This window comes from Arvicanthis niloticus, chromosome 1, assembly GCF_011762505.2.
Source record: "Arvicanthis niloticus isolate mArvNil1 chromosome 1, mArvNil1.pat.X, whole genome shotgun sequence".
NCBI lineage: Eukaryota > Metazoa > Chordata > Mammalia > Rodentia > Muridae > Arvicanthis > Arvicanthis niloticus.
In genome coordinates, this window is record NC_047658.1 from 166,969,757 (window position 1) to 167,099,288 (window position 129,532).

The 129,532-nt window shown below is 41.9% G+C and overlaps 3 protein-coding genes and 2 long non-coding RNA genes across 11 annotated transcripts; 3 read left to right on the plus strand and 2 right to left on the minus strand.

Moving 5' to 3' along the window:
- Positions 1-14,482: 14,482 nt before the first annotated feature.
- Positions 14,483-32,780, minus strand: LOC117724958 (uncharacterized). Its single transcript, XM_076926307.1, has 5 exons — positions 32,683-32,780; positions 26,186-26,242; positions 23,334-23,460; positions 23,069-23,129; positions 14,483-16,855 (listed from the first exon to the last, which is right to left on the minus strand). Exons 1-5 carry the CDS (start codon positions 32,683-32,685, stop codon positions 15,133-15,135), a joined length of 1,971 nt encoding a protein of 656 aa, XP_076782422.1. The 5' UTR covers positions 32,686-32,780; the 3' UTR covers positions 14,483-15,132.
- Positions 32,781-41,681: 8,901 nt separating this feature from the next.
- On the plus strand, positions 41,682-58,054 carry LOC117702695 (uncharacterized). Its single transcript, XM_034493841.2, has 4 exons — positions 41,682-41,793; positions 54,126-54,252; positions 54,442-54,496; positions 56,048-58,054. The coding sequence occupies exons 1-4, from the start codon at positions 41,791-41,793 to the stop codon at positions 57,780-57,782; spliced, it is 1,920 nt and encodes a 639-aa protein (XP_034349732.1). The 5' UTR covers positions 41,682-41,790; the 3' UTR covers positions 57,783-58,054.
- A 15,235-nt stretch (positions 58,055-73,289) lies between these two features.
- LOC143439790 (uncharacterized) lies at positions 73,290-86,051 on the plus strand. The gene is made up of 3 exons (XR_013107828.1): positions 73,290-73,622; positions 85,275-85,349; positions 85,922-86,051. It is a non-coding gene; the product is annotated as an uncharacterized LOC143439790 (long non-coding RNA).
- Positions 85,440-98,217, minus strand: LOC143439770 (uncharacterized). Of its 7 annotated transcripts, XR_013107816.1 has the most exons (7): positions 97,878-98,216; positions 96,803-97,064; positions 93,588-93,727; positions 92,872-93,045; positions 90,178-90,283; positions 87,487-87,581; positions 85,440-86,968 (listed from the first exon to the last, which is right to left on the minus strand). It is a non-coding gene; the product is annotated as an uncharacterized LOC143439770 (long non-coding RNA). The 7 variants fall into 7 exon arrangements; XR_013107810.1 differs by having other exon boundaries at positions 87,487-90,283; positions 97,878-98,217; XR_013107815.1 differs by having other exon boundaries at positions 85,440-87,581; positions 97,878-98,215.
- Positions 98,218-109,105: 10,888 nt separating this feature from the next.
- Positions 109,106-127,441, plus strand: LOC143439794 (uncharacterized). Its single transcript, XM_076926350.1, has 5 exons — positions 109,106-109,385; positions 111,193-111,306; positions 121,174-121,300; positions 121,501-121,561; positions 122,698-127,441. Exons 2-5 carry the CDS (start codon positions 111,208-111,210, stop codon positions 124,826-124,828), a joined length of 2,418 nt encoding a protein of 805 aa, XP_076782465.1. The 5' UTR covers positions 109,106-109,385; positions 111,193-111,207; the 3' UTR covers positions 124,829-127,441.
- Positions 127,442-129,532: the final 2,091 nt, after the last annotated feature.

Below are 129,532 nucleotides of genomic sequence, written 5' to 3' on the forward strand. Positions count from 1 at the left end.
ATAAGCTTAACGAGCTCTGCAGTAGCCCTTGTTCCTTTTGAGTACTCTGTCTCTCCAGGCTCTCTGGCCTGATCCCCAGGCCCTTTGGCCTGATCCCCAGGCTCTTTGGCCTGATGCTGGCTAACACGCTCTGGTTCTGATAGCCTGGAGTGGACCAGTCTTGAAACCTCTTGACTTGCCCTAATAGCTGTGCTGCCGGCTGAATCCTCACAACACAAATAAGCTAACAGCGAAAACACAAGCAAGAGGCCAACTACTGCAGCGGAGGCAATGGGTGAATATCTACCCGCAACGAAGGCTTCCACCCCAGGCATACCTTCCAGAGGTGTACCTCGATCCTGTAGTCTTTTAACCCGCCCCAAAACTTGGGGGCCTCCGCGTCGCCTTGAAACTCTCGGGTTTCGGATCCAGTTGTTCCGCGTGCCTCCCGTGTCCCCTCCGCCCGTGGAAGAGAGACACGTGAGACAGAATTCGGGTGGTTACCACAGCGAGGGTTTAATCTTGTATCAGCAGAAGTGAAGAACGCGGAAGGGCCAAAGACAGGAAGAGGCACAGCTTAAATACACCCTAGAGTGACGTGTTCACTTCTGATTGGCTGTTCACTCATTACCCATAATATGCCCCGGGATGGGCAGTGACTTTTGGCGCGCTTTTGCCTTTTTGCACCTGCGCAGTTAGTTATTTACTTGTGAAGGACACGATTCCCGCGCCATCTTGGAATGGCGCATATATCACCGCTGACCACGGCTTCCTACATGTGTGTGTGTGTGTGTGTGTGTGTGTGTACAGTAAGTAGAAAGGGATATGTATGTATGCGTGAATGCATATAACATTTTTCTATCTTTTTGCTGATGAAAATATTTTGAGGGTGAAGGTAAGATAGGGTTTAATTTAGCTCAGGCTAGCCTCAAATTCATTATGTAGCTGAGATGGGTCTTGAACTCATGAGTGCTGATATTACAGGCATGCGCCACCACAGGTACCATCACCCCTGCCTTCAACTCCAGTGTCTAATAATGGGTTGCTGGGACAATCCCTCCCTTGTCTCCTTTAAAGGAAAGGTGTCTAAAAAACAGTATGACAGTTTCTAAAAAGAACCAGAGCCATGACTACTGAGGACCATCTGCAATCTTATTTTCCATTCTTTTTCAATCACTGAACACAAACAATAACTATAGCCATCTTGTTGTGGTAAATATTATTTGAGGGTTTCTTACCCCACTTATATCAGATAGTCTCCAAATAAAATATACAAAAGCCTTTAACTTATAACCCTTAAAGCACCAGAGTTGAGCATATATCAACCCTTTATGCTATTTTGTCTACTTCCCTGTCAATAACCCCAAAATACCACTTGCCATGTTCCTCCTAGGCCTCTCCTACTCCCAGGCCAGCCCTCATGGCCATGCACTCATAATCCACCTACCCCAAGGGGCTTTCCTCCTCCTCTCTTTCCCTAGGAGTCTGCCCTCAGACACCAAACCTAGGAGCTGAAGCCACACCTACCTCTTTTCTGCCCAGCTACAAGCTGTAGGGATCTTTATTAACCAATCTCAGAAAGCAAAAAAGAGATGGTAGAGATGATGTAATTATAATCCCCCCAAAATACTGTAAAAAGTTGAACCAGGTTTTATGGCCATGTGCTCCAGAGACTAGGTACTTGTATTAGAGCACACCAAATATTGCTTATACCTTTTCTCTCAGGCGGAACATCTTAAACCTTGAAAATAACAATCCTTAGACAAGGCCACATCATTTTACCCAGATCTCCTATTTTGGTCGAACTAGTGTAACTACAGTTATTTGGTTTCACAGTAAGTTCAGCTTTTTATCCAGATTCTTGATTGTCTGTTTTGTGGACCCAAGAAATGGCCAGTCAGAACATTAATTGATTATCTAAAATTGATTACCTCACTACTCCTTGTTAATATCAACCACTTTATTTTTGCTAATATCAACTGCTTTGATTTTTCAAAGCAGAAAATCTTTCACCCTACTTGTCCATCCCTTTTTGTACTGTGACTAACCCAGCTTCAAAACTGGTCATAGAACTCATTTCTTGTGCATGCCCTTCTTCATTTTAAGACCCAATAAAAGCCAGAGAGGTAAGAGGACACTTTCTTTGTTTTATTGTTCCTTTTCACTGACAGCCAACAACTAGTCTGGAAGAGTTATTTTCAGCACTGAGCAGGAGAGACAGGATTGGGTGCTCAAAGCAATTATCAATTATATAGCACGAGGCAGCCTCAGCTACCAGAGACATTGCTATGAACAGAAATAATCAACAGCACTTGAGAAAAATGGAAAAAAATTCTTAATAACTTGGAAATATTGGGGAATAAAAACAAATAAGAGATTAGAGCAGTGGTGCATTTAAAGAAAATGAAATTTAAAAAGTAAAATCAATAATTGAGTTTTTAATTGACTTTTAAATTAAAAAAATAATTCCCTCTGCCAGAAAATGACCTGTTACTTATGTATTGTTATACTGATTGACCTTGATGCTATGTGCTATGTTAGCTGCTGAGATATGTAACTTTACACACAAACTACAGCCAATGGCCTGCGCCTCAGCCCTCTGAGCTGACTTAACTGTGTAAGTGGATTGGACATATCTGCAAAAGACAGTTACCTAATTGGAAATTCAATATTCATTGGATCAAGCTAAAGTCCCCAAATTGTACACCCACCAATCTGGTCTGTCTTCATTCACATGACATGGATAAATACATGTTGGCAAATTACAAAATCACTCACCCTGCCACAGTCAGGTCCTTTTTCATAATGGTGACTCCAGCAGCTGATTAGCTACTCTATTTCTCCCTGTGATGTACATAATAAGCTAGTCTTCCTATTCTGCTCTGAAGACAGAAGCCATGCTCCACATGCAAATCCTTTTCTTGTTACTACAATGGACAGTTTACTATATGACTCAAATGAGTAATTTTAAAACTGAATGGTGATGTAGCTGTTTAATTAAGAATTTAGTTTAAGAGGAGAGCAAGGTCATTGCCTTGGAGAGCAAAAAACTGGGATCAAGGCCACCTGAGTCAAACATAGGAGAGCTTGTCTCAGAAACATTTTTCTAAACAATTGGAAGTACAGGTATTCTAGAATTAATATCTCTTCTCAGGTTGAAATCACTCCATATACTTAAGGGATTTTTTAAAAAAAAGGCCTTGGTATAGGTGGAATGACAAGGTTCCTGTCTGTGGGATAGGGCCAGCGTGGGCCTCCATGAGTGTTGATGGCTGCTGTGGATATAAGGTTGGTTTGTGTAATGATGTACATACATATTTTCATGTTCCTCCAAGGAACGTCTTCCCTGTTAACGTTAATGACTTCATGATAGTTAAAAACAGCACAAGCCCAGGAGTCGAGGGTATGTTTATGTCTTTAGCAAAATGGTAAATGCTGGAACCTTCAGGACAGCCCTTAAGCCTGTGGAAAAGAACTCCTTAAAAACATGAGTTAGAAAATATATAATTTCTCAACTGTGCAAAAAAAAATAAGGATGCAGTATAAATTATATGATGGGCTTCACAAATCTAATGGAACAAAGGCAGCTGCATTAATGAGGCAGCTTGTCAGAAAGATACAAAGGCAGGCTGATTCCTGAGTTCAACGTAAACCTGGGATACATTGAGTCCAGGCACAGGCATGATGGAAATGGTAATTACACAGCGAGGTCCCACCTCACACCTTTATGTCTGTGCTTGTGCCTGCTGTCTCCTCCTAAGTGTCAAGGGGCTAAGGTCTTGGAATGCTGATTCGTGGCATGGTCAAGAAAGAACCTGGAATAAATAAATGAATTGATATGTAAATTAAAGACTGGGCTTTGGTCTGCATAAGATGAGCTAGCAGAAAGTGCTACCAATTCTTTAGAATTTTCTCTATCGAGAGCTTAACTATCTGGAAATTTCTGGAAAGTGAACAGAGCTCTTCAACAATTTTTCCTAACAGGATTTCTGACTTTCGTTAGAAAATTCATGGAGATGGAATATAACTCTTTTAGAATTTTTTTATGCTTCTTTTAGAATTTTTTTCTAGCAGGATGTCAGAAATCTCATGATTTAAAGAGCTAGCACGGTTCTTTTAGAATTTTTTCTGGCTTTCTGATTTTGATTGGAAAACCCAAAAATTACTTTTAGAATTTTTCTAACAGGATTTCTGACTTGGTCAGAAGATCCAAGATTTTTTTTTTTTTTTTTTTTATAGTAGCTTTTCTGACTTTGGTCAGAATATCCATGAGCTATCCAGAGAGCTTTTAGAATTTTTACCAGCAGGGAGAGCTGTCTCAACCAGAGAGTTTTTAAGAATAGCAAGAAAAGCCGGGCAGTGGTGGTGCATGCCTTTAATCCCAGCACTTGGGAGGCAGAGGCAGGTAGATTTCTGAGTTCGAAGCCAGCTTTCAGGACATCCAGGGCTAAACAGAGAAACCCTGTCTCAAAACAAAACAAAACAAAACAAAAGAATAGCAAGAACAGGATGTCTAGAGCAGAGCAGAACACATGGGGGGGGAAAGAGGGGGAGGGAGGGAGAGAGAGAGAGAGAGAGAGAGAGAGAGAGAGAGAGAGAGAGAGAGAGAGATACAGACTGAAAAGCTGTCTCGAGCAGACTATAGAGCCAAGAGCTATCTACAGAGAGCTGTCTAGGGAGCCATCTCGAACAGTCAGCTTGTACCCATGATTTGACTTTTGATGCTCTAAGATACCCCTTTAGGAATCCAGACCTAGCTGAGGCTGGTCCTTGGCAGATAGCATGCATTTAGCTCTGACTAATGCTCAAAGAGGAGCCAGCTGAGAACAGATTTTTACATTCCACATATACAGTCATCCTCAAGTCTCTTTTAGGTTCAGGTCTCAAGGTATACTTTGGACAATTTAAACAGGAACTAATTTAAACACTGCAAGTCTACCCACTGAGGCAGATGTTGCTTTACAGAGGAAATCTATCTTCTAAATGATAATGTACGATCAAAAAGGTAGATTTAAAAGATGTATCAATGCCACAGTTCTCACACATACAAAGGACAGAGAACTCAAATACAGAAAACATAAAGGAAAAGTGATCTAACAGCACTGTGGTTGCAGTTCTTAGATGAATGGCTATACTGAGATAGTTTAACCTTAGAATAAAGCTGCTTTTGCCTCTGGGTAAGCTGGCTCTGAGGAAGCCACAGCTGCCTTCATGCAGGACCCAGAGGGGTTCATTTACTAGTCTTGAGTGCTGTCTGTCTCAGAACTAAGGCATCACTTTAGAGAAAACCATTTAAGCTTCATTTTTATGCTATGTATTTGGGTGTTTGTCAGTTTGTCTGTATGCAGTACCTGCAGATGACAGAAGGGGCATCAGATCCCTTGGGACTGGAGTTACAGGAGATGATAGCTACCAGATTGTTTCTGGGAATGGAACCTGTGTCCTCTGTAACAACACCCAGTGTTCTTAAATGCTGTCCTATGTTTCTAGCCACTTTTTTTTATTTAAAATTTATTTTTATACATTTTATCACTTTACCCTCTTCCTTGTCTTTTCTCCATCCCTTCCCAAACTCAGCCCTTCCAATTTCTTCCTTTTACGTATGTACTAATATATGAATAAAACATGCTGAGTCCCATTTCTGTTGGTTGTGTGTATATGGTTTTGGGGATGAACACTTTGCATTGAATATGCAATGGGGAACTCATCCTTGCTGAGGCTAATTCTCCTATTAGAGAAAATTCCTCTTTTTAATGAACAACAGAAATCTGACCCCAAAGTGACCTAGGTAGCCTTGGATAGTGAACAGTATCTAGAATACAAACCATGGGGTGGTAAGTACCTCAGCTAACACTTGCTGATGCCATGGCCCTGAAGTTCTGGAGATGCAGAGAACTCTATGGACATTGGACTCCCTTGGTTCCATGAATCTTCCATCACACCCCACTGACTATTCTCACCTTGGATGACTTTGAAATCCTGAGACTCCTGCCCCCACTTTCTAAGCACCATGGTTATAGGCTTGTGCTACTGTGCCTGGCTTAGGTGGATTCAACTTCATTTAGTGAGTCATGACAGTGATGGGATGAGTAAGATGAGCATTCACACTTAACTATACTGCAAAACCACTTATCTCTGTGAGCCTGGGTTTCACCATCTGTAGAATGTGAACAGAACTCCACCCTAGTCCTTTGTTATAATAGACTCAACGGAAGACAGTGGAATTTAAAAGCAGGAGGGCTGAATTTGCTGGAAGACTTTTTCTGTTATTGGAGTTAGTACTAGAGCCTTTATCCTGGTTACCCTAACAAGTCAGACTCTGTCACTCATCCTAAATAAGCCAATTAAAAGAACTGAATTTTCTAGCTGTGACATGCCTACCTATAATCCAGGCACTCTGGAGGCAAGGTGAGCAGATCTCTCAGATTGCTCTGATGTTCAAGGACAGCCAGAGATCTACTACTGAGTTCCAGACCAGCCAGATTCATAGTGAGATAATTCTTTAAAATAAAAAAATAGAAAACAACAGAAAAGGATAAAAAAGAAAATTATTAGTGAAAATTGAAAACATATAAATATACTTATTCAGTGACTAATTTGGAACAGTGTTGAAGATATAAGGCAACTAATCCATTCTTGGGGTCCTAACGGGTTTAGATACAACCCAAGAGATATGCATAACTAAGAAATCTAACCAAGTCATATAATGAATTTTTTTCCCATCTGTAAATTCTTCCCTAATTCTCAGCTCCTTTCTTTGAACCAGAGTATTTAGATAATCAGTTAATATCTATTCGGCAGAGAAGTTTTCATCTGGAAGAAAACTTCTTTTCTTCCAGTCTTTTCCCAGAATGCTATTCCAGGGGAAATTCACATTTGGGGAGGGGGGGCAGTCTGCTGTTTCACTAGATGTTAGTCTAAGGGAGAGATGCAAATATCTTTTTTGAATATCCTTATTCCTTTTTTTTTTTTTTTTTTTTTTTTTTTTTTTTTTTTTTTTTTTTTGGTTTTTCGAGACAGGGTTTCTCTGTGTAGCCCTGGCTGTCCTGGAACTCACTCTGTAGACCAGGCTGGCCTCGAACTCAGAAATCCACCTGCCTCTGCCTCCCAAGTGCTGGGATTAAAGGCGTGCGCCACCATCGCCCGCGAATATCCTTATTCCTAACAGGCATGTAAGTTTCAGGGATGATAGAACGGGGACTGAAGAGCTTTAAGGTCTATTTGGAGACCACCAAGTTGGGGCCTGTAGGGTGCTGTCATTGACAGTTACATGTAATTGCCAAGAAAAAGAAAGAGTGGAAGATTTGGTGCCATCACAGCTGGGTAAATACAAAGAATACAGTAGGAATGAGCCCCAAGCATTGGTCTATGGCCTTTTAATTCTCTTCCTTTCACATCCAAAGCTCCTTCACAAATACTTCATCCATACTCGACAGCTCTTTGTAAATGCCTGATTTCCCCAGCCTTAGAGGACTTCCGTTTGAGGCTCAGGGTCCCCTGACAACAATCTCAATGTCATCTGGAATCACTATCATTCAATGCTTCTAACTGAATGTGTTGAAGACATCAGGGAAGAAGGACACAATCTCATTCAGACAAGTCAGTCTTCATGCCTGCAAATTCTTTTTCTTTCCTTACAGCAGGGTACACCTGACATGTGTCCTTGCAGGCTCTCATTGCTGCCTATTTACCAAAAGTGAGATACTCAATTTTATAGATCTGGTCTAGTGGTCAACTACTTTGTAAATACTCCCATTGTCAGTTCCTCTCCTGATTATTTTTTACTCTTCCCTATTTATGTGGAGCTTTGAGCTGAGAAACATCTTTAAGCACAAAGTCTAAGTTAGTTTCTGATGCTACCGATTTTCTATTAGTTTGGGGGTCACAGGGCTGAGGTAAAGATGAACTTAGGATCAACAATTCACACATTCCTGTTATTAATAACACATTCATGGGGCCGAATAGATGGCTCAGCCCCCAAAAGCACTGGCTGCTCATCCATAGGGGATTTGAGTTATTTAATGTTTACTATATTCTCTTCTATTAAGCATTTTAAAGCTAACAACTTTAAAATGTGTTGACAAAACAGGACACATTGTGGGTACATCTTCTACACCTGGACTTATACACAGGAGGCTGACACATGATAATCAAGAGTTAAAATGTAGCCTTGACTAATGACTGACATTCAAGCCAGGCTAGATAACAAACAACAGCACCTGAAGGGGATTTTTGAAAATATGAAAAACAAAACCAGGAACTACCCACTGTGGGGCAAGTGGACCATGACACCAGATAGATGAACTGGTAAGGCTGAATGAGCTCAGACCCCAGGAGTCTCAAGAGACTTGAGATAGGCAGGAGTCAAGCTATTCCCTACCCATTTCTGTACTTGCACTGGAACATATAACCATGACACCCTCTGAGATGAACATGGCAGACAGTCATGGAGGGCAAAGACCTGGAGTCCTCCACCATGCAAATAGATTATCACTAATATCTCAAACTGAACCAGTAGGAAACACCTACCCCTAAATCCCACCTCATTCCTCAGTGTTTATAAAGTCCCTGTCCATATGGAATAAAGCACACAACTTATTTCACTGAGGATTGTCTGAGAGTGGCTGTTTTACAGAGCTGTAACACTTGAGGAAGAAGTTTCTCCCAAAGCATTCATTTATAGACTTTGGACCTGGCTGGCTGGCCAGACTCACAACTCTGCCTCAGTAGTGGGATCTTGGCTACCTGCCCTGGTACAGGCCAATATACCTCTTTGATTCTCTTCTGATAGCTTAACACTTCTGGCACTCCTGGCCAGACCTGAGCACCATGGAACAGTTCTGCTTCACTCTTCAGGACAGATACCAACCTATCAGCCTTTCACATACACCCTTACTTGAAAAGTATAATCACTTGATGCCCGATATTTAAATAAACAATGGACCACTTAGATGATGGGCATCCCATTCTATACATTGCAGCAAAACCTATCACCTAGTGAAAGCACAATGTAAGATGAACAGAAGCTATAGAAGGAATATAATGGCCCAATAAATTTCTGTGAATGGAATTATCATATATACAGTGTCTTAGGGTTTCCACTGCTGTGAAGAGACACCATGACCAAGGCAACTCTTACAAAAGACAACATTTAATTGGGGCTGCCTTATAGTTTCAGAGGTTGAGTCCATTATCATCATAGCAAGAAGCATGGCCACATGTAGGCAGACATAGGGCTAGAGGAGCTGAGAGTTCTATCTCTTGATCTGAAGGTAACCAGGAAGAGATTTTCCATACTGGGTGAAGCTTTGAAGCCTATGCCCACAATGATGCACTTCCTCCAACAAGGCCACACCTCCTAATAGTGCCACTTCCCATAAGCCAAACATATTCAACCACCACATTCCACTCCCTGGTTCCCATTGGCCTGTTCAAACACATGAGTCTATAGGGGGCCATACCTAAACATAGGATAATGCAAAATACATTTAGTCCAAAAAGTACCTATAGTCTATAGTGATCTTAACTATGTTAAAAAATTCAAACTTCAAAATCTCTTCTGAGACTCCTGCAATCTCCTAACTATAATACCTCATAAAACCAAAATGCAGACCACATACTTCCAATATATCATGGCACAGGATATGTATTACCATTCCAAAATGTCATAGTGAGGAAATACTGGATCAAAGCAAGACAGAAAACCATCTGGGCTGATTATGAACTGCACCTCCATGTCTGATATCCACTCCTTTCAGCTTTGTTGACTGCAACAAATTTCTTTCTCAAGGGCTGGTTCCATTCCCTGCTAGCAACTTTCCATGGCAGGTATCCCACGGCTCCCACAGCTTTAACATCTAGGGGTATCCACAGTGATGTTAACTTTACAGCTTCTTATTCCAGTGTCTGGGATCTACCCATGATCTTCTGGGCTCCTCCAAAGGGCTTAGGTCATTTCTCCAACTCTGCCCTCTTATAGAACTTTAGGTTCAGGTAGATCCACTCCACTGCTGCTGTTCTTAGTGTTCATCCCATGGTACTGGCATCTCCAATATACTGGTGTCTTCTGCTGCAACTAGGCTTCACCAATAGCCTCTCATGGGCTCTCTTCATGATGCCAAGGCTCAACTTCTTTGCATGCCCCCTTCAGTCCTGGGCTGTCAACTGTACCTTCACCAACTGCTGTCTTCCTTGGCCTCTTGCTGAGGTCCAGCCTCAGCCGGAGGGAGGATCCTGAGGAAGGGGTGAATGGGAGCAGTGAAAGAATGACTTGGAGTCAGTGATAGATGCCACCTGACAGCTCTGTAATCTGCTCAAGATAGCTCTCTTGCAGACCAAAGACAACTCTAGTTCTTGTCGACCAGGGCCATTCTCTTATTCACACAAGCTACTTCCTTAGTAACTGTTTAATCATTTACCCCAGGTTGCCTTATGATCATCCCATAAATCAGCATTTTATGACCTTATGCCCTTGACTCTTAGAAATAGAAACTGAAATATAGAACACATTCAAAGCAAATGAACCAGACATCAAGTACATTTTTTTTAACATAGGAAGTCCTATATGATTTGTTGGACACAGCACTTGTGGTTGAGAAGTCTAGACATAGAGGCTGTTTTCATGTGAGGAAGTTAGCTTTAAGTATTGTGCTTTTTTTTTTTTTTTAATTTAGCAAGCTCTTGCTTATGCTGACACAGCAGCATTGAAGCTCATTTTTATAATTCTTAGTTACCTCAATACATTCGTTTAATCTTTGGATTTTTCTTCTTTATCTCAGCAACTCCAAGGCTTATTATTAAGTGATACCAAAAAGTAGAAATATTGTTAAGCCATCATACTTTTTCTTGACACCAGACTTTTGTCTGTCCCCAACCTCTATTAGGATTGAACATATAACTACCTCCCTTAGGAAGTAAAATATCTGGATCAATTTAATTGTTGATGGCTTCTGTGGAGGAGACAACCATTTTCCACTATTATCTGAGCCTTATTTTTAACTATTCCTTTCTTTTTGTTTGTTTGTTTGTTTGGTTGGTTGGTTGGTTTTTTGGAGTGCAGCTAACATTTATTGATGGTATTTAAGGCTCCCTAGGCCCCTCCTGTTGTTATGGGCATCTGAGAAGGAAATTGTGAGGGAGATGCTTAGTGTTGGGGACAGGGACTCCTCAGCAACCAATGGCCTCTCTCTTGCTCTCAGTATCCTTGCTGGGGTGGGTGGTCCAGGGTTTCTTACTCCTTGGAAGCCATGTAGGCCATGAGGTTCATGACCCTGTTGCTGTAGCCATATTCATTGTCATACCAGGAAATGAGCTTTACAAAGTTGTCATTGAGAGCAATGCCAGCTTCAGCATCAAAGGTGGAAGAGTGAGAGTTCAGTGTAGCCCATGATGCCCTTCAGTGTGCCCTCAAATGCCTGCTTTACCACCTTCTTGATGTCGTCATATTTGGCAGGTTTCTCCAGGTGGAATGTCAGATCCACAATGGATACATTGGGGGTAGGAACACGGAAGGCCATGCCAGTGAGCTTCCCGTTCAGCTCTAGGATGACCTTGCCCACAGCCTTTGCAGCACCAGTGGATGCAGGAATGATATTCTGGGCAGCCCCACAGTCATCACACTACAGCTTTCCAGAGGGGTCATCCACAGTCTTCTGAGTGGCAGTGATGGCATGGACCATGGTCATGAGCCCTTCCTCGATGTCAAAGTTGTCATGGATGACCTTGGCCAGGGGAGGCTAAGCAGTTGGTGGTGCAGGGTACATTGCTGACAATCTTGAGCGAATTGTCATATTTCTCATGGTTCACAACCATTACAAACATGGGGCATCAGCAGAAGGGGCGGAGATGATAATCCTTTTGGCCTCACCCTTCAAGTGGGCCCTGGCCTTCTCCATAGTGGGGAGGATGCCAGTAGACTCCACAACATACTCAGAACCAGCATCACCCCATTTGATGTTAGCAGGATCTCTCTCCTAGAAGATGGTGATGGGCTTCCCATTGATGACAAACTTCCAATTCCCAACCTTGACTGCCATTGAATTTGCCATGGGTGGAGTCATATTGGAACATGTAGACCATGTAGTTGAGGTCAGTGAAGGGGTCGTTGATAGCAACAATTTCCACTTTGCCAAGTGCAGAGCTGAAGGCAGCCCTGGTAACCAGACGGCCAATACAGCCAAATCTGTTCACACTGACCTTCACCAATTTTTCTACGGGACGACAAGAATGGCACTGCACAAGAAGATGCAGCTGTCTCTGGAAGTGGGAGAAGCAGAGAGCCTCCTTTCACTTTTGTGATTCAGGTTTTTTCTTTTTTTTCTTTCTTTCTTTCTTTTTTCTTTTTTTTTTTTCTATTGACCAAATCATTCTCTCCTTCCTTAGTATCTTTCTGACTGAGCTCATTCATTAGTGCAGCTGTCTCTGTTCTTTCAGGTTTGTGAAGCCCTCATACAATTTATATTGCATCCTTATATTTTGCATAGTTGAGAAATCCTGTAAAGAACAGCACTTACACTGACTTATATATTCTTGAACTTCTGTTGAACTCATGTTTTCAGAGATCTTTCCCACAGCCTTAAGGGGTCCTTATTATGGTCACCATATTGCTAAGGATCACCAGACACATTTTTGCTTCCTGGAACCATGCTATTTCTGATTATCATGGAGTCACTGACCTTGGCAAAGAGAACATTCCCTTGAAACAGGAACATGAAGTAAAATATGTACATTATTATACAAACAAGTTTTATGACTATGGCAACCCTCAGCACTCAAGGAGGCCCATATCCTGCTGGCTCTGCTTCAGGTATGGAAACCATGTCATACCTTCCCTCTGCAACCATGCCAGACCTTACAGCCTCTCAGAGTACCAAGCATCAGCTGCTCTCCTTGACTACCTCATGTCTTCAAAACCAATACCACCTGGGTGATTCTTACACATTACTAAGTCCAACTGCAACACAAGTTATGACCTTGGCTATTTCTGAAACACAGCTTCTTTTTTTTGTTTGTTTTTTGTTTTGTTTTGTTTTTCGAGACAGGGTTTCTCTGTATAGCCTGGGCTGTCCTGGAACTCACTCTATAGACCAGGCTGGCCTCGAACTCAGAAATCCACCTGCCTCTGCCTCCCAAGTGCTGGGATTAAAGGCGTGTGCCACCACCGCCCGGCAAACACAGCTTCTTTATACTCTTAGAAAATAGTTCCCAGAAGATTTTACCTCAGTGATGCTGGTCTCTTCTTAATCACTGTTAATTTCTTAGCTCCAGCTCACCAGCATCAATTGTCCAGTAGTCCCTTCTATTCTTGACTCTATAGCCAGAGTCACATGGCCGAATTTGCCAAGTTCTGTTGCTTACTGGAGCTGGAACATGCATCCCTTGTTCTAGTACATTACCAGCTTTTTATTTTCCAACTCTTACTGCCTAAACTTGACTGTCCTAAAGCTTGCTCTGTAGATAGAACTTGAACTCAGATATCTGCATGGCTCTGTCTACTTGGTACATGGTACATGAATTAAAGGCATGTACCACCATGCCTAGACCTAAGCTAACTATGCCTAATAGTTAGCATAGTTCATGCTAACTATGCCTAAGATTCAGATCAAAAGCTTGAGTTATCCCATGTCAATTTGACACACAATCATATCTTCTTATGTTCAAATGAAAGCAAAAGTCAGGTCATAGTAATATATTAGTTGAACATAGTTCCACACTGGGTGGAACTTCAAAGCCCACAACCACAATGATGCACTTTCACCAACAAACCACACTTACTCCAAAGGGCCATGCCTCCTAACAGTGCCACTTCCCATGAACCAAGCATACTCAAAACACCATATACAGCCAACTCCAAAACCTACTTCAAATATTTTATTTATTTATTTATTTATTTATTTATTTATTTATTTATTTATTTATTTTATACAGGGTTTCTCTGTATAGCCCTGGCTGTCCTGGAACTCACTATGTAGGCCAGACTTGTCTCAAACTCAGAAATCCACCTGTCTCTGCCTCCCAAGTGCTGGGATTAAAGGTGTGTGGCACCACTGCCCAGCCAAATATTTTAAAATAGAAATCACAACTATCATTTGTGATCTCCTCTATTCCATTTGAGTGAACATGTTAATAATATCCTTCTTTTGAGGCTATGATAAGATTTTTTTTTCTTGAAACTGAAGACAACTATAATGTTTAACGTCTTTATCATTCACATGAATAGTGTTTTTCTATTGTCTGAGTTCCTACTTTCTGACATCAAGATGATATATATAGGCTTTAAACTATTTATAGAGCTAGACACATTGCTGTGCAGTAAAGACAAGTTCATTCCTAGGATCAAATTCAGGTGTTTTTTTTTTGTTGTTGTTGTTGTTTTGCTTTTGTTTTTACAACTTCCTGTAATTCCTGCTATAAGATCTAAGGGTCTAATATTTTTGGGAACAAGCATGCATATGCACACACAGACACACAGACACACATATCACAAAGACACACTGACATCACATAATTAAAACAAATTGTTAAACAAATAAATTTTTATTCATGAAAGTTTTTCTCGTGTAAGCATTCATTTCTATAACTCAGGTGTTAAGGCTTACCTAGAGGCTCATGTAACAGAAAGCCATCATGTAGGCTTGAAGTCAGAAAAATCAATCCTTTTCAGCTAGTAGTATTTGGGAAGATTTAGAAAATGCTGGCCTGCTAGAGAAAATATGTCACTTGAGTACACCATTTCTAGTTCCCACTCTCTGCTTCATGCCGTTTAGCTTCCAAATATTTTCTGTGATCCCAATCTATCAATAGCAGCTTTATTACAATAAATTCTTGTCATTTCCATTGACCTGAGTTTGAGTTGTGTTAGATCTCAGTAGACCCCATAACACAAAGGCTTTACCACATTGCTTACATTCATAGAATTTCTAAGCAGTATGAATACTTTAATAATGATGAAGACTATAATAGTGTGCAAAGGCTTCACTATACTAAATATATTCATAAGGTTTCTCTCCAGTACAAAGTTTTTCATGATAATGATGCAGACTATAGAAATGCAAGGCATCACCATATTAAATACACCCACAGGGGTTCCTTTCAGTAATTTCTTTGATGCCTTTGAAAATGACTGTGACATGCAAAGGCTTTTTACCACATTGCTTATAATTCATAGGATTTCTCTCCAGTATGTGTTCTTTTATGTACTTGGAGACTGCTGTGTTGTGAAAAGGCTTTACCAGAATGGCTAAATTCATAGGGTTTCTCTCCAGTATGTTTTCTTTTATGTACTCGGAGATTTCTGTGACATGCAAAGGCTTTTCCACATTGATTACATTTATAAGGTTTCTCTCCTGTATGAATTCTTCCATGCACTTGAAGATGACTGTGATATGCAAAGGTTTTACCACATTGATTACACTCATAGGGTTTCTCTCCAGTATGCATTCTTTTATGTATATGAAGAAGATTATGAGAAGGAAAGACTTTACCACATTGATTACATTCATAAGGTTTCTCTCCAGCATGTTTTCTTTTATGTACTTGTAGAGTACTGTGACGTGCAAAGGCTTTACCACATTGATTACATTCATGAGGTTTCTCTCCTGTATGAATTCTTTTATGTCTTTGAAGATGACTGTTACATGCAAAGGCTTTACCACATTCATTACATTTATAGGGTTTCTCTCCAGTATGTGTTCTTTTATGTACACGGAGACTACTGCGTTGTGAAAAGGCTTTACCACAATGGTTACATTCATAGGGTTTCTCTCCAGTATGTATTCTTTTATGTACTAGGAGATGATTGTTATAAACAAAGGCTTTGCCACATTGGTTACATTGAAAGGGTTTCTCTCCAGTATGTGTTGTTTTATGTATTTGAAGATGACTGTGATATGCAAAGGCTTCACCACATTGGTTACATTCATAGGGTTTCTCTCCAGTATGTGTTCTTTTATGTACACGGAGACTACTGTGTTGTGAAAAGGCTTTACCACAATGATTACATTCATAAGGTTTCTCTCCTGTATGAATTCTTTCATGCATTTGAAGATAACTGTGATATGCAAAGGTTTTACCACATTGATTACACTCATAGGGTTTCTCTCCAGTGTGTGTTCTTTTATGTATTTGAAGAAGATTGTGACATGGAAAGGCTTTACCACAGTGATTACATTCATAAGGTCTCTCTCCAGCATGTTTTCTTTTATGTATGTGGAGATTACTATTATGTGCAAAGGCTTTACCACATTGATTACATTCATAAGGTTTCTCTCCTGTATGAATTATTTTATGCCTTTGAAGATGACTGTGCCACGCAAAGGCTTTACCACATTTATTACACTCATATGGTTTCTCTCCTGTATGAATTCTTTCATGCCTTTGAAGATTTCTGTGCCATGCAAAGGCTTTACCACATTGATTACATTCATAAGGTTTCTCTCCTGTATGAATTCTTTCATGCCTTTGAAGATTACTTTGATATGCAAAGGCTTTACCACATTGATTACACTCATAAGGTTTCTCTCCAGTATGTGTTCTTTTATGGATTTGGAGATCACTGTGAGTTACAAAGGCTTTACCACACTGATTACATTCATAGGGTTTCTCCCCTGTATGAATTCTTTCATGTCTTTGAAGATTACTGGGATATGCAAAGGCTTTACCACAATGGTTACATTCATAGGGTTTCATTCCAGTATGTATTCTTTTATGTACTCGGAGATTACTGTGACCAGCAAAGGCTTCACCACACTGAATATTGTCATAGGGTTTCTCTCCAGTATGAATTCTTTTATGCCTTTGAGGATGATTTTGATATGCAAAATCTTTGCCACAATGAGTATATTCAGAGGGTTTCTCTCCAGGATGACTTGTTTCATGCCTGTGAAGATAATTAGTACATGTGAAAGCTTTACCACATTCATTATACTGATCAATCCTTTATATGTATGAATAAATTTTACAATTTGATCTAATCATAAAGAAGAATCAGATCTTAAGGTTTTATTCCTTTTTTATGTTCATGGTGTTCTCCTTCATTATGGGTTGTTTTACATTTTTTAAGATACCTATAATGGTAAGAGCATTTATTACATGGCTCACATTTATAGCCATTATTTTTCTATATAAATTTTCCACACAAGAGAACTGGAAGAGTTCAGAGCTTTACCACACTGATTGCATTTACAATTTTTTCCATAGTGAATCACACCACATTCACAAAGTGAACCAGGACAGACAGAAGAATTTCCACATTCGTAGCACCTATAGGAATTTTCTCCAATGTGAGTTTGTAGATATTCCCAATAAAGTTGGAAAACTGGTGGGGTCCATGAGTTGCCTCACAAACCATAAGAGCACTGATCTCAGTCAGATAGGGATAGTTTATTGAGTATGCACCCCAGGACTGACTGATCAGAGCCACAGGTCAGACTCAGGAGCCATGGTATTGAGTTAAGGTCCTACAGGGCTTTTTAAGCCTGAGATCTATAAACATCTGTGCCAAGGTATTCCAGTCAAGATTTAGAAATAAGGGATTTCCTTAGGAACATGTCTTTGTTATATATTTATCCTGCTCCCATTAGTTGGGGAATTCAACTATGCCAGGAGACTTGCCTTGTCTAACATTCATGTCTTAACTTGCCAACCAGGATGGGACTCATCTTGTCTAGCATTCATGTCTTAACTTGCCAACCAGGAGGTCAGTTACACACATACATATCTCTTTTTTGCCAAGAAAGATCTCAGTTCCTAGGGAGGTCTTGGGAACTCAAACTTTATTCAACACCTACTCAAAATGAAAGTCTTATAATAGATGCAGGTGTTTCTCTTATGATGGGGTCCATCCTAGGGACAGCTTATAAAGGCAAATACCATGAATGCTTATACACAGGTGCAGAAAATGTTGCTGGGTGGTTGGTTTGGGTCCAAGCTTATACAAAGCAGTTCTAATCGACTTCTCTTGTGATTGGCTTTCAAGAGCACAGAATATAACGAAGTCTGCAATCAACTTGGGCATAAGAAAGTTTCCTACTAACACCAGAGAAATAAACATGAGAAATTTCCTTATAACATTAGCAACAGCACAAAATGTCAGACTAGCCACCCACCTAGGCCTTAATATTTTATCTAGGCCTTAACAAAAACCAATTAATTGCAAACTTGTATCACATTCAAAAAGTCTACTCATATTGGATACTACTACATATCTTCTAATTGTTCTGGGAGAAAGAGAGGTACCTTACTTCTTTTAATAGCCCTATGCTCACATGTCTTGTATCTATTGTGGCATATGATAATTTTATTTAAAGAAGAATAACAAATGAAAGGGTTCCACATTGCATTCACATAATTTGACTTTTTATTCTTCATAGACATGTGGTATGGTAGTAAGGTTTCCCCATAACATTCTTCAATCACATACATTGCCCCTCTCATCAAACTTAGCAATGTTACTACAAGTATATGAGAAATTCCAGCTTTACTATGGACTATTTGCTTATTAGAAGGTTGTGGACATATACCTATCACCTATTAAATGTGTATACCTTTTGCAATATCTAAGTGGTATGAGACTAAACAAATTAGAAGTTATACAGCATAGCTCTACTGAGGTTATGATTCTGTTAGGGCATTGTTTTTCTTTTTTTTTTCTTTGAGGAATGCCTTGCAAATACAGCAGATATTTGACACTGAGGTACATAATTCTGTGAGAATTTAATTGTTGTAGAAATTTTTAATCTCAATCTGGGGTTTCTATCCCACCTTGATCATTCAATTCATGGATAAAAGACATATAACTTTTATTATTCCTAATCAACCTTAAAAAGCACATGAGCTGGGCAGAAATTTAACCTCTATGCTATTACAGTTGGCCCAATGCTACTTGTATTCCAATGCTAATACTGGTTCCTCAAGATTTAGTTTTCCCAGACACAAGAGAGTCAACACGTAGACTCAAAGGTTTAGTGTTCCCTGGCTTGGGGGTTGAAGGAGAACCATGAGGGGTTGAAGGTGAATGGAGGAGAACTCCATGGGTTAGGGGAGTCATAAAAATGTGGCCCTGAGACCTGGCCAATTAGAGTTAAGAGCAGCCCAAATAAAACACAGTAATAACTCCAGATTATCAATAGAAAAATTATTAATCTTTAAAGAAGGGAGAAATAAATGGAAATTAATATAAATGCTTTTAAGCATACATGGATAAATAAATAAATCCAGGTCTTTGATCTCAATGTTTACAAAACAAAAGCAAGAATAGTTATATTTCTTGTGAGTCAGACTAACTTAATCTACAAACAAATCCAGGTGAGTTTGGGCTATATACAAACAAACAAACAAACAAACAAACGTATCTCAATAAATAATAATTTTAAATTGTTTTAATTGTCAAAATAAAGTGGTTATAAATTTGGTGGTTATAATATTACAAATCTTCCATGACAAAGGTCAAAGTAAAGCAGACCTAAATAAAAAAGAAGCTGTTAAATTAAATCAATCTATATTTTTGATGACTTTGGGTTACTAGACCAAAGAGATGCTATTTTGGGAAAGAGGCCCTGTATTGTCTGGTTTTGTGTGTTAACTTGACACAAGCTGGAGTTATCACAGAGAAAGGAGACTCCCTTGAGGAAAAGCCTCCATGAGATCCAGCTGTAAGGCACTTTCTCAATTAGTGATCAAGTGGGGAGGGCCCCTTGTGGGTGGTACCATCCCTGGGCTGATAGTCTTGGGTTCTATAAAAAAGCAAGCTGAGCAATCCAGGGGAAACAAGCCGGTAAGTAACATTCCTCCATGACCTCTGCATCAGCTCCTGCTTCCTGACCTGCTTGAGTTCCAGTCCTGACTTCCTTTGGTGATGAACAGCAATGTGGAAAGTGTAAGCTGAATAAACCCTTTCCTCCCCAATTTGTTTCTTGGTCATGATGTTTTGTGCAGGAATAAAAACCCTGACTTAGACAGGCTCTATATTTGTGTTAACAAACAACAACAAAAAGGCTTTAGACTCCTAAAATAATAAGGATCAGATTTCATAGTGGAAGACCCCCTGAAGATTATGGCTACACAGAAAGAAAATAAAAAAATTAGAAAAACCAAACAGGACAGGTAACATGATTTTCTGATTCCTCTACGTGGCCATCAGCCATAAAACTTCAGCTATACATAGCCTATAAATCTTGTGGGCTACAGTTCTCAAAATTCATCATGTCATTCTTTCATATGGCATAAGTAAAATTTTATATAACAATTTGGTTATTGATCGAACTAATTCATAAAAAGATAGTTGTTTTCACCTGCTCAAACAAAAACCAAAAATTTAATCCTTAACTAATCTGTGCACCTTTCACATTTCATACAAATATCTTTATAAAACTAAACACTGGTTGTAAGATTTGTATATTACAAAATAAAAGACTAAGCAGTCAGCTCTGACAAAATTCACCCTTGGGGATGCTGAGATGGTGAGACGTGCTGTCCACTTCCCTGATTAATCCTGTCTCAGCTGCATCAAAGCTGTTTCCTCTAAAGACTTGCTTCCAGAGCAGCTTCAGAAAAGACTGCTACTGATCCCAGTTGACCTTGGTTCATCCAGCCTTTCACACCATTCCAGCCAGGACTTCAGGTAAGCCCTAAATTTTCTCAACACATAAAGACTGGACAGCACATAATGCCAGCTAGCTTTATTTTGACTTAATCATTTTTCCAACTCCCTTTTGGTCTCTCAAACAAAAAATTCTTCACCCCAAATCAACAAAAAACAATTATAAAAAGACCATAGTCCTAATCCCTTAAGTTGGGATGGATGGTTTTGGTCATTTTATAAATTATAGGTATGTTGTTATTTTAAAAGATGATTACAAATAATTGTACTTTTGGAAAGGGAGGAAACAAAACAAGGATCTTAGACTCAGGGATTTATATGTTTCCTTCTTTCCTAGGTAAGAGAAAGGGGGTTGAAAAGAAAAAGGGAGATATAAAAATATTATGAAAAATTAAATAAGGATAGATTATTAAACCTACTCTCAAACCAAAAGACATTTTATAGCCAAAATCTTACATGGATACAAAATTTTATATATTAATACAAAAATAAGGTTATATTTTGTTACATTGGTACAAAATTTTGTATTTTTTATATATACAGATTTAAGATTTTCTGTGTTATAAATCTTTATATATTGATATAAAATTTAAGATTAATTTTGTTATTTTTAGATAGGCATTGTGTCTATACAACTCATCTAAAAATATAAGGTTTAATCCCAGTCTTTTCAATAGGTGCTATTACAAACTGTTTATGATAAGTAAATAATGTAAGTTAACAGTCAATCAAACACATAGTTGTATTAGATACTAGCCTAGATTATCACAAAAATATATATCCTGGACTGTACAGATAATAGATAGCTGGAGACAGGCACTCTCTGTTTGTTCAAATATGCTATAAATAAATAAGTGGTCTTCAAAAGCATAAGAGATCCACAAAATATGACATTTAATGTTATTTCATTATCAAAAGATCTTTTAACTATGAGACATGTCTGTTCCTGACAATGCCCACTTCAGAAAAGATAATGAACATCAATACCTCTGTGTGGAGTTGCTTCAATTATGGCAAGCTAGCCACTGGGCAAGAAATGCCCTAACTTTATTTGCAGACAAAATACTGTCCAAAAAGGACATATGGGTGCAAGAGAGTTGATTGCTATACTCTGCCAAGATGGAGCAATATTTTATAAATATTATAAAAAATATATTGAGGACTGTCCAAGCAGTAAGCTATCTCTGTCATTCCTATGATTTTTAAAATCTGTGTCCCAAGACTTCCGCATACTCAAATAATGTTTATTCCTTCTCAAATCTCTAATGGGGTTAAAAATTAAATAGTCATAGCATTACTGTAAACTTAAATTAAGATTTAAAAGTATGTTCTAGGTCCACAAAGGTAATTTTAGGAGAGTTATACAAGTTAGGATAAAAATAATTTACATACAAAACTCTAAACTCACCAGGATAAAATAGATAATAAAATATTTTCTCCTAAATTGTCAAATACAAACGAACAAGATTTTTTAAAAAAGATTTATTTACTTTATGTATGTGAGTACACTGTCGCTGTCTTCACACCCACACCAGAAAAGGGCATTGGATGGTTGTGAGCCACCATGTGGTTGCTGGGAATTGAACGCAGGACCTCTTGGAGAGTAGTCAGTACTCTTAACTGCTGAGCCACACCTCTCCAGCCCCAGACAAGATTTTTTAAAATGTCACTTTTACTTAATAATTCAATTTCATAATTATTCCTAGAGCATGTTGTTCATTATTATTTAAAAAGGAGCCTTTTTCAGGTGGATTTCTGAGTTCGAGGCCAGCCTGGTCTACAGAGTGAGTTCCAGGACAGCCAGAACTACACAGAGAAACCCTGTCTTGAAAAACAAAACAAAACAAAACAAAACAAAACAAAACAAAACAAAACGAAAAAAGGAGCCTTTTTATTTAGACAAAAAAGGGGAATTGTCGAGGTTTGGTGTGCTGCTATGTATTGTAATGCTAAATTCTATACCTGAAGATCCAGGCCTATGAGTGATTTCACACATGTATAAACTTTTGTTGTGCAAGCCTTATTCCCTGATTTAAAACTATTAGTTAAATAAAATTGGCTATAGCCAATTACCGTATAGATTAGAGGTAGGTGGGATTGGAGTGACCTGGTTGGGGGAGAAGAGATGAAAAGGAGGAAGAACGAGTAAAGAGAAGAAAGCAGCCATGAGGGAGAGAGACCATGAGCACATGCCAGGAGAACCAGCAGGTATCTGGAGTACATGTCTGGGGAGGTAGCCAGGCCAGCAGTTTAAACAGAAGAGTAAGGGTTACATCCCAGTAATTGTCAAAGCCAAATAAAATAACCATAGTCTGAGTCTCATTTATTTGTAAGCTAGTTGGAGATAGTTTAAATTAGTTGTACTACACTTAATAATCATCACTACACTTAAAGCAGTGCTTTTTTTTACACTATTGCTTTTCTTTAAAACTTCCAGGACACATTAAAATTCTTTCAGAGGCATATTTATATCAGCTTGCACATAAAAATTACCTTCCATGTCTTCTAGAACTTTGACAATGTTCTTCAATATTATGGTCTTCCCAATTGTAGCCTAAAATATAGTACCAGAAAATGTATGATATATTATTGGAAATTAGGCAAAATTCAAATTACTATATTCAGTGACCCGTAGAACTATGGCTGATTTATTCTCCTCATTCTTCCTGATTCTCAATTGAAATTACAGAAGATCATCAATAGCAAAGAAACATTTGTCTCCTTATTTTAAAAAGGGAAAAAAAATTCACAGTCTTACCTATAGCAGTGAGGTTCTTGTAGGTCTCCAGCATCACATCTCTGTAGAGACTCTTCTGAGAACGGTCCAGCAAAGCCCACTCTTCCTGAGTGAAGTTCACATGCACTTCATCATAGGTCACTGCATCCTAAAATATTCCATACATGTGTACAACAGAAAGTATGATGCCAATAACACTAAATGTATGCTTCATTGACAATATATTCATATAATTCTAGTGCTTCCTCCACTTATTTCCTGACACAGAAGTTCTAATTATTAACCAAGTCATTTTATAGGGAAAATGAAGTTCATCTCTGTGCCTTTTGAATAGGATATAGCCTTGCAAATGAAATGTCAATTAATACACGGGGGGGGGGGGGGGGGGGGGGAGGGGGAGGGAGAGGGGAAAGGGAAAGGGGGAAAGAGGGAGGGAGGGAGGGAGGGAAGGAGGAAGAGAGAGAGCATGCAAACAGATCAACAGTACTGAGCACACATCAGACAAATTGTATGAACAACAACTAACAACAAAAATGATGGACAAACTGGGTATTTTGCTCATGCCTTTAATCCCAGCACTTGGGAGGCAGAGGCAGGCGGATTTCTGAGTTTGAGGCCAGCCTGGTCTACAGAGTGAGTTCCAGGACAGCCCAGGACTACACAGAGAAACCCTGTCTCGAAAAACCAAAAAAAAAAAAAAAAAAAAAAAAAAGTCAAAGACTGATGATCTCTGGTTTGTAACTCTCTCTTACTGTTTTGTGCTAATAAGAGCTGGTTTCTTTTCTTTCTGGCTCAAGGACTTCTTGCTGGCCAGGGGAGAGGCTTAGAACTTGTTAACTCTTCGTGAACCAGGAAGAAAAGAAAAGAAAATCATTTTACACAGACCACACACACAGAAACACACACTCATACACATATACACACTGGCCGGGCCCAATAACTATTTCATCAATTCCATAAATGTTTATGCACACTTACATATACACATATACTTATATACATACATTTAGACAAACAGACACACAGATATATAATTTGTTGGATAGGGCTGAGCCCCAAATGCCACTCATATACATTTCGGTGGATGGGGCAGAGCCCCCAAGCCATCAACTTATTTCTTTTCTCTGGCCTTTTTATACCTTCTTAGCCAAAAGGTCTTCAGAAAATTACCTCATAGATAAAATGTTACACAAAAAGGGAGTTACAGAAGGATGCTGATAGTAAGTTCAAAACGGTGTTTCATTCTATAAGTCCATCATAAGTTCAAAGCAAGAATTTCACATGGCCTTGTTTTATCATAGAGGATATCTGTGGCCTCATCCTTGGACCTGACCTAGAATGAATGTTTTTCCTTGATCACAAATTTGCCCCAAGCTTATTTCTCCTCTTAGTGTAATTGTAAAAGCTCATTGTATTTCTGATTATGCAGCCTTTACTTACTATTCTATGGGGAGTGGGCACATTCTATTCTTGATTCTAATTTTATTACATCTTTCTGGCAAAACAACTAAAACTATCTTCTTAAATTTTCTTCTTAAAATTATTTTAATCAAATCAGGAATTCTATAAAGTCATTAATTCATCTAAACAGCATTAATTCATGAAAGTTCATCTTCATGTTGATCTGCAGGAAATTTGCTCAATAGGGTGGGTAGGCTGATGCCCAGCAATCCTAAGGCTATGTAACAATGACAGGAAGGGCGCATCAGCAGCAAGAGTCCTTAGAGCAATCTAAGGACTCTGTATTCTCAGAGCTCACCTACCTCAAGCTATGCAAAATGGTGGGCCATCTCCAGAAAATTTACTTGCATGCCTTCCAAGCCCATCAGCTAATCATATAAAAAAAAAAGAAAGCCAGGCATGTTGGCCCACATCTAATCCCAGCACTCTGGAGCCAGAGACAGGTGGATATCTAACTTCAAGTCCTGAGTGGTCTACATACCTACTTTCAGGACACCCAAGGCTACACACAGAGAAACTTTGTCTTCAAACTAAAACAAAAACAACAAAATTAAGAATATAAAAATGAAAAAAAAAAGAATATAAAAATGTTAGGGTAGCAAAATAGCCTAGCATTGAATAACAATTGCTTCTTCTGTATCTTATGTGATTTAGGGATAAAGCTTATAACGTGAGGGCATGACAGCACAAGAAGAAAGCTGACTGATCAGCCTGAACCACAAAACAGAAGAAACAAAGAACAGGAAATGAACGGGTTGAGTCTATAGACACTCACATCCCACCTCCAATAAGGTATCTAGAAAGGTTCCTCTTATAAAAGCTTACATAAGCTCCACCCCCGCCCCGCCCTGCAAAAAGCCACAAAAGAGAGACAAGTGTTCAAAGACATCATTCTATCTCAGAGCTTTTTTACTCAATCAACTACACTTTGAGCCTGCTTGCTATAGGCTCATGGTCATCCCAATGATCCCAATGATCCAGTCTACAACAGCCTGTACACATGCTGTTCCAATGTCCAGAGACCCTTTTGACACTTAAGGCAATCTCTTGATCATCACATCTTGTAAAATCAGAAAGCAATTACATCTTTGTAACATACGATGACACAGAATACCCTTTCCCATTCCAATAGAGTAGAATGTGTCCATAGAGATGAAAGATTCGACCAAGACAAGAAACCCAACAGGGCAAACACTAAATCCTGTGCTTCTGTCTCAGATACATGAGGCTTCGGTTTCAGAGGTTTAGATGGCCCTAACTCTGCAACTTTTCAGACATCTCTCAGTTTGGTCACTTCCACTCCTATATGCATCTCTCCATGGCAGGTGTCTCATAGCTTAGGTATCTTAACATCTTGTGGTCTCAAAATGCAACTCAGGCTTCATCCTCACAGCGTCACATAGTGAACTCACGGTTTTCTCACTGGGGCTCTGACTCTGCCAAACACAGGTGGCTGGAACAGTGCTGAACTGCAAACACAGAGGAATAATTTAAATTTTTATATCTTTCTTGCTTCCAGAACCAGCACAATATGGGTGATACTGTCAAGTTTGGCTTCTAAATTGGGATGGAATCCACATGCTTAGACCACAGTTGCACCAGGTTTTATATAAAGTTCTTTCCTGGGACTAAGAGTCACTTTGCCTACTCCTATTAATTGAAGGCTTAGCAAGAGGGAGTGTTATCCTTGGGGCTTAGGCTTCAAATCCACAGCAAGGTCCTTCTGTTTAATGGTGATAATTTCCTTGATTCCTGACTCTGTTTCAGCATTTGGCTGACACCTGAAACTTCCCAGTGCTGTTTTTCTCTACAAGCTACAGACTTTGCATTTATTTCTGCCCAACTTGTTGCTTTTTTTCACTGTAGTCCTCAATGAGTCATAACTATCCAACAGATTCAATCATCTAAGAAATCAGCCCATTATTTTTTAATTCTGCCTTATTCAGATCCTCAGGGCATGGCCAGAATTAGAAAGACTTTGGCGGGGCAGTAGTGGCGCACGCCTTTAATCCCAGCACTTGGGAGGCAGAGGCAGTAGAACTTTTGAGTTCCAGGCCAGCCTGGTCTACAGAGTGAGTTCCAGGACAGCCAGGACTACACAGAGAAACCCTGTCTGGAAAAACCAAAAAAAGATAGGAGACTTTGGGCCAAAATATCACACAAATGATCTCTGGCTGAATTCCACTGAAGTCCTATGACTTCAATTTCTTCTGTCTGCATTAACAACACACTGATCTTCCAGGTACTACAGGAATAGCCAATTAAGTTCTGTGTACATACCTTTTGCCATCTGAAGTCCTTATATTTTCCACATTTCACCAAAAGAGAACATATTCAGGTTCTGCTCAGCAGCAAAAATCACTTTTTGCATTTTTTTTTTTTTTTGCTCTAACTTGCTACTCTGCTGCTGTGATTGAATCCTCTAACCAAACCCATCTCAAGCAATGAATGGGGTTTTGTTTTTTGTTTTGTTTTGTTTTGTTTTGTTTTTGGATAGTTTTGTCAAATCACAGTCAATCATTTTGGGAGCTTAGGGGATAGAAACTCACGTCAAAAAAATGAAGGCAAAAACATGGACAAACACTGTTTCCTGGCTTGCCCTCTTGCTTGGTCACTGTCTCATGCTCAGCTAGCTCTCTTATCCAGCCCAGGCCCATTTGCTTAGGGATTCTGTCACCCTCCGTGGAAGAGCCTTTCCACACCAAACATCACTCAACACAATCTCTCACTGACAGAGTATCCAGCCATTTTGATGAGGGTATGCCCTCAAGTGAGGCTCCCTCGGATAACTGTAGGCTCTAAAATGTTAATGTTGATGACTGAAGCTAATTAGGACACACAGACAATAATATGAGAAAGTTTTATAAACCCAAATCCAATGTCTTAACCATATCAACCACTTCAGTAGCAAAAACCCAAACATTGATGATTGCAACAACCGGAAGACACAGAGTTGCTAAGAAATGAGGAGAGGCAACTCTTTAGGATCAAGAAGAGAAAATTAAAATTGTTTCTCCACAGAAAGTCCCCAAACCAACAAAAATGCAAGGAACTCATAGCATAATATATTAAACTTTCAGAAGATAAAAATCAGTGCTGTATCATTTTCCAGAGAAACAACAATATAATTAAATTATAATTAATAAAATAACACAACATAGATGGCACTACTGATAAAAGTAAACATAAAGACAGACCAATAAATATAACATTGTCTTTTAAACAAGAACTGCAGGATTATAGTCAAAATCAAAATCAATCACTGGCCAGCACTCACCCTAGGCACTCTGGTTCACTCCTTTTCCAGTAATAAAAAATGGACTGGGGGTGGAGGGCTATTCAAATTGGAGAGATTCACTTAAAGCATACAAATGTTTCTAATGAAGAAAATAATTTTGTCTGCTAAAAGTATCTCATTCTTTTATGATAAAGAAAAGGATATCTATTACGGTCACTTAGAAAACATTTTATTTCCTGTGATTGATGCTTGGATACAAGTCTGCACCAGTGTGAGGAAATGCAAAATTTTAAAAACTAAATACAGGAAAACAGACTTTTAAAAGAAAGTGTATATTTGTATCATATACCTAAACAGCTTGGTTTACATCAACTGCTTTATAAGTCATAAGTACTTTAGAAAATAAGTCTATCCCCATTTGTGTGTGTATGCTTATGTGTACAAAAGAGAAGTCCAGTTCCTCGTCCAGATTCTTGATTGCCTTGGTCTGTGACCTCCCCCCCCCCCCCCAAATGGCCATGTTGGACTTTTTACAGATCATCAAAAATTGATTACCTGACTACTCCTCATTGCTAATGTCAACTACTGTCAAAGCAGAAAAGCTCTCACTTCACTTCTTCCCCAGCCTGTTCTGTGCTGTGACTACACAAGCTTCACAGTTGATCAGTGTACTCAATTCTTACATAAGGCACTCTTTATTTGTAATTCCCCCAAAATCTGGGGAGGTTGGAAGACACTCATTCACTCATCTCTTCCTTTGCACTGGCCAGTCAGGACCAGCATGAAAGAAGTTGCAAAACTGTCTTCCAGGCACAGAGTAACAGAGGCAGGATTAGGTGCGTTCAAAGTAAGCCTTAACTACATACCATAAGGAATGGCTGACCTTCAAGAGAAGTTGCTCTAAACAGAAACAAATATGAAAGCCCTTGAGAAAAAGGAATAAAACTTTTTTTTGCATATGACATGTAATTGCATTTTTTCATGAGTCAATAAAACCTCTGACTTTTAATGAGTTGTTAGAAAGCCGAAAAATCTGCAACATTTCTACAGGAACATTCTTCCCTTGCATATTATATAACAGAATTCTCTTTTCACCTTAAGTACAAAATCAATAAAACCCTCCTTAAAAATGATGGCTGAATAGATCTCATATGTCATTGATCAAAATGGTTTTTAAAATTCACTTTACATCCCAATATCAGTTCCTCTCCTCCCAGTACCCCCTCCCTGCTCATGCAAATCCTTGCCCTATTCCTCCCTCCTCATCCCCTCTTAAACTATATCCCCCACCCCCCACCCCCACCTGCACATCAACTCACTGGAACACTAAGTGCACCCTCTCCCACTGAACTCAGTTAGGGGAACAAGATCCACAGGCAGGCAACAGATTCAGGGATAGCTCCTCCTACCCCCCTCCGGTTGTTGGACCAAGCTGCACATCTGTTACATATGTGCAGGGGGTTTAGGTCCAGCCCTGACCATTCTTTGATGGATAATTTGGTCTCTGGGGTCCTCAAGAGTCCAGGTTAGTTGACTCTGTTGGTATTCCTGTGGAGTCCCTATCCTCTTCAGGTCCCTCAATCCTTCCCTCAACTCTTCTGTAAGACTCCCCAAGCTCCATCTAATGTTTGGCTGTGGGTCTCTACATCTCTTCCCTTTGGCTGCTGGGTGGAACCTCTCACAGGACAGTTATGTTAGACTCCTGTCTGCAAGCATAACAGAGTATCATTAATAGTGTTAGGGATCAGTTCCTGCCCATGGGATGGATCTCAAGTTGGCCAAGAAGTGAAATTCTTAATGACTGGGAAACATTGGAAAATAAAAACAAACAAGAGATTAGAGTAGTGGTATATAAAGAAAATGGGATTTAAAAAGTAATACCAACAATTGACTTTTTCAAAAGATAAATATAATTGAAAACGCATATAGGTATAATGACTTTGAAAGAGAACAGGCCCTTCCCTGGTAGAAGGAACAATAATAATACGATAATAATGAGATACTCTTTGACTGTTTCCCTATGTGTAGTGTTAGTTTCGATATCTGTAACCATCTCAGATTTCTGAACTGTCTGAACTGTGTCAAGGAGGATTGCACATACCTGCATAGTACAATCTTTTAATTGGAAATTCAATATTCATTGTCTCAAGATAACCTTCATAAATTGTATACCCATCAATCTAGTCTGTTTTCATTCATATACACAAATTAATAGATTCTGGGAAATTACAAAATTACTTACCATGCCTGAGTCAGGTTCTTCTTCATAATGGTGACCCTTGTAGCTGACTATCCTAAACTTTAGTATGTGATCTAGCTCTTGTCTATCCTGTTTCATTCTGCAGTGTATACAGTAAACTGTTCTTCCTATTCTGGCTTGTTTTCCTTTTCCTGTTATTGCAATGGACTGTTCAATACATGACTTGAATAGGTAACTTTAAAACTCTGTTGTGGTACAGCCTTTTAACTAAAGAACTTGGGAAGTTTAATCGAGAGGAAAGCAAGGTCATTGCCCTGGGGAGCATGTGACCTGAGTCAACATAACTTATCTCAGAAATATTTTTCTAAAAGGCTGAAGATGCAGCTATCCTAGGATAAACATGTCTTCCCATGGAGAAATCACTGTACACACAAAAGTTTAGTTAAGAAAAATGTCTCCAATGACAGGATGCATGCAGCGCTAGCTAATGCTCAAAGAGGAGGCAGCAGAGAAGAGATTTTGCATTTCACATTTGCTGTTACCCTTAAGTCTCTTTTAGGTTCAGGCCTCAGGTTATGTTTTGAACAATTTAAATATGGACTGGAGACTGTAAGTCTAGCCACTTAAATGGGAGATTTACATAGCAAAGATATTAACATAATTATTTCTTAAGTACACCAGTGCCCTGAAACAGCAGGTTATTCTTGAGTAACAGGGTCCTAAGTGGAAGATCCCAGAGGATGAAAAAGATAGGAAAAGTAGAAGGTAGGAAGTATAAAAGCTAGGGACAGGAGATCTTACACAAACTATGTCTTATGCTAAGTAAGCTTCTTCTTTTTTAAAATATTATTTATTTAATGTATATGAGTACATTGTAGCTGTCTTTAGACACACCAGAAGAGGGTATCAGATCCCATTACAGATGGTTATGAGCCACCATGTGGTTGCTGGGAATTGAACTCAGGACCGCTGGAAGAGCAATCAGTGCTCTTAACCATGCCGGGCTGTGGTGGTGCACGCCTTTAATCCCAGCACTTGGGAGGCAGAGGCAGGCGGATTTCTGAGTTCGAGGCTAGCCTGGTCTACAGAGTGAGTTCCAGGACAGACAGGACTACACAGAGAAACCCTATCTCAAAAAACAACAACAACAAAACAAACAAACAAAAAAAAAACAACAAGAACAAAAAAAAACAAAACAAAAAGAATAGCATCTTGTATACTACTAACAGGGGGAAAATGGAAAAAAATAGTAGACTTCTATAAAGTCAGCAGAAACTATCATCCTGGGACAAACTCAGGAGGAATCTAATAAGCAACGGTGCACAGCAGGACACAGGGTATCTCAAGAACATTACTGACCAAACCTACAGTGGACTTAGAACTGATAGCCATAGCCCCATGTGGTAGGAAGAGTTGGTTCAGGATGTGAAGCAACCCCTCCCAAAGGCCTTGGCCCCAGACCATTACCAGTTTTCACAAGCATAACCCTTGCTTTAAAGGAGCTCTATTTTATTCTCAATACATCAGGGACTTGGGGAAAATTCTCAAAGCCTAGGCCTCAGTCTGGTATTGGCTCTGCTAAGCATGTTGCTGGGTTTCCTTCTCCATACATGAGGACCTCATGGAAAACCGTGCTTGATTAGGCTAGCCCTCAACACAACACTGTTTTTCCTTTTCAAATGGTTGTCACCTGGTGTAGTCTTGCCTGTGTGGCAGAACTATGTTTTTCTCAAGAAGGAAACTGGGCCTTTATGGGACACCAGGCCTTAATGTTGGTTGTGACCCTGTAATGCCCCCTTGAGCAGCTTGCTAGAGCCCTGCTCTTTGATATGAGGATGGGCTTAGTGGCTAGTTGTAAATAAGAGGGGTCTTTTTTGTCATGATCTAGAGCCAAATTTCTGGATAGTCCTCGTGAATAAACATGAGTATCCTAGCATCCTAATCTCTAACAAGCCTGGTTAGCATGTTACTTATCTGTGGAGTGTTTTAGAAACAGTCCTCCCTGAAGTAAACTCTACTTGGTGTTTCTTACTGTCTCCTAAGCACTGGTAAATCCTTTACATTATGCTCTTCTACACCACAGCTTGATATTGGATTGCTACACAACACATGAGATGCCTTTTACAACCTCCACAAAATTAACTCCAAACGGATCTTACACCTAAATATTAAATGCTAAGGGCAGAACTTGTAGCAGATACTAGAGAAACTAGGGCTCTCCGAGTTTGGCATCCTGCCAAGGATGTTTCTACAATCAAGTCCCTGCTCCAAATGTTTTGCCCAGACAGAGCCCCCATAGTGAAGTTATTCAGAGGCCACCAAGGATCCAGCAAGTGACTAGGACAAGGGACCTCTCAGGTAGCAGCATCTGGCTGACACTTCCCACCCAGCCCCAGGGAAGACCCACCACAACAGCTCCCGAGGCTCAGTTGCCTGCTCCTCCCTATTGTGGGCAGTGACCCTGCGCTCACCATGTCGCGACTTCAGAGCGTCCCCTCACAATACCCAGTAGCAGAGCTCAGAGCACAACACACGGAAACATACAAGATTGCTCAGCCTCAGAGCGGAACTTGCAGCGTGACACCCGGAAGGATCCGCCTCCTTTTCTGACTGGCAGGCCCATCTCAAGGCTCTGATTGGCCTGCGAGTCTTGAGTGACATGAACACCTCCCTTTGGCTTAGAGTGTGCTGACTGACAGCGTAGAAGTTCCCGGCTCAGGCTTCCAGTCCAGAGCAAAAGCTTTTCCAGATGTGCAGAGATGTGCATTTCAGTACCATCTGTGCCTGTCCTCCAGTATCCTACCTGTCTGTCTTCCCACTCAGCCCCGGGGAGGACCCACCACTCCTGTTTCCTCTGTTCAGCCGCTTGCTCCTCCTTTTGTGGCAATTGATTCTGCACTCACTACCTTGCCACTTCAGCCCTTGCTTGAACTCCCCTCAGTACTCAGTAGGCACTTCCCCTTCTTCCTCCTGGAATCGAGGAGGATAGCTTACATAGCCTATTACTCAACTTGCAGTGGAGTTCTCAATCTGGTCCTCAAGTGGAAGGATACCCAGGGTATTAACAATTAAAGATAGACTTTAGGAAACAAGATATTTGTTTTGTGCCTTCATGCTGGGTTCAGGTAAACTGCAGATGACAAACACTGTGGAGCGCTATTGTTAGCCAGCACCTCTTCAACAAAGAAAGCATTGGGATTTTACTTAAGGAGTCCAGACGCATTCACATATAGGTTTGCCTGCTCCTAAGCATGCTAGGTTAATTCCTTTTCTGAACGTGGTCACAATGTAAAAACAACGACACCGAGGAGCATGCTTAGCTCAAAGTCATGTAGAAACAGATATTAATTATAAAAATGACAGTCAGAAATGCCTCTAGAATGTTCATCTTGTACCACAAGTTCTTAGCTGAAAATCAAGCAAATGACACTGTGAAGGTAGATTTTTCAGGAACCAATGCTACCTGTTAATCATGGTGTATTGAAAAAGGAACACAAACCCCATTTATCTCCATTTAAGGACCAAGCCTGATTTCAAAAAACGCTGTAAGACATAAGTTTCAGGAATAGATCATAAATCCCAGAAACTAGATCGTAAGACATTAGCTCTAGGAACAAACCATAAAATCCAGAACAGCCTGGGATAACCACAAAAATGGAGAAATATTTTATCTCAGGAATGAGCCATCAGCCCTATTTCATCACATGGCTGAACGTTCATGACATAGAAATGCAGACCATTGACCACACATAATTGAACATTCATGACATAGGGTTAGGGTTTAGGGTCAGAGTCAGGGTCGGGGTCCAGGTTTGGGTAGGGGTTAGGGGTTAGGGTTAGGGAATTCAATTTAGAATTCAACTTATGGGCTGGAGAGATGACTCAGTGGTTAAGAGCACTGACTGCTCTTCCAGTGGTCCTGAGTTCAGTTCCCAGCAACCAAATGGTCGCTCACAACCATATGTAATAGGATCTGACATCCTCTTCTGGTGTGTCTGAAGACAGCTACAGTGTACTCATATACATTAAATAAATAATATTCTTTAAAAAAAGATTTTTTAAAAAGATTTATTTATTATGTATACAGCTTTCTGCCTGCATGTATACCTGCATGCCAGAAGAGGGCACAGAAGAGGGACCTCTGGAAGAGCAGTCAGTGCTCTTAACCACTGAGCCATCTCTCCAGCCCTTAAAAAAAAAAAGAATTTAACTTACCAAATCTACTCATAAAGTACTTTCATCCTATTTCCCTGGGCACACCAATGCCTTCAGCTTCTTGATTTTGTGTTAATGAATAACTACCTTTGTGGGTAACATATAAATCATATGTAATTAAAGCAATTCTCCAAAGAAGGTAACACAGGAAACTCCATGGTCTAACTAGCATGTGTTCAAACAAACATTTTTAATACCCAAACACCAACAGAGACCCAACTTCAAACCCATAGTAGCTAATGTGCATCAGTAAGAATATGTACCATAAGCTAGAGAATCTGAACCACATGGGTTCTTTGGCAGCCACGGGGAGAAGAAAGAACTATAGGTTTTCAATCTCTTTAGACAAATATATCCTTGTCAAGAGTTGGGACCAACAATAAGAAGAAAGAAAGAAAGAAAGAAAGAAAGAAAGAAAGAAAGAAAGAAAGAAAGAAAGAAAGAAAAGAAGGAAGGAAGAAAGGAAGAAAGAAAGAAAGAAAGAAAGAAAGAAAGAAAGAAAGAAAGAAAGGAGAAAACCAAGAGTTCTGAGTTCTCTGTTTAGTATGCCACTTCCCCTTTAAGGGGTTCAATCCAGCAGCTAATCATGACCACTCAGTGAGTACAAAGCTTTTGCATGAATTATTTTATATAATCCTTAAAACAGTTCTGAGATAAGCATTATAACTCTTTAATAGATGGTTTTATTTTGTTTTTCTGTTGCTCCGATAAAATCTGACTTGAGGAGGAAAGGGTATAGTTTAACTTACAAGTTATACATCATGATCAAGAGAAGCACAGAAACTGAGGGAAATCTAATTGGCTTGTTTTCCCTGCCTTGTTCAACCATCTTTCTTATACAGCCCACACTCAACTAAGCAGGGATGGCAACACCCACAGTGGGATGGGCCTAGCTGCTACATCAATCAGCAATTAAGAAAATGCCCCATAGACATGGCCACAGACCATTCTAAAGGAGATAATTCCTCAGTTGGGGTTCTCTCTTCCCAGGTGATTCTAGTTTGTGACACCAAAACTAACTAGGATAAGAGTAGAATCCATAAGTAGAACTCAAGCAACAGAAACCCTAACAAAGAAAACCCTAGTTCTTTAAATGGTGAATCACAAGCAAATATCAGTTTGAGTGCAGAATGGTTAGGGTTAGCGAATAGGGGTTAAGGGGTTAAGAATTAAGGTTAGGAACTCAGTATTAGGTTTAAGATTCAGGTTAGGTTCTGTCGAGAGCCCAATATGTTATCTTTTGTGAGCAGGTTATCTTTTGTGATAAGGTTTTCGTGTCCCTGTGGGGAGAGGATCAACAGGTCCTCTTCACTCAGGAACCATATACAGGATTGACTGAGAGATGGTCAGTTCCCCCAAGAGGGGAGAGAGTACGCCAGAGACGGAGGTTTGATATTTAATTGCTCTTTAATAATGCACAGCAAACAATATATTATCACCAATGCCAAAGCTATTGTCTTGTTTTCTGAACTTGTCCAGACTTGTTTTCTTTCCTATTACAATATGGAGTCAGCTCTGTTAAGGACCTGCTCCTTACAGGTTTCATTTACAGGTGGGCCAAGCACATCAAAAAGAAAGGAAACATGGTGATATTGTAAGTAATCTGTTCCTGAGGTCCATGTAACCTGTAGGAGGCTCATAGTCCCCCTTTCTATTCTACCTTAGTGTTCACCCATGGATCGACTAACATTTTCATGAAGTCCAATCTGAAATCTATAAGAGGGATTTTCCCACTTTGATGTTATGCTTCCACTAATATATTTTAAATGCTTTTATTCATAACTTTCTTTGTTCTTTTATTGTAGGTAAAAAAACACTTATGATGTTGTTATTATACAAGAAAACAAACTTTGTACTAATCTAATTTGTTTTACTAGGTCATAGCACTGATATTTGGCTACAGAATTAACTTTTATGGTTTGAATGTGAAATATCCTCCAAAGTTCATGTGTTTGAACACTGGATCTCAAGCTGGTGATGCTGTTATGGAGTTGTGCAGCCTTTAGGAAATGGAGCCTTCTTTGAGGAATGAATTGCTGTCAAGTACTCAAGGTTTAAATCTGTTGCAAGTTTCTATTTGATCTCTGATTCCCGACCTCAGACCAATTACCAAGGTATTCACAACACTGTCCCCAGATCTTTCCTACCATAATGGAGTATTTCTATGGAACTATCAGCTAGATTATACCTTTCATTCCTTAAATCACATGTTATCACTTAAGAGGACAGCAACTCAAACAACTTTCTCATATTCCCTTGTAGGAAATAAGAACATTTTTGTGTCATTTATGTAATCACTCAAGTCAATGCCAGATACCAGCTTATACCCAACTATTTAGGTATATGGTTTATATGGAACTGTAATTACAGACTGTTGTGAGCTATCATGTAAGTGCTAGGAATGAAAACGGTTCTAACAGACCTCTTAACGATGGAATGATCTCCAGCTCTGCCAACCCACTTTCAACAAAATAAAATAGACTAGTATACACAAGATATTTGGGATTCTAGAACAAGCTCTGAGGAAAGCTGTAGGCAGGTAGTGGGGTTGACCTGAAGAAGCTGTGTGTGCTACAGCTGATAGAGCTGGAAGAGTGGGCATACCTATGTCTTTTGGAGTCCAGGCAATTTCATCATAATCTCAAGTAGCTGACCAAAATCTACAAGATTTGATGTTTTTCCCTGCTGGATTTTTGTTTGGATTGATCTGTTCATTCTTTGCTATTTTCTGATTCTTTGTGGAATAGATTTTTTTCCCCTGTGGCACTGTATGTTGAAAACATAACGAACCCTTTTAAGGGTATTGTTGGGGTCCACACTAGCCCCACGTTGGGGCAGCCAAAAAACGTCGCAGCCCAGGCAAAATGTTGAGGCCTGGGGCAACCCACGTTTGGGCGGCCACTGTGTCCCGGCCCAAGCTGCCTCTCCAGTCTGCGGGTCGGGGTTCAGCAAGAGCGAGGGTGAGGGCAGACTCTACCTAATGTCTGATGTGTCTGATTCTCTGATCTCAGTCTGATCTGATCTGTTCTGCCTCTGCCTTTTATATGTCTCACTTCTAAGCCACGCCTCTAAGTTACACCTTTAATCATGCCCTTAGGTCTTGTCTCTAACTCTGATCTCTATACTTCTAAGTCATACTCTTAAGTCACACACCTTTAATCTCACACACCTTTAATCTCAAGCACCTTTAATCTCAAGGTATCTAAACCAAGATTATCAGAGTGTGCTCAGCTGTTGTAGGCTATTGTAATCCAAGTCTCATGTCAGGGTATATGGCTCAAGATGGCTGCAAAGCTGATAGCCGCTTTCTGCTAAAAGTCGGCCCCCAACAGGGTATAGTAGAGTGTGGTAGGCTAAAAAATATTTTTCTCTAAGAGTTGAAGAAATGTGGTGTTAGATTAGAATGGTTCCTATAGAGTCATATGTTTGAATACTTATTTTCAGTTAGTGGAACTGTTTGGGAAGGAGCACCTCATTTTGAATATGGGTGTGATATGGCTGCACTTTGAGGCTTTAAAAGTTTCTGACCATGCCCATTGTGCTTGCTACCTCTCGTGTGAGGTTCAAATGTGAGCTCTAAGCTCTTCCTGCTGCCAGGTGTTTATATTGCCATCAGTGACTCTAACTCTTTGGAACTGTAAGCTCAGTTTGATGCTTTCAATTATAATTTGTCTGGGCCATGGTGTGTTTTATGACAGCAATAGAAAGGTAACTATACAGAAGTGGTCTGTGAAGATCAGAACACAGAAAATCTCCCCTTCCAACTATAGAAACCAGGAAGGACATTTTTTCTAACTTTAGTTCTAGAGCAGTTAACATCAGTCCCATATCTTTGAGGTTAGAAGTGATCCCAAGATTGACAGGTAAAACTTTCATTAAGAAGCAACCCTGTTAAGAACATTGTCCTTTACTTCTAACCAAACCAATATCAAATAAATTCTCAGATCCCTCTTTTGTAGAATAGATGACTGTCATGATAAGAATGATGGTCCAAAGGCACAAGATTAAATAAATACTGTTATTTATTACATATTCAGTGTGTATAATACATTATAGTACATTTAGTGAATCAAGATCTACTGGGCTTTTAAATGAGACCCTGTCTCAAACAAAGAAACAAATCAAAAATATATTTGTTAAGGGCCAGCTGACTCCGTTTTTTCTTCCTTTTCCTAATTAAACTTAATGTTAAAATTTGATTAATTTCTATATTGTTTCTTATGGTGTTTTCTGTAATCATATTCCAAGTAAAAGGTAAACTTGTTTTTTTGACTTGTTCTTTATACTTAAGATGTATACATAGTAAATTGTTACCATTGTTCATGGTATGTTCTGAGATCTGGCTGGTAGTTAACTAAATTACTAACTGCAAAAAATTCCACTTTTGTAATCATTTGCTATGTATCTCAGCTTTGAACTTGAATATAAAAATGCTCTCCTGCTTTTATTTTTAAAATTTATTTATTCACCTTACATGCCAATATCAGTCCACCCCCTCTTCCCAGTATCCTCTCATGCAGTGCCACGGACCACCCCAGTCAGGTATGGAAGTTCCTTGGGATGAGGATCCTTGAAGCCTAGATGATAAGGATTTGGCAGTGACAAACAGAAAGAAACACAGAGGTAGTTTGAATCTGAGTGTATTTTGCAGCTCTCAAAGAAGAGTTTTGATACATAAAATAAACAAATATTACAACTCTTAGGAGATGTATTTAGGAAAGCAATCATCATTATCATTTGGTATAGTAAAGCACAGAATCATCCAAGTATATCAACTCTGAAAAGATATATTCAATAAATCACAAATAGAACAGGTAAGACATCATCATTATTTGACACACTAGGAATGATTCAAGTGTTACAACTTTGAAAGGATGTGTTTAGTGGGGCAGTCATCCAAGGATAGTGACAGATCTCCAAGAGCAGGTTAATAAATTTTTCTAATCAACTATTATTTAACATCTAATACCTGATTTTTAAAATAAATCTTCATAAATTTAAACTATTTGAATTCTTTTTATTTAAGGCTTTCTTTACCATATACCAAAGCTCACCTCTGATGACATACATGTAGCCATATAAAATTTTATTGTTGGGAAAGTTTTTATCTATCATAATACTATTATGTAATTTTTGTAAATGATTATAAAGTAAAGCCTCGGTTTCCTCGGAGGCAAGGTCATGGTTAGTGACTCCATTTCAAGGGATGGTTTCTTACTCATTTTTTTGTTGCTTAAGATCTTGGCCTGGGCTATCAGGAACATGTCATAAATAAGAAAAGGAATAAAAGGAACATAAAACAGATAAGTTGCCACGAGAACTATGGCTCAATGTTTTATTCCAGGCAAGAGTTCTACAACCGGTTCCAGGAGGCTTCCTTCTTTTGAAGGTTTGACCTCAGTCTGTGAAACTTGTCACACAGATTCTACTGGTGTTGGTTGGCAATGCAGATCCTCCTCATGCCTCCCTTCTCCTTTGAGCAGATGTTCAGGGTCCCCAACAACTTAAGCAAGAGCTGTCCCTGACTCTGTTGCCTGCCTGCCTGTGGATCCCATTCCCCTAACTGGGCTGCCTTGTCTGGCCTCAATGGGAGAGGATGTTCCTAGTCCTTCAGAGACTTGATGTGTGTGTGTGTGTGTGTGTGTGTGTGTGTGTGTGTGTGTAATAATGGGGGTAGTGGTGGGGTGATATATGGGGGGGTGTCTCACTTTTCAAAGGACCTAGATCCAACCTGTGCTCATTCTTTGGTTAGTTCAATCTCTGGGCTCCCCTGCCTTTAATCAGGGCTGCTTCATGCCCCCCCCCCCTTAAAATTTTAGGTCTATTTGAAATGGGTTATACTATGGAAGTGACTATGTAGACCAGCATGACCCCAAACTCATAAATATGAATTTACTTCCAAAGTGCTAGGATTAATAGTATGTGCTACCATGCTTGACAATATTTATTTTTACCGGGCAGTGGTGGTGCACGCCTTTAATCCCAGCACTTGGGAGGCAGAGGCAGGTGGATTTCTGAGTTCAAGGCCAACCTGGTCTACAGAGTGAGTTCCAGGACAACCAGAGATACACAGAGAAACCCTGTCTTGAAAAAAAAAAAAAAAAAAAGAAAGAAAGAAAGAAAGAAAGAAAGAAAGGACAATATTTATTTTAAAAAATAATTGTATGGACACTGGTGGCAAACACCTGATATGACTTTAAGAGGTATTGTATTGTCCCAGTTCCCCAATGTTCCTTTTTATCTATATTAATTAGTTTTGTTTTTATTTTCCATTGTGTGTGTTGACTATGTAGCACAGGCTTTCCTCAAACTCAGTGTTATCCCTGCCTCTGTGTTCTAAGTGTTGGAATTGAAGAAATGCACTACTATCCCCAGCTTGAACAATAAGTTTTACTGTGTAAGTCCCATCCCCTCTGCCCTGCCCCCAGCCTTGAGCAGGCCTGAATGACGTTGTTTACCACAATAGACCAAAAATAATAGGACCTAGGTGGAGTTACCCACCTTGGCTGCACGTACAGCCTGCTACAGGAATTTAGAAGAATAGACTGCCCACTGTGCTTGCCTTGAGATAACTCTGGCTGTGACTAGGGATAGGTTCCCCCACCCATTTCTCAGCTCTTCAGTCTTGGCTTTTGTCATGGCTATTCTTGGTAGCCAAATTGACTACATCTGAAATTAATTAAAATCCAAAGAGTTGGGTACTGTAGGAGATTCTTATTAATTACAGTGTTTGAAATGGAAAATCCCTTCTTTAATCTGGTTTATTTGCGGTGATAAGATCTAGACCACAGATTCCCATGGTGACCAATCCAGCTCAGTCAGTCAACAGGGTCTCTAGGGAGGAAGTGAGGATTAAAAAGAAAAAGACTATTAGACAATTTTATAACATGATTCTAGCTAGTGCTGAGGCTGAAGCACCTTTATTTTTTCCCAATCTGTTTTTATATCAATCTAGTTACATCCAAAAAACTATGGTCAGTTCCTAGATCAAAGACAAAATAATCAAGCAAAGCAATAAACAAAGTCCTGGAGTCACGGGGTGTGGGGGCTTATCAGGATGATCAAGGTAAAAGGAATGCCACACATTCCTCAATTACCTTGAGCCTAGCATTAGCCCAAATGCAAATACTCTTATCTGAGCCTACTTCCTCCTAAGGGAGGTGCTTATGTCATTCAAGACTCGCTGGCCAATCAAGCTTTCAGGCAGACCTGCCAGTCAGAAGAGGAGGCGGGTTCTTCCGGGAGCTATGCTTCCGGTTCCTTTTAGCTGAGCGGACTTGAATGGCTCGGTGTGATATCCTCTCTCTCTCTGTCCTGCCGCTGGATGCTCTGAACTGTGCCCTGGCAAGCTCTGAAGTTGCGACATGGTGAGCACAGGATCACTGCCAACAACCGGGAGGAGAAGGGGGCTGGGCAGTGGGAGCTGATGTGGTGTTTTTTTTCTCCGGGACAGGGTGGGAACCGGCTGCAAGATGCGGCCACCTGTGAGGTCCCTTTTGGTCCTTGTCATTCGCTGGACCCTCTCGTAGGCTGTGAATAACTTCAGTATGGGGGTTGCATCTGCGCAGAGCATTTGGAAGAGTGGCTTGTGTGTAGAAAATACCTTTGGCAAGATGCCAAACTCGGAGAGCCCTAGTATCTGCTACAAGTTCTGCCCTTAGCATTTTTTAGGTGTAAGATCCGTTTGGAGTTAATTTTGTGGAGGTTGTAAAAGGCATCTCATGTGTTGTGTAGCAATCCAATATCAAGCTGTGGTGTAAAAGAGTATAATGTAAAGGATTTATCAATGCTTAGGAGACAGTAAGGAACACCAAATATAATTTACTTCAGGGAGGACTGTTTCTAAAACACTCCACAGATAAGTAAGTAGTATGCTAACCACAGCTGTGGATTAGAATGCTAAGATATGCGTGTTTGTAGCCGGCCAGCGGCTTTAAGTCAACCAGGGTGCACCTGAAAGGAGGGCTGGAAATGAGGGGGACAGGACGAGAGAAGATGAAGCCAAGGTCAAGGCTAAAAGTTTAATATTCAGAACAGCGTATCGTTCAAGGTCTGTTTAGCCTGCCTATTGTGGCAAATATTCAAGTCTGCTTAGCCTGTACAACCTGCCTGGCGAATGTTCAAGGTCTGCTTGGCCTGTACAGGCTGGGGAGGTCACATTTGTTCTCCAGTGTTGTCCAGAAATATGGCTCCAAGCCACAACAAGGGAAACAACCTTGATTTACAACCAGTCACTAGGCCCTTTTTTTTTTTTTTTTTTTTTTTTTTTTGGTTTTTCGAGACAGGGTTTCTCTGTGTAGCCCTAACTGTCCTGGAACTCACTCTGTAGACCAGGCTGGCCTCGAACTCAGAAATCAGGCCTGCCTCTGACTCCCAAGTGCTGGGATTAAAGGCGCGGGCCACCACCGCCCGGCTTGTATTCATTTCTAATGTGATGGGGATTGCATTGAATCTGTAGATTGCTTTTGGCAGGATGGCCATTTTTACTAAGTTAATCCTGCCAATCCAGGAGCATGGGAGATCTTTCCATCTTCTGAGATCTTCCTCGATTTCTTTCTTCAGAGACTTGAAGTTCTTGTCATACAGATTTTTCACTTGCTTGGTTAGATTCACTCCAAGATATTTTATTTTATTTTATTTGTGGCTATTGTGAAGGGTGTCATTTTCCTAACTTCTTTCTCAGCCTGTTTATCCTTTGAATAGAGGAAGGCTACTGATTTGTTTGAAGAGGATTGGTATTAGGTCTTCCTTGAAGGTCTGAAAGAATTCTGCACTGAAACCATCTGGCCCTGGACATTTTTTGGTGGGAAGATTTTTAATGACTGTTTATATTTCTTTAGGAGTTATTCGACTGTTTATATGGTTTATCTGCTCATCGTTGAACTTTGGTACCTGGTATCTGTCTAGAAAATTGTCCATTTCATCCAGATTTTACAATTTTATTGAGTGTAGGCCTTTGTAGTAGGATCTGATGATTTTTTAAATTTCCTCAGTTTCTGTTGTTATGTCTCCCTTTTCAGTTCTGATTTTATTAATTTGAATACTGTCTCTGCACCCTTTGGTTAGTCTGGCTAAGGGTTTGTCTATCTTGTTGATTTTTCTCAAAGAACCAGCTCCCGGTTTTGTTGATATTTTGTATAGTTCTTTTTGTTTCAACTTGGTTGATTTCAGCCCTGAGTTTGATTATTTCCTGCTGTCTACTCCTCTTGGTTATATTAGCTTCTTTTTGTTCTAATGCTTTCAGGTTTACTGTCAAGTTGTTAATGTATGCTCTTTCCAATTTCTTTTTGTGAGCACTTAGAGCTATGATTTTTCCTCTTAGTATTGCTTTCAGTGAGTTCCACAAGTTTTGATATGATGTGTCCTCATTTTCATGTAATTCTAAAAAGTCTTTAATTTCTTTTTTTATTTCTTCCTTGACCAAGTTATCATTGAGTAGAGCATTGTTCAGTTTCCAAGTGTATGTGGGCTTTCTGTTGTTTTTGTCCAAGTCAAAGACAAGTCTTAGTCCATGGTGGTCTGATAGTGTACAAGGGATTATTTCAATCTTTTTGTATCTGTTGAGGCCTGTTTTGTGACCAATTATATGGTCTATTTTGGAGAAGGTACCATGAGGTGCTGAGAAGAAGGTATATATATTCTTTTGTTTTAGGATGAAATGTTCTATAGATGTCCGTTAAGTCCAATTGGTTCATAACTTCTGTTTCATTGTGTCTTGGTTTAGTTTCTGTTTCCATGATCTGTCCATAGCTGAGAGTGGGGTGTTGAAATCTCCCACTATTATTGTGTGAGGTGCAATGTATGCTTTAAGCTTTAGTAAAGTTTCTTTTATGTATGTGGGTGCCCTTCCATTTGGGGCATAGATGTTGAGAATTGTGAGTTCCTCTTGGTACATTTTTCCTTTGATGAATATGAAGTGTCCTTTTGATTACTTCTGGTTGAAAAATGATTTTATTTGATACTAGAATCGCTACTCCCGCTTGTTTCTTGGGACCATTTGCTTGGAAGATTGTTTTACCACCTTTTACTCTGAGGTAGCATCTGTCTTTTCCACAAAGGTGCATTTCCTGAATGCAGAAAAATGTTGGGTCCTGTTTACGTATCCAGTCTGATAGTCTATGTCTTTTTATTGGAGAATTGAGCCCATTGATATTAAGAGATATTAAGGAAAAATGAGTGTTGTTTCCTGTTATTTTTGTTATTGGCAGTGGAGATACTTTTGTGTAGATACTTTTTGTACCTTCTTTTATGGTTTTTGGAAGATTACTTTCTTGCTTTTTCTAGGTTGTAGTTTCCCTCCTTGTGTTGGAGTTTTCCACCAATTATCCTTTGAAGTACTGGATTTGTGTTGAGATACTGTGTAAATTTGGATTTGTCATGGAATATTTTGGTTTCTCCATCAATAATGATTGACAGTTTTGCTGGGTATAGTAGTCTGGGCTGGCATTTGTGTTCTCTTAGGGTCTGTATGATACCAGTCCAGGATCTTCTGGCTTTTATGGTCTTTGGTGAGAAGTCTGGTGTAATTCTTATAGGTCTGCCTTTATATGTTACTTTGCCTTTTTCCCTTACTGCTTTTAGTATTTTTTCTTTGTTTTGTACATTTGATGTTTTGACTATTATGTGGCGGGAAGTATTTCTTTTCTGGTCTAAACTATTTGGAGTTCTGTAGGCTTCTTGTATATTTATGGACATCTCTTTAGGTTAGGGAAGTTTTCCTCTATAATTTTGTTGAGGATATTTACTGGTCCTTTAAGTTGGGAGTCTTCCCCCTCATCTATACCTATTATCCTTAGGTTTGGCCTTCTCATTGTGTCATGGATTTCTTGTATACTTTGGGTTAGTAGCTTTTTGTATTTTACATTTTCTTTGACAGTTGTGTCAATGTTTTCCATGGTATCTTCTGCACATGAGATTCTCTCTTCCATCTCTTGTATTCTGTTGGTGATACTTGTGTCTATGACTCCTGATCTTTTTTTAGGTTTTCTATCTCCAGGGTAGTCTCCCTTTATGATTTCTTTATTGTTTCTACTTCCATTTTTAGATCCTGCATGGTTTTGTTTAATTCCTTCTCCCGTTTGGTTGGATTTTCTTGCAATTCCTTAAGGGATTTTTGTGTCTACCAAGGTTCTCCTTAAGTTCTTTGAGATTGTTATTTATGTCTTTCTTAAAGTCCTCTATCATCGTCATGAGAAGTGATTTTAATTCTGAATCCTGCTTTTCTGGTGTGATGGGGTGTTCAGGGCTTGCTATGATCGGGGAACTGGGTTCTGATGATGCCATGTAACTTTGGTTTCTGTTGCTTACGTTCTTGCGCTTGCCTTTTGCCATCTGGTTAACTCTAGTGCTGCCTGTACTTGCTGTCTCTGACTGAAGCCTGCCTTTCCAGTTATCTCCCTTGTGTCTGATCTCCTAGGGGTCCAGATGCCTCTGTGATCTTTTCCAGCTGCACTGATTACAGTGGTACCTCTAGGATGCCTCAGGATATGGTGCCTCCAAGGTAGCAGTCCAGCTAGGTGTCTGCTGTTCTGGGTGCAGTGTCTCCTTTAGAATATCTCAGGATATGTTGTCTGATGCTCTGAGTTCAGTTGTTCCTCTGTGGCTCTGGGTTGAGTGGGCCTTCCAGTATGTCTCAGGCGGAATCCGGGGTCCACACAATAGCAGACCGGGCAGAGGTCTGGTCCAGGCCTCAGATACCGGTAGAGGGGTGTAAGGGGAGTGCTAGTCCGCAGGGGCGGGGAGGGGGGGTGTCTGCTGGAATCTGAGCGCTCACAGCACCCACCTATGGGCTTAGGGCAGTATGTGGGTCTTCCTACCTAGGCTGGCTGTGGGATCCGTGGAGCCTCCAGAATGTCTTGGGCGGAATCCTGGGTCCACACAACAGCAGACTGGGCAGAGGTCTGGTCCAGGGCAATGGTATTCTTAAGAAACTTACTTAGCTGGTGGCCCACGCCTGTAATCCCAGCACTTGGGAGGCAGAGGCAGGCTGATTTCTGAGTTCGAGGCCAGCCTGGTCTACAGAGTGAGTTCCAGGACAGCCAGGGCTATATAGAGAAACCCTGTCTGGAAAAACCAAAAAAAAAAAAAAAAAAAAAAAAAAAAAAAGAAAGAAAGAAACTTAGCATAAGACATAGTTGTGCAAGACCTCCCCACACCAGCTTTTATATTTTCTGTGTTCTTTTTCTTTCTTTCATTCTTTATTTTTGAAATCACATCACTTTCATGGTGTTCTTTACAGTTGTATAAATGGGCAAAGGTATTCTACATAATTATTTATTTAGCAAACTATGGTAAGTGTGAAACTGAAACATATGTGAAATACTTTGTACTGTGTAGTTTCTACTACCTCACTTTAAGTTCTGGGCAGACTGTACTACCAGCCTTGTCCAGATTCCCTCGGATCCTCAGATGAAAGACATATACATTTTTTAATTTTTGATATGATTTTAGCTCAGTGGTTGTCCTCATTGATGGGGCCCTGCTGTCAGTTTTCTGAGATCAAAGTTTTGTCCTAGCATCAGCATGTATTGTTTAAGGATCTCCAAGGGACCTCCTTGGCTGACAACTCAACCAAATGTAACCCAGTTCCAACATTGAAGCCCTGGCTGGCTATGAAGAACAGTCAGTTCAGATTCCATGTCCACCCTTACTAGGAGTCCTCATTAGGGTCACCTTCATAGATTCCAGGAAGTTGCCATTGTACTGGGTTTCTACACTAACCCCCAAATGTCCCCTTAATTCCAGTTTTTTCTCCCTGTATTGTTCTTTCTCCCTCCATCTCTCCCTAACTGATCCCTCACACTCCCGTTCCCATCAAACCCAAGTCTACTCACAGAAAGTATTGTTTCCCCTTTAGAAGGAGATCCATGCTTCCCCCCTTAGCACTCTTCTTTTCCTAGCCTCTCTGAGTTTATGTGGTATGCTTTGATTATTATTTACCTAATAGGTAATATCCACTTATAAGTGAATGCATACCATATCTGTCATTTTGAGTCTGGGTTACCTTACTTAGGGTGTTTTTTTTGTTTTTGTTTTTAGTTTAATTCACTTGCCTGTAAATTCATATCATTAAAAAAAAACAGCTGAGTGATAGATACTCCATTTTGTAAATGTACCACATTTTCTGTTTATCCATTCTTCAGTTTAGGTACCTCTATGTTGTTTCCAGTTTCTGGCTAGTATGAATAAAGATGCTATGAACACAGTTGAGCAAGTGTTCTTGTGGTAGGATAGAGCACCTTTTGGATATATGCCCAAGAGTGATTGATATAGCTGAGTTTTGATGGAGATGAATTCTCAGTGATCTGAGGAACTAAGATTCTGAGGAAATACTGATATTTGTAGTAGCCATATTAGTTTGCACCCTACAAGCAGTAGAGAGTTGTTTCCCTTTCTCCATGTCAGCTGTCACTTGTAGTATTGATCTTAGCCATTCTAACATGTATAAGATAGAGTCTCAAAGTAGTTTTGATTTGCATCTCCCTAATGGCTAAGATGGTGACCATTTCTTCAAGTATTTCTCGGGCTGTTTGAGATTCTTCAGTTGAGAATTCTTTTTAGATCTATACCCCATTTTTAAAAAAGTTATTATTATTATTATTTTGTTTTGTTTTTCGAGATAGGGTTTCTCTGTGTAGCCCTGGCTGTCCTAGAACTCACTCTGTAGACCAGGCTGGCCTCAAACTCGGAAATCTGCCTGCCTCTGCCTCCCAAATGCTGGGATTAAAGGCGTGTGCCACCATCACCCAGCGTATACCCCGTTTTTTTAATTGAACTTTTTGCTTAGAAAAGTCTAGTTTCTTGAGGTCTTTATGTATTTTGTATATAAGGCCTCTAGGATGTGAATTTGGTTAAAAAAAAAAAACCAATCTTTTTCCATTCCTTAGGCTGCCTCTGTCCAGTTGACTGGGTTTTTGCCACTTCTAATTCTCTTTCTATTATTGGCAAAAAGGAGAAACAGTGAGTGTTGATGAGTGTTGGCCTGTAGTTTCTTTGATTTTTGATTATAGTCTATCCCCCTCCAATCTGCTTTTATACCATTTTAGTTACAAGCATGTATTAAGGTCAGTTCTAGGTTGAGGAACTAGCAATACAATAGATGCAAATAGTCAAAGAACAAGTAAGACAATAAACACAAATAGTCAAGGAACAAGCAAGGCAATAAACAAAATTTCATGAACACTCCAGTGATCACTGTTTCTAAGGATGACCAAAATATCTGAGCCAACTTCACTGTCCTAGTCCAAAGTCATTTTCATGCCTGAAATACTTCTTTGTTCTAGCCCTATGTCAGATTCCTGCCTGAAGCCCATTTCCTTGTCCTTGGCCAATTGATTATAGCCTTGTAGTTCATGTTTAAGAGACTTATAGGTCTTTCTGTATCCTTTTATTTGTGGTGCCATCTCTGTTGTGTGATTTTTATTCATTATAATCTAATTATATTGTTTCTCTGAAAAATGATAGACATTCACCTATTTTTGTCTTCTGAAAGTTTACTATGTTATGAGTTTCTTGAGTTTTTGATACTTTGGGAAGCAGTTTTAGTTTCCTCTTCTTGATCCTGCCTCTTCTTATTTCTTGGCAAATTTGTTTTCCAGTTGTTGCAATCACCAATTTTTGTGTTTTTGCTACTTAAGTGATTGATATTGTTAACACATTTGAGTTGAGTTTTTAAAACTTCTGATATACTATCGACTCTTATGTCCTGATTAGCTTTAGTCATCAACATTTCAGAGCCTATAGTCATCTGAGGGAGCCTCACTTGAGGGCATGCCCCCATCAAAATGGCTGGATGCTCTGTCAGTGAGAGATTGTGTGGAGTGATGATTGGTGTGGGAAGGCTCTTCCACTGAGGGTGGCAGTATCCCTAAACAAGTGGGCCTGGGCTGGATGAGAGAGCTAGCTGAGCATGAGACAGTGACCAAGCAAGAGGGCAAGCCAGGAAATAGTGTTTGTCCATTTTTTTTGCCTTCATGTTCTTGAAGCTTGAGTTTCTATACTAAGCTCCCCAAAATGATAGACTATGATCTGACAGGACCAAACAAGTGAAACTGTTAGAACCCATTATGTTATTTGTTGTGAGCATGTTATAATACAGTTTTAGGGTCCCCGAGGGGAGAGGAGCGACAGGTCCTCTCCACTCAGGAATCATATACAGGATTGACTGTGAGATGGTCAGTTCCCCCAAGAGGAGGGGAGAGAGGACGCCAGAGACGGAGGTTTGATACTCAGTGGTGGCCCACACCTTTAATCCCAGCACTTGGGAGGCAGAGGCAGGTGGATTTCTGAGTTCTAGGCCAGCCTGATCTACAGAGTGAGTTCCAGGACAGCCAGGACTACACAGAGAAACCCTGTCTCAAAAAAACCGAAAGAAAAAAGAAAGAAAAAAGAAAAAAAAAAAAAAGAAAAAAGAAAAACATGTCCAAACTTGTTTTCTGAACTTGTCCAGACTTGTTTCTTAGAGGATTCAATCACAGCAGCATAGTGGCAAGTTAGAACAAAACCAAACAAGCAAAACAACAGCAACAACAAAAACAAAAATGCAAAAAGTAATTTTGCTGCTGGACAGAACCTGGAAGTGTTCTCTTTTGGAGGAATGTGGGAAGTATCAGGATGGGAAATGGCAAACAGCGCAGAAAGCTGTTGTAGCACCTGGAAGATCAGCATATTGCCAATAAAGCAGACAGAAATTGAGGTTATAGGATTTCATTCGAAAATATACTCCATAAAAAATTTAGCTAGAGGTCATTTGTGTGGTATTTTTACCCCAAATCTTTCTTATTCTGCCCATGCCCTGAGTGAGACAGAATTAAAAAAATAATTGGCTGAATTCTTAGATGGAATATTGAATCTGTTGGATGGTTATTACTAGTAACTCATTCAGGACTACAATGGAAAAAATGCAATAAATGGGGTAGATGGAAAAAATGCAATAAATGGGGCAGAAATTAATGCAAAGTCTGTGGTTTGTAGAGAAAAACCGCACTAGGTAGTTTCAGATGGCAGCCAAATGCTGAAACAAAAGCAGGAATTTTCAAAGAGATTATCACCATTAAAGAGAAGGTCCTTACTCAGGATAGAAAACCTAAGAAAGTGCCTTAAGGGAAACACTCTCTCCTGCTAAGCCTTCAATTAATCCAAGTAGTAGGCAAAGTGATTCCTAGACCCAGGAAGGAACTTCATACAAAACCTGCTACAACTGTGGTCCAAGCATGGCTGGGTCCATCCCAATTTAGAATCCAAACTTGGCAGGATCACCCAAGTTCTGGAAATAAGAAAGATGTAAAATTTAAGGTCATGGATTCTTCCTCTATGGTTTCAGTTCAGCACTGTTCCAGCCATCTGAGCCCCAGTGAGGGAGGACACTGAGAGTGCATACTTTCGGGAACCTGTGAGGATGAGGCCTGAGTTGCATTTTGAGACCACAAGATGTTGAGATACCTTAGCTATGAGACACCTGCCATGGAGAGCTGCATATAGGGGGATGTGTGAGAAATTGCAGGGATAGGGCCATTTAAAGCCTTTGAAACTGAGGCCTCATATGTCTGAGATGCAGCTACAGGATTTGGTGTTTGCCCTTCTGGGTTTCTTGCTTTGGTCCAATCTTCCCTCACTATGTGCACATTCCTCTCTATTGGAATGGGAAGGGGTATTCTGTGCCATTGTATGTTGGAAAAATAGAACTTTCTATTTCTAATTTTACAAGATGTGACAATCAAGAGATTGAGTGTCAGCTGGGCAGTGGTGGCGCACACCTTTAATCCCAGCACTTGGGAGGCAAAGACAGGTGGATTTCTGAGTTCTAGGCCAGCCTGATCTACAGAGTGAGTTCCATAACAGCCAGGGCTACACAGAGAAACCCTGTCTCGAAAAACAGAGAGAGAGAGAGAGAGAGAGAGAGAGAGAGAGAGAGAGAGAGAGAGAGAGAGAGAGAGAGAGAGAGAGATTGAGAGATTGATTGAGATTTTGAGTGTCAAAAGAGACTTTGGACATTTGAAGAGTATATAGGCTGCTGTAGACTATTAGAATCATTGAAGTTAAACTAAATGCATTTTCATCATGGATGACTATGAGCTTATAGTGACCAGGATTAGAATGTAGTTGATTGAGTAAAAAGCTCCCAGATAGGGTGATATCTTTGGACACTTGTCTCTCTTTTGGGGCTTTCTTTGGGAGAGCTTATAATGTTAGGGTCCAAGAGTCACTGAAAGAAGACCCCAGACTCATAGTATGCAAAAGAAAAGTATTTTATTCTGCAGAATTCTAGCATGCAGGGGACTACCATTCACCGGGATGGAGACAGACATGTGAGCTTTGCAAGCTCAATTTAAAGCCAATTGAGGAGCTTGATGGAGGAGTAGGTGAACTTTATCCTGACAGGTTGGCTCAGTTTCCAGGGGAATGGGTGTCTTTGGAATTGGTCAAGGTTCTGGGAGACTTTCTGAAACCATTGATTAACTATTTGCAGGGAGCCAAACCCAGGAAATTCTCTGCTGTTCTGGGAAACCTAGTCCCTGGAACTTAAAGAAAGAAATCTGGCATTTCCTTGAAGCCAGTTGACAGCGGGATGGTCTAGGGCAATAAGCATGACAGTAGGGCAATAAGGATTCAATAGTGGGATACCTCTAAGCAATGGCCCTTGTCCAAACTTCCCTGTTTGCCTTGTCTTTATACCTTGCCCCTGAAATTAAAGTTTCAGAACTTGATCAGAATCCAGACTTGTTCACATTCTTTGTGTCTGTTGTCCCTTCCCTAGGGTCTCCAGGGCAACTATTCTTGGCTCAGGCTTGGTGGCAGGGGCAGCTCCAGATTGGCTCCCTGTGAGGGGTGGTTTTGGAATTGACTTGTTTTATATTTTTCCAGTTCTGGGAAACAGAAACTTAGGCCTAATCTCCCAAACTGTCAGTTTATAGCCTGTCATGGAGTCAGTCTGGCTCTGGCCAACTCTGGTCCTCTCAATACAAGCTTTTGTAGGAGGAGCCTTTCTAGATTCCTTATTGGGGATGGGATTTGAGTGTCTATAGACTCAACCTGTTTCCTGTTTGTGTGTGTGTGTCTACTGTGTTGCTGTTGAACCTGATCAGTCAGCTTCCTTCTCATGTCTTTCCCCTTCATCATTATAGACTATCCCTAAATTACATAAGATGCAGTTGAAGCTATTGTTATTCAATGCTAAGCTATTTTGTGAGCCTGGTGTTTCTATAGTTTTAATTTTGTTCTTTTTGTTTTTTAAGACAAAGTTCCTCTTTCTAGCCCTGGCTATCTTGAAAGTAGGTGTGTAGAACATGCAGGGCTTAAACTTAAAGGTCCACCTGACTCTGGCTCCAGAGTGCTGAGATTAAATGTGGGCCAATGTGCCTGGCTTTTTTTCTTTGTATGTTTGTTTATTTTTATATTATTGGCTGATGGGCTTCAGTACATGTGAAGCTTATGCTGTTGTGTTGATCTTCATCCATATTGTGAATTTTGGCAGAGAGAATATTCTGGTTTTTGGGATGACATGTAGTCATGACATTAATACTGTCTGAGCTTTACTGCCTGAGCTTTCTGAGTCATTGGATTGCAGATGCATGACATTCTTCCTACCTGTTGTGTTTGTTTTAATTTTTTTTTTAATGAATATGAGTATTTTGCCTGTATGCCTGGTCGCCATAGTAATCAGAAAATGGCTTCAGAATTTCTGAATTTGGAGTAATGAATAGTTGTGACGCCCCCTTGTAAGTACTGGCAATCAACTCAATTATTTGCAAGACCAGCCAGAGCTCTTCCCTGCTGAGCCATCTCTCCTTTCCTATATTCCTTATTTAGGACCAACATTTATGTTACCGATATTTTCATCTGCCCATTTGTAATGCTTTTTTAAAAAATTATTTTATGTATATGAATATACTGACTTCAGACATATCAGAAGAGGGCATCAGATCTCATTACAGATGGTTGTAAGCCACCATGTGGTTGCTGGGAATTGAACTCAGGACCACTGGAAGAGCAGTCAGTGCTCTTAACTGCTGAGCCATCTCTCCAGCCCCATTTGTAGTACTTTAAAGATGCATCCCCTTTTAGTAAGATCTTGTTACTGTTACAGTTTAAACTGGGGCACATCAAGAATCTGAAAGATGAATACAGAACTGGAACAAATGTGTAATTCCTTGTAAGAACTTCAGTAAAACCTCTGAGTTCTTTCAGTCTTTCTTGTTTGATTAATTTTTACAAGGGAGACAGGGTCTTAATATGTACCTCTGGCTGTCCTGGATAGACCAGGCTAGCATCCAACTCAATGAGATATACCTGCCTCTGCCTCCTGAATGCTGGGATTAAAGGCATGAGCCAATACACTCAGCAGTTAGCAATTGTTCATACAATTTCTCTGATGTGTGCTCAGTACCATACTGTTTGCATCTCTCTCTCTCTCTCTCTCTCTCTCTCTCTCTCTGTGTGTGTGTGTGTGTGTGTGTGTTAATTAACATTTCTCTTGCAAGGCTGTATCCTACTCAAAGAGCAAAGAAATGATAGAGGTGAACCTTATTCAGTTTCCCTCTAAGATGACTATGACTTGATAATTACGTTAGAGCTTCTGGGTCAAAAAATAAGGGGGGTGTGGGGAGCAACAGAATTATAAGAATATATTGTCAATGAAGCATACATTTACAGTGATGTTGGAATCATGGTTTCTGTTGTGCACACATATGGAATATTTTAGGATGCAGTGACCTATGATGATGTGCATGTGAACTTCACTCCGGAAGAGTGGGCTTTGCTGGATCCTTCACAGAAGAGTCTCTACAGAGATGTGATGCTGGAGACCTGCAAGAACCTCACTGCTATAGGTAAGACTGAATTTTCTTTCCCTTTTTAAAATAAGGAGACAAATGTTTGTTATTGATGATCTTCTGTAATTTCAATTGAGAATCAGGAAGAATAAATCGGCTATAGTTCTAAGGTTCACTAAATATAGTAATTTGAATTTTGCCTAATTTCCAATAATATATCATACATTTTCTGGTACTGTATTTTAGGCTACAATTGGGAAACCCATAATATTGAAGAACATTGTTCCAGAAGACATGGAAGGTAATTTTCATATGCAAGTTGGCATGAATATACCTCTGAAGAAATGTTAATATGTCCTGGAAGTTTTAAAGAAAAGCAACAGTGTTAAAAAAAAAAAAAAAGCACTTCTTTAAGTGTATTGACAATTATTAAATTCTTGCAAATCCCTGTACCTTAATGTCAGGTGTTTGCCTATGCAAGGCATTCCTCTAGGAAAGAAGACAAGGAAACAATGCCTTAACAGACTTTGCCATTTGAATCATAGCTACTCTGTAGAACTGCCAATCTATTCCGTCTCATACCACTCACATTTTACAAAAGATAGGTTGATAAACAGACAGACAGATAGAGATATACAATAGGTGATGAGTACATGTTTCTAATAAGCAATTATTCCATAGTAAAGCTGATTACTCATATAGTAACATTGCTAAGTTTATTGAGAGGGCAGTTTATGAGAGTCAAGAATGTTGTTTGTGAGAAACCTTATTTATTGTTAATGATAATATTTAAAACGGCAGCACCTAATCTGGCTTGTTGTTCTGGCCGCATGTTCCTGACTAGGCAAGGCCTGAGGCCACGAGCAGCTGCTGCTCAGCTCTGACTGTGGCTCATGCCGGCCAAAGCACCAGCCCTTGCACCCATGAGATGCCAACATCTACCATGCTGTCTTCACAATGCTTGGCTGAGCCCAGACCATCCCACCACCCACGCAGTACCCAGTAGAAATGAGACTCTAATGCTTAAAGATTATGCAATAGCTTTATATATTTGGTAATGCTTAATTAACAAGGTGCCCACACAGTGAGAGGTGTTTCCCAATTAACTAACCTAGATAGAAGTTGTTACCCAGGACCATCCTGCACCCATGGTTCTCCATGGCTCCTACATGTCTGCTCTCCTCCTAGCTCCTCCTTTTTCTTCTCTTCTTCCTCTCCTCACTCCTCCTACCTCTCATACAGCCCAATTGCCAAGCTTTATATAAATGTAGTGAGAAAATATCCTGCTACACCTTAATCCCTATAACACCTGTCTATGATGAACAAAAATTCAAACTGTGTGAATGAAATGTGGAAATCTTTCATTTGTTATTCTTTTAATAGGTATATCATGCATCACAATGGATACAAAGCCATGTGAACATAGGGATATTGAAAGAAGCAATATACCCCTCTCCCTCCCAGAACAATTAAAATATATGTAGTAGTCCCCATTTGAGTAGACTTTCTCAGTATGATACAAGTTTATAATTAGTTTTTCAACTTCATTGGGAATATATCCATAAACTTTTGTCCTGGTTCACTTTGCCAATGTAGTATGCAAATGTAGTGTATTTCGCAATATAGGACAATTTGTGAATGTACTCAGTGTCGTAAAGCTTTGAGCTCTTCCATTTCTCTTTAAATATGTAAAAAATCTCATAGAGTAAAAGGATGCTACAAATGTGAGCCAAGTAATAACACTCTTACCATTACAAGTATGCAAAACAACCCATCATAAAGGGGAAACTGAATGTAAAAGTGATCAGTGTAATGAATGTAAAGCTTTTACATATGCCAATTATCTTTGCAGGCATGAAAGAAGTCATACTGGAGAGAAACCCTCTGAATATACTCAGTGTGGTAAAGCCTTTGCCTGTCACAGTTATCTTCAAAGACATGAAAGATTTCATACTGGAGAGAAATCCTATGACGGTATTCAGTATGGGGAAGCCTTTGTACATCACAGTAGTCTCCAAATACATAAAACACATACTGGAGCAAAACCTTATAAATGTAATCAATGTGGTAAAGCCTTTGCAGGAAAACGTAATCTTCAAACACATAAAGTAATACATAATGGAAAGAAACCCTACAAATGCAATCAGTGTGGCAAAGCCTTTTCACGAAACAGCCATCTCCAGATGCATATAATAATACATACTGGAGAGAAACCTTACATATGTGATCAATGTGGTAAAGCCTTTGCATATCAAGGTTATCTCCAAGTACATAAAAGAACACATACTGGAGAGAAACCCTATGAATGTGATCAATGTGGTAAAGCCTTTTTAAGCGGTAGTCATCTCCAAGTACATAAAAGAATTCATACTGGAGAGAAGCCTTACAAATGTAATGAATGTGGTAAAGCCTTTGCAGGTCAGAATGATCTTAAAAAACACAAAAGAATTCATACTGGAGAGAAACCTTACAAATGTAATGAATGTGGTAGAGCCTTTACATGTAACGCGACTCTCCAAAGGCATAAAACGACGCATACTGGAGTGAAACCTTATGAGTGTAAGCAGTGTAATAAATCCTTTGCCTCTCGTGGTCAACTTCAAAAACATGAAAGAATTCATACTGGAGAGAAACCTTACAAATGTAATGAATGTGATAAAGCCTTTGCATGTAACACTAGTCTCCGAATACACAAAGCAACGCATACTGGAGTGAAACCTTATGAATGTAAGCAGTGTAATAAATCCTTTGCCTCTCGTGGTCAACTTCAAAGACATGGAAGATTTCATACTGGAGAGAAACCCTATGACATTCAGTGGGGTGAAGCCTTTTTACATCACAGTAGTCTCCAAATACATAAAGAAACATACACTGGAGCAAAACATTATGAATGTAATCAATGTGGTAAAGCTTTTGCACGTCAACGTAATCTTCAAACGCATAAAATAATACATACTGGAAAGAAACCCTACAAATGCAATCAATGTGGCAAAGCCTTTTCACGAAATAGTCATCTCAAAATGCATAAAATAACACATACTGGAGAGAAGCCATACAAATGTGATCAATGTGGTAAAGCCTTTGCACATAATGGTTATCTCCAAGTGCATAAAAGAATACATACTGGAGAGAAACCCTATGAATGTGATCATTGTGGTAAAGCCTTTATAAGCGGTAGTCATCTCCAAGTGCATAAAAGAATTCATACTGGAGAGAAGCCTTACAAATGTGATCAATGTGATAAAGCCTTTTCATGTCATAGTTATCTTCGAAGACACAATAGAATTCATACTGGAGAGAAACCTTACAAGTGTAACGAATGTGATAAAGCCTTTTTATGTAACGCCAATCTCCGAATACACAAAGCAACGCATACTGGACTGAAACCTTATGAATGTAAGCAGTGTAGTAAATCCTTTGCCTCTCATGGTCAACTTCAAAAACATGAAAGAATTCATACTGGAGAGAAAGCTTACAAATGTAGTCCATATGGTAAAGTCTATTCACAATCAGTTTACCTCCAAGGATATAAAAGTAACCCTATGAATGTAACCGAAGTAATAAAGCCTTTACAAACCACTGTGTAGTGGTTTGAATATGCTTGGCCCATGGAAAGTGACACTATTAGGTGTGGACTTTGAGGAAGTATGCCACTGTGGGAGTGAGCTTTGAGATCCTATGCTTAAGCTCCACCCAGGACAGAAGTCTTCTGGCTGCCTCCTGATTAAAATGTGGAATTCTCTGCTCCTTCAGTACTATGTCTGCTTGGACACTGCCATTCTTTCTGCCTTGATGATAATAGACTGAACCTCTGAATCTGTACACCACCCCCAATTAAATGTTGGTTTTTATAAGGGTTGCCTTGGCCATGGTATCTTTTCACAGCATAATACATCACAGTGGGGAGAAACCTTGTGAATATATTGAAAATAGTAAAGACTTTGCACATTTCTATAGTTCTCATTAAAACAAAAGTATTCATATTTCATGAAAAGTATTCATTGAAACCCTGTGAATGGAAGCAATGTAAAGCCTTTGCCCTTCACAATTCTCTCTGAATACAGAAAATAACACATACTGGAGGAAAGCCTTATGAATGTACACAGTGTGGTAGGTCTTTGTGTTTTGAAATCTGCATAGATCCTTAAAATTAAAACATCTGATTTAAGGTAAATGTCAAGAGATTATTGTAAATGAGATGTTTGAAATAGAAGGGAAGGGGTTAGGGTTCTGGTTCCAGGTTGGGATTTGGGTTAAGGTTAGGGTTCAGGTTGGGGTTAGGGTTCTGATTAGGGTAGAGGTTTTGGGTTAATGTTAGGGTTCTGGGTTCAGGTTGGATTAGGGTTCAGGGTTGGGGTTAGGGTTGTTAGGGTTAGGGAATTCAATTTAGAATTGGGCTGGAGAGATGGCTCAGTGGTTAAGAGCACTGATTGCTCTTCCAGCAGTCCTGAGTTCAATTCCCAGCAACCACATGGTGGCTCACAACCATCTGTAATGGGATCTGACACCCTCTTCTGGTGTGTCTGAAGACGGCTACAGTGTACTCATATACATTAAATAAATGATATTTAAAAAAAAAAAAAGAATTTAACTTACCAAATCTACTCATGAAGTACTTTCATTCTATTTCCCAGGGCACATAGAGGCCTTCAGCTTCTTGATTTTGTGTTAATGAATAACCACCTTTGTGGGTAACATAAATCATACGTAATTAAAGCAATTCTCCAAAGAAGGTAACACAGGAAACTCCATGGTCTAACTAGCATGTGTTCAAACATTTTAAATACCCGAGACCCAACTTCAAACCCAACTTTAAACAGTAGCTAATGTTCATCAGTAAGAAACCATACCATAATCTAGAGAATCTGAACCACATGGGTCCTTTGGCAGCCATGGGGAGAAGAGAACCATAGGCTTTCAGTCTCTTTAGACAGATATATCCTTGTCAACAGTTGGGACCAACAATAAGAGAGAAAGGAAGAAAGAAAGAAAAAGAGAAATCCAAGAATTCTGAGTTCTCTGTTTAGTATGCCACTTCCACATTGAGGAGTTAGGGTTTTAGGGTCAGGGTTGGGGGTGTTAGGGTTGGGTTAGTGTTCAGGGTTAGGGGTTGGGTTAGGGGTCAGGGTTGTTAGGGTCAGTGTTAGGGGTTACAGTCAGGGTCAAGGGTTAGGATTAGGGGGTTAGAGTTAGGGGTTGGGGTACAGGGTTTAGGTTAGGGTTAGGGTTGTTAGGGTTAGGTTAGCAGCTGGGAAATGGAAAGTTCTCTGTATCAGGTCTGAACATCTGTCCCATTCATCTCAGTTACCATGTTGTGTTTGTGAGGAGTATGCCAGAGCAGTCTGACACATCCTCACTGGTCCTTGCCAAGTCTCAATAGTTTCCTTCTTTTATTTACACGGACAGACTTTTCAGTCACCCTAGTTTCCTGTCTACTCACAGCATTTTTATATTGGGCCCTCTGTTCTGAACATGTATTCACAGGGACTCCAAAAGCAGAACCTTCCATTTCCCAGCTGTTCTGCCTCACTTCTCATGGTGACTCCATGAGACAGGTGTTATTCCTCATGACAGATGTGGAATCCGAGGAGTAAACAGACTTGCTCAAGTTCTCTTGCTGCTTCTGCAGCTATGCCCAGGTCCCAGCCACCAACTGCCCCTGACACCTTTCCAGAACTTTCTGCTTCAAATAGCCACCTGTTATGCCCCCCCTTCCCTCTTTTCCCTTTCTTGATAAAACATCACGACTTTTCTTAAATCTTCATTGCTGCCCATATAAGCTGTATAAGGCTTGTCTGGTTTTATTCTGGTTTTCTGTGTTGCTATGAGTCCAGTAGCTAGGTCGTTTACTTACTTGGTAATCTTTAGAAACTGTTGAATTTATGTCTGGGAATAATGACCCACCCCCTTGTTACCTTTATTTGATGTCAGCACCAGCCTGGAGAGTCTTTAACTCTGAGTGTTATGATAGCTCTGGGTTTGCCCACCCCCTCAGATCTACCCCTCTTTAGTGTAATTGTTAGTAATCTGTGCCTGTGTGTACCTGTAATAGATCTAGTAGATAAGAGAGTTGAATACTTGGCTTTGCTCTGCTAACCCACATATCCCAGATACAAAGCCTTCCTCAGTATCCTCAGGAGGGTTGGTTCTAGGACCACCCCCTTTTAGATGCCAAAATCCATAGACTGTCAAGTCTCTTATGTAAAATGGTGTAGGTAGTATTTGCATATCAACTGCACATATCCTCCTACATACCTTTCTGGGTTACTTAGGGAGGTGATGCTATGCAAATGCTATGCAAATAATCATCATGCAATATTGTCCAGGGAATAATGACAAGAGCAAAATGACAAATGTCATTTTTTTTTTTTTTGATGTTTCAAGTAGTTTTGATCTGAGATTGGTTAAATGTGTGGATGAAATACCCTGGGCTCAGAGGAATGGCTGTAGTAGTAGAAGATATTCAGGAAATCTAGTATTTGCTTATTTGCTGGCAAACATTTTAATGGCCTGTCATTGACAGATTCACCATTACAAGTGCTCTGGGCCTTTGGAAGATGTGTCATCTGGGCCACAGGATGCTATCTGCATCCCTAGGGAAGAAACTGAGGCTGCAAAATGAGGCACTAGACATGTTGAGCACTTATGCACTATGGAGAAACTCCTTCTGGGGCATGCTGTTCCAAGTCAGTCCTTGCTAGAGACTCCTTGCCTTCTGGAAAGTTTAAACCTCTGGCACTCTCTTGGCTCCCACAGGCACAGCCCGACAGTCTAGGATTTTTAATGTACTAAGAGGTAGTAAGGAAAAGGAGCCCAGACCAACAGGAAGCATTGGGAATCTGGCTTGCCACGCCCAGGCTCCCTTCCTGGCATCAGTGGAGCCTGGTCCCATACCTTCTCTAGCTGCACAGGCCTGAATGCTAATGTCCTGGTTCCTTCTGTCTCTCTGTCTCACCCATGTATGACCCAAAGTCCAAATACCCCAGTGCCTCCATGACCAAGACCAAAGAAACCCGATTCCTCCCATGCCCTACCAGCCCCAACCACTCTGATGCCTTCTCTGCATCTAGGTCACACAAAACCCACACATCATAATAGTATACCAGCTTCATCTCTCAAGAGCCATATTCACAGAACACAGGGTAAGTCAGAGGCTTGTCCCAACATATCACATCACAAGAGACAATGCTGGCAACAAAAGCCTTTGAGTCCTCCTGGCCACTTACTCAGAAAACAAGAAGGTACCAATGAAGGAGGCAACTGTCTTACACTACTACAATAAGAGGCACTATCTGTACCTTCATCTGTGAGTTGAAACCACAGGTGAGCAACTGGGAGCCTGTGCTGGGCCTGTGACAGGGAGGCTGTGTGCCCAAGCACAGGACAATGAACACAGCCACCTTCTCACCGCTCAGAAGTATGGGATGTTATACTTCTGTCCCACTCTGTTGTGCTGTGCGGTGAAATCTGTGACTGGCATTTTAGCATTGCAGTGAGGGTTGCTTTATAAATAGAAGGATACTTAATATCCAACCCAGGCCTGAGAGGGACGGTGGCTTCTGTAGCAGCTTTGGAAACATGAGCATAGACATGTAGTTTTTGGAATCTGCATTAAGCAGCACCATGCTAGTGTCCAGGCTGCATTCTTATGGGGGGATCATGCACTGCTCACCCGAGCCAGTTAAGTCTGAAGAGCCATGGTTTGATTGGGGTTTGGCCTGACCTCCGCCTCCATGGGCCTTCCCAGTCTTGAGTGCTTTCTCCAGCCTCTGTCAAGAGTTTCCATCCATCCCTATCAGCTGTCATTTGTCAGCTAGGCACTCTGTTAGATTCTGGTGTCCAAAGATCAGATAAGGATAACCCCATCCCTAGTTTCTCCAGTGTTAGGATGAGGACTCACAGCAGTATGGAGAGCCTTAATTTGGGGGTGCTCAGAGAGCGGAGGTGAACATGTGCACCTGGGGAGAAGACAGTGGCTCCATAGAGAACTAAGTGACCCAGAAAGGATGTGCACTTTTTACAGGAAATAGTGTGTGCAGAGGCCTGAGGAAGCATGTCCTTCCTGTTGTGAAGAAGCAGCTGGCATCTACCAGGCAACTCCCTGCATTACTCTTGTGGATGGGATGGCATTTTAATGGGCCATGCCTGCACTTTCTGTAACACCTATGGTCTTTTTTTTTCTTTTTATATTTTATTTACATTTCAGATGCCATCCCCTTTCCCCATTTCTCCTCCCTAGAAAACCACTGTCCCATGCCCCCTTTTCCTTTTTGCTTTTATACAATTTTTTAAAATGTTAATCAAAGGATTTATAAGTATGGTAATGCTCAATCAGAAGCATAACCCAATACCCAACCCAGATATAAAAACTATCTTTGACTGGTGGAGACATGTGAACATCTGCCTCCATGCCCCCTCTCTCTTTCTCTCTCTCTTCACCTAGCTTTTCCTCTCCTTCATCTTCTCTCCTTACTCCATCTCTTCCTCTCAGTACTCCTTCGAACTTAGCTCCTCCTATGTATCACTCTTCCTGTTAAAGTAAAACTTTTCTCTCAAAATACAATTAGAGCATACTTATTCGTAATTGTACCAGTGAGGTACAAGATAGTCCTAATACCCATTATTATTATTCTGGTTAGTCATTTTGTTGACTAACCAGAACCTCTGTCATCTCTCCTAACTAAAACACTTAGTTTTGAACCTGGCTTTTTTTCTTGGCTTTAGAATGAATGTCAGCTGAAAACCATCTACTCAGATCTTTTCTCTCAAAGTAAATAGCCAGGATTGGCTATGAGACTATAAGTTTTCAATCCCATCAGAAATCCAGAATGACTGAGTTAACTATAATTGTGGGAAGCACTAAACATAGCTTCTAAAACTTAGCCAATTTATAGAGACCGCTGAACACCTGGAAAGCCCCTATACTACTGAACGTTGGAGCATCAAATCTTCAGCCTTATGGCCCAGAATCATCTGACAGACCTTAGTGATGCAGGATTATTAAGGGCTGATTACTCTGTCTAGGCAGATATAATCAGTCAACTATTCTGCATGTGTGTCCTTTTCTGGACAGTAATTTGTCTGTAGATGGAAAGAGGCAATTCTTGCCTAGTGGCTGTCACCACACAACTGGAGTAACTCCAAAGATGCTCAGTTTCTTCTTAGATTCCATGACAGGAAGCTGTCAGGAGCAGACAGGTCTCTAATCAGAATGGACATTAATATAGAAATATTTGTAACATCAATTCTATGGACTTTTGATGTTTTGAAAACCAACTATCCATGTAAGGTAACCTCGACTGTTGTCTGTTAACTCCTCTCAGCTATTTCTAAATAAAATATGGGAAACCTCCTAACAATAAACTCAAAGCCATGAATTTGCTATAGTCCCTTAACTCATAGGTTAACTGTCCCAAATCAGTTAAAAAAGTTAAAGAAGGACTGGGTCTAGGCCTTGTATTCCTAAATGTGTTATTCAGGCACAGTGCCCATGAGAATATCAATATTCATCTTACTTTTATATTAATAAGAAGTTCGTACCAATGAAAACCTTAAATTTGAAATCAAAGTAAATTTTGTACCATTTGATATCTTGATAATAATTATATAGATTTCTACCAATAGGTTATGGCTATGCAATAAGTCCTAGCTAATCCTCCCTGTTCCAACAAAACCACTACTTTTCCCTAGAAAGACAGACCATTATTAACCACATTAGTCCCCAAGCCCAGGGAATAGGGGTGCTGACTCTTCTTTAGCTTCTTCAAGCTGATTATGGGCGTTGAGATATTAGAAGAGGGGTGGGGGGAAGAGTAAGTTGATCAGCCTCTGAGGCTGTGTCTTCACTGAATCCAGATGGAATTCGGAGGTTTGGGCAGGTCTGCTCAGTATGCTTGATGAGTAGATAGAACAAGGCTGTGTATTCTGCAATATACAATTCTCAGAACAAGTTTTAGTATCAAGAAAAAAAATTTTTTTTCCTAGGGGGCTGACATTTTTTTTAAAGATGTTGGTTCTAGGCCGGGTGGTGGTGGCGCACGCCTTTAATCCCAGCACTTGAGAGGCAGAGGCAGGCGGATTTCTGAGTTCGAGGCCAGCCTGGTCTACCGAGTGAGTTCCAGGACAGCCAAGGCTATACAGAGAAACCCTGTCTCGAAAAACAAAAAACAAAAAAAACAAAACAAAAAAAAAAAGATGTTGGTTCTAACAACTTTTCTTTTTTTTTTTCTTTTTAAAATTGGTTGTAATATTTACATTTCAGATTTTATCCCCTTACCCCACTTCCTCCCACCACCCAGATACCTCCTATCCCATCCCCCTCCTCATGCTTCTATGAGGCAGTGACTGCACCTACCCCCCCCCCACTATCCCCTCCCCACCCTCACATTCCACCCCAGTCTGTGTTTATTTTTTATGGGACCAAGAAACTTCTCTCCCACCTATTCCCGACAAGGCCATCCTCCCCTACATATACCGCTGGAGTCTTGGGTCCCTCCCTATGTGTTCTCAGGCTAGTGGTTTAGACCCTGGGGGGCTCTGGTTGTTTGGTATTGTTGCTTTCCTCCTGGAGTCACAAACCCTTTCTGCTCCTTCAGTCCTCTCTCTAAGTTCTCCATTGGGAAACCCCTGATCATATCAGTGGTTAACTGTGAGCATCGTCCTCTGAGTGTGTTAGTCATTGGCAGACCTGTAAAGAGACAGCTATATCATGTTCCTGACAGCATGCACTCCCAGCCATCCACAACAGTGTTTAGCATAGGTGGCTGTACATGGGATGAATACCCAGGTGGAATGGTCTCCTGATGGCCCCACCTTCAGTTTCTGTCCCATGTTTTGTTTCCATATTTGCTCCCTTGAGCATTTTTGTTACTTGTTCTAAGTAGAACTGAGGCATCCCCTCTTGGTCTTCCTTTTTCATGAGCTTCATGTGGTCTGCGGGTTGAGTCTTCACTAATCCAAGCTTTTGGGCTAACATCCGATTAACAGTGAGTAAATACCCTGTGTGTTCTTTTGTGATTGGGTTAACTCACTCAGGATGATAATTTCTAGATCCATCCATTTACCTAAAAATTTCTTGAATTCATTATTTTTAATAGCTGAGTAATACTCCATTGTGTAGATGTACCACATTTTTTGTATCCATTCTTCTATTGAGGGACATCTTGGTTCTTTCCAGCTTCTGGCTATTATAAATAAGGCAGCCATGAACATAGTGGAACATATGTCTTTATTATATGTTGGAACATCTTCTGGGTATATGCCCAGGAGTGCTATAGCTGGATCCTCAGGTAATGCTATGTCCAGTTTTCTGAGGAACCGCCAGACTGATTTCCAGAGTGGTTGTACCAGCTTGCAATCCCACCAACAATGGAGGAGTGTTCTTCTTTCTCCGCATCCTCGCCAGCATCTACTATCATCTGAGTTTTTGATCTTAGCCATTCTGATTGGTGTGAGGTGGTATCTCAGGGTTGTTTTGATTTGCATTTCCCTGATGACTAAGGATGTGGAGCATTTCTTCAGGTGCTTTTCAGCCATTCGAGTTTCCTCTGTTGAGAATTCTTTGTTTAGCTCTGTACCCCATTTTTAAATATGGTTATATGGTTGTCTGGAGTATAATTTCTTTAGTTCTTTGTATATCTTGGATATTAGCCCTCTATTGGTTTTAGGATTGGTTAGGATCTTTTCCCAATCTGTTGGTTGCCGATTTGTCTTATTGACAATGTCCTTTGCCTTACAGAAGCTTTGCAATTTGATGAGGTCCCATTTGTCAGTTCTTGATCTTAAAGCATAAGCCATTGATGTTCTGTTCAGGAACTTTTCCCCTGTGCCTAGGTATTCGAGGGTCTTTCCCACCTTCTCTTCTATTAGTTTCAGTGTATCTGGTTTTAAGTTAAGGTGTTTTATCCACTTGGATTTGAGCTTTGTACAAGGAGATATGAATGGATTGATTTGCATTCTTCCACATGTTGACCTCCAATTGAACCAGCACCATTTGCTGAAAATGCTGTCTGTTTTCCACTGGATGGTTTTAGCTCCTTTGTCAAAGATCAAGTGACCATAGGTATGTGGGCTCATTTCTGGATCTTCAATTCTATTCCATTGATCTTCATGCCTGTCTCTGTACCGATACCATGCAGTTTTTATTACTATTGCCCTGTAGTATAGCTTGAGGTCAGGGATGGTGATTCCCCCAGAAATTCTTTTGTTGTTGAGAATAGTTCTCACTATCCTGGTTTTTTTTGTTGTTCCAAATAAATTTGCAAATTGCTCTCTTTATCTCTATGAAGAATTGATTTGGAATTTTGATGGGGATTCTATTGAATCTGTAGAATGCTTTTGGCAAGATGGCCATTTTTACTATATTAATCCTGCCATTCCAGGAGCATGGGAGATCTTTCCATCTTCTGAGATCTTTGATTTCTTTCTTCAGAGACTTGAAGTTCTGGTCATACAGATCTTTCACTTGCTTAGTTAGATTCACTCCAAGATATTTTATATTATTTGTAACTATTGTGAAGGGTGTCATTTCCAGAATTTCTTTCTCAGCCTGTTTATCTTTTGAGTATAGGAAGGCTACTGATTTGTTTGAGTTGATTTTATATCCAGCCACTTTGCTGAAGTTGTTTATCAGGTTAAGGAGTTCTCTGGTGGAAGTTTTAGGGTCACTTAAGTATACTATCATATCATCTGCAAATAGTGAAATTTTGACTTTTTTCTTTCCTATTTGTATCCCTTTGACTTCCTTTTGTTGTCTAATCGCTCTAGCTAGGACTTCCAGTACTATATTGAATAGGTAGGGTGAGAGTGGGCAGCCTTGTCTAGTCCCTGATCTTAGTGGGATTGCTTCAAGTTTCTGTCCATTTACTTTGATGTTGGCTACTGGCTTGCTGTATATTGCTTTTACTATGTTTAGGTATGGACCTTGAATTCCTAATCTTTCCAAGATTTTGTTTTGTTTTGTTTTGTTTTGTTTTGTTTTGTTTTGTTTTTCGAGACAGGGTTTCTCTGTGTAGCTCTGGCTGTCCTGGAACTCACTCTGTAGACCAGGCTGGCCTCGAACTCAGAAATCTGCCTGCCTCTGCCTCGGTAGTCTGGACAGCAGCTAAGGCCTTGCTTCTTCTGTCTGGCCCTCAGTCTCAGTGTGCTTGCTTCAAGCCCGTCTCTTCAGGAGATGGATGGGGTGTGGGTGCCTTTGTCAAGGCTTTCATCCTTTGCAGGTCTGTGGAGGAAGAGGGGGAGGAGGAAGAAGAGGAGTAGGAGGGAGGTGGCTGCTCAGTGCCTGTCCCTGCTGGGTCCAACCAACCATGGATGTGACTGGCATTTCCTCTGGCAACCGTAGGGAAGGGGCAGAGCAGGTGTGCACTGGAGTCTGGTCTTGCTAGGATATTAGCAGACCTCTTGAGACCAGAGCTTGAGGAATGAGTAATGCACAGCCACCTGGACACACGGAGGCTGGACCCAGCAGGGATCCAGGATGGACATTTGAGCTCTTTTATAGTTTCTGGAGATGGCTGAATCTGGAGGTGGCTGTAGATGCATGGCCTGCAGAGGAGGCCAAGATGGTAGGTAGGGAGGCATCCATTGAGGTAAAGGCACACCAGGCAGGCAGTGGACAGTACTGTGGGTGTCACAGACGTGAATGATGACTCTGCCCTGGGGCAATGATGCTCAGCACATGTCAGGGTGAGGAGAAGCCCAGGCAGAAGCCTGGCTAGTGGAGGCAGTAACGAGGGAGCTGGAGGCAGAGAGTGTGTGTGTGCCTGTGCCTTCAGAGTGGCATGTGCATACAGAACTTGCATTCTGGGCACGTGTGGAGGAAGCATAGCCTACTGGGTCATGGTTGGGTATATGTCCAATTTGATTAGGCCACAACTGGGATAAATTTCTGTTGACTCAATCTAAAACTTTGGAAAGACTTTCTAGAACTGCTGGAGGTTTCAAGTGCTGCTTGACCTGAGGAAAGCTGTTTGGAGATCTTGGGAGGACTGAGTGCTTTCAGGATGAACTTCCAGCTGGAGGCACCTTCACTGACTTGAGCCAGCCTGAAGAGGGAGGAGAGAAAGAATCAAACGACAGTTTTCAGACATGTACAGGGAGGCCCATGCTTATGGGCACCGTTAGCCCTCCAGTGGAGATGAAACACACATGACTACCTCTGATGGTTTCTGAGCAGGGCAGACATCTGGGTACATTTCCATCTTCTTAACTGTAGAGCATTGCTAAGTGCTTCTTCTGTTCTGTCTCCCCCTGGCGACTCCAACACCATCCCTGTAGCCCCGAGACACAGTAGAGGGAACCAGGGATGAGGGACAGGAGACAGTAGACCCTGAAGTCAGCAGAAGGTCCCAGCTGCAAGTGAGTCATGATAGTATGTATAATATAGAACTTTGAGGGAGAGAGCCACTCTCTAGAAGATGCAGCCTGCCCTGATTTGTGATATGAACTGAACAATTAATTCATCCCTTCTTAGAACTATGAGCCCTCCCACTGAGGCAAACCTTATTTGTTTTCCTCATTTTAAAAAAAGTATTAAAAAAAAAAGCAGATTTAAAAAAAAGTATCTTTAAACTCCCTTTTCTCCTTCCCTCCCTCCTTGCTCGCTCGCATCCCCCCTCACTGTGTAGCCTAGCATGGCCTAGAACTCATTGTCCTGACCTAGCTTCCCAAGAGCTGGGATAGCTGGAGTAGTGTGTGTCCAGCTTCACTTAGCTCCCCACTCTCCACCTCTTCACAGTCATTGTTAGCCTCCATTGTGAATCCAAATTCCAGCTGTGTTTTTGTTTCCTTAGCAAATAGGGGAATGGCCCCTGTGTAGGGAGTCTCCACTAGACTTCTGGAAGGTGGGCCTCTGCTAGCCACCACTCACTCACTCCGAAGGAGTTTGCTTGACAGTACTCCTATAGCCAAAGGTGCCAAATGTGGAGTTTAGGACCTGGGTCGAGAACCTACCCTCTACAGTGGTTGCCCAGCCTGCTTATTTCTGGCCACCGCAAGCAGCACCTTGGTCTCCCCTCTAGTCTAGTTTTGTGGCTAAGCTCAGGGCTGTGAGATTCTGCAACACACCGTCACATACAGAAGTAGCCATCTTGAGCCAGAAGGTATACACCTGGTGAGGAAAACATGGGAGACTGAGCCCGGTCTCACCTGGAGCCTGGGAAGTTGTGTAGAGGCACAGAGTGCTTGGCATTTCCCAGGGAAGCCCGTGTCTCCTGGCTGCTAGTCAGATCTGGGATTCCGGCTTCTCACATTTACTTTTCTTGCCCTTCTTTGAGAATTCTGTACTTGCTGTACTCTTTTCTTTTTTTCCTTAAAAAAATTAAAGCAGGGCAGAGAGGAAAAGCTGGTCTGCATGCAGAGAGCCCCTCAAGTCAGCCTGTGCCTTCAGGCTCTTCTGGACCTGATAGTTTGCGGATGATTGAGGGGACTGGGAGAATAGCTTCTTGGATCCCAGATCTGAAAAACTGCAGCAGCCAGTGCTAGCTTTCACTGTCTCCCTGTTCCCCCTGCTGCCAGGCACAGCTGTCCAGGCCCCACTGTGGTAGCCATAGGTAGCTAGGCCCCAAGGTAGCCACAGGCTCTAACTTTCACAAAGTACTCAAAGTAGTTTGCAAAGTAACCCCTGTTCTCACCCAGGCCTGTCCCCTCAACTACTTCCTGAGTGGGCCACATTCAGGACCTTCCCCTACCCACTTCAAAAAGCCCTGGTCCAACGCAGGGCCACAGGGCAGCTCCTCATTCAGCCTGCTGTGTGGGCTCTGCATCACTCTGTTGAACTTCTGTGGGTGCAAGTAGAGCCAGGATAGAAGGCTGGTTTCCAGAGCTAGCTAGCTGGTGAGCTCCTGGGACCCCATCCCTGGGTTGTCCCATCCATCCTGGTATCTATGCTCAGGAGCCTGCTCATAGTGACCTATCTGTTACTAGTGAAAGGTTTCCTCAAGGGGATGGGTGTGATTTCGCTACATCTGCTTTTGTCCTAGGACAGGGTAAAGTCCCTCTCTTCCTCACTGCATTCTTCTGCACTTCCCTCTCTCCACCCTTTATTACCACCCTTTGCTGATTACCTGTCCTGTCCAGAGTACCACCTCAGCCATCTTCCTCCCTGTTCCCCTAATTCAGCATCCTTTTACCTAATAACCCCACCTCTAACCCCAAATCAGGACATGCTACCTCAGGCTCCATCTTGTGCCGTTTCTATTAGACTGGAAGACTGCCAAGGGCAGCAAGTATTTAAAATCCAAGAGAGGACACTGGGCTTGGAAAGCTACCCAAGCCTACCGTTTCCTTTTCCGTAAAACAGAACGGTCACCACACCTATGTAGTAGGGCCAGCCTGGTGAATGTAAGGGTTGATGAATTGCATTTTCCCTTATTATTCTGATAGTGACTCAGCCCAGGTGTCACAGTGAGACTTCACTAGCACTGGCAAGCATGACCAGGAGGAGCAGGGCTGTGACACTGGACAGCCTTCTTCTCTTGCCTGCCTGTTAGCATCTGGCTGTCTGATCCCAAACCCTGGAGGTTTATATTCATTTCTAATCAGCCACAATGATGGATCAGTCCAGGGGCCAGGGGAGACTGGTGTGACCAGTGCAGGTGTGAGCTAGGGAGAAGAGATGGGAAAAGATTAACAAGTAGGGGCTAGCATGGGAACCCTTGGGGACACCTCATTCCACCTGAGATATAATGGTACCATGTTGTGTTCAGACCGTGTCTGCTCTGACTGGTCTCACCCCTATTGGTTCACTTCACACATAACAAACCTGGGTATCATGGACTCCACACTGACAGGGGGAATGGTGGCCAGCCAGGCACGAGCTGCCAGGGGAGAGCAGCTTTTCTGACTCTAGTCCAGCTGGTGGGTGCCCTCACCAGAAGTAGTGTTCTAAGAGAGAAGTCATAATCCTGCATCCTGGAGGTGAGACTGAAGAGGACAGGGGGTATTAGCTTTCCTGGTCAGACTGCTTGGTATTCTCAAAGGACCCAGCTCTTTGTTTTGTCTTTCTTTCTTTCTTTCTTTCTTTCTTTCTTTCTTTCTTTCTTTCTTTCTTTCTTTCTTTCTTTCTTTCTTTCTTTTCTTCTGCAGACAATATCCCAGGACCATTGGTCCCCAAAGGAGAGATGCTAGAGGTGGTTGTTCACACAGAGCTTTGCTGCTGGGCTCTCTCCTTCAAAAGGGACCCAGAAGAGTCAAAACAGATCTCAGAGTTATCACCTCTAGGGTGGGGTAGGGCAAGTAAAGGTGAAGTCCCCCTAGTTAGAATCACTATACCCCTCTCTGCACAGCCATCTGAGTCGATCTGTGCCTCTAGTAACTTCCTCTCCTAACTAGATTTTCTGCTGCCTAGAGGGCAGGCAGTAACACTCCTGTGTTTCCTCAAGGGCTCCCTCCTGCTTGGAGCCCAGGTTGCGGGCTCCAGGGTCGACATCTCTACTCCTAGGAAGGGCATCATCCATCTAGCTGACCCTATGGAGTGCCTGCCAGAGCCTGAGCTCCTTGTTAGATGCTGGGAGCCTGGTAAAACTTAGCTCCCACACTGATTCATTGCATAAAGGAGAGATTCGGTCTCTGCACTCCCCCCCCCACCCCCACCCCCAGTCTTTTAGTTTTTATCTTTTGCGGTGGTGGCCCCAGGGCATCAATGCAGACTTCTGCATAAGCCTAGGGGAGGCTGTCTTTCTTGCAGTGCTTTACAAGAGGATCAAAGGCTGTTTTAGATGTTCCCCTGGCAGGCTTTTCTCCAGTCTTTTCTCTGACCTCGGCTCCGAGGACCTGGGTGTGACCAAAAGCATCACTACCTTGCTCTACTACTGGCAAAAGCAGTGCCCCACTTGAGCCGCCTGCCCCTTGAAGCCTGCTGTCCCACTAGGGAACACGGAGACGGGGTTTGGGCAGCTGCAGGAGTCTCTTGGAGTGGACAGGGAGGGAGGCATGCCCCGTGGAGGCCAGAGGGAGCTTTCCTACACCTATCATCTCTGCTGCAGTTTCTCTACCGGTGCTCAGTAGCCATTCCCACGTGTGCAAAAGCGTGGTGTGTGTGTGTGGTTCGTTTTCTTTTTCTTTTCTTTTCTCTTTTTTTTTTTGGGGGGGGGGGGGTTGAGACAGGGTTTCTCTGTGTAGCCCTGGCTGTCCTGGAACTCACTCTGTAGACCAGGCTGGCCTTGAACTCAGAAATCCGCCTGCCTCTGCCTCCCAAGTCCTGGGATTAAAGGCGTGCACCACCACCGCCCGGCCGTTTCCTTTTCTTCCAGCCTTTTTTCCTAGACCTATCTTCTGGCTTCCTTGGGTTCTTGCTGTCTCCAGTTCTCTTCATCTACTTGCTGCCCTTGCTGGGGCAAGAGACCAGTGCTTTCCCTTTGAGGTATTAGTTCATTTCCAGCCACTGAGCCCTCGACATTTAGAAGGGCTCTGGCACACTAGTTTAGGCACACAAGCAGACCGCTAATGCTAGTGAAGCTCTCCTACCAGAGCCAGACAAACCTTGACCCCATTGGTCGGATGTAAAGCAGGGGGTGGGGCCCAGACACCAGTGAAGGAACAGTAGGCAACTTCAGAGTCTGAGTCAGGGTTGGGATTTTGCAGGGTAAGCCCAGCGGTTGCAGCTGCAGCGGTTCCTGAGGCTCTCTGCCCATGGCCCACCCAGGCAGCCCAGAGCCTGCAGAGGCTCCTCAAAGTCACAGAGCAAGGGAGGCCTAATGCCTGCAAGGTGGTGGGGCCCTGGGCTGGAAGAGGTGTGCCTGCGGAGCCTGAATCCTGGCACCCTTTCGCTTCAGCCCGAGGTGCAGCCTCTCCAAAGAAGCCTAGTTATGCAGGTGAGCCGGCTCCCCAAGCATGCTTATAGCGGTGCCTCAGAGCCCTCCAGGGCTAGCGGGCTAAGGCTGGGAGCGGGGCGCCGTCCCAGAGGGAATAACCTCTCTCCTAGCTGGTTACTCCGCTAGTGCTCTCAGGTGCAGAGAGAGGGCGTGCAAAGCTTCAAAGCCCGCTCGCTCAGAACCCGTGCCCGATCGGGGTGCTCCCTCGCCGTCCCACTCTGGGAGCAATGTTCCCCCCACCCCACCCCACCCCACCCCTCGTGCCTCCAGGGAATGAGGGGAGCATGGAGAGGTCGAGTAATGAGGATTTTTCGATCCACCGGAGTCCATCTTTGGACAGTAAGGACTCGGACTTTGCCAAGTCATCCACCTCTGGCTGCCTGTTTGGCCGCGGCTTCATGGCTGGCGCTTTCTAAGGCACCGTTGGTTTTCGGATCAGAGCCACACGTAGGCCGGCATTAAGACTGACAAGTACAGTGAGCCCAAAGGCAGCAAGTACGTGGGTTTTACCTGGACCTGTCCTTTGTGTTCCACCAAGAATTTAAGAAGTGCAGCTTGGCCAGGGGCTGTCTCAGCTGCTTGAAGCACATGATGTTCCCCTTCAATGTGATATTCTGGGTAAGTCCTTACGGTTGAGTCTTCTGCTGCTTCTTCTTGCTTTTCACACTACGAATATCCTCTGCTTCCTCCTCGCGCTGTCTTACCCTTCTCTGCCCAAAGGTAAGTGCTTTTAAAAATTGCAGCACCCTCCCAACCCCTGCAGCTTTCTGTTCCCTTTTCCCTCTTGTCCATGGCTGAATGGAGGCTTCAACTTGTCAATCTTCCAGGAGAGACATGCTCTGCTTCTAGAAAGATGGCAAAGTTTGCTACTGCCTCCTTCTCCTAAGGAAAGGCACATTGAAGTACCTGCACCAGGGAACCTGCATCAGTGGGTGTGAGTCAGACCGCGCAGCTGTGCCCCTGTGTTGGTGGGGGACAGTGCGGGTGGTTTCTGAGTTTCTTCTATTGCTGCTGAAAGCAGCCACAGTCTGTAGCATGGTGGGAGTGGGAAAGGGGTGTGGAGGTCACAGTCTCCTGCTCACTTACTGGTTCCCAGGAAGAGGAGGAAGAACAATACAGGATGGGGGCGGGGCAGGCTGCTGTTTTTGAGGGATTGCTGTGGACTGGGCAGCCAGCAGTTTGGCAACAGTTCCCCAGGCTCCAGAAGGCTCCAGGATGAGAAAAAGACAAAGGGAGATGAATTTTTCTAGAGAAAGTGTCAATGGATGGGCTGGCTTGGAAATATCCTATCTTATGTGTGATACTGGTGACTGTGCATGCACAAGTACTTCCTAGTTACACAAACTGGATGAAAACATAATTCATATCTGCTTCTTTCATCCTCACTACTGCCTCCCCCGTCTCTTTTCGCCAGAACTCAGACTACTCAGCACAGATGTTTAGCTCATCCCCAGGCTCCATCCTGCCACTGGCTCAAGGCCTTCAGCTGCCAAGCATGGTCCAGGAAGAGCCTGGGGGCCAGAGAAAGACATCCTCAGGGAGGCTGCATGGCAGTAGTATGCATCTCCTGTGGAGTGATCCACTTTTAAGAAAAACTTTTGGGTGTGTGTGTGTGGAGAGGGCAACTTTTCTGGCTTCGAAGGAAGAAGTGTGAGTCTCATCTGCCTTCTGTTCTTTGTTAGAGTCTTGTGTGACCTTGAGCGACTCATGTGTCTCTTAAGACTGGGGCTTCTTCTCCATTCCAGGCTGTTAGGATGGATCGTCTTCTTCATGGTCCTTACTGTCTTAGCTCTGTGATACCCTCGGGGTCAAGGAGTCACCTGAGTGTGTTGGTTTCTTTTCCTGTGAGACTGGTCTGAGGTGAGGTGGGTATTTCCATAGTTGGGGTTGGGATAGTGAGTGGGGTCAGGGAGAGGGGCACTGTAATGATTAGTGTTACCGGTCACATGGTTGGTGTTTTAGGAAAGCTGGGTCAGATATTCTGATTCACTTTCTGGTGACAAGAACCATTGGAATGTTAAGAATTACTCTGTCACTGTCTTGTGGGCCAGTGCCTTATGCTCTTTCCATTCTTTTGCCAGGATCTGTGTCCACCAAATACTTCTGTATGTTTCCCTGGTGTCTCCGTCTACACGAGTGCTGTCATGTTTGTTGTTTGCTCCAACCTTCTGTTTTCTATTTCATAGTTTCATCCAACCGTTTTGGTTTGCCCACTGCACACATATTAATTATATAAAGACTCTGTGGGCATAGATATTTAGTGCCTTCTGACCAGTGACTATCACTCAGCAGCTTGGGCTCCTGGAGACTCTCATCTCGCCGCCTGCTGGCCACAGGTGGTAAAACTGCCTGTGATACCTTCAGAATGATTCTAGCTTGGTTTGGGGCAGGGAGACCTCTTTGTAGGCCATGGTCTGTGTCATGCACACAGCATGGATCTGGAATACGTTTATAATAAACCAAATACATTTATCTTTTCTACAAGCATGGCAGCAGTTTGTTGATGCACCTGCCCTTTCTAGTGTGAGGTTAGAAGTTAGAGATCTTACAACCTGCTCCTAATTAGAACTCTTCCCTGGAAGAGAAGAGAATTTTACTATCCCACTCCCTGACACTCTAATTACTTAGTATTTTCAGAATTCCTATGACAAACCACAAACTAGAGCAAATAGAATTTTAAAGAAACATTTCTTAAATGCCACTACCACATGACATGCTGAAGTTGGGTGCAGATCCTAGGAAGAATGGGGATTCTAGCAGAAGGGGAATGGTTCCCCTTGTACTTGCCAGTGCTTTCTGGGAGTTGGACAGATGCGGGGATGATGGGTGGGTCCTCATGCTGTACTCAGGTGAGGACCTCCTCTAGGCAGGTGACCCTCAGCTTGATGTAGAGTGGAGCAGGTAAAAGTGCTGAAGGAGTGGAGACAGCATGGTAGGAAGGGTTTAGCCCAGATTCAAAGCTTCTTCACTGGAACCAAAGGGGCAGGCACATCTCAGTGGGGGAGGGGAGGACCAGTGAAGGGAGGGAAAGGGAGCATGGCTCTAAAGCCCAATTACTCACCACAACAGCTTGCAGCCAAGTTACACAGCAAGACCTGTCATGGTGGCCTCCATCAAACACACACACACACACACACACACACACACACACACACACACACACACACGACACACTGAAGAGTTTATCACTGTCTTCTCCCTTACCACCTGGATCCCAGTCTCACCTGGTCACCTAACTCTATCAAAATTCAAGGACAACTTGCTTAGCTTTGATATCTCTGTAGCTAGTCTCTACTAAGTAATAACCAGCAGGCGTGAGATGCTGCAGTGGCCTTACCTAGCTTCTCAGGTACCAGGACACAGACATCTTTTTACATGTTAACTAACCATTCTTTCCCTGTTTTGAATCAGGTCTACTTTTCTATCAATTTGGGTTTTTTTTTTGTTTTTTTGTGGGGGCTTTTTATTACTTTTTAGCTTTATGTTTGTGTACTAATTTTTGTCAGTAGTTGAATGCACCACAACACTGTTTATAGCTTCTAGTTTTAAATTTTGTTTGTTTTTATTTTCTTTGTGGAATCTTTAGATAAAGAGAAAATCAAAATTGCTGGTTTCTTTTGTTAAATTGGACTTTCTCTATTATTTCATGGTGCCCTCACATCCTAATAATTCTACAATGCCTGTTATAACATGGGCACTCAGGAACTGCTGGCTTAAGTGAGGAGGAGCTTTTATGTTTCTCAAAGTTTCTATTCATGTATTTAAGACCTGAATGCATGTGGATTATTATTCATATTATTTGACACAGGACAGAACTCTGATTTTTACCTCCTGTGTATTCTAGCTTCATTGATTAGATATCTTCCTTCTACAGATACATGATACTACCTAGTTTTGCATATGTGCCTGGGTCTTTTTTTTGTGTGTGTGTGGTACTATAACTTTCTAAGTCTCCATGGCAAGGCAAGTCTCTTGTTTTTCAAGAGAGTTTGGTCCTTCTTGGCCCCTTGTTCTTCTGCATAAATGCTGGAATCAGTTTAAATAGTTTTTACCTGAAATCAGTCAGTACCCTTTCCTTGGTATTTTAATTAGCTGTTCTTTAATTGAATGTGTTTGTCAACTCCAGAGGACTTCATCTCTGTATTTATTTGTGAATGTGAATTATGTAAATTGTATCCAAGTCTTTCAATCCATGAATAGTTCATATTCCTTTACACGCTTAATCATCTTTAATGTCAGGGGTTGTTTTGTGATATTTGAAGGTCTTACCCACCATTTGTTAAGCAAAGACTTTTGAACTTTTCTCCACTTTGCCTAATCCCCAGGGTTTGCCTACTCTACCTGTACTGAGTACATATGGAAGTCAGAGAGAACCCACAGCTACCCCTTGGCACGGTATGATGATGGAGGGTGTTACCATGCCACTTGATTGGGTTTCATGTGGGTCGCTGCCTGGTCAACTTACCTGTTCCAGCACCTAATGGGAATATCCAGGGCTATCTCATTTAGCCTCTGAGGAGATGAAGGCCTGAGGAGGAGGGATTTTGCCTTGGGTCACTAGGTTAGCAGTGGTGGAGCTGAGATATGAACTCAGTCTGTTGAACCTTAAAAGCCCACATTCTTTCTTTGACCTTGTCCAGGAGATCCTCCTGATGTAACTCTCCTCCCCAATAAGCTTCTAGTTGTGCTTTTCTTGGGTCTGTGCTGGACAATGGGTGGTCCTGTAGTGACAGGGGCAGTTTGCACACATGTGGTATATGATTCAGTTGACAGCTTGTTTTCTTCTCCCAGCCCCAGCTCCAGAAAGTGGGATAAAAAATTGCCACATGTGGTCTTTAGGGACTTTTGTAGTTGTCAGTTGTATGCAGTATAAGCTTCACGAGACACTTTGTGCCTCTTTATGAGAATATTCAAGACGAAAAAAAAAAAAGTACTGCTTTCCTGTCTCCCCACGTCACAACTGTATGTCAGTTACCTCAGTACAGTGGGATTTACCATCAGAGCTGTTCAGTTTTTGCTTTTGTGTTTTTGCCTATGACCCCTGCCCCCACTGCTAACATTTACCTACTTGCCTTTTCAAGAGCTTAGGTTTGTCTTACAACTTTATTTTTCTCACTCATAGCAGTTCAGTGCATGCGTGTTGGTTCATAGCTGGACAGTGGGCTACAGAGTAGTGGTATGCACGGGACATGGTCTGATATGAGTCACACCCTTTAAATAGCTATTCAGACTTATTAGAAGAGAGATTCCTTCTGGGGGTAAGACACCTTTGGCCTCAAACTGGCATAACCCTTTAGCCAACAGGATCCCCTCAGACATTCTCTTTGGGTCTCATCCTCCAGAGATTTGCCTGCATATTCTATCCAGCCACATGCACTTTTGGGTTCTAGAAAGTACCACTGCCTCCACTACTTCATTCCCAGAGCTATTGACTCTGCTGGGCAGGCTGCCGGATTGACTCTCTTGCCTTGAAGTCTGGCTTTGGGGCCTTTGGTGCAGGCCCTGAGCTTCTCACTGCATGGCAATTGCTGAGAACATGGAGAGCCTGCCTGCTGTTCTCTGCCCCAGTGTCTGTGTTTGTGGGGAGTCAGAATTAACTACAGTGGCCGGATCCATGGCTCTGGTCAGGTTAGGAGTTAAGAGTTGGTTATGAGAAACTTTCAAAAAGGGAAATAAGATTAGACTTGCCTTTATGTAGACAGGAGGCCAGGCTGAGGGCTGAATTCTGTGACTCTCTGGGTCAGACTCTCAGACTGTATGTGAGGGACACCCGTAGGTCAGCACAGATACTCTCGTCCCCAGTTCTGCTTGATCATATGCTAGCTTGGCTCCCTGTACTCACCCAGTGTCCATGTGGCCTGTACTTAAGTGACCCTGGCTGGGTGGGATGTGCTCTGGCATACCACTCATCTTCACTGAGCCCTGGTGTCAGAGTAGATTACATATTTGTAGGCAAATCCACTAACAGTCTAAAGATGGGCCAGCATAGTAGTATTCTGAGAGCTCGCACCCACATTTCAGGCTGCTGTTTTTTCATCTTAGTCTCTGTGAGGGTGGGACATTTTTAAAATAAGGTCACTAATTCCATTCCTGAAGGCTTCACCCTCATAGCCTAGTCATTCTGCCTTCTTACATTGTCACATTGGGGTTAAGATTTCCACCCATGAATTTTGAAGGGGAAACAGAAATTCATTTCAAAGCCCAGTCTATATATAAATATATATGAGCATGAGCATATATGTTATATATTTACTTGGGTATAAAACAGTTGACACTGTCACAGTATATGCATGCATGCATGTAAGTGTAAATGTAAATCTCTCTATATAAGTTACATGCTTCTTGCAGTTTACTCCATGAGTGTGTATGGCTCTGGGGCATAAGCTGCCATCTCCTTCTGCTTCTCTCAGTGGACTCTAGATGAGCAAAAGCTCTCAGGCTGACGCAGCATACCCTCTCCTTAGGAAAACACCCCTGGATTGAATAGTCTAAGAACAAATCACAATGGTGATGTTCACCAGCCAGGGGACAGTGTAGAACTTTTTTTTTTTTTTTTTTTTTTTTTTTGGCCCAACGTCTTCATTTTTTGGGATCAGCACCTCATTCTCCTTTCTAGGGATCTTCCACAGTCTGTGAAAAGATGCAGTAGTTCACAGGTTCAGAAGGAAAGCTGAGCCATAGGCCACACTGGGTGGGAGCCACAGCTGCCTTAGTACTGAGTATCAGGGTACTGATGGGCTGACCCCTCGTCCTGTTGGATAGGTGTGCTCCTGTTGCTTTGTGTTTCATTGTTGGGAGTCAGCCTCCCAGGAGAAGGTCTGGCATGGCTGTCAGGAGAGGGTCTGGCATGGCCACGTGCTCAGCCTTGGCACTAGAGCAGAGTGCCTTGGTTGGTTGAATGAGACCTTCCACTCTGGGGTGGTGGTAAATTCCCCAAAGGAGACTGATGGTGTGGACACTAAGAAATTGGAGAGGGCAGCTGGCTGGCCAAGCAACAGATGCCAGCTGCAGTGATTTACCTCTGAATGCATGTGGCACTAGACTGACAGGCCCTGTTCATCCCTGAGATCAGTCCTCTTCATCCTTTGAGAGGCCAGGAGTGGAGAGGGAGGCTGAGACCCAGAGGGAGCATACTGGCTATTGGCTGTTTTATAGTCTGGGCCTCCCCGACCTGCCTCTGGGTGGGAAATGGCTCTAGTATTCTCTTCCACTTGTGTTTGTTGCTCTGCTGGGATGTACACATGGTCTGAGTCTTACAGAGGAGGGTATTTTTAGGGCCCCTCAAACTAGAACACCTTTTGAAGGGCAATTCCTTATAAACCACTATTGCAGATCCTGGTATCTTAACCCCTTCTTCACAGCCATTCCTGGTGTCCACCCCTAGGTCAGCTCCCTGGTAAGTCTACCTGGTGTCCTGTTCGAGGCATGGCTTTCTTACAGTCCTACCCTGGGGCCCTTCAACATGCCTTACAGCTGACCATCTGCAGTCCTAGTGTGTGCTCAATTATAGAACCATCAGTCCTGATGGGTGCTGTAGCACAGCAAAGCCTGAGGACTAGAGGGGATTCAAGGCCTCTTGGGAGAACCCCACCTATCTTTAACTGTCTAGTCTGGAAGGTGGTGTGGCCCACCAGTAAAAGCTGGTACCTATAGTCTGTTAGGTAAAGCCGTCCCTCCTCCATAGATCCCCAGAGTCGAACCTACGGTTTCCTTCCTTCTTTGTGAGGCAGCAGGGCATGGATGGTCTGAGTCTTGCCTAAGCTCCCACATACTGTCCCCCACACATAGGAGGTCCTCATCACTGCATGTATTACTGTACAACCATGTGATTTCTTGCTTGCTCCGGCTTCCTGGAAGCTCAGTAGTTACGTTCTTTGGTCAGGATCATCTTGCTCATTTTCTCTCTCATTTTGATGGCCCTTTGTATTTGTGTCTCTAGAAATCACTTTTGTAAGTGAGGGCACAGCAAGCAGAGGTGCAGTTCTGACCCATGCCGTGAGTTGAGATCCTTTTAGGGGTCGAATGACCCTTTCACAGGGGGTCACCTATCAAATTTCCTGCATATCAAATATTTATATTATGATTTATAACAGTAGCAAATTACAGTTATGAATATCAAAAGACTAATAATCTTATGGCTGGGCTCACCCCAACATGAGGAGCTGTGTTAAAGGGTCACAGCATTAGGAATGTTGAGAACTGCCATACCAAAGGCTGGTGGCAGGATAGCTGGGAAGGCTGAAGTGTGAGAGAAGCCACTGGGGAGCAGCGGTGGCTTGGGGCAGGGCCATATGGTCCGAGCCTGGCAGAGTTGTGGGGTCTGCTCAGCAGATGCTAAAGGGCAGGGAGGGAAGGCTCTCGGGGTCTGGAGGATCAAGGAGTGGGAAATAGGTCCCCATGGGTGAGGGGACCATGGATGGGAAGGAACAGTGGGATTTGTGGCACTGTGAGGCAGGCAGAAAAATCAGGCCAGTGAGGAAGCCAGAGAAGGGTGAAAGCAAAGGTCAGGACATTCTCTGTGTGCAAGGATGCTCAGGACCTGGGGTTGACTGGTTGGAGAAAACCCTTTCAGATGAAGATGACATTGGGGATGGCTCTGTTGCTGAGGGAGGGGTCAGGACAGCAAGGTGACTGTCTGGGTGCCTGAGGGAGCCTATCGTCAGAGGTCTTCTCAGGAGAGCACAGTGGTGGGTGGCGAGGTTCTTGTGCCTTTAGCTTTCCATAGGAGGCCAGGTGCATCCTGAAGCTTGGCTCTGCCCACTCCTTCTCAAGGGAAGTAGTTCAAGCTTGTGGCAGAAGCCCATCGGACCCAAATCAGAGCTGGAACTCCACAGCAGCTCTGTGATGTCCAAGCCATTTAGGACATTCTGCCTGACTGGTCCCTGCTGCTTGGAGGGAGGCTGGGTATAGCTAGAAGGGTGGGGGAAGGAAGGTAGATAGATGTCTTCAGGAGAGGAGCATAGCTTACAAGGTGTTCCATTTTTTACCATTTATGGCAGGCATGAGAGACACCCACCCTCCTCTTCCCTCTTTTCTCCTCCTGTTCCCCCCTTTCCTCCTCAGCCTACCTCCTTGAGGGCCCCCTGTCTCAGCCTCCTGCTGAGAGGAAGGGGGTCTATGTGGAAAGTGCATGCTTCTCAGAAGGTTGTGGAAGGTCTGAATCAGAGCCGTGGGAGGAATATTGACAAGATTCTCAGCCTTGCTGATTCCTTCCCTCCTTTCTGAAATGGCAACAGCTGTCAGCCTGTTGGGGTGGGTGGGGCAGGGTGGGTGCCTGGCCAGCAGCCTGAAAGGTTTTGGTCCCCAGCCACTAATCAGTTGTTCCCTCCTCCCTGCCAGAAGAGAAGGGACTGTCATACAACATGCAGCCAAGGCAACTTATGGGGAGGAGCCAGGGATTGATCCAGACACCTGTTTTCTTGTCCTAAGTATGTTGTCAGCTAGCTGTGTGTCCCAAGGTGAGCTATTCTCTGGGCCTCAGTTTCCTCAAGTGGAAAGGACTAGGTTTGGCTGCTCAGGGGTAGGGTTCTTGCCTCAGGCTCTCATGTTTTGGACTTTTTGTGCCCTTGCTTCTCATTTCACAGTAGTCTCAGCTGGGTCATGGACCAGGGTGGTAGGTCCTTCATCCCTTGCATGTGGCCAAGCTGGAGCCCAGGGCAAGGGACAGGCTGCTAGACAGGTCCATGACACGACATGTGCATAGGATAATCCACTGCCTGAGAGTTGAGAAGCTGACTCAGATTCATGGTATGCCAGGACCTCACAGTGCCAGGAGAATAGCTGCTCTGGTGCTGGCCTGGGTCAGAGACAGGAATTCCAGCTAGACAAATCCCTGAGGGCTTAGCAGAGAGAATTGTCCCTCTACCCCAGTTCCCACAGCAGAGTGGGAAGGAAAGGAAGTTTGTAAGAGATGGGGACTCCAACTCACCATGGTGAGTGGGTTTTACCCTGCCCCCATGCCTGGGAGGGCTGTCACACCAATGGAGCAGCTAATGAGGGGGCAGTCTGCTTTATTAAGCATCCTTACTAGGAGAGTGCTCTTGTTTGACACAGGAACTGTGGCAGCTCCCTTCCTATTGTTAGAAGCTGTAATTGCAATTGTTCTAATTCCTCTTAGTAGCAAGCAACTTTATCTGCTAACCCATCTTGCAGGTTTGTAAAGGTTGCTTCTTGTCTGTCTTAATGTCTCAGTGTAAGGAGAGAGTCCATCACAACAGCTCATCAGCTTTGCTGGGCAGGTCTTCCTCGGCTTCTGGCCTCTTTTGACTTCATCATAAAGAACATGGGTGTGGGGAGAGAACCTTAAGCAGAGGTGGGAATACAGGGTCCCCCTCCAGCTGTGCCTTTGCTTTCCAGTGAAGATCTGTGACTTTGGTCTCTTTTGTGTAAGATGAAACTCAAACCTTAGTCCTTGCCTGCTCAGCCTGGGAGAACTGAGGGGAGGCTGCATTCCCATGATGCTCCTGAAGGTTCCCTGACCTCCACAAAGGACTTTGCTAATTAACTGATAAGCGTGATTTTGTTGTCTGGCCTCCTGTGCCATGTCTGGCATCACCTTTTTTTCTTACCACTTCTGAGGTAGGCAGAGAGCTGACAGAGTTTGTTCCATGGGACATTTCTCTACCTGGCCAGCAGTGGAAGCCTGTGATCGACTGAGTTACAGAGTTCAGAGCTTGGCTGCTCATCACTCAGAGGCCAGCATTTGAGAGCTTATTCAGAAGAAGATATTCCAGTTTATTTCTGTTGCTGTGATAAGACTCTGACCAGAATCATCTTGGGGAGGAAAGGGTTTATTTGGCTTAGGCTTCCATGTCACTGTCCATCATTGAGGAAAGTCAGGTCAGGAATGAAACAGAGACCATGCTACTACTGGCTTATGATTGGACAGCTTTCTTACACAGCCCCACCCACCTCTCTGGTGATGGTGCCACTCACAGTGGCTAAACCCACATCAATCATCAATTAAGACAACCTCTCATGACATGGTCAAAGGACAAAGTGATCTGGGCAATTCCTCACTTGAGGCTCCCTTTTCCCAGGTGACTCTAGACTGTATCAGGCTAGCAAAACAAAACAAAACAAAACAAAACAAAACAAAACCCAGCACAAAAGGAATCTGGTTCATTTAAGGACTATCTTGGGAGATGGTGGGGCTATGACCTCATTGGTCGATCTCTGAGGGTATTAGGGTAGTGAGGACCAAGGTAAAGCAGTGCATTCAAAGTAAGGTATCAACCATCCAAAGTGTGTGTTTCTTTATTTTATTTTGTTGGAACATCATAATTTACCTTGACCTCCTACAGCAAGTCTCTCTCTCTCTCTCTCTTTTTTTTTTTTTGGTTTTTCGAGACAGGGTTTCTCTGTGTAGCCCTGGCTGTCCTGGAACTCACTCTGTAGACCAGGCTGGCCTCGAACTCAGAAATCTGCCTGCCTCTGCCTCCCAAGTGCTGGGATTAAAGGTGTGCGCCACCACCGCCCAGCAAGTCTCATATTTTTTGAAAACAGATATATTTACTTTTCTGAAAATTCAAGCCTCGCAACCATTTGCGTGTTTTGTGTTGCTGATAAGCAGAAGTGCAGACTAAGGGAAACCGTTACAAAGCCCATCAGATGTTCCAGGTTCTGTAAGTCTAAAGAGAGATTATTTAGCAGTTAGCAACTTAATCAGGTGAGAATTCGCTTTGGAATTTCAAAAGCAAAGCAAAAGGGAGCCAATGAAAAGTGAGTTTTTCCTCCTGGTCACACCCATCAAAGGGTTAGCCACTGTTAACTGTGTTTGTGGAAGGCATAGTGTTTGATACCTCTGGGAGTCTCTTCCTTCCCCATCACTTCCAGCTTCCTTCAGTGCAATCTTCTATTTGAGGGGAGAGTATGAGCCATGGATATACAGATCTTCCTCAGTCTGGCTGATGTATTCAGGCTGATGTATTCCTCCTGGCTGACGCTTTGCTAGACAGCCATGGGGAACCACTGTGTGTTTCCAGGGCCTGTCTCCATTCCTTCCTAGACCGGGAAGTGACTTTGGTCAATGGCCAGGGCCTTTCTGCCCCAACTGTAGCCCTAGGGCTGATCATCCAACCCTGATGTCTGGTGCTTTGATTGATAGGCACTGGAGCAAATTTGCTAGCGTAGATTTATCTGCCCTGAGGGGGTTACTGGTGCTGGGCAGATTTCTGCTTTAACCATGTGATGTGGCAGTAGGTTCTATAAGCTGGAATTCGTCAGGATTCTCACTTGTCTGTTGCTATGGATCTCTTTTTTGTCTTTCAGAGACCATCCACCCTGGGTGCTCACCAGTTAGACTGATGGTAGGGGGTCTTTATGGAACCACTGCTGTCCAGAACGGTAGGAGAACCTTTCCTGCTTCAATCCTCCCCCACTTATAGGTTTCAGGGCTGCCAGTTCTTCTTGCGGAATTTCCTTGGGATAAACAGCTTTATTTGGCCTTTGGGAAACTGAGTTACAGAGAAGAGAAGGGACATTTCTGTTTTCCATGTCACAATACAACAGCATCTGTTTGTCTAGGTGGATGCTGCAGGGCCCAGCATCACTATGGTGCTCACAGAAGCTTACTCAGGTAGTAGACAGGGAAAGGCTAGCCCAAGTCTGAAACTAGCAAGGGTCAGTGCCTGGGACCTAGCTATGTGAGTCTGGAAAGGTCAGAGAAGTGCAAATGTTGGCTGCTGGCAGGAACCAAGAGTACAGGGCCAGCCAAGTATGCAGAACAAACTTGACAGATTCTATCCTTATGTCAAGGATTAAAGCAGAGCTGGGAAATGGCCAACATTGGTTTGTTGATGTTATTAACTTGTAGTATCAGGAATAGACCCCAACGCCTTGACAAGCACTCAAGGCAAATTTCCTGTCACTGGGCCATCCCCAGGCTAATTTTGCATTTTTGTGCAATTCTGTTCTAGTTTCGTACGTGACAGCCTGGAATTGGCAATTTTTCAAGTGAAGAGTGAAGCCAGACCATGAAGCAAAGAGGAAAATAAAAAGCATAACCTCAACATGTGGTGGCAGCAGCCCATGAGGCCGAACTGTAGATCACCCAGGGTTTTCTTCTGGGAGCCTGATTGCCTCTAGCATTCTGGGCAGAAGCAGTGGACTCAGCACAGGGTAAATAAAAGGAAGAGGAGACCAAGTAAGAACAGTCCAGGAGAAAAGACAACCCTGGTGAACACTCCAGCCTGTGTTTAGGGCATCCATTGAATCTTTTTCTTCCTTCCTTTAGCTCCATGGCACCCAGGAATGTGTGCATAGTATAAGAACCCACAAGGATACACAAATACATTGAGTACAAACAGATATGGCAAAGAAGAACACCCCTACTAGACAGAGGTCTGCAGAGCCCTGGCTGGGCAAACACAGGGCCCCTAACCTGGGTGGGATCCAGGTGAGTGGTCCAGGAGGAGCACTCTAGCCACAGCCCAGAGGCAGAGCAGCGTGCACAGTAAGCTCAGTCTCAGGAGTCCAGAGGATCTACTGTAGAGCTCAGAGATCACTACTAAAAAACCACAGGGCCTGGAAGTATCTTAAGGCTGAAAACTGCATAATCAGGGAGATACTTTGAGGATCACAGGGAGCCAGTGAAGAAGTGACTGCAGTAATCTGGGTAAGAATTAGGTGGATCTGAGTGCAGACTGCAACAGCATGGACAGAGTGAAGAGAACAGAAAAGAGGACAGGGACATGAGGACTGGACCCAACTCAGAGATGCTCCGTATATGGGTGAAGAAGCAGTGAGCGGTCGGTCACCAAGGGTGCCAGGAAAGCCTGAGGGGCCACCACCGAAATGGCACAGCTGGTCACATTCCAAGGAAGTCTGAAATCCCTGGCCAGGGCTGCAGTGTGGAAAGGGCTGAGGAACCCTCCTGAGAGAAGACTGGAGCCAGTCCCACTGAGTGTGTCCATGGGTGTATGCAATTTACTGCAAGGTCTCCTTCAAGACCCTGTTGTGATCACCTGCAGGTGGAACAGAGGAAAATGAATATCAGTGTTCTCCAACTATGTTCTGAAACCTGGTGCTTCTATCGACTAGCCTGTGTACGTAGCCACATAGCCTTTCAATCTGGCTCAGATTTATTGCAAGATAGTCTTCATGGAAGCAATATTTTGGATCCTGAGAGGTACAGGTGGCAAGAAAAATGGCAAGATCCAGAAAGTAGAGTGGGTGCTTCATGCCTTGGATTCCACAGCCATAGTCCAGAGGCCAATGTGCAACCTTTCCCTACACATGTACTGGTTGCCCTGAAGCTTCAATAAATATTGGCCATATAAACCATACAGGGATTTCCAGCCTTCCCTGCTTCTTATCCTACATTCTCTCCTCAGCCCAGGTAACTCTCAATAACTTTGCTTTCTGGTATCTACATTCCTAACTTGTATAGAAGTGACCTCTGAGCCTCCCTGACATTCCCAGCTGCCACTAGATCCCCAACCCAATGCCCTCAGCCCAAAGAGGACATGGATTAAGGAATTACCTTTCCCCATTCCCATAGGTCCCCCAAGATGGCCTTAGTATGGTCAGCTCCAAAGTTATCAGAAACAGGTCCAGGCCTGATGTGGCCACAAGCAACTGATGAAGAAAATAAAAACATTTGTTGAAAACAGGAAGAATATCCTCTAATCAAGAGAAACCCTGCCAAAACAGATGAGTTGTAGAAGCCACAGAAAGTTCTTTCAGAAATGTCAAGGGGACATTTCTGCTGTTTCCTGCCTGTCTGCTTTAAGAGGACAGCTATGTAGAACCTAACAGTGTCCTTAGAGGAAGATGGCACCTTTCCCATTCAGATCTGTTTGCTGTGGCCAAAATAAAATACCACAACAACTTTGAAAAAAAGTACAATTGGCTGATGGTAGACAGCAAGCTACATGGATAAAGTGGGAGACACAGCACCCATGCCATATCATCCTTGGATAATGTGGGAGACATAACACCCACGCCATACCATCCTTGGATAAAGTGGGAGACACAGCACCCACACCATACCATCCTTGGATAAAGTGGGAGACACAGCACCCACACCATACCATTCTTGGATACCAAGTGGGAAACACAGCACCCACGCCATACCATCCTTGGATAAAGTGGGAGACACAGCACCCACGCCATACCATCCTTGGATAAAGTGGGAGACACAGCACCCACGCCATACCATCCTTGGATAAAGTGGGAGACACAGCACCCACGCCATACCATCCTTGGATAAAGTGGGAGACACAGCACCCATGCCATACTATCCTTGGCTGGGGGAGTGTAGGATATGTACATGCAAGCCACTTTTAATTCTCCAGAATACAAAGACAACTGGCTTTCTCAGCCTTCCTAGTATCTTACCCTACAATTCTGCTGCCCCGGGAAATCCCTAATAATCTTGGTTTACATTATTTACAGTCTTAACCTGTCTAGACAGAGAACAACCCCCCAAAGGGTATTCACCTCAAAATATTCACCAACCATCTCAGAAGTGGGTTAACTGCCAAGCTACAATGGGATGAATTCAGACACAGGAAATGATGTGATTATCATGGAATTACCAATGCCAGGGAAGAAGAATTAGAGTCTGGAGCCTTAGACTAGTCCATCATCCATATACTTAGCACTATTAGGGGTGACCAGATTTAAAGAAGATAACCAGTTATGGATCAATCCTGGAAATTGAAGCAGCATACCCACTCCCTTTGATCAACTATCCTATGGAATCTAAGCAAGCTACTTCAAGACACTGCACTCCTGCCATGAGAATCAAAGGACTCTGTAACCCCTCCCAACTCCCAGGAGTCCTTCCTCATGGAACAGCTGTCCAAGAGATGCAGTGCCAGTTCATCCTGAAGCTCACCCATCTGATGACAGCCCATCACCAGAGAAATGCAGGTCAGAAGAGTGTTAAACATACCTGCTGTGAACTGGGCCTCTGTGTGGGCTCCTGGCACTCCCCTGCACAACTTGCCCACACAGCCTTCCCCTATGCTGAATTATAAATCTGTGAGAATGACATCTCACCAAACCTATTTTGGATATGTTTGGATGTTTGAATTTTAAAAAATTAAAAGTCCCCTCACAAAAGGCATCTTCAGGCTGTTGGCCAATGTGGATTGCTGCAGAGAGCTAAAGGATAAACTAAAGTCTAGAGTCCAAGTGCACCAAGACTGTGAACCTGAAAACTATTCTAGAAAGAATAGCTTCATCAAGACTGATACAGAGGTCAACATGATGAAAAGTAGCGTGATCCAAAGAATATTAGACCAGCTTCCCAAAACCAATGTTAGATCCTGAGATACCTGTCTGGAGGATTTCACAAGATTGAACATTCTTCATCCAATCAGATGACTGTGACTAAACTTGGTAGTATGTACCTCCAAGCGTTCTTTGGTATCCTACTTCCTCCAACTCAGAACTAGAAAATGAATTCACGAAGTATGGTTTTGCTGCTTCTATAATTTCTGAGCAAAAGTCGCTGTACGTTATTTATAAAAGAAATAACTTGATTTGTGGGGAAGGCTTTAGTTAAATGTGATCCTAGAAAAAAATGCCTCACATATGTCTTGCTTCCAAACGGATGAGTTCCGTATCATATGCTGGAAAGTGAGGCAAACACTGGTTTTGATGACCCGTGCATTGGCTAGGTAAAGAAAGCAGGCCATGGTGGGAGAAGCATGGACTCTGCCTTAACCCTCATGGACTCTAATGTCAATCAGCCTATGTGGAAGGCCTTTTAACCCTGAGCAATACTGACTCCAATCATCCTAAAGACTCAGATATTCAAATGAGACGGCCTCCTGTGTCCAAGCCAGTGAATGTATCTCTAACATTAAGAGAAGTGTCAACGGAGGACCATCTCAGGGCTTCATCTGGCTGGTGCATATTCAGCTACTGGTACCAGGCTACACAAAAGAGCTGCGGCAACATGAGTGCTGCTTGGAGCCCAGCATCAGCTGTATAGATACAAAGTTTCCTATCTCTGCGCTTTTTACCACAATAGGCTATAGAAGCAATGCAGTGCCTTCCCAAAACATGGAGACAATCTGAAATAGAAACAGCACTTATACCAGCAAGAAAACTGTCACTAATGAAGCAGTAAAGAAAAAAGTCTCTCTACAGATAAAAAAAAAAAAATCAAATGACAACTTTCACTATACCCAAGCCAGTGGTCATTTCAATGGTGTCTTACCAGTCATTTGACCTCCCAGAATTAATCCATGCACCAAACCCTGGTGTAGCTACTCTCTCAATGCAGACCAAAAAGATGCCCTTCAGCATTCAAGTACCTGTGGGTGCTGTTCAGGTCCAGATGATTAGAAGTGAAGGAAATGGTCGTATTTCAAGATTTTTTCAAAGAACAACACAATCTAGCTATAAATCTGTTGTTTTGTTTGTTGGCATTTTTGTTCCTTTGTTTTTTGTTTGTCTTTTGGTTTGGTTTGGATTTTGCAAGTAGTAGAAGATTATCTCAAACAGAGAAGAAAAAGCTGAGCACAATTAATCACAGGAATTGAGGTGGGCAAGAGCACTGCCCCAAACCCAAACACTGGCAGGCTACTGCCCTCAGCACTACCCCGTGGCCAGAGGGCAAACCTACCTCCTCCAGCTTATCTTTCCCTGACACATGCCAGTCTGAGTTACCAGCCAGCACCTATGAAAGCACTTTCTCTCAGATTTCTGAGCATTGGGCAATTGAAACTTTCTCTCCAATAGATGGCACTTCTCAGACTAAAAACAAAGATTATCCCATTGACTTCAACAGACCCAATCTCCTTTCTGGACTACCTGGTTTCTCACCAAAGCAAGCCAACAATCAACTGTATTATAAGTTTTGAAGAAAGGAAATTGTACCGTGGCATTGACCAGTACATTCTGTGACTCTTCAAACAAACATGCAGCTTGGCCAATTTGAAAACCTGGACCCTCAGAAAGAAAGCAAAATAGAGGTTTGGGATAATGTTCAGTTGGTAGAGTGTTTGTTGAGCACGCACAAATCCATAAACTACATGGTATACACATGCAGTTCTGTCACTCAGGAGGCAGTGGCCACAGGATGACAAGTCCTACAACAGCCTGGGCTAAAACATAAAAGAGATAGGAGAAAGAACAAAAGTAGTCAGACTAGAAAACAGAATATGTTCTCTACAAAGCACCTTCACCTTCCAGTGCTTCCGAGCTTCCAACCATGACAAGAAAGAAAGATGCAGGTATATCACTAAGGGTGGACAAAGGACCTGAAGCTGTGTAGACTGTCCAAGGACATAGTTTTTATCTTATCAGGACTCAGAGAAACAATCTAGCTCTGTATTCAGCTAAATAAAAAGATGAGCCAAGTTTTCATTAAATTCCACAAGGGAGAAGAAAGCAGAGGGTAGTGTCCTTATAATGTCCCACCTTGAAGAAGATCCTCACTGGGTTTTGTGACTGTGGATTTTCTGGCCAGTCTAGATGCAGGGCCTACAATGTTGAGGGATCATGTGAACAGGCATTTACCCAAAGACATTTAAGCAGAATAAAATTTGTGGGGAAAAAAAACCAGAACTTGGCTAATAACACAAAGAAAATAATTACTATGATCCCTTTCATAAGATAGCTGAGATAGGCAATAGGAGGAATATCATTGTTAATGCCTGGGACAAACAATTCTCTTTATTGAGATTATTTGACAAGAATTTCATGCTAAACTCCCAGCCTGTAACACTTGGAAGCCTTTTCCTAATAAAGCCTTGGCAACACTCAGGCTAGAGAAAGGATCTTCTACAGGTGTACTCTACCTATGTCAGCACTCTGTGACATTAGTATCTGGAGAAGATGGGGACATCAAATGAGGAACTGGACCAAGTGAGGACAGTGCAGAGAAAGCATCTGTGTGCGATTGGACATTTCTAGTAAGTAGGCAAGGCCAAAGCATTAAGAAGAAAAGCATGTGCAGTCATGAAGAAAATCATGAAAAACCTCTCCCGGGTTGTGGGGAGCCGACAGAGGCAGCTATCATCCTTGCAGCCATCTTGAGCCATACACCCTGATAAGAGATTTGGTTACAATAGCCTATAACAGCTGAGCACACTCTGATAACATCTTGTTTTAGATACCCAGGATCTTCCCTTGGGTGTGTGAGACTTAAAGGTGTGTGACTTAAGGGTGTGACTTAGAGATCAGATTTAGAAACAAGACCTAAGGGCATGACTTAAAGGTGTGACTTAGAGGCGTGGCTTAGAAGTGAGACATATAAAAGGCAAGAGGCAGACAGAAGAGTTCAGTACAACTTGGAGTACAACTTGGAGTTATTATTAGGTATTAGGCACTTAGCACTTGGAGAAAGAACTTGGAGGTACCAGGGACTGGGAACTAGGGACTTGGAGAGAAGAAGAGAGACTGAAGAATAAACGGGATTGAATCACACTCTGTCTGGTCTCCATTCTTCAAGTCTGTCCTCACTCTCTCTCTTGCTGAACCCCGACCCATGGACCTGAGCAGCTTGGGGCAGTATGGGCTAACAAGTTAGTCCCCAAGGCTTTTGGCAGTGCTGGTTCCAACACTGACAAAAAAAGCAGTCTGAAATTTTGGCCCCCAAACGTGGGCTAGAGCGGTTCTCAATATTTCTGGCCCCCAAGCGTGGGGCAGCTCGGGCTGTAACACCGGGTGGCCAGACAGTAGCCATTTCTGTGGCATCTGCTAGTCACATGACCACACGGTAGTTCTAAGGAATTAGTTTGTTGATATAGTCAGAGTAGAGAAAACTAGAGTGCTCCAAGAGCCACTGACACCAGGACATCCTGCTATTCTGTTTCTTCCTTGTTTTGTTTTTGGGGTTTTTTTTTTTGGGGGGGGGGTGTTTTTTCTTTTTCTTTTCTTTCTTTCTTTCTTTTTTTTTTCTGGATACAGTTTCACTTGTAGCCCAAGCTGGCCTCAGACTCTTAGCAGTCCTCCTGCCTCAGCTTCCCAAGTGCAGGTATGAGGCATTGTACCCAGCTTTACAGCACAGTTTTAAAGCACTTCTTTGGCTGACTTGTTTTCCTGTAGTGCTGAATTGGTTTGCAAAGGCACCAGGAAACAGCTGTAGGAGAAAAAAGGAAATGTTTGCAAGAGTCTTCCCAAAGGTATCTGTGCTAAGAACAAACTCCAGAAATGCCTCATCCTACTTTGAACATGGCTTCTACACAGCATTATCTTTCTTAGTGGAGAGAAAAGGGCAGCTGTATGGATATTGGAAAAACGATGATTTACAGGTCATGTACTCCCTGAGGTCTGGGAGGCATGGCTATGGGTGTGTCACCAGCAATGGGTGTGTGTGAGTAGCAATATTTATATATGAGAAGGGACTTTTGTGCACTAAAGTCAGAGAAGAATGTTGTTTGTAGGGACCCCAAAATAAAGGCTTACCTAGTGTTATGGAAGCTAAGTGAAGGTTTTTACTAAGTTCAAGGCAGGGGCCATTTCAGTGGTTATCTCATTTCTCCAAGTGGAATCTGCATATCCTCAAGAATGGATCCAGAATTGAACCTTTGCTGGTGCTACATCTGGATACCTCTAGTTATATATATATATACACAATAACTTGGGCTTAGTGAAAAATTTTATATAATTTCTTTTACTCACATAGTTTCCTTAGTTAATGAAGGTGAGTATGAAGATCATGTAACACAGTCAGAGGCCTCCCATGAGTTCCTAGAGGCGTTGGTACAGGAGCCCAGTGGTAGAGTGCTTGTCTACAAAGCATAGGGTTCTGGGTTTGGTTCCTGGAAGAAAATGGAGAGACCACCTGAGTTTTTGTGACTTGATCTCATGTGTGCTTGCCTTTCACTATAAGAAAATTATAACTTAGTGATAACTGCTATTTTATTTTGCATCTCTTCATGGAAGATAAATAGAACTGATTTAAATTTGACTTGTATCTAGAATGCTACCAAGATACCAAGATTAATTTTCTTGACTCTGATTTTCTGTTTACCAGTGATAAATAATATTATAACACTCATGTGCCATTTGTTTATGTATGTTATGTAAATGGTGCTTTGTCTGCATGTACATTGTACATCTGCATCCCAGAAGACAGCATCAGATGGTTGTGAGCTGCCATGTAAGTGCTGGGAATTGAGCTCAGGTCCTTTGGAAGAGCAGTGAGTGTCCTTAACCTCTGAGCTATGTCTCTACTCCATACCAATTTGTTTTAATCTCTTTCTTTTTGGTGCTGGGGCTAGAACCCATGATCTCATGTGTGCTAGGCAAGTGCTTTATCACTGAGATGTCTCCCTAGAAATAATCTGTGTACCAAATCTGGAGTGGACATATGTTTTTATTCCTTGCTATACATGTAGGAGTGGAATTTCTATGTCACATGGTAACTACATTTTCAAAGAACTAGCCCATAGTTTTACAAAGGGATTTTCTTTGTAATACCATTTGCATAATCATTTTGCATTTCCTTTTTTTATGTTGTTGTTGTTTTTTTCGAGACAGGGTTTCTCTGTGTAGTTCTGGCTGTCTTGGAACTCACTCTGTAGACCAGGCTGGCCTTGAACTCAGAAATCCGCCTGCCTCTGCCTCCCAAGTGCTGGGATTAAAGGTGTGCACCACCACTGCCCGGCTCATTTTGCATTTCCAATAGCAGTGTATGAGGGAGCCCATCACACTCTCCTCAAAACATTCTCTATCAGACATCTTCATATGTTTGATGGGATATTTTAGTAAAATTTTGATTTGAATTTTCTTAATGACTATGCAGTCATCTTTCCATGTTCTTACTGCTGTTTGTATATCATCAAAGAAATATCTCTTTAACTCCTTCCCCTCATCCCTTCCTCTCTCTCTGCTCAAGTATTCTACTAGAGCTATACCCTCAGTCCTCATTTTCCATTTTAAAATTTGAGACAGGGTCTCACTAAGTTGCTGAAGTAGACCATGAACTTGTGACCCTCCTGCCTCAACCTCCCCCATAGCTAGAATTACAGACTTCAGCCACTTGCCTGGCATCATTTCTCATTTTTAAACGGGGTTTTCTTTTTTGATTGAGTTTAGAGTTATTCATATATTCAAAGCAGACTGTAAAAGACAGACTTTACAAATTGATTGCCCAATCTGTATTGTCTTTTAAAAAAACTTAAAGATTTGATGTGCATGTGTGTTTTGCCAACATTTATCTATGTGCATTTTACAAGTGTGGTTGGTGCCCATGGAGGTCAGAAGAGGGGATCAGATCCCCTTAAACTATAGTTACAAAAGGTTGTAAACTACCATGTTGGTGCTGGGAACTTTTTTTTTTTTTTTTTCGAGACAGGGTTTCTCTGTGTAGCCCTGGCTGTCCAGGAACTCACTCTGTAGACCAGGCTCCAGGCTAGCCTGAAACTCAGAAATCCACCTGCCTCTGCCTCCCAAGTGCTAGGATTAAAGGCGTGCACCACCACTGCCTGGCTGGGAACTTAAGCTAGGTCTTCTGCAAGAGGAACAAGAAATGCCTGTTGTTGTGGTGGTGGTTGTTGTTGTTATTTGGGGTGGGGGTGATTAAAAGAGTCCCTCTATGTACTGGCTTTGCAATCACGGAGATCAACCTGACTCTGTGTCCTGCACACTGGGATTAAAGGTTGTGCTAACATGCCTGGCATAGCAAGAGCTCTGAACCATGGAACCATCTCTCTAGACCTCAGTACTGCCTTCCCATTTGCTTTTTCAGATAGTTCCATTATATAACTTAGGCTAGTTCCCAACCTAAGATCTTCTTGCCCCTTGCCTTGGCCTCTTGAGTTCTGGGATTATAGGTATACACCATGCACCTGGGCCATTTTGCTTTCTTGACAATGTCTATGTTAGTCTGTGAGGGCAACCATAGAAACTGTACAACCTCATTGGGGAATGTAAAAATTTTTTTTTGCATATTCATTCATTCATTCATTTATTTATTTAGAAACAAGGTTTCATGTAAGTTCACTCTGGCCTCAAACTCAATATATATATATCCAAGAATGGCAGAGAATTTATAATTTTCCTACTTCTATCTCCCAAGTGCTGGGATTACAGATATGTGCCACTATACTAGGCTAATATATAAGGTTGAAAAGAATCTAATTCAATTCATAACACTCTGCTCTCCAGACTTCTAAGTTCTCATATATATTTTTGACAGTCTCCAAATTCTTATCTCATGTCACTATCAAACTCTAAATCCAAAGTCTTATCAAAATATAGGAAGGAGGTACGAAGTCACAATCCTGTAATTCCAGCATATAAGATTCTTGGGGAAAAAGAATTACTTGAGCTTTGGAGTTAGAGAGAGGTACAGGCAATATATTAACACACCCCCTTCCAGAACTGGAAGTAGTAGAAAGTAAACCTGCCAAAAATCTCCAAAGAAAACAAAAATTAGAAAACCAAAAAATTAAATGTTCTAATCTTGAAAATCTGAAAGTCTCCAAAAATTCTCAAATACTATAATGCGGGAAATGAAAACTTTCAGACACATGAGCTTCTTTTTCGTAAAATATTTTAATTGCCTTTAGACTATGATTTCCTTATGTGATAAACCTTTCTTCCATGAAAAAAAAAATGTTCTTTAAGATATACTTATAAGTTACAATTCCATTAGTCTTTAAGGCACAGATGAGGAATGTCTTGAAAAATAATCCAGGGGCTGGAGAGATGGCTCAAGAGCACTGGCAGTTCTCAAGGAGGAGGCAGGTTCAATTCCCAGCACCCACATGGCAGCTCATAACTGTCTGTAACTCCTGTTCCAAGGGTTCATACGGACATATATAAGTCAAAACACCAATATACATACAATTAAAATAAAAAAAAAGGATGAGTGTTGGTGGGTCAGTTACCTGGATGCCCAAGAAATGAAATCTTTTTTTTTTTTTTTTTTTTTTTTTCCGGTTTCTCTGTATAGCCTTGGCTGTCCTGGAACTCACTCTGTAGACCAGGCTGGAAATGAAATCTTTTAATAGGTTCTCCTGGCAGGTGTCTAGTCACCTTGTTGAGCTGCACATCCTCTAAGGATTAAGTAGTCGTGCTGTAGTACTGAAGGGAGTGGAGTCTACAGCAGGTCCAAGTGCATGCTGGAAAGCAAGTGAGGAAAGAACCTGGCTGGGATGAAACAAAATTGGTGAATGAATGAAAAAAATAATACAGACAGGAAAATGTTAACAGGATTATTAGGAAGCCTAAAGTTATAACGGTTGGAGGCAAATCTAAGTAAAATGGTGAGTCTTAACTTTTGTCATCTCCAAGGCGGTTTAAGTGATCTTAATAAACCATTGGAGGCAGGGACTACATATAATTCACAGCACCCTTAGTTTCGGGAGCTCCTTGAATGAATGGCTGCTGTCCAGCTCTTTGCATGGTCCTGACAAAAGAAAGCCTACTGAGGTTCAGCACAAAACTGGGGTGCCTGAAAGAAGACAGCTGTAGCCTCGTGGCTCTGCCTTGGTGCTTGCTGCATTTGGCATGTTGCTGGCACTGCCTGTGGATGGGCTCCCGCCCAGGCCCAGCCTGGGCACAATAAAAGTCATGTCAGGTGTGCTCCATGGACAACGCAATGGCCCAGAGGCCACCTACCTTCTAAGGCCACAGCCACAAGCTCTAGACAAACAGTGCCTAAGGCAACGTTAGCAACAATCCCAGATTGATCCTTCGGGAGGCGACCGGTAAGCGTCCCCGGAGGGGGCGGGGCGACTCTAACGTCTGGGAAAGGGGTTCCCTCCGTGCCTCTCGCAGTGCCTTCCTGAGGCACTTCCGCCCGCGCCTACAACCTCTCCAGGACGCTCTGGGCTCCTCTGCCCCCCGACTACCGGCCCCGTGTGTGAGGGTCCGCGTTACGAGTGGACGCTCCGAAATGCGACTCTACTTCTTTGCCGGGTTGTCACCTTTGCCCCGGAGCAACCGGCTTCCCAGCCCTACCCTGTGAAGTACACTGCGGTCGTCTGCAACTGTGGGACTTCGGAAAGGACGGTGAGCGCTGGGAGAGGATCTGCACACGCGGGAGGCGGGGCCTCGGTGTGAAGCCACAGGCTGAGGGCGGAGCTTAGGGCACAGGAGGCGGAGCCCGGATGTGGAAAAACAGACTGAGGGTTCGGCTTGGCGGGCGTGAGGCGGAACCCGGAGAGAAGAAACAGAAATGAGGGCGGATCTCAGACACAATGAAGGCGGAGCCCAGGTCTGTAGTCTTTAGGCTGAGGGCGGAGCTTGGGAGCTCAGAAAGCAGAGTCCAGGTTTAGAGCAATAAGGGTGAGGGCGGGCTTGGAGCGCGAGAGGAGGAGTGTGGAGCAATAGGATGAGGCCGGAACTTAGGAGCGCAGAAGGCGTGGCCCGGGCGTGGAGCAACAGTCGGAGGGGGTGGGGGATTGTCGCTCTGGAGTGGTGCAAAATCCTGAGGGATAAACTAAAAAAAAAAAAAAACGTGTGGGAGGCGGAGCCTGGCTGTTCAGTGGTCAGCTTGGGGTGGAGCTTAGAACTGCCAGAGTGTCGCTCCCTGCCTGAGGCCAGTGCCCAAGCTTTTGACTTTTTGCCGAGGTTAGTTGCTCCTAGTGACAGCTGGGGAAGGCGGAGCTGGAGGTGCTGCTTTCCGACTCCTCTCTGCAGGCACTGACCTAAAGGGATGGATATCTCTCCAAGTGCACAACATTCCCTCCCACCCAGCCGAGCTCCAGGAACTCATGGGGGCTCAGAGGGTCATGGTTGGGGTCCTCCAGTGGGGTTTGGAAGGTGCGGACTTTAATGTGGGAGCGGATGGAGAGTTGGCTCTGTGGTTAAGAGCACTTGTTCTTGCAAAGAACCTGGGATTTATTCTCAGCACCCACATGGAGTCTCACCTAGGGGGGAGGGAATGGAAGGCATGATGTGATGTTGCAGCAAGGTAGTGGTAAAGCAGAGAGATATGGGAGCCCTGACGTTTGTGGTGAGGCTAGGATGGTTCTGATGGGAAATGTTGAAAATGATCTTTATTTTCAAAATGGTGTGATAGAAGATAGAAAGGCCGTATTTCAAAAGAGTGATGGGCTGTGAATGTTGCCCTCAAGACAGCTGGAGAACCCATGGCACCAAATCTTATAGGGGTTTGGTTCTGTTCCTTTTTAGGCAATATACCTACCAAAGAAGAAAGTAAAAGAGGAGAACGTGGGGCTGGTAAGAGAGTCTGGTAAAGGCGCCTGCAACAAAGCCTCTTCTGAGTTTAGTCTCAGAATCCACATAGTGGATGTAAAGGACTGTCTCTAATAAACTGTACTCTGCCTTCACCTTAGAGCCACGGCACATGTGTACACACACACACACACACTTAAAGAGGCACATAAAACAAACGAATAAGCATGGGTTTTTAAGTTTAAAAAACAAAACAAACGAAAATCTGTCCTCACTTTCCTGAATTCAGTCAGTATTTCTTGGTCTACCAGAAGAAGTCTGTTCAATAATAAGACTTTAGGCTATTTTAATTGTGGTAATATAAGAAATTATAATCTAGGGTTGGAGAGATGGCTCAGCAGTTAAGAATAAAGGTTGCTCTTCCAAAGGATCCAAGTTCAATTCCCAGCACCCACAGGACAGCTCAAGGGTTAGGGTTAGGGTTAGGGTTAGGGTTAGGGTTAGGGTTAGGGTTAGGGTTAGGGTTAGGGTTAGGCATCTCCTAACACTGGGACAAATACTCCTACCATGTGAGTCAAGATTGACCCTGACACTACTGGAACACTAAACAGCTTCTTCTTGGGACATCACACTCATCTGTCCAGTTGGCAGAGTCTGGGAGACAGGCCTCCAAAAGAGTGGGAGTGGGAGTTTTGGGCTCACAGTGAGGAGGCAGAACTCCCAGTGGATCACTGCACATGAGGAGAAGGCGGCTTCAGAGACAGTGAGCACAGGTGCACAGAAGGGATGCTCAGCATTAGTACCTGCTAGAGGAACTCAGGCAAAGCTGTCATGGTGATGTCAGTGGAGGATGGCAAGAGCTCTGGGAGTCTCAAGGAACTAGACTCAGCCGCCTGCCACACCACTTACAGAGACACATAGTGGTGACAGATGGAGACTCGGACATAACATCTTAGTGCATTGACTGGAACCCCAAGACCCTCAGGACTCCCAACTAAAGGATTGAAAGGTTGGTGTTTAAGATCCACCATTGCTGGTTTTTGGTCAGTGGCTTGTCTGCCAGATTTGTGTCTGTGTGCCTGGGTTGTCGGATTTTTCTTGAGTATATGTGGAGGGAGATGACTAAATTGAATGTGGAACACTGCTACAGTAGATACGCTGAAGAGTCGCAGCCCCAAAGTACTTCAAAGATGTTCCAGAGCCTGGTATAGTGGACAGTGTGCCTCTGATCTTAATTTCTGGGAAGGTTAGAGCAGACTTGGAGCCCTGCTACGAGGCTCACAGCTACTTTTCTATCTTCATTTTCTCCTCTGTCCAAGTGGAGGAATCTGTTGGGTAGTCTTTACCGCCCCCTTGTGGCTGTCTGTTATGTGTGTGGCACTTTATTATTATGTGACTGAGAGAGGAAATGAGACTGTTTCCATTCCAATTGATTTAGTTACTTATCCCTCTCCTTGGGTTAAATCCATCTTACCAACAAAACTAAGACCCATTGACTAGTCCACAACAGACAACTCTTTGAGACAGCATCCAGGGCACAATCACGTTCTTCCTCCCATTCTACCCTCTGCCCAGTCCATATGTGACTCTGTAGTTTTGGAGTTGTCATTAGATGGAAGGTTCTTCATTCCAACAGAGTTAGCATATATTCCTTGGACCAGAGATCCTATTCTTTGGGGAGGCCATTTCTAAGACTGTGGGACAATCTGCTTCTCTATTCACCTTCCAGCTGTTTTAGCCACATCTTTTGGTAGCATTCCCTTGGGAACCCAGGGATAAAGACACCTCACCCCAGGTCAGCACAGCCTCTGAGCTCCTCATTCCAGTGTATCCTTCAGTGCCCTCCCCACTTTGTCCTCCCTCAACCACAACTCCAAGTCCCTCATGTGGTGGCATGGCCTCCTGTATTGATATGGTTAGCTCATTGGTTTTGGGTTGTTACAACTTCCTCATTTATTTTTGTGTCTGGGTCATAGTTGTCTTAAGTTCTCAAAATTTTAGAGCTTCAGTCATATGAAGGAACCTCAATCAAGGGTGTGCCCTCATCAGAATGGCTGGTTGCTATGTCTGTGAGAGATAGTGTTGATGATTGATTAGTGTGGGCCGGTGGGGCAGTGGGCTGTGAGAAGCAGCTGGGTGCTTGGTTGAGCATGAGCGTGGAACCCTGGACCATTATTGGACGGCAGGAGTTCAGCTCTGCTCCCTGGCCCTGGTTCTTTTCATTTAGCTTCAGCCTTCTCCACAGCCCCTCCCACCAAGAGGTCTATGGCCATCAATCATGAGGAACAGGCCTCAGGCCTTAGATAATTTACATACTAATGGGGTACCTGAAGGCCAGGGGTGAAGACAATTAAGCATTCTTCTCCAACTTCTCCCCCCCCCCCTCCCTATTTAACTCAGGTCTTCCCTGGGTTTGAGGGGGGAGGAGAGGTGTATCCAGATCCATCCGCCATGACATTAAAACCTGTAAAAACCCATGGACTTTCTCATGTCATTGGGACTGCACCTGTGAGGAACCCTGGAGGAGGCCACAGCCATGGCGCCTAACTTCTCCTTGGAGGAACCCTTTCAGCATTTCCCAGACACAATTACCTACAGATTAGGAAGGCTCTTTCACTGAGGCTGGCAATATCCTTAAGCAAGTGGTCCTGGGCTAAATGAGAGAGCTAACTGAGCATGAGACAGTGACCAAGCAAGCCAACAAGCCGGGAGACAGTGTTTACCCATGCTTTTTGCTTTCAGTTTCTAATCTAAGCTCTCAAAATGGTTGACTGATCTGACATAATTATGTACAACAACCATTTATTACCTGAAATGCTTTTGCTTATAAGATTCAATCACAGCAGCAGAGTAGCAAGTTAAAACAACAACAACAAAATGGTATCAAAGGGTTATTTTGCTCCTGGACAGAATCTATGCTGTAGATTGTATTCCTGTGAACAGGTCAAATTTTGGGTAGAAAGGTTTCAGGATTGGTTGGTGTCTTTGACTCTCCACTGGGAGTCCTGCCTGACTGCAGGATGTGGCCTCTTCAGCATCCATATTTAACTGCTATGCATCTCAGCTAAGATCAACCCCATAGATTCCTTGGTACCCTCCAATTTGTGGTCTCTAGCACATCCTAAATATAACCCCTTCTTTCAGCCAGCTGCAAATTTTGATTCATTTCCCTCCTCTGGCCCTGTCTTGTCTCTCACCATACCTGTTCCTATTAGTTATAGAGAGGTGAGCTTTCCTTCCAGGAGTTACAACAAACCTTCAGTCTTCCTAGTTGTCAACTTGGGCATCTAAGGCCCTTAACCAAACAAGATAAGAAAGCAATAACAGGGGGCTGTAGAGATGGCTCAGTGGTTAAGAACACTGGCTGCTCTTCCAGAGATACTGAGTTCAATTCCCAGCAACCACATGGTGGCTCACTACCATCTTTAATTCGAACTGATGCCCTCTTCTGGTGTGTCTGAAGACAGCTACAGTGTACTCATATACATTTAATTAATTAATTAATTAATTAATTAAAAAGCAGTTTGCATAACATTTAAAAAGAGAAAGCAATAACAGTGTTAGAAAGGCTAATTAATGGGGAAATTAAATTGCTTCTCCAAATGGAGTTGCAAAGGCTTAGTTCTAGACTGCAGAATTTCTTGTGGTGGTTCTCAAGCTTCCTAATGCTGGGAACTGTAGTCCCTTGAATACAGTTCCTCATATTATGGAAACACCCAAAGCATAAAATAAATTATATTGCAGAAATGAGGATTATAAGTGATGTGATTGTTCATGTCATATTTTGTTAATGTTGTATTTCTACAGACAGTTGTGTTTTCTTTCCCCAATTTCAGGAAATTAATTAAGAGAATATCAATGGTTATCATAGTTGAAGTTGCTACACTAAAAATGTTTCCATGATGCATTATAACATTTTTATGTACCTATGCTTGTACAAGGAGTAGTTCAATCATTTTAGGCATAATTATGACCTGGTCCAATACATAATGGTTTTTCTTTTGGCTGGAATAGTAACATTTAGGCATTATTATGACATGTTTTTTTTCTTTTGTAAATTAACCATGACATAAGAAGATATGATTGTGTGTGAAGTTGACATGGGGTAGAGTTAAGACTGCTGTTTTGATTGTTAACTCTATTACATCTAGAATTAACTAAAACCCCCAAAGTGACTTTAATCTTGATAGTGGAAGACACAGCTTTAATCCAGATGTTTGAGCTGAAAATCCCCAGCTCTAATCTGATCCATGACTTGTACTGCAAGCCTATATAATGACATGGAAGGAGAAGGTTGTGGGAAGAGCTAAGGTGGGAGGAGTAAGGAGAGGAAGAGGAGGAGTAAGGAGAGGAGGAGGAGAAGGAAGAGGAGGAGCTAAGGGTGAGACTGAGTACGAGTGAGGAGACATGGAGGCTGATGTTCGCTTGTCTGTAGCAGTCAAAGGTAGTTGATATATCTAGGTTGGGTATTGGGTTACACTCTGATTGTAAGGGTATCTTGTTATTGATCATTACTAAATATATAAACCTTTGGATAATCTAAGCATTAGAGTCTCATTTGTACTAAGCCCAAGTGGTTGGCAGGATGGTCTTGGCAATGCCCAGCTTTGCAGAGACAGAGTGGAAGATTGGCAGAGCCATCTCCCACACTGGTGTCCTGTGGGTGGCAGGGCTGGCCGTTTCTAGCTGGCCATGCAATATGGTGGCTGAGCTAGACAGAGACACCACAGCTTAGCCAGCTGGCTTAAACGGTGGCTGCTTTTTTAAAATAATTACTACAACAGAAGGCATTTTCTCTTTAACTGCTTGCTCTCAACTTGACAGCAAGTCCATTCCTTCACTGACATTAGGTCCACCTTATTTGGAATTCCAGCTGATTCTAAACTTAAGCTGAGACATCAAGCCTTGTGGACTGAGCAACTACTGCATCCTTGCACTTTGCCTTCATAGCTAGTTATTGTTGAATTAGATAGACCATCACAGCCCTAAGTCATTCTAAACAACACCCTTTAATAAAGAGACATTTATTCGATTAGTTTGGTATTCTATAGAACTCTGACTAATATACTAGACAAGCATTGAATACTTTTAGAGCAGTTTGGGCCTCACAACCATTTCAGCTCAGTTACAAATTCAAAATGGCCACCTTCCCTTAACCTTTTGTTCAGGTGCTTTGATGTTGGGCTGTTACAGCTATTGGAAAAGAAAGTCAATAGCAAAAGTGTAAAGTATCACAATTATAACACAAATAATACAATTATATGAGGACCTCATATAGAGAGATTCAACATTAAGTGAGGAATGGGAAACCAGATGTCTTAGCTTCTGTAGGCCAAGACCTGGCACCCCTACTCACATGAAGATCAAGTGACAGGAGATTCTTTTAATTCTCAATTTTACAGCACCAGTCTGGAGACCCATAAGGTTTCTTGTCCCACACATTGACTCACTGTCAGGCTCAGAAATTAGATTCTTTCTTAGGGATCATCACAAGAGTAAAGCACTGGAAGAAACAATCAGTCCCATCAAAAATATTTTACTTAGTATGTCAGGAGACAAATTCACATTACCTAAATAGTTATTCCACTTCCAAGTTGTACAAACACTGACCAGCCATGTTCTCTCTCTCTCTCTCTCTCTCTCTCTCTCTCTCTCTCTCTCTCTCACACACACACACACACACACACACACACACACACACACACACACACACACACACATAGAGGTTTAGCAATATTTAAAAAGCCCTGCTGTGATTATTTTAATTCAACAGAGCTGAAGATATAAAAATGGTTGTAGTTTAATTTAGAAGATAAGATAAGCCCTGTGCTGGATCTTCCTATCTTTGTATATTTATCTGTTTTTAAAGAGGTTTTACTAAATGTAAAAAACTCTTAAATTATTATCATGTTTATGCCTGCATAAAATTTAAAATATGTATGTATCATAATTAAAAACATAGATATTTTATTCTTATATGAGTGAAAACAATGTCCAGTATTAATAATATATTCTAGTCTAGGAGTAGTAAACTCTTTAAAAGTTACTTAGTATCTTAAGGGATAGAGACCACATTGTGTACTAGAAATAGGATAGGGTTCAAAGAGATATCACTGTACACAGAACTGAATGTTTGCATGTGTCATATTTTTCAAAGTAGATGTTAAAATTTAATTATACATCCTTATGTTACCTTTTCCAAGGAAAGATTCAGACCCATTTTATCATTTTATATTTATTCTACCTGTGTGGATATATTGATTAAATATATTTTTGTCCTTTTATATCAATTTTTAAGTTTATTTTCATTAGGAACAAGATGAACTAGGGTCAAGTTAACAAGTTTAATTTACTTATAATTCATTTGATTTAAAGTACATGATGTGAGTAACAAACCATGTCTCATGTGTATATTCTACATGTAATTAATAAAAAGTCGATTTTTAATAAGCCATGAGTTTGTGTCTATTGCTTGTCTGGGTTTTCTGTTTCAGAATTTTCATTGTAAAGTGAAAACTTCACATAGAAATCTTTAGTAAGCTCAACCGTTGTGGCACACACCTTTAATCCCAGCACTTGGAGGCAGAGGCAGGTGGATTTTTGAGTTCAAGGCCAACCCCTCTACAGAGTGAGTTCCAGGACAGCCAGGACTACACAGAGAAACCCTGTCTCAAAAAACAAAGAAAAAAAATTTAGTAAGCATATTTTTAGGTTGGGAAGAAAGTAAACCAGACATGTCTAGAGCAGAAGAATACTGAAGGGCATTTTATCTCAGAGGAAAATTAACTGCAGAAATAGTTGACAGTGAGACCCAGCATAGGGTAGCATAAATGTTCTTTGCTGGCAGCAGTCTGTCTGTCTCTTGGAAACTTATCCTTTGATTATTTGTAGAGTTCTGTGAATATCAAAGTCTTTGCTTCCTTTGTTAGTATGCTAGTTTTGGAGGCAAATGGCTGGAAAAATTTTTAGGTTCTTTGAGAAGCCTTTATATAAGTAAGAGAGAAGCTATCAGAATAAGAATAAAACAAACCATTAAGACATAAAAATTAATACCTTATAGGCCTGATATTTCTTCTTTGTGTAATAGGGATAATATTGACACAGTGGGACCATCAAGAATAATGGTAGCCACCTTAACCTTAACGCTGAGCCTAACCCTCCTTATTCTAACCCTCACCTCTTAATTTCCTAACCTTCTAAACCTAATTCTAAAAACTCTTATCCTAATCCTAACCATGACTGTCTAATCCCCTAACCCTAACTCAAATCCTGCTTGCTGTGGGGCATATTTCTTAATTACAACTTTTGAAGTGAGAAACCCTTTATTCATCTTGATCTTTTGAGATGTTCAGATCCACCTTTAATCTGGGCTACAGATTCTTTTGACAACCTACATATATAAAGGACATTGAACAGGGTGGTGTTTTTGTTTTTTGTACTTGCCCTACATTTTTACAAAACAAAGGTGATTTGTTTGTTTGTTTGTGTTTTAAGACTGGCATTAGTAAGTACTTATCTCTTCAGAATTCTGGTATACACTCAATATCAGCTGTAATACCCTGCAACATGAAAACAACCAGTCCTTGTTTTTCTAATTTACCTTATCTAACAGCCTTTATTGGGACATTCTATTAAATAGCCTTTCTGTATACAAAGATTCATCCTCTCTATGATTTGAGATATGTTTATCTACAGAACCTGTAATAATCCAACTGTGTTTTTTCTTCAGTTTGCCATTGATGAAGATGTGCTGGCTAACAGTAGTGTTCAACTGTGTTTCCTTTATGATTCTGGATTTTCTCCAGGGTTGATTGATACTTATCATCTGGTGAAATGGAGCTGTAGTTTTCCTGAGCCCAGCATGAAGCTTGTTTTCTAAAACCCCTCTTTAGTGTTAGTGGTGCTAGCATTCTGTCTAAAACTCTACCTCACAGTTACCTGGTGACAGCCAGGTATGTTCCTCCCCATAGCTACCTCTCTTTAATGTGTTCTATTGGTGTGAGGGGAGGTGTGGGGGAAGGGGATGTCTCAGCAGGCTCATGCCTCCTGCTAATATATTTCTTTACCTGGAGGGCCCATGCCTCAAGCTGAGACAGCTCTTCCCCAGGAGCAACCCACCACAAGACAGTATAGTATAGAATATAGTTTATTCAGGACATGGGGAGGAGAGTTAAGAGGGTAGTAGAGGCAGAGAAATGCAGAGAGAGGCAGAGAGTAGAGAAGTAGAGGCCGGGCATGAGCATGTGGAGAGACAGGAGGGAAGGGAAGATCCCAAGAGGGCAAGAGAAAGAAAGAGCAAGAGATCAAAAGAGAGAGGAAGGGGCAAGCAACCACCTTTATAGTGGGTCAGGCCTACATGGCTGTTGCCAGATAACTGTGGGGCGGAGCATACCTAGCTGTTGCCAGGTAACTGGTGTGGAGTTTAGACAGAATGCTAAGAAATAACCAGGGTATCCTTCCTCTTGTGGGTCAGATTGATACATCCACTGCACATTGAGTAATGGGCTATGAAAGCTGTTCACCTTGATTACAGAAAGAAGAAGGCAAGTGCTGTGAGGAAAGCTCAGGTAAGGTCTGAAGTCAGGTCCTGGTAGGTGTAGGATCATTGCTCTCAGAGGGGAGGAGCAGGCACCTGAACAGCCAGAGCTGGAATGCTGGGTTCTCCCCCAGGGCTGGGTGGGGTGAGATTCCTCTTTGAAGACAGAAACAAAAGCTAATGGAGTACAAACCACCCCTGAGATCTGGAAAATGTCTGGCCCTGCACCTGAAGCACACTTTAACCTTGAAGAGTGGTAAGACTCACTGGCCAATCGAGGCTCCCAGGCAGACCTGCCAATCAGACAAGGAGGCAGATTCTTCTGGGTGCCATTCTGCAAGTTCGTGGTGGCCATGCAGTCTTAAGTGGCTTTCTGTGTCCTGTTCTGAGCTCTGCTGTCAGGTGCTGTGCGAAGACCTCAGGGAAGCTCTGAAATCGAGTCATGGTGAGCACAGGATCACTGCCCACAATGGGTAGGGGCAGGTGGGTGAGCAGTGGGAGCTGGGGTGCTGGATCCTCTCTGGAGCTGGATGGGAAGCATCAGCCAGATGTGACCACCTGTGAGGTCCCTGGTAATGCTCCTCACGTGTTAGATGAGGAGGTGATCTCTGAGTAACTTCACTATCTTGGCTGATTCTGAATCCACCCAAAACATTTGGACCAGTTGCTTTCCTGTAGAAACACAGGTGGTTTTTCTGACTCTGTGCATACGTGTTCCAACTCTTGTCTTTTATAGTATACATTAAGAAGATAGGTATAGCTGGGCAGTGGTGGTGCACACCTTTAATCCCAGCAGAGGCAGGCAGATTTCTGAGTTGGAGGCCAGCCTGGTCTACCGAGTGAGTTCCAGGACAGACAGCCAGGGCTACGCAGAGATGGTGAAAGGAATGGAAATTTTTTGAGACCCCCTAGCAGATAGAGTGGAGCCAGACCAGCTGTGTTCCAGGAACTTAGTGAAAGATATAAAAATTTATTAAAGGTATGGAAAAGGTTTTGTGACTCCTAGCGCTTAGACAAGAATGTAGGCCAGTCAGTTTACTAGCTCCAGGTTCCACTGGCTGACCACAAAGTAGATGGTTGAGCAAGATTGAATTCTTGAGAAAAACATGTACAGGGTGTTCCCCACATGACTGATTAAATGATGGGCTGGTACTTTCCACTGGTATTCCGCCTCACCCCCCTGGTTTGTGGGGTTTTTTTCTTTAAATATCCTTCACTAGCAGAGCTGGGGGTCAAAATCATCTGCCCCTGTGTGGGTTACGAATCTCAACCTCAGCCGGCTGATTCCTGATATAAAACCTCTTGCTGTTTGTAACAAGGTCGGTGTCTTCTGAGTTATTGGGTGGCCGTGATATCCAGAGACTTGAGTGAGGGTCTCCCCTCTCGGCGGGGGGGGGGGGTGTGTGTGTGTGTGTGTGTCTTTCAATGGTGGCCGGCCCAAGACTACATTTCCCATAAGGACTCGTGCCAAGATGGTGGCCGGAGAACTAAACCCAACGAACTCAACCCAAGATGGCAATCGGCCTTCAAACTACATATCCCATGATGCCATGAGGAAAAAGCAAGATGGCGGCTGGCCGGAGACTACATTTCCCATGAAGATTCGGGCCTGGTGCACACGCGCAGTGTTTGGAGATCCCGGCTGGAGCAGATTGACTTCACCGAGAGCCCGAGAGACTACTCCCCGAGATCCCCGCCTTCAAGATCCTGATGGCATCAGGGGGCTCCTTTTGACGTCACAGACCGCCCGCCTCGGGGCCACCGGATACTGCAGTGATGATTGGAGCTTTTAGGTACTGTGGCGGGAGGGTGGAAGCAGAGGTCCTGGGCTGCCTGTGAGTGAGTAGCTGTGCCTGTGAATCTGAGGCACGGGCATGACCAGAGCTGCTTCCTGGTACCTTGGCTGGTGGACCTGTGGACACGCCCTAGACTTGTAGGAAGGAGAACTGTATCATGTTAGGCGATATTATCACCTGGTTATCATTTTCATGTGGAAGCACAGGCATGGTGGTACAGCCTTAAATCTCAGGAGATGAGCATCAAGCAGATCTCTGATTCAAGTCTTCCTGGTACAGAACACGGCTTAGGTAAAGAAACCTTAGGTGCAGGCAAAGTGTTACACACGAATTACCCAGCGTTCAGGAGACAGAGCCATGCAGATCTCCGAGTTCAAGGTTCATCTACAGAGCAAGTTCAAGGACAGCTGAGCTTAGGCAGTGAAGTTGTTGAAAAAATAGAAAGCTGGCGATAATGTAATAGAAGGGGCGGTGTTCTAGCCCCAGCAGGCAGAGGAACTCAACAACTTTGTCCATGTGGCTCTGCTTTTAGAGGAAAGAGACAATTGATGCTGGTTAGCTGTAGTTAAAAAATTAGTGGGGATGAAGAAGAAACCAGCACCACTGAGGTGACATCTTCTGGTAAGGGTTTTCTGAGAGGACAAAGAAGCCATGTTCCAGAAATAGTCAAGGTTGTACTTTGCTGTGCACCTGGAGTCGATTGTGTGTGAGAATCACCCAGGAGGTATTGGTTTTGAAGGCATAAATGAATCTATCATGCAGAGCAGCTAAGGCTTGGCACTGTGAAAGGGAGTGTATGAGAGGAGCATAGTGAATCCTAGTTGCAGGGGAAGAACCCAGCATATTGAAGATGTCAGTCCCATGGGATGAGCAGAGAGAACAGCAGCAGCAGTAAAGTGGAATGAAGCAGAACCTAGTGTACTATAGAGGGAATTGCTGGTAAAGTGACCCAATCTCTTTTGAGGAGCACAAAGAATCATGTGTGGATCCCACATACTGAAACAAGAAGCTGTAATATTGAAGTTACCTTTGAAACCCTAATATTTTGAGATTTCAGAACTGTGTGGTACCTGCTCAGGAAAACAGTTTCAGACAGTGTAGTAACAGATAGTGAGGTAGGTCTTTAAACAAACTACATTTTCTACTGCCATGCATGGCTTATGGTTGAACAGGAGTATCTTTCAATAATAAGGACCTCAGGCACAAAGATGAGTTTGTAAAGCCCAATCAATTCTGTTTTAGAGAGTGCACAAAGTCCACTTGAGTAAACATCCTATGACAAGCGCCCCTTGTTAACAGCTAATCAAGGTACAACTGCCAGGTTAAGCTACATATAGATAACTAATACACCTTACAGAGAAAAAGTTAGTCTACCCATCATGGTTGTCAGATTGCTTTGCCTCCTTGATTGGTTCCTGAAGATTATGCCAGACATGCAGTTTTTTTAAAATATTAAGCTGCTGACCTGCATGTTAATGTCCCAGTCTTGCTATAACTGTAATAAATACCCAGCACCCCTAGACTTGGTCAGTCACTTTTGATCTCATGTGAGGCTGACTGGTGAGAATCCTTATTACAGAGCTCATAATAAAGACCTCCATGTGTTTGCATTGCAATAGACTTCTTTTTGGTTGTTGGGGGTCTCTGTGACTCGGACATAACATCTTAGTGCATTGACTGGAACCCCAAGACCCTCAGGACTCCCAACTAAAGAACTGAAAAGCCGGTGTTTAAGATGCACCACTGTTGTTTCTGTGTCAGTGACTTGTCTGCCAGATTTGAGTTTGTGTGCCTTGGTTTTCAGGTTTTTCTTGAGTATATGTGGAGGGAGATGACTAAATTGAATGTGGAACCCTGCTACAGTGGATACGCTGGAGAGGCCGAGCCCCAAAGTGCTTCGAAGATGCTCCAGAGCCTGGTATAGTGGACGTTGTTCCTCTGGTCTTAATTTCTGGGAAGGTTAGAGCAGACTTGGAACCCTGCTACAGGGCTCACAGCTGCCATCCTGTCTTCATTTTCTCCTCTGTCCAAGTGGAGGAATCTGCTGGGTAGCCTTTACCGCGCCCTTGTGGCTGTCTATTTTGTGTGTGGCACTTTGTTATTCTCTCACTGAGGAAATGAGACAGACTCCACCCTAATCGATTTAGTTACTAGCCCCACACCTTGGGTTAAATCCTTCTTAACAGCAGGATCTAGACACAATGACTAGTCCATGACAGAGAGCTCTTCGAAACAGCATCCAGGGCAAAATCAGGCTCTGCCTACCTTATTTTACAGGGTGGAAAGACAAAGACCTCATTTTCCACCTCCTGAACTACCGTCTGCCCAGTTTATATGTGACTCTGTAGTTTTGAGCTTGGAGCTGTCATGAGATGGAAGGTCGTTTTTCATCGATTCTAACAAATTTAGCATATCTTCCTTGAATCAGAGATCCTGTCTTTTGTTAGTGGTCATTTCCAGGTCTGTGGGACAATCTGCTTTTCTGTCCACCTTCCAGCTGTTTTAGCCTCCTCTTTGGTAGCACTGGCCTGGGAACCCAGGGTTAAAGATGCCTCACCCCAGGTCAGCACAGCCTCTGAGCTCCCCATTCCAGTGTATCCCTCCCTGCTCTGAGTAAGTGCCCTCCTATTTTGTCCTGGCTCAGCCACAACTCCAAATCCCTCATGGGGTAGCATGGCCTCTTGTATTGATATGGTTAGCTCATTGGTTTTGGGTTGTAACAACTTCCTTGTTTATTATTGTGTCTGTGTCTTAGTTGTTTTCAGTTCTCAACATGTCAGAGCTACAGTCATCTGAAGGAGCCTCAATCAAGGGTACACCCTCATCTGAATGGCTGGTTGCTATGTCTGTAAGAGATAGTGCTGATGATTGATTAGGAAGGCTCTTCCACTGAGGGTGGCAATATCCCTAAGCAAGTAGTCCTGGGCTGGATGAAAGAGCTAGCTGAGCATGAGACAGTGAGCAAGCAAGAGAGCAAGCCAGGAGACAGTGTTTATCCATGTTTTTTTGCCTTCAGTTTTAATCTAAGCTCCCAAAATGATGGACTGTGATCTGACAGAACCATGTACAACAACAACTTATTACCTGAGATGCTTTTGCTTAGAGGATTCAATCACAGCAGCAGAGTAGCAAGTTAGAACAACAACAACAACATGGTATCAAAGGGTTATTTTGCTGCTGGACAGAATCTATGTAGTAGATTGCATTCTTGTGGACATGACAAATTTTGGGTAGAAAGGATTTTGGATTGGTTGGTGTCTTTAACTCTCCACTGGGAGTCCTGCCTGACTGCAGATGTGACCTCTTCAGCATCCATATCTTACTGCTATGCATCTCAGCTAAGATCAACCCCATAGTCTCCTTGTCATCCTCCAAATCATGGTCTCTGGCACATCCTAAATGTTACCCACCTCCAGACAGCTGCAGATTTTGATTCATTTCCCCCCACTCCTGCCCTCTCTTGTCTCTCAACACCTGTTCCTGGTTCTCCCCGATTCCCCTTTCTTATCTGCTCTCCCATCCAGTTCTCTCTCTTCCATCTGCCTCCTATGATTGCTTTATTCCTCCTTCTGAGTGAGATTCAACCATGTTCATTTGGGCCTTCCTTCTTGTATAGCTTCTTTGGGTCTATAGAGTGTAGTGTGGGATTCCTGTAGTTTATGATTATTTTCACTTGTAAATGAGTACATACATGCATATGCTTTTAGGTCTGGTTTACCTCACTTGGGATGATAGTTTCTAGCTGTATCCATTTGCCTGCAAAATTCATGATGTCCTTGTATTTAATAGCTAAATAATGTTTCATTTTGTAAATGAAGCATATTTTTATATCCATATTTTGTTTGAGATACATCTGGATTCTTCCAGTTTCAAGCTGTTATAAATAAAATGGCTATGTACTTTGTGAAGTCCCTACTCTATGTCTCCTGCCCACACAAGAGTTCCTCTCTCCAACATCCTCTATTTCTCCTTTGAGAAGCTGTAGGCCCCTATGTATCTCCACACCATGGTGCATCAAGTCTCTGCTGGGTTAAGTTTATTCTTTTCATTGAAGCTAGACACAGCAGCACAGTTCAGGGAGCAGATTCCAAAGATAGGTAGCAGCTTTAGGGACAGCCCCTGCTACAGTCGTTGGAGGGCCCTCATGAAGACTGAGCTATACATCTGCTACATATGTTCCAGTGGTCTTAGTCTAGACTGTGTGTGCTATTGGTTTCTGAATCAGTCTCTGAGTGTCCCCAAGGGTCCAGGTTAGTTGAGAATGTTGGTCTTCCTGGGTAGGAGTTCCTATTCTCTTCAGGGCCATCAATCCTTACCCCAACTCTTCCATAACAGTCCCCAAGGACCATTCAATGTTTGACAGTGGTTCTCTGCATCTGTTTCAAGTCAGATGCTGGGTGGAGCCTGTTAGTGGACAATTATGCAAGGCTCCTGTGTGAGAGCATAACAGAGTATCCTTAATAATGTCATGGATTGGTGCTTGTCCATAAGGAGGGTCTCCAGTTAGGCAAGTTTTCATTGGCCATTCCCTCACTCTCTGCTCCAGTTTTACCCCTGTATTTCTTTTAGACAGGACATATTTTGTTCTGTGTGTCTACTGTTTTGTGGTTGAAATGGATTCTTCAGCTTTCTTCTCATGCTCCCATACATTCCCCATTTGTTCTCAGTCCCTGATTCATATAAGATACAGTATAAACATTTGCTATTTCAATTCTAAGCTATTTTGCAAGCCTGGTGGTTTTATATTTTTAACTTTATGCCCTTTGTTTATTGTTTTCAAGACAAAATTTCTCTGTGAAGCCCTTCTTGTACTGATAGTAGATATAGAAACCACAGAAGCCACCTGACATGTTTTTGTAAAATAAGCACATGCTTCTGTGCACCTCTTTATCCACATCTTCAATTTTAAAATTTGGAGAAATATGTATATGTTGCAGTAAATCTCTAGCCCAAGGAAGTCCAGTCAAGGAAGACACAACTCAATTAATTATAAATGTATGCTGTACGCCTAGATTGGGCAGATTTACCATTGAACTACTCTATTCCCCAGCTATGAGATCTCTTACAACTTGTAGTTTCCTAGGTCATGATCTTCTTCATCTTCTGTCCTTCCCCCAACTGCCAACTGCCCAATTGCTCCAACCGCTCTTATTACTCGTCCCCTACCTCTGGCTCCTCCCACTCCTCTTCTACTGCCCAATCACTGGCTCTAGCCTTTATTTAACAAATTTGATTGGACAGAAGGTTCACAAGATTCACTCCTCCTTTGCAGCCCCTCCCAGGAGTGGAATTACCATGACAACAAGAGGCTAGGGCTAGCCACAACATTTCCCCCTTTTTGTCCAATTAAAAAACTCTTTTCTCTTACATTTCCCCCTTTTTGTCTAATTAAAAGACTCTTTTCTCTTAGATATTCAACCTTGTGACAATCATAAAGACTTCTAAAGTAACCAGAACCATCCACCCCAACATAAGGAACTGGGGCAATGATCTCCTTTTGTCTGCTTCCAGCCGAATTGGGGCGAAGAATTCCCATCTGGGGGCCCAAAGGGAAATAGGAAAATTGGCTTAGTCAAAGGAGAGCTAGCTGGCATCATTTGCCTTAAAGTCACTATGTGCTGAGAAAGTTCATAGCTTAGCTGACACCATGACTGTGACAATCAGAAAGGCTGGACAGGCAAGCTAGCTGTTCTGGAAGAGTTCTGGAAGCAAGTCCTTAAAAGAAACAGCTTCGATGTAGTTGCAGTAGAATTAAGCACAAAGCTGGAATAGAAGGTCCCAGAGACTCAGCATCCCCAAGTATGAATCTTGCTAGGGTTGTGTTTCTCTTCTTTCATCCTGTAACATATAAAACTTAAAAGCAGCAGGTAGTTTTATAAAGACATTCACATGGAGCATGTAGGGCATACAGCTTGGTCAATGAAGATTAGTTCAGGTTAGTTTGATCACTTAATCAAACTGTAATATAACTTTGTATACATGCCCTCATAAAGGATGGCATATATTAAGTCATGAGAAATTAGTACCCACTTAAATGTTCTTGGCTTTGTGTAGACATTTTAGTCCCAGCCAGTTAAAGTCCATATAAGAGACATAAACAACACCATATATACATCACCCATTTGGTTGGTTGTGTTAGTCTCCCTTTTCTTCTGTGTCGAGAGGTCTTCAGGGAGTCTCCCTTTGTCATTTCTGATCATTATCAACTTGGAAGGAACCCACAGTTTTTCTATTCCTGTGGAAACATAAACATAACCTCTCCCCCAGTGTAACACATTTCCCACTTTCCATTCTGAAGTCAAAATATCCTTAATATAAACAGGTTGATTTAGTTCAGTAGTTTTTTCCACCATCCAATGTCTCTCAGCGGCTGTGGTGCTTTGTTCATTAGCATTCAAAAAATTTAAGGTTAATAATGCAATAAATAATCTATCTTTGGGGGTTCTTATTGATTCCTTTTTGCCTATTAAGCATCTCCTTTAGAGTTTGATTAGATCTCTCCATTTTTAGGCATTCTTCCTTCTTTTGCTCAAGAGCAATTTCTAAGGTCTTGAGCCATGAGTCCTTTTTTAGTCCTGAGGAAACCAGGGAAGAAGCATGCTCTTTGAGATCCAAAAGAGAAGTCTCCTTCTCTGAGAGGTCTCCTTGCAATAGACTGACCTTTTCTTTCAAGTCTTTAAGATCTTTTTTGTAGGTATCAATCTCCTCTTGCTTCTCTCGCTCATCTCTGTCCCGCTGCTCCTTTAAACGTTCAATTGTCTGACAAAGATCCTTCAGCATTGTCAGAGCTGTGTCTATGCTCTTTCAAGCTGCTCATCTGCTTCTCTTTATCTCTTAGTTGTTCCTGAAGATTTTCTATCTTCTTCTGGAGAATATTGACCTTCTTCTCCTTCACGTCCAGCATGTCCTTGAGGTCGTGTATCTCTCCAGTTTGTGTGCCCTTATCCTCAGTCATATCTGGTCTCAGAACATCTGTTTTTGAAGCAGTGACATTTAATTGTCCTGAGGAAGAGAATTCTTCCTTTCTGGCATTGGGGCCTGCAAAAGGCCCCCCTGGAAGTTTTTTGGCAGGGTATTGCCCCATTTGTCTGTTGTTGCTCTACATTCCCTAGTCAGATGTCGGCCTTTGCCACATCTTTGACATATTCCAGAAGGCCTAGGCCCCCATTTTGTATTATCTTTATTTGTCCTTCAGTCATTTCTGAGATGACCCCATTTACTACAATTAAAACATTTGAAATCTTGGGTCATCTCTAGGTGTCTAGTGGCAGCTTTTCCTAATACCATCATATCAGCTGATTGAGATCCAACATCAGCTGTGCATCTAATCCACTCATTTATTGATGCTGACCTTGCCCTCAGTGGTCTGATTACTTCCTTGTATTCAGCAGTTGCATTTTCAAAGGCTAAAGACTCAATTATTGCCTTTCTTGCTACTGAATCTGATATACTCCTTTCGACAGCTGAGGTTAGCCTTTGTAAAAAGTCAGGGAAGGTTTCTTTTGGCCCTTGTATGACTTGAGTAAATGGTTCAAGTCTCTTCCCGGATTCTGCAACTTTGTCCCAGGCATTTAAGGCTGATAATCTACACAATGCTAGAGTTTCTTCATCATATACAGCCTGCACCTCTATTTCAGCAAAGCGACCTTCACCAAGCAATTGGTCTATGGAAATCTCTCTTCCCCTGGCTCTATTCTGTCATGCTATCTCCCTCACCTCATCTCTCTACCATGCAACCCATTGTAAATTTGCGGCAGGTTCTAATATTGCTCTTGCCATATCTTTCCAGTCTTGGAGGATTATTCTATTTTTAATAGCCCAAGAAGTCAGAATTTGTTTTACAAATGGTAAGTGCATACCAAAATTAGTGACAGTTTCCTTAAATTTTCTCAGATCTAACACATCCACAGGTTGCCATTCAAATTTCTCATAACCTTGTGGGTAAACAACATTTGGAGGTCTTTGTTGTACAGTAACCGGATAGACCAAGGTGTGTTTTCTAATAACTCTTGGTTGATTTTCTCTATTTTCTTCTGTCTTTACCTCAGTATTTTCCTCAACTGAAAATTTAAATTCCTCCCTTATGGTTTGTATCCACGCTTCATAGCTTTCCTTTTGCTGCTCTTCCTGTTCCTTGAGTTCCTGTAGTGTCTGTTCAAGATTCTACCTTAACATTTTGAATTTTTCCTTATATTGTAACTCTGATAGTTTGCTGTCCATTTTATTTTGATTGATTAATTTCAAAAGGTTATTCTCCAATTCTTGCTTCCATTCCTCATTATTTTTTCTCTGTTGCTCAATCTGATCTGTGAGCTGCTGTATCCTCTGTTCTATCATCTTTTCAAGCTCCTGTCTCCCACTTTCATTTTCATCTTTCTCTCTCTTATTCTGATCTATAATTTCTTGTGTCTTCAATTCTACTATTTCCTCTAAGCCTTGTCGCCAAGTCAAAAGCTTCTTTTTCCGAAATTTATGCTGCTCTATAATTTCCTGTAACTCCTGTTCTAAGCCCTTTAATCTTAATTTCTCTTTATGTTGTATTTGCTTCATTTCCTCATTATTTTCTGTTTCTCAATCTGATCTGTGAGCTACATCTTCTGTTCGATTATCTTTTTAATCTCCTGTCTCCCACTTTCATTTTCATCTTTTTGTCTCTTATTCTGATCTATAATTTCTTGTGTCTTCAATTCTACTTTTTCCTCTAAGCCTTGTCACCAAGTCAAAAGCTTCTCTTTCTGAAGTTCATGCTGCTCTATAATTTCCTGTAACTTCTGTTCTAAGCCCTGTTTCCATAATCTTGATTTCTCATTATTTTCTTTCTGTTGTATTTGCTTCCATTCCTCATTATTTTCTCTCTGTTTCCAAATCTCATCTCTATCCTGTACTAAAAGTTCTAGTGTTACTTGTAATCTCTTTTCCAAGGCAAGGAATTTTCTATCTAGGGCTCTGTCTTTTGAGAAGACATAGTACATAAAAAATAAATAAATAAATATTGCAATACTGATAAATATTAAGGTGTTCCCTAAGTTGATTCCTGTCAAGCCATTTGAAATATCATCATATAAAGCCCAAAAGCTATCCATTGTTTTTGTCATCTTTAAGTATCAAAATATGTTTCTTTTTTATATTAAAAAATTACCTGGTCTGGAGCCCTCAATTCACTGTTTCTACCTGAAAACTACCTCGTAGGCAGTTGTGTTCTAGGATCATCAGTCCCTCCTTACAGTTCGTTACTATAACCTTTATCTATTTATCTGTTTGTCTCTTTTGACTCAGAGCAGCCTGCAATTTACTCCTGCATTAATTTTTTTTTTACTATGACCTACTGGTCTTGCTACAATCACTTTTGTTTCACTTTTGAATTCTCGGCAGACCCTTCTTTCAGTTTTCACAAGGCAGTGAGCAAGCCCAGCTGTAGGCTGAGTGCTGCTCCTGACCTTGGCCTTAGTTCTCTCTCTGGGGATTGGGGAAGCTTTTGTTCTTTGTAACTTTTTGTTCTTTGTAGGTCCTCAGACCCATTCAGTTTTCAATACAGTTTCATCTCAAGTTAGTTGAGTCCTAAATAATATGTTGGGCGCCAATTTGTTGCGGTAAATCTCTAGCCCAAGGAAGTCCAGTCAAGGAAGACACAACTCAATTAATTATAAATGTATGCTGTACGCCTAGATTGGGCAGATTTACCATTGAACTACTCTATTCCCCAGCTATGAGATCTCTTACAACTTGCAGTTTCCTAGGTCATGATCTTCTTCATCTTCTGTCCTTCCCCCAACTGCCAACTGCCCAATTGCTCCAACCGCTCTTATTACTCGTCCCCTACCTCTGGCTCCTCCCACTCCTCTTCTACTGCCCAATCACTGGCTCTAGCCTTTATTTAACAAATTTGATTGGACAGAAGGTTCACAAGATTCACTCCTCCTTTGCAGCCCCTCCCAGGAGTGGAATTACCATGACAACAAGAGGCTAGGGCTAGCCACAACATTTCCCCCTTTTTGTCCAATTAAAAAACTCTTTTCTCTTACATATATATATATATATATATATATATATATATATATATATATATATAATTCTATTTCTCCGGATGGCATATGTTCATGATATCAATACTGCCTGAGGCTTCAGACTCATTGGAATCCAGGTGTATGTTGCTCTGCCTTACACTTGTGTTTGTTCTGAAAATTTTGAGTAAGAGTATTGTGCCTGTGTGGATGAATATGAATATCATGTGTGCCTCAACTTTACTGTTATCAGAAGGTGGCCCAAGAACTCTTGATCTTGAAGTAATGGGTAGTTGTTGATCCCCACATAAATACTAGAAATTGACTACCATTATGTGGAAGACCAGTAAGAGCTTTCCACTCCTGAGCTATCTTTCCTGTTTTATGTTCCTTTTTTCTGATCAACATATACATTACTAGTATTCTCATCTGTCCATTTTTAACTGTTTAAACATGCATTCCCTTCTAGCAAAATTTATTAACGTTGCTGTTTAAACTGGTCCACTTCATGTTTTTTGCAAGATGAATACAGAACTGCAGTGAACGTATAATTCTTTGTAAGAACTTCAGTAAAGAACTGTGAGTTCTCTCTATCATTTTTTGTTGCAGCCCGAGCTGCCCCATGTTTGGGGGCCAAAATGTTGAGGACTGCTCTATCAATGTTGGACCCGCACTGCCAAAAGCCTTGGGGTCTAAATTGTTAGAGCTCACACTGCCTCATGCTGCTCCAGTCCGCAGGTCAGGGTTCAGCAAGAGAGAGAGTGAGGACGTATGCGAAGAATGGAGACCAGACAGAGTGTGATTCAATCCTGTTTATTCTTCAGTCTCTCTTCCTAGTCCAAGTTCCAAGTCTTGAGTTCCTAGTCCCTAGTGCCTCCAAGTTCCAAGTTTCTTCTTCCAAGTGCTGAGTGCCTAATACCTAATGCCTAATAACTAACTCCAAGTTGTACTCTAGTCCAAGTGTCTTCTGCCTAATGCCTAATTCCTACTGCAAGTTGTACTGAACTCTTCTGTCTGCCTCTTGCCTTTTATACGTCTCACTTCTAAGCCATGCCTCTAAGTCACGCCTTTAAGTCATACCCTTAGGTCTTGTCTCTAAATCTGATCTCTAAGTCACACCCTTAAGTCACACACCTTTAAGTCTCACATACCCAAGGGAAGATCCTGGGTATCTAAAACAAGATGTTATCAGAGTGTGCTCAGCTGTTATAGGCTATTGTAATCAAATCTCTTATCAGGGTATATGGCTCAAGATGGCTGCAAGGATGATAGCTGCCTTCTGTTGGCTCCACACAATTTTTGTTTCCTTGTTTATTTTTGTAGCAGAGTGAGGGTCTTAATATGTAACTTTTGCTGTCCTGCAACACATCCCATAGACCATGCCAGCATCCAGCTTAATGACATACACCTGCCTGTACCTCTGTGATTAAAGACATGAGCAAATACACGCAGCTTGCCCATCATTTTTGTAGTTAGTAATTGTTCATACAGCTTTTCAGATGTGTGCTCAGTACAGTTGATCTGTTTCCCCCTGTATATCCCTCTCAGTTGCCATTTGTGTTGCAAGCCTATGCCCTATTCAAAGGGATCAGAAGCAACACAGGTGAAACTTATAATTCAATTTCTTTCTAAAATGACAGAATGATTAGATTATAAGTTCTGTTTCAGGAAATAAGTGGAGGAAGCACCAGAATTACATTATTACATTGTCTAGAAAGTATCCATTTATTTACAGTGATGTCACAATCATGCTTCTTGTTGTACACATGTATGGGATGTTTTAGGATGCAGTGACTTATGAGGACGTGCATGTGAACTTCACTGCAGAAGAGTGGAATTTGCTGGATCCTTCCCAGAAGAATCTCTACAAAGATGTGATGCTGGAGACCTACTGGAACCTCACTGCTACAGGTAAGACTGTGAATTTTGTTTTGCTTTTCAAAATAATGGAACAAGTGATTCTTGGTTATTGATGATCCTCTGTTATTTCAATTGAGAACAAGGAAGATTGAGCAGAAGAAATCAGGTTCGGTCCTGTCAAAATTCACAGTAACTTGAATTTTACTTAATTTCCAATACTATATTATTCATTTTCTGGTATTGTGTTTTAGGTTACAGTTTGGAAGATCATCATATTGAAGAACAATGTCAAATTTCTAGAAGGCGTGAAAGGTAGTTTTCATGTGCAAACTGATACAAATATGCCTGTGAGGAAATTTTAATGTGTTCTGGAAGCTCTAAAGAAAAGCAAGTGTGTAAAAAAAATCAGTCCTTTAAGTATAGCTATGATTATAATATTCTCACAAAGCCATGTGCCTCAGTGTCAGTTATCTGATTTATGTTTGTAAGGCATTCCTCTAAGAAAGAGGACATGGAAACAATGCCTTAAGAGATACGTTTAATTGATTTGTAACTCTATTAGAGCTTTGCTGTGGAACTACCAATCTGAATAGTCTCATAATATTTAGATGTTGCACATTGAATAGTGATAAATATATATCCAAAGCCATCCAATAAGCAAATAGACCATGGTAAATTTGGTGAAACTCATATTCTTTTAGTGACATTTCTAAGTTTATTGAGTGGTCAGTTAGTGAGAGTGAAGAAAGTCGTGGAGAAACCTTAATCCATATACCACATGTCTACAAAGAACAAAATGTCAAATGGTGTGAATTCAATATGGAAACCTTTCACTCGTTTTTCTTTTAATGGGTATATCAATTGTCAGAATGGATAAAACCTTGTGAGCATAGGGATGTTGAAAGAAGCAACATACCTCTTTCTACACCAGAAAAATGAGAACATATATTGTATTCTGACTTTGGTAGACTTTCTGAATACAATAGACATTTGCAATTAATTGGTTTTCTGACATTACTGGGAACATCCCCAAGTCACACTGCAGAAAATCTCTATGGGTACTAGAAGTTTGGAAATTCTTCTGTTTGTCCTGGTCACAGTGCTGCTGTGGTGTGATTCACACTACAGAAAAAACTAAGAATGCAATCAGTGTTTTAATACCCTGATATCGTCAGACATGTGAAATACATTATATAGAAATCTCATATAGAAAAAGGATATTATAAATGTGAGCCATGTAGTAAATACTCTTCCCATCACAGGTATTTTCAAAGAGGTAAAGTAACCCACAGTGAGCAAGTACAACCGTGAATATCAAAGTGATAAAACCTTAAGATCTGAGTGTTCTTTATTATTAGACCAACTGCAAAATTTATTCATATTGGTAAAATGATTAATCAGGCTAATGAATGCGGTAAAGCATTCACATGTGCCCATTATTGTTGCAGGCATGAAAGAAGTCATACTGGAGAGAAACCACATGAATGTAACCAATGTGGTAAAGCCTTTTCACGTCAGAGTGGTCTCCAAAGACATAAAATGACACATACTGGAGAGAAACCTTATGAATGTAATCAATGTGGTAAAGCCTTTTCATGTCACAGTAGTCTTCAATATCATAAAAGGACACATACTGGAGAGAAACCTTATGAATGTAATCAATGTGGTAAAGCCTTTTCCTATCACAGTACTCTCCAAAGACATAAAAGGACACATACTGGAGAGAAACCTTATCAATGTAATCAATGTGGTAAAGCCTTTTCATGTCACAGTAGTCTCCAATATCATAAAAGGACACATACTGGAGAGAAACCTTATCAGTGTAATCAATGTGGTAAAGCCTTTTCATGTCACAGTAGTCTCCAATATCATAAAAGAACACATACTGGAGAGAAACCTTATGAATGTAATCAATGTGGTAAAGCCTTTCCATGTCACCGTAGTCTCCAATATCATAAAAGAACACATACTGGAGAGAAACCTTATCAATGTAATCAATGTGGTAAAGCCTTTTCAAGTCACTGCAGTCTTCAATGTCATAAAAGAACACATACTGGAAAGAAACCTTATCAATGTAATCAATGTGGTAAAGCCTTTTCGTGTAACCGTAGTCTCCAAAAACATAAGAGAACACATACTGGAGAGAAACCTTTTGAATGTAGTCAATGTGGTAAAGCCTTTACATGTCATGGTGGTCTCCAATATCATAAAAGGACACATACTGGAGAGAAACCTTATCAATGTAATCAATGTGGTAAAGCCTTTTCATGTCACAGTAGTCTCCAATATCATAAAAGGACACATACTGGAGAGAAGCCTTATCAATGTAATCAATGTGGTAAAGCCTTTTCATGTCACAGTAGTCTTCAATATCATAAAAGGACACATACTGGAGAGAAACCTTATGAATGTAATCAATGTGGTAAAGCCTTTTCCTATCACAGTACTCTCCAAAGACATAAAAGGACACATACTGGAGAGAAACCTTATCAATGTAATCAATGTGGTAAAGCCTTTTCATGTCACAGTAGTCTCCAATATCATAAAAGGACACATACTGGAGAGAAACCTTATCAGTGTAATCAATGTGGTAAAGCCTTTTCATGTCACAGTAGTCTCCAATATCATAAAAGAACACATACTGGAGAGAAACCTTATGAATGTAATCAATGTGGTAAAGCCTTTCCATGTCACCGTAGTCTCCAATATCATAAAAGAACACATACTGGAGAGAAACCTTATCAATGTAATCAATGTGGTAAAGCCTTTTCAAGTCACTGCAGTCTTCAATGTCATAAAAGAACACATACTGGAAAGAAACCTTATCAATGTAATCAATGTGGTAAAGCCTTTTCGTGTAACCGTAGTCTCCAAAAACATAAGAGAACACATACTGGAGAGAAACCTTTTGAATGTAGTCAATGTGGTAAAGCCTTTACATGTCATGGTGGTCTCCAATATCATAAAAGGACACATACTGGAGAGAAACCTTATCAATGTAATCAATGTGGTAAAGCCTTTTCATGTCACAGTAGTCTCCAATATCATAAAAGGACACATACTGGAGAGAAGCCTTATCAATGTAATCAATGTGGTAAAGCCTTTTCATGTCACAGTAGTCTCCAAAGACATAAAACAACACATACTGGAGAGAAACCTTATGAATGTAATCAATGTGGTAAAGCCTTTCCATGTCACCTTAGTCTCCAATATCATAAAAAAACATATACTGGAGAGAAACCTTATCAATGTAATCAATGTGGTAAAGCCTTTTCAAGTCACTGCAGTCTTCAATGTCATAAAAGAACACATACTGGAGAGAAACCTTATCAATGTAATCAATGTGGTAAAGCCTTTTCGTGTAACCGTAGTCTCCAAAAACATAAGAGAACACATACTGGAGAGAAGCCTTATCAATGTAATCAATGTGGTAAAGCCTTTTTACATCAGAGTGGTCTCCAGTATCATAATAGAACACATACTGGAAATAAACTGAATGCAATGAATGAGGTAAAGCCTTTCCAGGACACAGTCATCTCTGAATACACAAAAGAAAATGTGCAGAGTGAAACCTTATGAATGTAGTCAATGTGATAAAACCTTTGCATGTCACTGTACTCTCCAAACACATAAAGGAACACATGCTTTAGAAAAACTTTACAAATGTAATGAACATGGTAAAGCCTGTGCATATCTCTGTAGTCTCCAAAGACATAAAAGAACATGAACTGAGCAGAAACCTTTTGATTGTACTAAAGTTGAAAAACTGTTTACATGACATAGTGGTTTCTGAATACAGAAGTGAACACATATAAGAGAGAAACCATCTGAAAGTAATCAACATGTTAAAGCCTCTGCATGTCCTAATCATTTTTAAAAGCATGAAAGAATTTATAGTAGAAATAAACTGTGGTGATTTAAATTTGTTTGACCCTAAGAAGTGGCAATATTAAGAGATGTGCCTTGTGGGAGTACATGTTACCTTTTTGAAGGAAGTGAATTACTATGGTGGTGGTCTCTGGAGCTCAGGCCAGTACAAAACAGACCCTCCTACCACTTGGCTGGAATACCATCTCTTCCTGGATGCCTTCTCATGAAGATGCAGAACTCTCAGCTCCTTTTCCAGTATCATGGCTACCTGCATGCTGACATGTTTCCTGCTATGTTGGTAATGGACTAAACATTTGAAAGTATAAGACAGACCCAATTAACTATTGCCTTTAAAACAGTTGCCTTGGTCACAGTGTCTCTTTTTAGCAATAGAAATTCTCTCTAAGATAGAAGTTGGTACCCCAGACTTAAGTAATCTTATTGGTAGGCCTGACCATGTTTTTGTTTGAAGCAATGTGGGTTTTTAGACTTTGGATTTGTACATGCATTAAGTGGAACTTAATGTGCTATGCTAGTAGAACACATATGTACTAAGGTTGGTTTGAACTTTGTATATAGTTTTTATAATGTTTTGCTGAAGAATGTCTTTTGCCCTTGTCTGAAGGTAAAGAGGTTTATTTTGTTAATTGCATTGACAAAGGAAGTCTCAGGAAAGCCAAGCATAGCCTTTGGCCTGTGTTTAGTCTCATGATGGTTGTTTTGATCATGCTTAGTAATCTTAGAAAGGAAAAATATAAAATGTTAGGTTCAAAGAGAAAATCTCACCAGGAAGTTGAATTAAGCTAAATCCTCTGATCAATGATACACAATGGTATTAAAGGAATGGTGATATTAGGGCAAGATTCCATCCATCTAAATATATGGATGTGAAGTTGTATGAAGAAGAACTGTATGCTGTTAGGCGTTATTATTACCTGGTTATTATTCATGTGGACACAAGAGTTACCAGTATGTGTGAAACTGACCATTGATGGACTGTGATTACTATTCTGGGCTTTCATTTTAAGATCTAAAATAGAATACTTAAGTACAGGCATGGTGGTACATGCCTTAAAACCCAGGAGACGAGAGTCAAGCAGATCTCTGATTCAAGTCATCCTGGTACAGAACACATTTCAGGTAAAGAAAAGTTTAGGTACGGGCAAAGTATTGCACATGTATTACCTAGCATTCAGGAGACAGAGTCATGCAGCTCCAAGTTCAAGGTTAATCTACAGAGCAAGTTCAAGGACAGCAGAGCTTAGGCAGTGAAGTTGTTGAAAAATAGAAAGCTGGTGATGATGTAATAGAAGAGACCATGTTCCAGCCCCAGCAAGCAGAGGAACCCAGCATATTGAATATGTCAGTACCATGGGATTAGAAAGAACAGCAGCAGCTGTTGCGTGGAGTCAAACAGAACCTAATGTACTACAGAGGGAAGAGCTGGAGACAAGACCCAGCTTCTTTCTTTTGAGGAGCATAGATAATCATGTTCGGATCCCAGATACTGGAACAAGAAACTGTAATTTTGAAGTTACTTTGGAGATCCCAAGAGTTTTAGATTCCCGAGCTGTGGGATACCTTCTCAGGAAAACTACTTTCAGGAAATAAAATCAGCCAAAGAGAAAGAATTGTGCTGCAGTGAGCAAGACAGGAAGGAGTTGGAGATCTGAAGAACACTTTGACACCAGACATGGAAATGCAGAGTTTGGAGATTGCCTTGCTGACTTTTGGTCTTCTTTTGGAAATACTTCTTTTGAGTATTTTCTCACAATGGCAATTAGGAATGTAAATTTGAATGTATATGATGTGCTATTTGTTTTGAAAGTATAGGGGATTACAGTTACATGATTGGAATGATCTCAGAAGAGACTTTGAACTTGGATTTTTCACATTTATGAGACTGCTATAGATGATGGAACTTTTAAATTTGAACCTCATGTATTTTGAATTATGCTGTTTTTAAATATGGTCCCCATACACTCATGTGTATGCACAATCATATGGTGGCCAGGCAGTGGAATGTGGTAGTGTGAATATGCTTGGCTCAGGGAATGGCACTATTATGAGATGTGGCCTTGTTGGAGGAAGTGCATCACTATGGGGGTGGGCTTTGAAGTTCCACCCGGTGCAGAATGGGCCCTCCTACTAGCTCCTTGGAAGACAGTCTCTTCCTGGCTGCCTTTGGATCAAGAAGCAGAACTCTCAGCTTCTTCGCCAGCATCATGTTTTCTTTCATGCCTGCCATGCTTCCTGCTGTGATGAAAAAGGACTGAATCTCTGAAACTGTAAGCCAGTCTCAATTAAACTGTTGCTTTTCTAGGAGTTGCCTTGTTCATGATTTCTCTTCATAGCAATGGAAACACTAAGACAGAAACCCTGTGAGTGTATTTAATATGGTCAAGCCTTTGCACAATTCTCTAGTTTTCATTATTATGAAAGAATATGTGCTAGAGAGAAACCTTATGAACATGTTTAGTATAGTGAAGCCTTTGCACACCTCCATAGTCTTCATCATTATGAAACTATTTATACTGGACAGTGGTTACATACAATGCTAAAATCTTTATGTTATGGGGTCCACTGAGATCCAACACAACTCAAACACAGGACAAGGCAAATGATAAGAATTTATTGTAATCAAGTCACTGCTGATAAATCAGGGCCACAAAATTATACTCAGAAGCTCAGCTGCAATACCCCAGCCTCACTCCTACCCCAAGCCAGAAAGTTATATAGCTTCCAAAAGTCAAAACCGCAAAGTCCTGTGCCAAGTTACAGATACATTTTTCTCCCAACCACATTTTTTTATGTTGTTACTCTATGTCAAATCATACAGAATGTAGGTTGTATGGTCTACACTATCATAGTCATTTGTTTCTTTGTAGTTAGGAACATGCATTATATTTTGAGGAATAAAACATGAATAACAGAAATTATGGTTAGGAACAGTTGTTATGTTTTAGGTAACAAAACATGAATGATGAAAGCTGGTCAGCTATTGTTAAGTACACAGGTCCCCTATGACCTGGGACTTGAACTTAGTTTCAGTTTATGATTAAATGGAGGTTGGTAACAAAAAGGCAGTCCTTAGGGCAAGTTTCTTTTGCTTCTTCCCAACATTTGTATATTATAGACATATTTGAATATATAACAGAACACATACTTACAAATGTAATCAATGAGATAAAACCTTTTCACAACACAGTTATCTATGAACATAAAAGAACACATCCTGGAGAAAAATGCCATAAATAAGCAACATGGTAAAGCTTTTGCATGTGGCAGTAGTTCTAGAAACAGGAAAAGTCAATGCGAGAATTCCATAGACATGGTCAATGGTTTAAAGTCTTGTACTATCTGGTGTCTTTATAGAAGACTAAACTCTTTAGTAAGTAATCTATTAACAACTTTGCGTTTCACAGTTGTCTTTGAGCGCCTTCGATAATATGAAAAAGTAGCTGGGCAGTGGTGGTGCACGCCTTTAATCCCAGCACTTGGGAGGCAGAGGCAGGGTGATGATCGCGATGAAATAATGATCATTAATCAATGCCAATCAATAATCAATACTAATCAATGACCAATAATCAATGCTAATCAATAACCAAAATGATCAATGATCATTATAATTGATAATCAGTCAATGTTAATAATCAATACTAATCAATAACCAATTATCATCAATAATTAATGGCGCAGGCCTTTGATCCCAGCACTTGGGAGGCAGAGGCAGGCGGATTTCTGAGTTCTGGGCCAGCCTGGTCTACAGAGTGAGTTCCAGGACAGCCAGGGCTACACAGAGAGACCCTGTCTTGGAAAAACAATAATAATAATAATCCTGTCTCGAAAAAACAATAATAATAATTATCCTGTCTCAAAAAAACAAACAATAATAATAATTATCCTGTCTCAAAAAACCAACAATAATAATAACCCTGTCTCAAAAAACCAAATAATAATAATAATCCTGTCTCAAAAAACCCAATAATAATAATCCTGTCTCAAAAAAATAATAATATCAAAGTAATCTGTGACGACAAATAATTTGTATGATCTTACCCAACACACTGACATTGAGTTTCTTGAGGTTATTCATTATATAGGTAAAATGTGACAAGTGTCAACAATCATTTCAAACTTTATGATGTCTCTCTATTTGTTTGCACTTGAAACTTTGTATATATGAAGGCCACTGGTTTTTCTTTGTATTTTTTAGTTAATCATGTATCCAACAACTTTGCTGAAAGAGTTTATCAGCTCTGGGAATTGCCTTTGGGAAGTTTTGGTTTACTTATGCATACTATCATATCATCTGCAAATAAAGATAATTTTGCTTCCTCTTTTCTAATCTGTATTACCTTCATCTTCTTCAGTTTTACTGCTCTTGCTAAAATTTTAGACAGTATTTTAAAT

Bases quoted from the DNA above. Each gene is read 5' to 3' on its own strand.
- LOC117724958 (XM_076926307.1), bottom strand. The intron at 23,130-23,333 runs GTAAGACTGTGA...ACTATATTTTAG, and splicing joins CAAGAACCTCACTGCTATAG to GCTACAATTGGGAAGACCAT. The intron at 16,856-23,068 runs GTAATTTTTATG...TTATCTTCACAG, and splicing joins AGTTCTAGAAGACATGGAAG to GCATGAAACAAGTCATCCTG.
- LOC117702695 (XM_034493841.2), top strand. The intron at 54,253-54,441 runs GTAAGACTGAAT...ACTGTATTTTAG, and splicing joins CAAGAACCTCACTGCTATAG to GCTACAATTGGGAAACCCAT. The intron at 54,497-56,047 runs GTAATTTTCATA...TTATCTTTGCAG, and splicing joins TGTTCCAGAAGACATGGAAG to GCATGAAAGAAGTCATACTG.
- LOC143439794 (XM_076926350.1), top strand. From the start codon at position 111,208: ATGTGGAGGGAGATGACTAAATTGAATGTGGAACCCTGCTACAGTGGA. The intron at 111,307-121,173 runs GTATAGTGGACG...GGGATGTTTTAG, and splicing joins CGAAGATGCTCCAGAGCCTG to GATGCAGTGACTTATGAGGA. The intron at 121,301-121,500 runs GTAAGACTGTGA...ATTGTGTTTTAG, and splicing joins CTGGAACCTCACTGCTACAG to GTTACAGTTTGGAAGATCAT.